The 114541-nt window shown below is 37.1% G+C and overlaps 10 protein-coding genes and 1 long non-coding RNA gene across 12 annotated transcripts; 5 read left to right on the top strand and 6 right to left on the bottom strand.

Moving 5' to 3' along the window:
• Positions 1-8085: 8085 nt before the first annotated feature.
• Positions 8086-9462, top strand: LOC137942180 (uncharacterized). Its single transcript, XM_068787874.1, has 3 exons — positions 8086-8847; positions 8950-9027; positions 9140-9462. The coding sequence occupies exons 1-3, from the start codon at positions 8158-8160 to the stop codon at positions 9143-9145; spliced, it is 774 nt and encodes a 257-aa protein (XP_068643975.1). The 5' UTR covers positions 8086-8157; the 3' UTR covers positions 9146-9462.
• Positions 9463-11768: 2306 nt separating this feature from the next.
• On the bottom strand, positions 11769-12296 carry LOC137940728 (uncharacterized). The gene has a single exon (XM_068785861.1). The coding sequence runs from the start codon at positions 12294-12296 to the stop codon at positions 11769-11771; it is 528 nt and encodes a 175-aa protein (XP_068641962.1).
• Positions 12297-15883: 3587 nt separating this feature from the next.
• On the bottom strand, positions 15884-17543 carry LOC137940727 (uncharacterized). Its single transcript, XM_068785860.1, has 2 exons — positions 17449-17543; positions 15884-16322 (listed from the first exon to the last, which is right to left on the bottom strand). Exons 1-2 carry the CDS (start codon positions 17541-17543, stop codon positions 15884-15886), a joined length of 534 nt encoding a protein of 177 aa, XP_068641961.1.
• Positions 17544-20970: 3427 nt separating this feature from the next.
• On the top strand, positions 20971-35648 carry LOC137940460 (AMSH-like ubiquitin thioesterase 1). 2 transcript variants are annotated; one of them, XM_068785537.1, is made up of 14 exons: positions 20971-21373; positions 28457-28521; positions 28731-28806; positions 28888-29100; positions 29203-29303; positions 30001-30106; positions 30206-30252; positions 30427-30757; positions 30878-30967; positions 31056-31118; positions 31201-31275; positions 34792-34854; positions 34986-35038; positions 35280-35648. In XM_068785537.1, exons 1-14 carry the CDS (start codon positions 21260-21262, stop codon positions 35452-35454), a joined length of 1572 nt encoding a protein of 523 aa, XP_068641638.1. In that variant the 5' UTR covers positions 20971-21259; the 3' UTR covers positions 35455-35648. The 2 variants fall into 2 exon arrangements, with proteins under 2 accessions (XP_068641638.1, XP_068641639.1); XM_068785538.1 differs by having other exon boundaries at positions 20972-21373; positions 28888-29079.
• Positions 24107-27180, top strand: LOC137940461 (uncharacterized). The gene is made up of 2 exons (XR_011110322.1): positions 24107-26053; positions 26155-27180. It is a non-coding gene; the product is annotated as an uncharacterized lncRNA (long non-coding RNA).
• Positions 35649-36655: 1007 nt separating the features above from the next.
• On the top strand, positions 36656-38188 carry LOC137941927 (uncharacterized). The gene has a single exon (XM_068787541.1). The coding sequence runs from the start codon at positions 37143-37145 to the stop codon at positions 37962-37964; it is 822 nt and encodes a 273-aa protein (XP_068643642.1). The 5' UTR covers positions 36656-37142; the 3' UTR covers positions 37965-38188.
• Positions 38189-45323: 7135 nt separating this feature from the next.
• LOC137941725 (cysteine-rich receptor-like protein kinase 10) lies at positions 45324-49519 on the top strand. The gene is made up of 5 exons (XM_068787264.1): positions 45324-45890; positions 46219-46429; positions 47922-48159; positions 48539-48689; positions 48964-49519. Exons 1-5 carry the CDS (start codon positions 45687-45689, stop codon positions 49351-49353), a joined length of 1194 nt encoding a protein of 397 aa, XP_068643365.1. The 5' UTR covers positions 45324-45686; the 3' UTR covers positions 49354-49519.
• A 1157-nt stretch (positions 49520-50676) lies between these two features.
• On the bottom strand, positions 50677-52870 carry LOC137941637 (UPF0481 protein At3g47200-like). Its single transcript, XM_068787134.1, has 2 exons — positions 52101-52870; positions 50677-51589 (listed from the first exon to the last, which is right to left on the bottom strand). The coding sequence occupies exons 1-2, from the start codon at positions 52695-52697 to the stop codon at positions 50861-50863; spliced, it is 1326 nt and encodes a 441-aa protein (XP_068643235.1). The 5' UTR covers positions 52698-52870; the 3' UTR covers positions 50677-50860.
• A 2237-nt stretch (positions 52871-55107) lies between these two features.
• Positions 55108-55773, bottom strand: LOC137940725 (UPF0481 protein At3g47200-like). Its single transcript, XM_068785859.1, has one exon. The coding sequence runs from the start codon at positions 55771-55773 to the stop codon at positions 55108-55110; it is 666 nt and encodes a 221-aa protein (XP_068641960.1).
• A 1436-nt stretch (positions 55774-57209) lies between these two features.
• Positions 57210-81155, bottom strand: LOC137941476 (probable LRR receptor-like serine/threonine-protein kinase At1g56130). The gene is made up of 19 exons (XM_068786915.1): positions 80796-81155; positions 80545-80707; positions 80391-80462; positions 80203-80274; positions 79966-80037; positions 79680-79751; positions 78475-78546; positions 78278-78349; positions 78103-78174; positions 77952-78023; positions 77419-77490; positions 77005-77076; positions 76811-76879; positions 67519-67584; positions 67391-67435; positions 67158-67216; positions 66518-66900; positions 57760-57955; positions 57210-57661 (listed from the first exon to the last, which is right to left on the bottom strand). Exons 1-19 carry the CDS (start codon positions 80881-80883, stop codon positions 57483-57485), a joined length of 1968 nt encoding a protein of 655 aa, XP_068643016.1. The 5' UTR covers positions 80884-81155; the 3' UTR covers positions 57210-57482.
• A 1210-nt stretch (positions 81156-82365) lies between these two features.
• Positions 82366-103279, bottom strand: LOC137940468 (uncharacterized). The gene is made up of 16 exons (XM_068785545.1): positions 103224-103279; positions 103054-103124; positions 102742-102915; positions 102572-102656; positions 102371-102478; positions 101874-101958; positions 100942-100996; positions 98731-99102; positions 96274-96333; positions 96106-96204; positions 95923-96033; positions 91460-91531; positions 91242-91358; positions 84037-84186; positions 83378-83478; positions 82366-83050 (listed from the first exon to the last, which is right to left on the bottom strand). Exons 2-16 carry the CDS (start codon positions 103114-103116, stop codon positions 82723-82725), a joined length of 1980 nt encoding a protein of 659 aa, XP_068641646.1. The 5' UTR covers positions 103117-103124; positions 103224-103279; the 3' UTR covers positions 82366-82722.
• Positions 103280-114541: the final 11262 nt, after the last annotated feature.

Genomic DNA, 114541 nt, shown 5'->3' with positions numbered 1-114541 from the left:
AATACTAATACCAAGCATTAATAGTTTGATAATTAATTATAAAATGGTTTAAAAATAAGTTTAAGCAATAATTAACAACTATAATAATTAATAAAATATGGAGAAGAAATAATGTCTATACATATTATATTTTTCAATTATGAATATATTATAAATACATTTTCTAAGTAATAAATAGAATGATATTAATTTAAATAATTCATGCAATAATATTTTTTATTTACATTTATTATCAATATAAAGTAATAATAATGAATAAAGGAAACATGAATCAATAAATTTTATTTAATAATAATCGATAACAATAACTAATAAGTATAATAACATTAAATATGTATAAAAATAATAAAATTTAGAAAATATCTTAAATATTAATAATAATAAGGTTTTAAAATAATTAGTTTAAACAGTAATTAAAAACTAGTAATTAATAAAATAAATCCATGGTGAAGATAAAACAATGTCTATGCTATTATATTTGTTAATTAAGAACTTATTGTTAATGTATTTTCTTATTAAATTAACAACTTAACATCAATTTATTTGATTCTTATGCTAGTATGTTTTATTTAAACATTTATGATCAATAAGGCTCCTAAATTTCTATGTAACAAAAAATAATAATAGGAAATAATAGTCAATAAATTTTAATAATAACATGAAATATGTAATAAAAATACTAATACTAATAATATTTAATTATTAATAATAGTAAGGTTTTAAAAATATTTGAGATTAACCAATAATTAAGAACATTTTTTTATTTTAAAATACTAAATATCAATAGTTAATGTTTTTATTTATTAAAAATATTAAAAATTTTAAAAATTAACTACTACCTATCAATAAGTAACAAGTATACTAATTAATAATACTAAGGTAATATGACGGTTTTAATAGGATAGGATATTGAGTACAATTTTTTTTACGATTGAATGTCTTGACATAAGTGTAATGTTGAATTATTCAATGTAAATTGTATGTGAATGAATTGTGGATGTGATGTGAATTTGATTTCACCCGTTTAAAATATTATTTTGCGTAGGGTTTAATTACGTGCAACATTGTGTCACTTTAGTTGGACTATATCAGATATCAAGCAATTTAATCCCATATGAGTTTATTATATGACAATGGTATCTTAAAGTGACTTTATTCATAATCTAAGAAATAATACTTGTTTGATGTTAGTAATTGACACCTTTCCATTTTGAGTTTTTTTATTAATTTATGTGCATTAATCTCTCATGTATGAGAAAATTTTCACATTAATCAATGAAATGATTAGGGTGAAGTGGAGACTCCCTGAATATTTACTGAATAAAGAAAAAGAAGATATGAGATGAAATTGATTTGGGATGAGAAGCCAAAAAACTAAAAAAAATAAAAAAATCCTTAAATATAACTCTTCTAGGGCCTCAGAGTTGATTACTATGACCATGACTATTTTTTGCTTCAGTTGGCTTAGTGGCAATTTACAACCGTGAGTTTGGGCAATTCATGTTGAGGAGGCAAATGACAGACATTGCAACATTCTTAATGCTTGAGAGGTATAAAAATATTGTATATATGAGTCATAGTGTAGTTCAATTGATCCCAATTCATTCGAGGTGAAGATTGGATTATGTATTAATTATTTAAACTATGTAATTATATTTTTTTAATGATGGTTAAGTATCTTAAACTATAATTTATGCAATTATATTTGTCATTTAACTATATTAAATTGGAGTCTACATGAAGAACATGTGTAATTTTGTTTGGTAACCTATCTATAATGGAATTATAGACTATAAAATGTATTATTATGTGAAAATTGGTATGTAAAATTCATAATAGAAGATTGTTATTTTTTTACGTAAAGCTATGTATGTGTGTATATATATAAACAACTACAGGAAACAAAATCACTCAAGGAGATCATTTGTGGACCATTGCACTAGGGGTTGATGGTAATGTGTAACTATTTAATGCTCTAAATCTCTACTTGTAAATAGTTCTTCCAAGGTAACTAGAAGGAATGTTAAATATATAGATGTGTTTGGTGAAGATGAAAATATTCCCTAGATAAAGAAGACAAAACCAATAGACTCATTCGTCACTTGAATTAAAAAGCCGACACATTGCAAGCTTAAAGATATGGAGAAAAGTGGATTGAGAAAGAAAATAGGTATAATGATAGCTAATTTTTTTTCTATAATATCATTCCTTCGTATCATAATGAAATATTCATACGACACGAGAAATTTAGGGTTAATTGTTGCATGAGGAAATGGAAGAATTGAGATCATATATTATATAATTTAGGGATAATTGACAAGTATGGGGAGCACATTGATATGTGTTGGTTAGATTGAATAAGGTTTATGCTACAAAACAAAGGAACAATATGTATTAAATCAGCTTATGTTAGTGGAAAAGCCAAAGATGCAAATACTTATTTTAGTTCACGAATGAGGTTATCAAGGAAATCAATAAAGAAAATATTGTGCACATTGTCATGAATAAGGCATCAAATTATAAATTGGCTAGTAAAATATTGTAAAAGAAACAATCAACCATATATCGGAGTCCATGTGTTGTAAATAATAATTTATATATATGTATATATATCTAGTAATTGAAGACATTTGTAAATTAAAAGGTCCTCATAAGGTATTCATGAAGTATAGTAAATTTTTATTTTCATTTATATTCATGGACAATTGATATCATATGATGCGGGAATACATTGGTCTGAGAGAAATAATTCATTTTGGCATTCCTTTTGCCACTCATTTTATCGCATTTGAGAGTCTTGCATCTTAAAGGTAGGTATCTATTATAATTTTAAATATTTTAATTAATATTTAAGTAATATATTTTTAAAAAAGCTTTATAATCATATCTTTTATGCACGATGAAACAAGGTTATAAAGAAGAAGGGCAAATAAGTTAGATATATAGTATTTGATAATGAATTCTTAAAAAACATGTCAAAAAAGTGATCTTAATATTGGGTGAAAGTACTTAAGTTTCTTGATGGTGAGAATGCATTGTCTTTGGGGTTTGTACATAATCTTATTCATCAAGCTAAATTAGCATTTCGATTAAATTTCCCCCAAAAGTACAAGAAGTATTAGAAGATAATAGTTAAATGTTAAAAAAATAGATCTCTTCTAATTTGCATGAAATGGTTCGTTTTTAAAACCTAAAATCTTGTTCAAGAATTAGCAAGCGGGGTGGTAATTAAGTGTAAAGTAGTAATACGAGATGTTGTGATGCAAGCATAATTGGATATTACAACACATATTTGTACAATCGGAAAACTTAAACCATATGAGACACACAACAATTGGAATGATAAATGAATACTATCTGGTTTTATAAAATATATGTTAAGTAATTACTAATGATTGATTTCGTATGAATATCTAATATATATAGTATATGTATATACATACATATTTCTTATAGTTGATTGTGAATGCATTTTAGGACTGACACTTTAAACCTATAATGGATAGTGAGAAGAATTTTGGGTCAAACTATGCATCATTTGGATGTGAAAGAAACTGGGGTATGTTTCCTACCATCCATTCGAAACCTAGAAATCGATTAAAAATGGATCATTTAAATGATCTTGACTATCTTAATTATAACATGAAGCTCAAGTCTCAAAATACACAAGCATCAGGAAGTAGTAGGAATAATAATTTTTGGAAGATATGAATAAGTTGGAGTGTCATTGATGTAATTAGTTTATGATTTTTGTCTATTCTTCTCTTTTAGTAAGGTGAAGGGTATACTTGTAATATTGGTACTTTTAACATTTATAAATAAAGCTTAAGGGGGATGGTTAGAAAAATTTTCATAACCCTATTCAAGCCTCTTCCTCTTGGCTCAAATTCGTCCATACACCTCTTTCTCTTTTCCTCCCTTGGTTTCTTCTCCCCTCTCTCCCAAAAGCTAGAATTCCTCTCTGCTCTCCTTCCCTTGAGATCTCTTGCGTTTATGTCTTGGCCCTGGAAATCAACATGGTATTAGAGGGGGCAAAGATTTGAGATGAAAAAGGAGAAGAAGAGAGAGAAGAAAGGTAGGAAGAAGAAGAAAACGAAAAAACGAAGAATTTCTCATTTTTCCTTAGTCTTTTTTTCCTATTCCTTGTATTTAGTTGAATTTTTCACTCCCTTACCGTATGTTTTCTATAGAAAATTAAATACTATTGAAAAGATATTTGAGTCTAGTTTCAAAATCAAAATGAATTGTTGAAATTAGATTTTTCTAGAAAGAGAAATTGACATCTGAAGCAAAAAAGCTCAAACAACAGAAAAGTTTTGTGTAGCAGTAGAAAACCTCAAATTCCTAAATGGCTTGTACCAAAATTACTGAGGATTTATATTGAGAATTATATCTCAAAAGAAATCTATGAGAGTCTTATTTTTATCCTAATAAACTATTTATCAATATGATATTTTTAGAGAGAGATATCCTCATTAGAAGAAACAAAGGTCATGTTGGTATCTTGTTGCATGTGAAGATCCGAATTTATGTAGAATTGTATGCTTCATTTTTTGAGTTGCTGTTATTGATAAAAAATATTAGGAAAATATCTCATGATACTCTTGGAAAGTTTCTGTTTGTTAACTAATAATATCTGGAAAGAATCTTTAGAAGATCATCTTATTTTCAGAAACTTTCCTTGATTTATTTGTCAAAGAGAAGAAGTGTTCCTATTCTAAATTATGGCAACTTCCCAAAAAAGTAGGTACTTGATTTAATGCTGAAATTATAGAAGTATCTATATATGGAGATTTTGATCTAGGATTGAATTCAAAATGTGTGCCTCTTCTCTGGTTATGAGAAACCCTTGCAGCATATTAACAGCATGTTGTAGCAGCACTCAGTGTACTTATCCCCGTAAGAAGTGAGCAACCTACCTTAGCCTATCATTAGGTTAAATCCTTTCAAGCTATAATTGGTCTAGCCTCAAGCTTTGCCTTTGGTTTTTTATCTTGCCTTTCAGAATCGGTTTCATTCTATAATTACATCTCTAAGCATGGACTATATTCAGACACATGACACTTATGTCATTGGCTGCTAATTAGTTGGTTTAATATGGTTAGTTATCGGTTTGGTGTCTGAATTAATCACTGATGCAGTAAGCGTGGAAGCATCATCCGTTACTATTTTATTCACTCCTCTATTTTTGAGAAGATCATGCAGCTGCTCTTGGAACTAGCAACACTCAGTTCAATTATTCTTTTTTAGAGGATTAAGAACACTCGGTTCAACTTATTGGCAGCTTAGTACTTGGTTCGAGTTTATTATTTGATGCACATGTTCCTTATTCAAGGATGGACTTGCTGCAGATTATCTCATGTGTCATTATTCCTATTAAGGACTTGTATTATTTACCGGTTATCTGTTGCTATATAACAACATATTTAGTATGTGTTATTTGGGCATTGGCTCATTATCGCGGGTGCTATTGTGTCTCTTTGATTGAAACATTATTATTGAAAAAGAATTTCTTGGTTGCTTGCCTATATATTAGGGTCAAAGTGGTGCACCTTATCAAATGGATGGTTACAATATGGTGAATAACTATTTCATTTAAAAATGATTGAAAGTCAGTATCATCACAATTTTTGGTAAGCATCAATTATCATAATAAGAAGATAGGTTATATGGTTTCATATTCCTAAGTCCTACAAATTATACATCTAGATATCCTACAGGTTTTAACCCTCATAAGAATTCATTGTTCTTGTAGATTATGAGCATGATTTGTTTAGTGCATTAGGTTCTATTTAGTTTTGACTGTTAGGCATTTTATTTGGTGTTTTGCTGTATAATTAAATTTAAATATTGTCTAGCAAATTATTTTATTTGTCATCTTTACACATGGCAACTTTATCTTTATGCCTCTTTCTATTTGGCAAATAGGTAGTTAGACTCAACAACATAGTGAACAATGTGTTCATTGCTTGGTATTCTGATTCACAGAGTCACTTGCAACTCGATTGAGTTGGATTGGATTTTGGACTGGGCAAGTTGAGTCGTAGGGAGGGACTCAACTCTCCTATTTTGATTAAGTCCCTTCTAACTCACTTCGAGCCTGACCACCATATTGATTCAATCAATTTGAGTCGGATTTTAACTCCCGCTAAGTATATGTTTAAAAAAATGTTAACATATTTAGCTAATTATGTATAATATATTATATGTCAAAATGGAGATATTTTATATTTTTTTGTATAATATTTAATTAATTTACTTAACATGTTATAATAATAATAAAGATTTTTAATCTATTTTTGTATTTTATAATTTTTAATTATATTTTTCTAAGTCACTTTGTAGAAACTTTCTAGGAGAGTCGGCATGCAGATCAAGTAAGTTGACTCGACTCACTCGATCCGACTTGGGATTGGTAGACACTGAGTCAGGTCCCAATCCCAAGCCACAAAACTATGAGAGTGACATTATCAACTATTTTTATGTATGACAAAAAAGGAGAGAGAGGTAGTCATCCTTTTTTCCTTTGGTACAACAAAGAGAGGAAAAAATGTAGTAATGGATAATTGTTGAAGCTACAAGCTAAGACAATTCAGGTTTCTTACTGCTAGTTTCCTAGTTCAGTTAAAATTGGTTTGAATTGGTTGTTTGATGCCCAATAAAATGTTTAGGTTCAATGTATTTGGATTTTAGTTTTAGTCTCCCATGAAAACTAGAAAAGAATATGCTTCAAAAAGCAATCTATATAATATAGGTCCTATGATAGCAATGTTGAGAAAATCTTCCCCCTATCTCTTCTAGCTCTTTTGCTTCTTTTTGTTTCTATTAATGCATGGACTTTATCAATGTTTGCATCCAATGATAGAGATGTTACTCAATGATTGCCAACACGGAGATTTCTTCCGACATGTATTATTAGAAATCTAAAATACTCCTCTTTACCTCCTAAAACCTTCTCTCAACAACTCTTCAAATTGAAACCAAACCAATTAATGAGTGTAGCTCTTGCTCCAACCAACTGCAGTCTTATTCCCCTATTCCCTTACTATCCCAGATACATCTGACTTTGTTGAAACTGGCCGAGTTGGACCGTTCAAATTAGATCGAGGGACTCGTAAGTAGCAAACACACACTAATTAACGGCTATTGATTGGATCCATTTGTAATAGATGTTGAATAAGTGGCAATAGATATGGACCTACTTTACTTAACCAATATTTTGCCCTAATTAATTTTCTTCCTTATACCATCTTGAATGCTAATTGGGTCTTATATTTAATACTTTTTTACTAAAGTGTTTTTATTTTAAAGTTATTAATTAATTTTTTTATATAAATAACGACAACAACAACGACAATAACAACTGAAGAGGAGGACCATTTCACCTATGAGGGAAGTGGGTCGTTCCTTTGTTCTTTGATTAGAGTGATAGGCCAAATAGGAGCTCGCTTTTAGTAGATTCAATTCAAAGACAAATGAGCCCATCCTCCTTTTTGCTATTCATGAAATTGGTTGAACTCTATCACCAGCGGTCCCATATTTTATTGGGAAAATGAGACGGTGAAGGAACCCTAATTTCTAATTTCTAATTTCTAATTTTTCATTTTTCATTTTTCATTTTTAATTTCTAATTTCTCATTTCTATTCATGCAACCGCCGTACCGCGGGAGGAGACCTATCCGCTTCCGCTCAAGCCGGCCCCACATGGCATTTTCGGTTTTTCTCATGGGGCCCACACAATCTCGGTTCCTTTTGCCGGACCTGGCGTTGGGGGTAAAGGTACTCCCGAGTGTAGAGCAGAGAGCACGACAGAGATGATGATGATCTTCCATCCAAGAAGCCAATCGAACGGCTCCGCTGGCATCGGATTCAGGGAGCACATGGGTGGTCATGCGGACTACGCAACCCCGACGCGCACGTTATCAACTATCCCCAAACGGTAGTAAAAACAGAAGAGCAGGTGGTTTTCCTTTTTTTTCTTTCACTCCTCTGCTCTCTCTTTGATCCATCTCATCGCGCCCTTTCCCCCTTGGACGTATATAAGTCGCAACCCGAACAAAATAACCAAACTCTCCTCGTCCTCCACCACCACCACCACCACCGGCTGCTGCTCTCCTCTTCTTTCTCTGCACTCCAACCGCTTTCTATTGATTTGCCATGGCGGCCGTGTCTCGACGGCCACACCCTCTTCACAATTTCTCGTTGCCTTCCCTGAAATGGGGCAATCAGAGGAACCTCAGGTGCGTCAAACCGAAGGCCAACGGCGATAAGCCCTCCACCGCTTTCAGATCCTTCCATTCTCACTCTGAATCCGAGGATTCTGCCTACCACGCCTCACCGCTTCGCCCCGACACCTTCCGTAAGCGTATTTCTTCCTCCGTTGTCGTCAAATCGGGAAGCTCCGCCGAAGCCGATGGCGGGATCAAGAAAGTTCGACAGAAGCTCTTGGCCCATCTTGACACCGTGGTAGCTCATGATAAGGATGGAGATTCGCTGGAAGACCAGGTAGAGAAGAACGATTCATCGGAGAGAAACGCCTGTAATTCCAAAAAGAAGAGAGTTCCCGCTCCTTGCAGTGCTCCGATCGAGGTCCGCGGAAGAGTTTCTGGAGCCGATGAAGGAGTCGTCAAACCAGATGCTCCCTCGCCGTCACAGGGCCGACCGAAGTCGCTCCGCCTCAGAGGCCTTGCTCCTCCGCTGAGAGAAGAGGAGAATAAGATGGAGATATCTACCCTCTCTATTTCTCTATCGAAGCAGGAGATAGAGGAGGACTTCTTGGCCATGACCGGATTGAAACCGTCTCGTAGGCCAAAAAAGAGGCCTAGGGCGATTCAGAAAAAAGTTAATGTAAGTGAACTTGTGGAGGTTCAACGTTCTGTCCTTCCCATTCCTTCTCTGTTTATCCTCTAATTTCGACGCTGATGCAGTTCCTCTGATTTTTGTTTCCAGGAGACGTTTCCAGGTTTATGGCTGTGTGATATAACTCCAGATTCCTACAAAATCCCCGATCATCCTGAACCTAGAACGGTAATTGCTGTCTTATGTTTTCGGAATGTCTAGGTTTGGACCGACTATTTTTCTTTGTTTTTAGGGCTCAATCGTTGAATGCTAACAATGGCCTCTCATGCACTTGTACCAGAACTAGATACTCGAAATTTACTGGAAAGTTCAATCGCAATTGAACCTGAAGTTGAGTATTGACATTACTGAATCACTGTTCAATTGCAATGGCCGACGACGATGCTTGGGATTACTCAGCCACTATTCAGTCGCACTGACCGATGCGCTTCTTGAGATTTATTCATCTTGGGCAAGAACAGCAACTATTTTGAGATCTGTCAATTCCCCGTGGAAAATCGAAAGAGAAGCTCGGCGACAACATTCTTTTTTGGGTTCTCTTTACTGTAAATATAGAGAGGATTAGATGGTAATCGCATTGCCACACTAATTTTATTCATTAAATCCAATCGTTTTGATCTTCGTCTCCTATTTTTTTTTTCGTCGGGAAATGTGAATATTTTTAGTTTGATTTCGTGTTTTTATGATCCTGAAAATCTGTTTCCAGATAGGCATTATTTCGACTCTTAGAAAATGATTGGATGTTCAGGAAAAAATCGATTGAGAAGTTTAGAGATAAACTGTAGGAAGATTCAGAGCTCTCAGCCAAAATATTTAGCGATCTTTTGCCACGAAGGGGGTTGTTCATCTTCTGATGAGGATCCTCATCTGTGAACCTCGATTAATTTTGCTGCTTCTCTGTATTTTGATGAAACTTGTGCTACTTGGGAGGAAAATCACGACTTGCAGCGTTGTGCAGGTTTAGTTGAAATCAGCTTCAAGTGTTTGATCTAATCCCAACTCCTCGTGGTGTTCGAACTGTGCGGGGGATTTAACGAAAATCTCAAATTTAGCAGGGTTAGGTCTTGTTTGTTGCAATGATATCACAAAAAGTGAAAGGGAGGGAGGAGAGTTGAGTTTTCTTGCAGAAGAGGGCAATTGATTGGCGAATGCTTGTTTGAAAGAGTTTCCTTGCACGAGAGAGAGGCTTTCTTTGCAAGTCAGGGATGAAGAGAAATTATATATTTGATTGATTCTCAATTTTTAAAAGTCTCGGCAACCATGGGGATAACTCATTTCTTTTCCTTCGTGGCATCAAATATTAATAAAATCTAGCACAGAAAAAAAAAAAGCAGTTAAAACTCATGTGAATTCATGATTTTAAATCCGAGTTTTTGCCATTTACAACATCTGATTCCTCGATTTACAGCGATAACACGAAATAGTGAAAGGGAAAAAAAAATGTGCAGTTCTTTTGCTTGCTTGAATCGTCTTTTCCGATTTCTACTGGGCATTCTTGTGGGTGTGCTTTCGCTAATTGACGAAATTGTATCAGCAGAATTTCAAGAACCTTCTCACAATATCAACCTCGGCAGGAAAGCAATCAGACTTGGTTCAGGTTCTTCGTTCCAGAGAAAAATCAGATTCGTTTCGATCATGGACAGCGGAGCAAAGAAATGGAGGGAAAATCAATTTAAAAAAAGAAGAAGGAATTTTACCTTTTTCTGGTTTCAGATTGATCAGCTATTCCGTATCTATCTGCAGAGACGGTGGGAAGATTGAACATATCTTACATCCAATTTCTTCTGTATAACTCCCGCCCAGAAAATTCAAAACACAGAAACTAGAAACACTACAATAAGAGAAGAAACGAAGAAAAGGATTGAAGGCTTACATCCAATTGCTTCTGTATACCTCTCGCCCTTTTCTTGGGCCGCCCAGGTGGTTTGTCATGCTCAAGAAAACCTCTTTCATCTGCTCTTTTGACAAGGAGACTGAGAACTTCCTCCTCTCCGTTCTTATCCTCCGCCAAGGTTCTGGCCATGGTGTGCATTCCCGATGACGACGGCGGAATCTCCCTGCGAGCCTCCTCAATCTCGTTCGCAGCCTTACAGGCTGCCCTCCTGGTGCGGACATTCCATGGCCTCGCCTAGGCTTCTTCTTCAAGATTCTCCCTGATTTCTTCATTTCCAACTTCCCGGACGTCGAAGTCGTCGGTTTCGACGACGGCGTTGACGCGGAGGCTGTCCTTCTAAAGGTACGATGTTCAAGCATATTGTTTGCTGCCGTCGAATTGGGCTTCGGAGAATGAGACGTCGGTTTCGACGACGGCGTTGACGCGGAGGCTGTCCTTCTAAAGGTACGACGTTCAGGCATATTGTTTGCTGCCGTCGGATTGGGCTTCGGAGAATGAGGATCCGATGATTTCTCAGTTGCGGTTCACTGTCATGCACCGAAGAAATCTCTGCTTTCCCCGTTTTGGAAAGGGCACGGAGAAGTTGTGGAGCGGCTGAGATTTCTTCGGTGGCAGCGGGGCAAGGACATTTGCCGCTGAGGAGTCGCGGGCTCAGCTGATCGCGGGATCATCACCATGGATCAAGAGAGAAAACCAGAAAACGATTAGAGAGAAGAAGAGCCTAGCAGAATCTACACAACGGAAGGTATGGCTGGAGATGGCAGGGTCGATGGAGATTTAGGAATCCCCAGTTTCTGAAAACATCGGGAATTGAAAGAGAGCGGGAGAGAGAGAGAGAGAGAGATAGAAAGCGGTTTTAACGTTCGCGTCCGGGTTTGGTTCGTAGGAGTTCGGGGTTTTTATTCCAATATGATGAAAGGCGATAGCTAGAATGAGCTGGGGCGACGGGTGTGGATAGTCACGTGAGTACGTCGCCCATCGCCCACTGGGAGTGCCAGCTTCCCATGGCGTAGATTCAGAAATCCAATTTCTTCTGTACGTTTCTGTGTCTCTTCTTTGGCCGCCTCGACGGTCTGGATCCGGTGAGCGCCCAGATATCCTCTTCAATCTCCTCCGACAGCGAAATCGATAACCTAGGTATCTCCAATTTCTTCTTCTCTTCTCCACCTAGCGGCGGAGCTAAGCCCCTCAGTCGCAGCGACCTGGGTCGTGTCTCCGGCGGTGAAAGAGGTGAAGCAGGCACTCTAAGCTCCCCATCCTCTTCTTCTTCCTCATCGGGATCGCACGACTCATCCTCGCTGGCGTCCTTGGTAGTGCTTTTCGCCTGAAAACGCTGCGCCAGTTGTGAGCCAAGCTGACGGAGGGAGGGCTGTCCCGCCGGAAGGGAGCGACGTCTGGCGGTGTTTGGCAGAGTGAAAAACGAGAGAGACGTGGGCGATTGGGAAAGGGATTGGGAGTTAGAATCGGGGGTGTGATTGGCCCAGTTGAGAGACGGCAGGGAGGAAGAAAGATTGGAGGCCAGGCCCTCGGAGACGGCGGCCATTGAAGATGAATAAAATAAAATAAGAAGGATCTGATCAAGAAATGGAAATATTTGCACATTAGGATTAATACGGTGAGTGGTGACGGCGAAGGAGAGTCCGTAGAATGGACCGGGGTTCCGTCCCTTCTCACCGGATGGCTCCTTTTCGGTAAAATGATATATGAATACAATACCTATAATAATCATTATTTTAATAAGAAAAGTTGAATCACAATGAAAATTGAAGGACAAGTTATATTACTAAGTTAAATTAGTAAATTAATTGGTTTAAAGTTAAATATATTTCACTTTATTTAAATTAACACACTTGTATTACTTTAATTAATATGATAATAATAAATTTTAAACATAATATTATAAATATATACAATTTTTTAACCTAAATGATTGTATTCATATCCTTTAAATAATGGATTTTTGATAATTTTATTTAATAATACATTCTTAACTATTATTGAAGATTCTCTAATATGAAAATATAATTATAGTATAAATATAATATTATTTTAAAAATTTGTTAAATATTAATATAAATATATATTTATTATTTAAATTATTAAAATAATTATTTCACTTTATAAATAATTAAAACAATTGTTTAAAAATATTTTTTTAAAATTTAAACATTTTATTTTAAATTATAACAAAAAAAATAGTTTATAAATAATTTATTTTAAATTATAACCAATTAAGAAAAATAGTTTATAATTAGAGTTGGAAATTTATAAATTTATTTAATTTTAAACCTATTTACATTAGCATAAAATATAATCATGTTTTACTTAAATATTTTTAATATATTAATTAAATACAAGTTATTAATAAATATTAAAATTGATAGAAATAATAAATTCTTGGTAAATTTTATTTATTTATATTTAATTAGACTTTACTATTCAAAATTTCAAATATCATGTCGATGTAAAAAAACTAAAATGAAGGTTGAAAGCCACTAGCTGTATGTTTCGTAAACCTGAAATAGTACATTGTCCAATGTGGGTTTTCCAATTTCTCGACTTTTAATATAAAATATGCACATGATATAAATAATGCAAGTCTAAAAAAATTATGTTTTTTTGCCTTCAACTACAACAAAAATGAAATATATTCACAAACACCCACTAAAAATTTAGGAAATACGTATCGATACCGATTTGTTTTAAAGATAACTTTCAAATATGCCCTTTGTTGCATTTTCAAATAGGATGTTCTATAATCAAAATTTAGTGAAGTATCAGTTCCAAATTAGTAACAAATAATAACAATAAAATAGAGCGAAAACCAAAGAGAGGCATCAGGAGGTGCTTACTTCCAATTGCTTATGTATAACTCTCGCCCTCTTCTTGGGCTGCCGAGGTGGCTTTGATCCTATGATGGTGAAATCCTCTTCAATCTCCTCTTTAGACAACACAACTCAGAACTTTCTTCTCTCCTTCTTCTCTCTGTTGACCAACTCATGAATGAAAGCTTTCACATGCTTCAACCAATGCTGAAAAAACTTGTTTTTTGAGTTTTAGTTGATTTGCTTGGGAGACTTGCCTGGTTTTTGTTATACCTATATCTGGACAATACTTTGCAAATTAGAAACTTAATGGAGTCACAAAGAAATGAATCTAAACATTGTTAGTCTTGGTTGTTGGGGCTTTGTCTCGCTGTTGATATTTTGTGAATGTGATAGATGTAAGGCTAGGCATTAACCTTAATGTAATCCAAGGCATATAGTTGTTTCCTTATTTTTATACATACAATGATTTAAGAAAATACTAAGGAAAAATGTAGAGTAAAAAGAATAGAGATGGTAGATTTTTGTTTTTGAAAGATTTAAATGCATTTTTTGTTAAAAAAAAAATGGCTTAAATCCAAAAAACATTTAATCAACAATTTGTTAACTATATAACTATTGATTACTAATTACTGCTTTTTGTATAGATATTTGAACCTCCAACAGCTACAAGTAATTACTCACTAAGCTAAATGTATGAGAAGCTGAAAATATCTTTTTTTTGGTTTGTTCAAACATAATTTTGTTAATTATTTCCCAGAAGAGTAATTTGCTTTTGTCATTTGCACTTCAAAGAGGAATTTGTATCCTTTGAATTTCACCTACTAGCCAAATAAAGGTTATTTGCTTTTCTACAACATTTAAGTTGTTTTATTTTTCATTCTTGATTCAAATGCTGAGTGAGTCAAAAACAAAAACTCTGGTAATTAGCTTTGTAGGAAGATTTTTCAAAGAAAAATAAATTTGCACAAAGAATAAATTGACAACTTATGATGAAAAGATATAGGGTGCTCCATTTTTTGCTGGTTTTTACTATTTAAGGGTAGGGGTCAAACACAAAATGCATCCATCATCTTTATCTAACTGCTCAAGAAATATCTTGCAGTACTTGTGGTTCTTTTGTGGTGCTTCACTTTGTGGTGGTATGCTAGTTCTGGCAGATCTCCTGAGTTCATTCATAGGAATGTTCTGATTTACTTCTAGGGTATGTTTTTTTAATTTTCCTGATCAATATTCTCCATCTCAATAATAGGAAGATTTCTCAACTGAATCACTTCAGACTTCTTGGTTTCATTACTTGTGCTCTCATACTTTGTTCTCAACATGTCTTTATACAAGGCACCTTCCTTGAAGATCATGTCCTTGCTCTTGATAACCTTACGACTTTGGTCATACCAGAAGTGATAACCAAACTTGGTACTACCATTGCCAATAAAGAAACATATCTTAGATATAGCAACAAGTTTACTTCTAATAACATAATCAATATGAATAAAAGAAACATAACCAAAAACTTTCAAGAAAGAAAGGTTTACCTTTTTGCGGCTCCAGACCTCTTCTGGTATTTTGCAATCCAATGGTGTTGAGAGACCTCTATTGATCAAATAGACAGAGATGCTAATAGCCTTAGACTATGACATCTTTGGCAATCCCGCATGCAATCTCATACTCCTAGCATGCTCGTTCAAAGTCCTATTCATCCTCTCTACCACACCATTCTGTTGAGGTTTTCTAGAAATGGTCTTCTTCATCTTGATTTCATTATCAGCACAGTGCTGCTTGGAATCATCATCTATGTATTCTCCCCCTTTATCTGACTATAGACACTTCACCTTCAAATTTGTCTCATTCTCAACCATTGCTCTCCATCTCTTGAAGGTATCAAATACATCAGATTTCTTGTTCAGGAAATAAACTCATACCTTTCTGCTAGCATCATCAATAAATGTCACATAGTATTTAGAACCACCATGGGAAGTACCATTTGAAGGTCCCCACACCTCTGTGTGAACCAACACCAATTTTGTTGTCTTTTGCTCATTTCCAGCCTTAAAAAAACGAACCCTTTTCTTCTTGCCTTACAGCCTACACACAAATTGTTATTCACAGTTTTCAACCCATGTAGCTTCCCTTTGGAGTGAAACACTTTCATTCCCTTCTGACTCTTGTGATTGATCCTATAATGCCACAAATCATAATCAGTAACAGCATCAACAACTGCAACCGTGTCTCTTCAACTGGAAGTGATGTAAAGAGTTCCAGTGTTAACTCCTTGTGCAACAATCATGGCTCCTTTAGTGACTTTCTAGGCAACAACATTAAAAATCACATTATGACCTTCATCATCAAGCTTCCCTACTGAGATCAGAGTACGCATAAGTTTTGGTACAAGTCTCACCTTGTGAATTTTCCACACTGACCCATTTGACATTCTAAATTTGACATTACCAATACCGACAATATCCAAAGGTTCTCCATCAGTAAGATACACCTTCCCCGTGATCTTCAGCAACATAATTCTCCATGATCTCACAATGTACGGTGGTGTGAAAAGAAGTTCTGAAACTAATACCCAAAAGTCAATAGGACTATCAACCGAGAAGAGTAAAACATCTTGTACCTCTTCAGTCGCGACATTTGCAACATCGTTTTTCTTTTCATCCTTCTTCAATGCTTTGTAGTTCTTCTTGATGTGACTACACTTGCCACAATTCCAGCATTTCACATTGCCCTTGTTAGAATTCCTTCACAAAATTGTATCCTGACCAACATTAAAAATTAACTTCCTGTTACCTACAAAGTTATTGACCGTAGCCCTCATAACTCCCAACAATTTGGCAGAAAGCCAAAAGAATTAAAGCACGAACTTCATCATCAAATTTAATCTGAATTGAGGTCAATTGATTGATAAACGAGCTAAACTCATTCAAATGCATTTCACTGATGTATTTTCTATCATCTTTAAAATGATGAGTTTTTCATTAAATGTACCTTATTATTTGTGTAAGGCTTCTCATACATGTTAGACAAAATCTTCATCATCCCCACTATGGTTTTCTCCGACGCCACATTGTGAGCGACGTTCTTTGACAGTGTTAACCGGACTACTCCCAACACTTGTCTATCAAGAAGATTTCACTCATCATTTTTCATACCATCTGGTTTCATATCCAGAAGTGGTGAGTGCAGTTTTTTACTGTATAGACAATCTTCAATTTGCATCCTCCAGAATGCAAAATCCATACCATTGAACTTGTTGATTCCTAGTGACGATCCTTCTCCGTCAGCCAATGCTCTCAATTACAAACCAAAGATCTAATACCACTTGTTAGGAATTAGACGCCCTAATTCCAAACTAACGAGAGTAATAATGATAATCGCAGGAGAAAAGGAAAAGGCAAGCACAAGAACAATCAACAAGATTTATACAGGTTCACATCAAGGTGAAACTACGTCCTGTCTTCCGCTGCTACAGTAATCCACTATGAAGATGAAATAATTTACAAAAGAAATCACACACAGTTACAGGTGTTTTTCTCTAACCTCTCTCTCGGGCCTCAGCTCAAGATACTCCTCGGATGAATAATAAAACCCTAATAGTGACGCCCCAAATATAAGGAGAAAATTAGGGCAACCGTGATACAAGAGTAAAATTCTCAAACTGCCCTTAATGAAACAGTAGTACCGACTTAGTGTAGGGCATTGTTTAGGCTCCACAACTTAACATGAAAAACTCTCGAGCAAGTGGATTTCGTGTGCTTTCTCGATGATGATAGCCTTTGGGTACGTATCGATATGGATAGTGTTGATGCGGAGGAGTCCCAAAAGGGTTAGTCCTCATAGTAAAAAAGCCACGCGATATCCACTCACCTGAGAACCTTGGCACCGAACAAGAACGGAGAGAAGGAGAGGCGAAAGTTCTCAGTTGCATTGTCTAAAGAAGAGATTGAGGCGGATTTATTCATCGTGACACCTTGGTAGCCCAAGAAGAGGGCGAGAGTTATACAGAAGCTATTGGATGTATGCACCTCCGGATGCCTCTCTTTGGTTTTCGCTCTCTTTTATTGTTATTATTTCTTACTAATTTGAAACTGATACTTCACTAAAATTTGATTATAGAGAATCCTTTTTGAAAATGTAACAAGGGGCCATACTTGAGAGTGATCTTTAAAACAAATCGGTATCAATACGTATTTCCTAAATTTTTGGTGGGTGTTTGTGAATAAATTTCATTTTTGTTGTAGTTGAAGGCAAAAAAAACATTAATTTTTTCGTTTTTTTTTTGTGTGAAATTATTATCACGTGCATATTAAATATTAATAGTAAAAAAATTTGAAAACCCACATTGGAAAATGTACTGTTTCAAGTTTAAGAAACATGCAGCTAGTGGCATTCAACCTTCATTTTAGTTGTTTTACATCAACATGATATTTTAAAATTTGAAAAGTAAAGTCTACTTCTTAATCTGAAGTAAAATATTTAAACATGTTTCACAATTTAAAATTTGTTATAGGTGTTATAAAGGCCTAGGATGCTCCATAATCCATACCGGGTTCAGTTTGGATTTTTGTTTTGTTGTTAGTGTGATTCTAATTGCTACAATGGAATGATTTTATTCAAAATATGTTATTGGTATATGAGATTTTAGAATAAATATTTTTAGAGTGTAAAATTGTAGAATTCTTATTGACATTATAAAATAATAAAATATAATTATTAGTATAAATAATTCAATTTAAAAGATACTTGACATAAAATATTATACATATAAATAAATAAAATTTAATCCGTCTAAGCACACGACGCAGGCATAATGTCGACCCCTCACCAATTGGACCTATGGCTTACCGATGTTTGTTAGCAGGACCTTTTCTCTGACTTGGCTGACCTTTTAGACACATAGACTTTGGGACTTTTTAAACCATTTGTGATGAGATCCGCTGTGTCGATAGTTGTAGTCGTCCGTTGATGAGACATAAACTCCGTCTTTTGAATTCAGCGTGTGTACTGAAGGGTAGTAGAACCTTACAATATCAAATTTGGGAACCCATTTGCAGAACGCCTAGATTTGATGGTGGCGAGCAAGGACCATGATCTTGGAATTAAAGGAATCAGGGAGAATCTTTTAGTTAACCTCCCGATGACGGCGATGAGGATGTAGTTTCATGTGCCAAAGGAAGCCGAGGAAGAAGAATCCTCGACGAGGCCATGGAATCTCCGCACCAGGAGGGCAACTTGTAAGGCTCCGAACGAGATTGGGGAGGTTCGTAGGGAGATTCCGCTGTTATCCTCGGGAAAGCACGCGATATCCACTGGCCTGAGAACCTTGGCGGCGGAGAAGAAGGAGAGGACGATATTCTCAGTTGCGTTGTTAAAAGAGGATTTTAATCAAAATATATATTTATTATTTTAAATTATGAATAAAATTATTTCAGTTTATATCTAATAAAAATAATTTTTAAAAATTAAATAATTTTATTTTAAATAATAATAAATATATTTTAGTTTATAAATAATTTATTTTAAACTATAAATAATTATGAAAATTATTTTATAATTAAATTTATTTAATTTTACACCTATTTACATTAATATTTTAAATATATTAATTAAATAAAGTTATTATTAAACATTAAAATTGTTAGAAATAATAACTTCTATGTAAATTTAATTATTTAATTTTATTTATTTATATTTATAATATTTTATGTCAAGTATCTTTTATATTCAATTATTTATACTAATATTTATATTTTATTATTTAATAATGTCTTTAAGAATTCTACAATTTTACACTCTAAAAATATTTATTCTAAAAACTCATATACCAAAAACATATTTTCAATCAAATCATTTCATTGTAGCAATTTGAATTGCACTAACCTCCCTTCAAACGCAAAAGTGGGGGGAGTATGAAGTGAGAAATACCTTGGATTCAGGATCTCTTGCAGTAAGCTCTCGCTTGGTATGCGAATATTTGTCGTATCGTTCCAGAATCATGGCCATTTTGTCAAATATTGAAACTCTCAAGTTAAAATGGTGTTGCAAACTTAAACATTGTCTAATATATCCATTCACCTCAGGAAAAAGTAGGACGAAGAGAAATTCGTTTGTTGAATTTAGAGTTACAGGGTAGACCATTATCTCTTGAAGCGACAATGGAGTTCAAAATTAACACATCTTCTCGTTAAGTTGAGAAATTGACTATTATCTCAACCAACATGGCTAATAGTCGAGCGGAATGGAACTACATGAGCAATATGTCGGACAACTTGTAGAACAGATGATTTTTGGACGAGGGAATCGACCTGTGTCGCATGAAGTGAATTCACTTTCACTCCCCACTTGCAGAGTGTACTAACGATTTTTGGGGCACTTTCCCTAGTGAAAATAGATTACATTTCACTTAATGAATGTGCACTAACTGCGGGGTTAGTGCACTTTGAAAATGTTGTGAAAAGTGAAAATGAAGTGAAAGTGAAATATTTTTTTGTGTTAGTGTACGCAATGGAAAGTGCAATATATAATATTTTTTTGTGTAAGTATACACAATGAAAAATGCAAAGTAAAGTGCAGAGAAATTTTTTATTAATAGAATATTATGATAGAATTGATATTCATAACTTTTACTTAACTTTTTTTATTAATAAACTAAAAGATAACTTTTAACTTGTGATAAATTATGAAATACTTAAAATTTTTATTAATATTATTTAATTAATTAAAAATATAAAAAATAATTAAACAAATGCTTACTTTTATAATATTAAAATAGTTAATAAACTTGTAATTTTATAATATCTAAATTCTCACTCATACATAAGTAATTAAATATAATATTTTCCATCATCAATTTATATAAAAAGGATATTTCATTATATAAAGTTAGTCTATTATCTCTTAAAGATAGTTGTACCCAACTTTTTTATTAATAAACTAAGATAAAATTTAAACTTGGGATAAATTAATAAATAATTAAAAATTAATTAATTAATTAATTATAAAATAAAATAATTAAACAAATTCTTACTTTTCTAACACCAACTAGAGATTTCTCCTTTGAAGTATTTATTTACAAAATTGCCACTTAGGGTATCCACTAATATTAAGAGGCAGGGAGGAGAATATCACGTCTAGGGGTATCATTTGAGTGAAACACACACACCCATGCTCATATGGTCCTATTCATTTGCCACCCTTTCATAGCTTCTTTTTTCATCAGTTCTTTTCACTCGTTGAGTTGACTCGCAATTTAGCCGAGTCAGGTCTGATTTAGAATTGAACGAGTCGAGTCTAATTTTGGGACTTGATCCTTGTATTTCGATTCGGCCCAAGAATTTTCCCATGCCTAGACGGATCCGATTCAAGAGACCAAAAGTGATTCAACGATAGCGCGAATGGCGAAAGCATCACTACATTGCTTTCTTTCTCCTGTGCTTAAAACGCCATTCCAAAAAACAGCGTGGCGAGTAGCATTACCATAACCGTTTTACAACCCCTGGACTCCAAACTTAACCTTTTCACCACATAGCTTTCTTTCTCCTGTGCTTAACGCCATTGGCGATCCTTGCTCTGCTTGGGACCGTCGTGTGATAGGTTTAGGGTTTTAATTTTTTATCTTATGCCACTCGTTTATTCCTGAAACGGGGTGGAAGTGGAGAGGGAAAGAGAGCTGTCAGACATGAGATCTTCCTCTCGTCCGATCAACACCAGCGCCTACGCCCCGAGGCTAGATGTCGATAATCGGATTTCACTTCGTTATTACTATCGGATTGCTGATAATCTTCTCAAGCAGGTGCGCTTTTGGAGTTTGAATTTCGAAGCATTGAAAAATCTCATGTTTCATTTTGGGGTATATGCTTTCCTTCTCTACTTATGAGGTATACTTGGCCATATTTTGTAAATTGTGGCCCATGTGCTAAGCTGTTTCTTTGTATTAAAATTTGGTCTACTTGTACAAGAGTAATGTTGAAGTAAACACAAGTTTGGAAACTGTTTACTTCAAGAGTGTATAATCAGTCATCATGGTACGAAGTGGGTAAAAAAGATCAATCTATGGAGTTTATACAATTTTATCCATAGTTTTGATCAATCAAAAAGAAATTCTATAATTTTCTCATTAGTTTGAGTCAATGGGAAATAAAGTGGGCAGTTTGGAATGCTAAGATACGTAAAGGATTATTAAAGGAAATTATATAAGGTATCCAAAGAGACAACTTTTGATGAACGGAATCATAATAGGGGCTTTACGTTGGTAGAAATGATCAAGGAGTACTTCCTGATGATTCTGATCCTGAGTATGCTCCTAGCCACTGATTAAAGAACTTACACTTGGAAATGAGGTGAAATTGATTTGGAAGCACTTTTTGGTTGTTATTACAGCAGACAGAATTCCATTGGTTTTTTATTTTTTTTAGAATCCCTTACCGAGAAAGTAAAGGAACAAAAGAAATGGGATGCATTTGGAAAAATGAATGGATGGGGTGGAATTTATGAGAATTCATAAACTAGTGCAGGAGTTTTCGTGATGACAATATATGGGTCAATTTTTTTACTGAGACAGTGTATATTTTGTTGAAGGATACAGTTATTGCTAGGCATTTAAAAATTATAATTTGCATACAGAAAAAGAGGTGAAATTGATTTGGAAGCACTTTTTAGTTGTTATTATAGCAGACAGAATTCCATTGGTTTAATTTGAGATTCCCAGATGTATCTTTGCTCTAGCTACTCCACAAAGAAAGCAAGCCCGTATAATATCTGCATGGACCAAATTTTTAGGTTGATAAATTTTTTGCCTTTCCAGGCACACTGGGAACAACATTGGGCTTTTTCTTATGTCATGCCATGCATCTGCTTTAGTTCCTGGAGTCTCTTGGACTCTTCATTTCCAGGATTGCTAAATTTTGTTTTTTTATGCCCTAATTGTGTTTGGTCATCCTGGGTTCTGCTATTATTTTGACAGTCCATGTATCATTAAAAACATTTGTAGTGATTGCATTTTCTTTCATCATTTGGCAATAATAGTTTAGCAATATCAATGTTTGTACTAAACCCTGTTGAATATGAAACATGGTTAGCTTTACGTCTAGTTAGGATGGTTTCTTGAAGGATTTGTAATGACTTCTTGTGAGAGGACCTTTCCGGCACAGGAGCCGCTGAAGGCATGTTTTTTAGTGATATGAGCAAATATTATCAAGGCTCTGGGTCAGCATTTGCACTGTATGATATGGAAGTCTGTTATATTTTGCTCTCTGACCATATTCTTTTGGTCAGAATACTTGATGAAAATTGTTTCCTTCTGTTGCATGGTTCATTTGAGATTGGTTGGAACTCTATAATGGTTGGATCTACACCCGATACATCAGTTCTTTTTTGGAATACCCAATATATCATTTCAACAAACACTGGGTGTAGCTGGGTTATTTGGGTGCTGTCCTTGTTCTTTGCAGCTGGAAACAACTGTTTACAAGGTGGAAGTTTGTTTTTGTGGTCAAGCTGTGTAAATTTTGTCTTACTAGATATAATCCATTATCCAGCAAATAATGTCACATCAGTTACAGCCCTTGGAATAAAGGTATGCATGCTAAAATATAAGCTTCAAAAAAAAAATTGCGACATTTGAAGTTTAACCAGGTGACTTGTCTAACCATAACATGGAGACCGTGTATACTAGTGCTGCACCTTTTGTTAAAGTGCCTTTAGATCCCTGTTGTCACTCTAATTGAAGATGGAAGATTTTGGTAAACTGATGTGTCTCATTTCTTTTTAATTCATGTGTCCATTGCCTGCTTGATGCAAAAGGCCAATGATAGAGATCTTTGGAGATTTCCGACTAAAACATCAGTTGGACCTTTGAGGCTTCAGCTCAGTCAGTTGTATGTTCATAAAGACCAGTATCTGTCTTTTTTTTTTTTTTTGTTGAAAAAGATGTATTTATATTAATAAGAGAAAAATTACAAAGGAATAGGGAGCAAATCCCTTACAACAAGACCAGACAAGTATACTGTTATTAGGGATTTCTGCAGTTTCTGCTTGTAACTTGATTAGTGAATGAGAGTTATGAATCAAGATAGTGATGAATGTCTGAGAGAGGAGAGAGAGGGGAGTGATCTTTGATTAGTGGAGAGATTGAGAGAGCAAAATCAGTTCCTGGTTTGAGAACTTCCATTAATCATTTAGGCATACTGATTCCACTGTCGTGGGAAGACAAGGATTCTTTCGGCAAAGAAATCACTCCTTTGCTTTTCGTCATGGTGTAGTCCGAGTCTTTCGGGATCGCTTTGGTGAATCCCCCAACTGCGTCTTCAAAATGTCAAACAAAGCATTTTCAGTCGTCAATTCATCAGAATTCCGCTGGTAGCATTAGAGAATTTTGTGGTTGTCTTCAATTGAGTCACTGCAGATGCATGGAATGGTGTTTCATGGAGACTTTCACATACGTTTAACTCTGAATTTCATCTGGTAGTTGAGCCTTGGGCAGAGACTCACATATGCCATATACAGGAGTTAAGGGATGGATGTCACATTAGGGTCGTAGCCGTACCAAGAAAGACAGCGGGAGACTTTGGTTGGGATTCATTCATTAAAGCTATTGAATGATCTTTGACATCACATTGTCATATGGAATCTTCCATTCCAGTTCACCTTCCCAAACCTTCACAAAACCTCCAACAGCGTAATTTGGCATTGTGCAGAGAGGCTTTGATGAGACATCATTACCGGGAGATGTAACCTTCAGTAATGGTATGGGAGGCCCATTGAGTCCGGTGGAAAATTCAACATCTGAAAACTTCTTGTGTCGAAGCATTCTTGGCTTCATAGGTTTGAGTTGGGATCAAAGGAACTTCTTACATGGCTCGCTGAGAATTAGAATGTATCAGATGATTTTAAGGTATCTTTTCTGTGGAACAAGCAGTGGATGATTACTTTTCAGGACCATGAATCAGCAATTCATGTAAGTAATCTCCAAGATCAATTTAAAGAAAATCTTTTCACAAAGATTATTATGTGAGAGAAGATGCAGAGACAAGAAAATTGTTGGTGGGTTCTGGTGTACGGTGTTCCATTGGAGTTATGGAATTGATAAATCATTGGTCGGATCACTGAATCTTTTGGCGATTTTCTTGACTTTGATGAAGACTTTACAGAAAGATTACGATTGAATCATATTTGGGTTAAACTATGAAATCTGGTGCAGAAATTTTGTATCATTTGATTAATGTGGGATGGGAAGTGGTATATTATTTAAATTAATCATGAAGAAAGGGGAGATAAAAAAGAAATCTCATCAAAGCCGAAGAAGACGATTTGACATGGACAAAGATACTTGGATCTCGCCAGAGTCTGACCACGAAGCTCCAGTTTCAAATGTGGTTGCTGATATGTCGCCTCAAAATCTGGATAATGTGTCTGATATTGATTTTGAAAATCAAGGACACGAGGAAAACATTAATGTTTCCATCTTTGCTCCTTGAACAATTTTAAATATTGATTCTGAGTCGACGATTAATGGATGTTGGAACAATGGGTTCGCCCCTGATCTTAATGTTAAAGCTGATTATCATGCATATTGATCAAATACATCGCTGGTAATTGATAATTGATGAAGAAGGAGATTTTGCATGAAGAGAGTATAAGTGTGGTGGGTCTGAGTGAGGTGGGGCCAAGTGATTACACCTGATGTTTGCCACTTACGATATTAGATGAGGTTTTTTGCAGGCAATGAGAGAAGAGTCAAGGTAGCTGAAAAAATATCAGGCAAGGGTATGATGTCTCGTCTCTCTCAGATGAATGATGGTCATGTACGAAGCTTGACTATGCATGACTCTCAGAGGCGTGCTTGCATGCAATTGTTAATGTACCTACTGAAATTTCTGTGGTGGGACAGTGGAAATGATAATCTCTGTGGGGAAGGGCTTCTTCTTGAGGGGTTGCTAAATTTGATTGGTGATACAAATCAAACTCATTGTGAATTTGGTATTGCTGAACTTTGGCAGAAAATTAAGGCATTTTCAGAAATTTTATGTCGCAAACAAGATGGTGATGTAATACAAAGAGCAACTAATAGTTCATCGCTGTGGAATGTTAGAGATGAGGAAATTTTTTAGGACAATTCATTGTTCGGAAATCTCTTGCTTTGCAAAGACTTTCAGTCGTCCTTCTGCAGGAGACAGAAATGCAAGACACTAATATTGCATCAGTTAGGGACATGTGGATAGTCTCAACACCAGATTGGACAGTGATTAACTATGTAGGACCTTCAAGGGGTATCCTAACTATGTGGAATATAGATGAGATAGCTCTTATAGATTCTTCTTGTGGACATTTCTCCATGCTATTCCAGCTCCCATCTGATGGAGTTGAATTTGCAGTTTGTAATTGTTATGGGCTGACAAATGGTGACTTTTCAATTGAATTTTGGACAGAATTAGAGGATCAAGTTACCAGGTTGTCAGTGCCCTTGTGACAACAGGTATGCGACTCTTTTTTGATTTCATCAATGATGATGAATTGGAAGAGATCATTCATTTGGAGCTAAATTTATGTGGACGAATGGCCAAACTCATGTCACAGTGACCAAGCTTGATGGAATTCTGGGTTCAGGATGAAGTTTCCCACGTGGCAACAGGTATGCGACTCTTTTTTTATTTCATCAATGACAATGAATTGGAAAAGGTAATTCATTTGGAGCTAATTTATGTGGAAGAATGGCCAAACTCCTGCCATAGTGACCAAGCTTGACCCAGGGGAATGGTTCCACTCCTTTCCAAGATCTAATTCTTGTTGTCTTCCAAGACCAGTTTCAGATCATTGTCCATCTATTGGACTGTCGCTCTCTATCATGGGGTCTATCTCCTTTTCTTCTCAGAGAGAGTGTTTGAGGAAAATAGGGTAGTGGTTCTTATTGAAAGTTCGTGGGCAGGGGTGAGTGTTCTCCATTGGGTTCTGCATCTTTTATTTCGACATCTCAAATTGAAGCTTAAATCCTCATCAAGAACTACTTATGGCAGCACCAAACTTTGCAAGGATAACTTTTTGTGCACATTGCAACAACTAGACAGGATGGACAAAGATCGATAGCTTATGATGATAGAATTTGCTAATAGGTGTGCATCTAAAGTACTGCTCAGATCCATCACACACAAGGAATGCGTTCAATGGAAGCGGAGAGCCAGGGGACACCAGCACTACTGTTTTTGATGTTGTTGCTTCAACTAAAAAGACGGCAAAACCTGATTACCTTATTAAGGGTTAATGGGGTTTTGTCCTCAAATGTCAATTTGATTGCTGATGCCTTATTGGACCTTTTTTTTTGTAGAATTGTATTCTGATGATATGACTAATAGGCCTTGGTTAGGCAACCTCCTCTTCAACCATCTTTCTCAAGCAGAGGCGGATTCTCTAGAGCAACATTTCTCAGAAGAGAAGATTGAAGCTGCCATATTGTTCATGCCTTTAGATAATGCTCCTAGACCTGAGGAATTCACCACTAATTTTTAGAAAAAGTGCTATTTTATTTTTCACAAAATGGTTTATTGCTTTTTTGATGATTTTCATTGGAATGGAGTTACTTCCAAGGCAATGGAAGCATCTTTTATATCTTTAATTCCAAAGAAAATTGGTGTTGAGGACCTCTGGGTTTCGTGCTGTCAATCTTTTATCCTTTATGTCTTTCATGTCTATCTTTTCTTAGCCTTATAGTCTGATGTTTTATTTCTTTACCTCTTTCTATCAACCGCTGGGTGAGCTCCTTTTGTGTCTTTTCTTACTAATAAAGTTTCACTTCTTACTGGTTTCAAAAGAACAAAAGAAAAAAAAGAAAAGAGATCTGGCCTGGCACATGGGCCACATGATTTTTCAAAGGAACAAGGATTTCTGATGGTGGTAGAGTGAAAACAATGGCCTAAGGAGAGCACCTATTACCATGGGAAGGATTGGCATTGTTATCCAAGAAATTGGTGATACCTCTTTCTCTTTTGGTGTTCCATGGAAGCATATCATTTTGAGAGGCAATGCAATGACAAGTAGTGCACCTCGTTTGTGGGTCATTCTTGAACCCATAAAAAAATTTCTTTCTCATTTATGATTCCTTATGGGTTGTTTCAGTTGTTTCTTCAGATTCCTGCGAACTTGGTCTCATTCCAGTTGAACTCATGAACTCACCAATGTCAAAAACATTGGTCTGTTCTAGAGTCAATTTCAACCTCTAAATAGATCAAAACTTCTGCATTTTGCAGGATAATAAGGAGAATCCTAAGTTGTATGTAAGCAGTAATAATCAATATTTTCTGTTGGGTTGGTTGCATATTCTAATTTGTGTTCCATAATGCGCATTCTACCCATGTAAGTCCATTTTTTAGATTTATGAAATTATTATGTTTATATATGTGTCTATATAAATATTTATGCATATCATATATAATTATATTTGTATATATATCATATGTAGTGTCTTCATCTCTCTCACCCTGGTTTAATGACCAGGCTCTGATCTCATAATATATTTCTTCTTGGCACTTCTAATTAGCAGTCCTCATAAATACAAAGAAACCCCAATTGAATGATCAGTTATAAATGGTTGTCAGACCAAGCCCATGATCTATTCATACAGCAAACAGGCTCTGCACCTACAGTTTACAACGTGAGTCCACTTGTGCGTTAATTTTGTAAATGTGAAGCTGCTACCAAGTGCTGGACTCACGTTTTACAACATGAGCAGCACTCCTCTATATCTCTCTATGTAGAGAATATTTATTCTTTCATTGTGTGTGGAAAGATGTAATTTTCCTTATGTTTTCTTTACTTTCTAGACAGATTTACTAATTTAGATTCTTAAGACCTGCTAATGGCAACTGAAAGATCTCATTCTCTGCAGGCTGAGATATATCATGCGGAGAAGAATATTATAGATCTGTACACTATGCTACTGAGGTTTTCAAGGTCAGATATGGCTGTTCTGTTAATTGGTGGGGGAACGAATGGGGGCATGTGGAAGTATTTTTTTCTTATATTTTAAGTGCTTTACTTCTCTTGGTTGTTCGGCTTATCCTTGGTTAACATTAACACGACTTTAGGCGTTTTCCCTTTTGTATCTTCTTGCTCCAAATCCAAGTAGTTCTTGGGCTAACTTGTTTTCCTATGTGCTACAGTTTGATTACTGAAACTATACCGTCACATCAAGATTATCAAGTGTCTTTACAAAGAGAAAGACAATCATTTAAAAAGGTATTAACTGCTCAACATCCTGTCTTCCCTTCATTGAGCCTGTCCTTCAGTATGTGGTATCTGATGAGATTCTTTGTGTAGAAATTATTGAATGCCCTGAATGAGCTGGAGGCACTAAAACCTGCTTTTCTTAGTCATGTCGAGGAATTGAATAGAAAGCATTTGAATGAACCGAATAGTTGGGAGCAGGGTGGCCGAAACTTTTCTAGCAATTCTTCATTGGAATGGCCTTCCACGAAGAGGCAAAATTCAACTCATCGTGAAACCAGACTGGTGAGTGTTTCCAAAAGACAAGTTAAGTTGCATATCCTTAATCTCTCTCTCTCCCACTGGGTTGTTAGGTTTGTTCTCAATGTGCCTTTTCTGATTTTACTTGTACTCTTATTCCTGTTATAGGTTACACGATTTGTTGGACCAGATTCCTCAACTCAGGATTCTTTGGTCAATCGAAATAGTTTCTCATCCTGTAAAGGTTCAAGGGATCGATTCCTTAGATTGTAAGTGTAAGGAATCATGTTCCGGAAGTGGGGACATGAATTTAATTCAATTTTATGCATCTAATTGACTCTCACACTCAGTTATTTAGGGGGTGCCCTATATATGAGGAAATGAATCTATGCCTTTGTTCTATGAAAATTTTTATTCCTTGCTTCTGCCACATAATTTGATAGTATTGGTTTATAAATGGTTATTCTTCAGAAGTTATCATACTTAACAATGTCTAATGCATCACTGGTTTTCCTGATGTTACTATTCAAAAAGAAAGAAGTAACTTTTCTTCCTGCAAAATTTCTTCCCAAGGAGATTCTTGGACTCCATGGATGAGGTTGAAGACTTACATTTTGACTTATAGTGGCTTGGGCTTATACCCTTATGCCTCAAGATTAGCTTATGGTAAAGTAGATTCCTTAAAGAGGGGTGGTGTCTCCCATGAGCACCTTGTTGATGGAGCTGGGCTACCTGGGACTAATAATTTTCTTTTGATGTCATAGGGCTTTTTTTTTATTACCCTTGATTTATATTGTCTGTTTTATTAACTCTGGAGCCCTTCTTTATTAAAATCTCTTTCATTTTGTTAAAAAAAACTTTTCATATTGTTAGAGAATTGAATGTCAGATTTGTTTCAAGTCAAATTTCTTGGTAGTTGATTCTCAAACATTTCTCCTATTGACATTTTACATTTTGATTGTTCAGTCCTCTGAATATTCCACGTCCAAAGGAGGAGACACTATCTAAACACTCAATATTGGGTCCAAATGGACTTCAAGGGCAGTGGCAACCACCTACTATTGATAGAGGGGTACTGATCAATTTGCGGTCTATTTTCATCTTCTTTATTTATTTACCTTTAGATTTATCTATCAGTGGAAGGTATACTGACTTCTCTTTGCTGATGTAGGTCAGATATCCTTCCAATTTAGATTTGAGTCCTGTTGAGATTCCAAGGTTATACTTTGCTTCGTTTTGAACTTTGTGGATCATTTCCTATTTTTTTATTGTCTGATTCTTAAAATAAGGGACTTACCCCATCATAGATTCTTAAAATGATGTTGTGTTCTGTATTTAGTTATGATTTATTCTAGTTATTTATGCATTTATCTTGTCTTTTCTCGACTGCAGTCTGCTTCAGCCTGTTGAAAATGGAGCTCTGAGTGAAAAGGATTGTGTTAAATCTGATCCTGAAAAATCTACACTTGAGGCAGTTTTTTCGCTTGATGATGGCAGATGGACGAGTCCTGCTGAGGAGCCCTGTTCGTTAACTTCCTCTAACACAATAGAAGCTTCACCACGGACTGATATTATCAGGCAACCTTCTCCTCCACCTGTTCTTGCTGATGTACAGGATTTGATTCTGTCGCCTTCGTTACAACCTTTGGATCTGAACCATGAGCCAGTAAAGTTGTTGGAAGATCAGTTGGTCCAGTCAGAAAGTCCTCTTCAATTGCTTATTGTGAGATTCATACGCTCTTTATCTTTCTATATTTTGTAGTTATTTTCACCTAAAGTGCTCATTTATTGTTTACATAATATTTGTGCTGTCTCTGTGTCTTATTAATCCGCTGAATTGCAGTCAACTCAAATGATGGATACTTTTATGAGGCTAGCAAAGTCAAACACTGACAGGAATTTAGAAACTTGTGGGGTTCTTGCAGGTTCACTTGTGAGTGCAAATTTCATTGATCTAGTAGGCAAACCTGTAGAAATACATTCTCTAGATGAGTGACTCTTTATGCATTTTCTTGTTGCAGAAAAATAGAAAATTCTACATCACAGCTCTAATCATCCCAAAGCAAGAATCAACTTCTGATTCAGTAAGGATTTAGTTTTTGGTGATATCCTTTTGGATGTGTTTCAAGTTTCTTCGTTATAAACAGTGCTTGTTGCCTGATTCAGTGTCAGACGACCAATGAAGAAGAAATTTTCGATGTCCAGGATAAGCAGTCTCTTTTCCCTCTTGGCTGGATTCATGTGAGTATTTGGCTTCATGATGATCTAGCCATTGTAGCTTACATTATATATAATTGTGTATACTTTGTACGTCATGTTATATATCTTCAAGTGAGATTGCATGAGGTTTCTTTTCAGTAATTTGCAGTGGAGCATTTGTTAAAATATTTCAAACTAAGTGAAGATATTGAGTGAATTTTTGTATTAACTATGTGGCTCTTTTGTTTCATACATTTACATTGGGAGATTGAAAATTAAAAAAATTACTTTTCTTTATTTGGGTAAGTAATCAAATACATAGTAACCTTTCTCCATATCCATTTCAAAATAAGTAGTATATGCTTAAACGGATAAATGTTTTCAGATGTATAGTTTTGTATTCCATTTGCCTTCATAAGGGAAGGTCGATAGGTAGCATAGCTAATTGGGTAAAATTGCCATCCCTCACTGTGCACCTGTCCCTAACCCTCCTTGTACGATGCCTGGCCTATTGTTTTGAGTCAACTACTCCTCTTACTACTCTTATATGCTTTGCATGTTTTTTAAGGAACAGTCACTTGGCCAGTGGGGACAGGCATTATAGCTCTGATACCATTAGTAAAGCATTATGAGCGATTTGCTAAAAAATGAAATTTTCCATGGGGAAGAAACACTTTAAACATTACGTCTATCACCAAATAGAAAGTAATTTTTCTTTTTCAATTAATACATTTTGGTTATACTCATGAAAAAGGCTGGGTGGCTCTTAAGTAGTTTTAGATTCTCTCAGTTGTGTAACTAAATCCTCCTCTAAGCAATTAGTAAAATCGTTCCAGCTTTTTTTTTTTTCATTATTTTCATTGCTAATACTGTATTATCTGTTTTTATTTTTATTTTTTTTGTGTTTGATGTAGCTATTGCCAGCTTTGTCATACTTGATTGAATTTATAGACAATAATGTCCTCACTTGGCAAACTAGTTGATTTGTCCAGCTGAGACAAGACTTCACCAACTAGCCTGGCTAGGTATTTTTGGGTGGTTTGAAATGTTTCCTTAGTTTACAGGGGAGCTGGCAAAGCTTCCCGTTCTGCTTCATCCATGTTCAATTGTGCAGGTTGAACGGGATGTTGTGACAATTGCAGGATGAATCTTATAGATTTAAATATTGGGCAGAGAGTGTTGTAAGAGACAAATTATAAATTTTCCTGTGTAAGGAAATTAATCCATAAATACATGATTCACTTCAGCTAACAGTTTATTAGGTATTAGGTAAACTGTCTTCGACAACATTTATTAGCTACCTAGGTTCATTCAAAAGAATGTAAAATGTTGGTGAATCCTCAAAAATTGTGTAGGTCAGTGATTTGAAAGTTCTTTTTTTTGCCTTTTGAATAATTATATTGAAGTGTGAATCATGCTGTTTGGTTTGGATTGTTACTTTAAAGCTAGATTTTAGTTGTGGATTTTAAAGTTTTTAAGCTTTCTGGAGGTAAGTTACTGCTACCAAATATAACTACTCTTGAAGCAAGTTTTTAAAATTTTTAAGCTTTCTGGAGATAAGTTCTTTTATTTTTCATCAAAACCATGAGATTCCCAAATGTATTGAGACATTGAGCCACACCATTTAAAAAAATCAGTGGGGTAACAAGTGAATTACTCTGTTTATGTATAAACTGTTTATGAGATGAAGTGAATTTCAACTCGAGGGGGTTCTCTACAGAATCTTTCAAGTGAAATAAGTGGGATGATGCCATCCTCCATCTCAACCTTCAATTTGAAATAAAACAGAGTTTTGGCACGTTCCATTTACATGCATCTAACATAACACACACTTACACATTTTAGATTATACTTTCTACTTATAGACAAAAAAAAGGTTTTTATAGTTAAATGTAGATTTGTTGGAATGAAATATCACTTTTCTTTTCCTGGGTGATTTACTTTCTTGAACTACAGCTCCATTTTCCTCCGGGAAGCCTTTTCCCAACTTATGTCATAGGATTTTTTTAAAGTTCAAACCGATATGGAACTATTTACCCACCTCTTATGTATACATGTGGGCTCTTGATATAAAGACTTTATTATCTAACACTCTCCCTTATGTTTTTTTTTCAAGTTAAAACCGATATGGAACTATTTACCCACCTCTTATGTATACATGTGGGCTCTTGATATAAAGACTTTACTATCTAACACTCTCCCTTATGTTTTTTTTCAAGTTCAAACCGATATGGAACTATTTACCCACCTCTTATGTACATGTGGGCTCTTGATATAAAGACTTTATTATCTAACACTCTCCCTTATGTCTAGGCCTAGACAAACAGCCAAACTTGAGATGTTGAGAATAATTGACAAATTGTGTTGGGTTTTTTTGTTGAAGTTGTGTCAAAGGTGCAACCCAATTGACTAAACAGAATTTGTAGGCCTCTTTCTAATTAATAAGCACAAGATCGCTATGTAGGACTGTTCACGTACTACACACTCAAGCAACTCCTTGAGTTTGTGGACATGTGGACCATGGACACAAGGGTTTTTACCCACTTTGTGTTTCTTCCTGCTACAATTTAAAATTGAACTTCAACAAATGGGCACAAGATTTTTCGAAGTCCTAACCTAGGTTTAGATCTGCACTGATGCCATGTTAAGGATGGGTCCAGGTCCATCCCAAAATTGATAGCCAAGTTAAGGAGACTCTTTTCACTTAGCAACATGGACTCTTCAAGTCCAAACCAGTATGGGACCATTCAGTCGTTGATGCTCAAGCAATTGCTCGAGTTGTGATCACATGTGGTCTTTGACACTTGGGCCATTGAAGAAAAAAAGCTTTTTACTCTCCAAGAGTTCCCTCTGCTACAGCCTAAAACTAAACTTTTATAGTAGCTTTTTGGTGAGCCCTGGACTTGCTGGCTGCACCGGAGACCACAGGGGTCATATAATGATTTCTCTTCCTGTGTAGCTCCATTTGAGATTCTTGGATCCACTGCCAAAGAGCGGCAAATCCCTTTGCTTATAATTGTATCTCTTCAACATTGAGGATTTTTGTCATCCCTTGGACTGCCCATCATTTTATTTTGTTTTTTCTCTTTGGATCCTAAAAAATGATTTTTTAATATTCTCTGTATCAATATGGGAAACTCCTAATTTATTTTAGTGATGCATGATTGGCCACTTTTCTCTCCTTCTTCATTGTTTCTCTCCATTTTTCCTTGTCTTGCTCCTCATCAAAACAGTTGAATTGTGGGTAACAAGGGTGACTTAAATTTGAGGCAGTAAGGGTAACAATTAACTTATCATGGTATGATTGCCATATCTTTATTCATGATGATCATTATAAAACACTGTATGAGTTTGCTTAGAACGGTTTTTCTTCATTCAGTATTTAAGGTATCTACCATATCTTCTTGTGCTTGCATGTTACATTTAAACTAGTGATTGGGAATTAGATGTTTGAGAGCTGTGATCTTTTTGGCGCTTCTACTGTTCATAAGTTCTTATTTTTATTATTTCTTTGAAATGATTAGTGTTTCTAATGGTATCCTGCAATTTGTGATCCAGACTCATCCTACTCAATCCTGTTTCATGTCCTCCGTTGATCTGCACACTCATTATTCATATCAGGTGACTCTCTTCTATTGTCTCTTTATTATCTGTCACGGTTTATCAATAAACATCTTTTCCAACCAAACAACCTGACCTTTATATGTTTGTAGACAAGTTTTTCATTTGTTTCCTGACTAATTTCCCATCAGATTATGTTGCCTGAAGCTATTGCAATCGTCATGGCACCCAGTGATTCTTCCAGGTATACTAATTGCACGGGGGAGTTACTTTTCCTTTTGTTAAACTGTATTTCTTTTCATAGCCTGTTATTTAAAGGGAAACAGGCATGGCATCACAATGGGTTATTTGTGGTCTGGGAACTAGGCTCCAGTGGGTAGTACTAGGAAAGATGACCATTGACCATATCTACCAAAATTTATTATCCTTTGCCGCTTGAAAATTAATTAAACTTCAACTAATTGATAGTGACTTCTCCCCTGCAGAACTCATGGCATATTCCGGCTGACAAAGCCAGGCGGCATGTCTGTCATCAGGCAATGTCAGCATCGAGGTTTCCATCCACATGATCAGCCCCCAAATGGGGGTCCCATATACGACCATTGTACAGATGTTTACGTGGTTCCTAACCAGAGGTTTGATGTCATTGATCTCCGGTGAGTATGGTTTCCACTCTGGGGTAATCCAAATAGTCTCTCGATTTGTTTATTAATCGTGGATTTTGTGTTTCTTGCCTGGTTGTGTAAAGAAGATTTATCAGGAAGGTATTCAAGTTATAACTTAAGCTTCCCATTTGTATATCTACATGCTTGTTATATACCACGTTAGCGTTTTATGAAATTTGACAAAAAAAAATCAGGAATCCAGCACATCTCATGCCTTAGTTATTACTTGTTCATTTAGAAGAGATTAACTTTCAGTTTCCGAGGTGATGTGAAATCCAGAGATCAACTCCAGCGACTGGATATTGGTTTATTCTTGTGCCAGGAGACATTCGTATTAGACGCAGCGGAGTCATTATTGTTTGGACGTAGCGTCAAAACTGTTGCGCATTTGCCAGAAAAGCTAAATGATGGTTGTAGTGGTAAAATAATTGATGTTCCCTCATGCATGTGCGGCGTTCGAGCATGACAAAGAGACAAAACACATCTTGCTGCACTCCTTTTGCCTACTTTTGATCCTCCCCTGCGCTTGTCGTCAAAGGTGTATAGTACAAGTGGCCTGCATCGGTGACAAATGAAAGGCATTTGAAAAGGAAAGTTTTGAGACACCAGCGGAGTGTCATCAAATCGAATTTCAAGCATGAAAACTATTCCAAATTGTCCATCCAATAGGCTATTCAAAAGATACCATACACAACCACACATCTCTTTCAAAAACCAATGTAATGCTTCTAACTATTACGCCTCCTACGCCCCACATTTTTTCTCGTAAATGCTGTTTGTGGAAGTCAAAAAGACTCCGTTTCTTTTGATGCAATGGTCGGAACTCGGAATCCCTTTTAACGTCTAATTTATGATGGCGAGAAATTGCAGAGGGTACGAAAGTGAAAATGCACATTGTCCTCGGATTCATGTTTAGTGATGTGGTTAAGAGGTAATTAATGTCTTTTGATATATCAGTCAGTGTTAATTAAAACCAAAGAGTAGTTGCAATGTGCATTTTCATTAAGTCATGTATGACGTAACAACTAATAAATATTGGTGTCTCTGTATCACTAATCCGTCCAAGTTCCTGACACTTTCTTGACGGTTGGCATCGCACAATCTCATTTTTTCCTTTTTAATTTATCTTAAAAAATCAGATTAGGGCGCAAGAAAATTTCGAACATTATTTATTTGGGCCGTCCTCGCATCTCCCCTCGCCCCTCTCCCGTTCGTTCCACCGTCAGCCTTCTTCTGCTCTCGTCTTTCTCCATTCTCACCAGTGTTACTCACGATGCATCCACCTGTTTTCTTTCTTCCCAATCACGTATTCTGGTCTTTCTCATTTCTTTAGCTCCCTGGTTTTTCTAATCAAACTCTTCTTGTTTTTGTTCCCTTCTTCGTCGGTGGACTTTTCTGTCAGAAATTTGAATTTCGAAAGTCGGAAAGGAAGGATTTACATCTTGCTTGCTGCTTCTTTCTCTCCTTCTTCTCTTTTTCTTTTTTATTTCTTTTTTCCTGAAATGTTTAGGTTTTTCTTTTTGGCCTGGTGCTTTAATGCCGGTTACGATATTTGACAAAAAGAAAATGGATCAACTGCTCCGACCAGACTCTGTTTCCTTTCCGATTCTGGCGCGGTGAACTCGTGAATTAGTCCAGGAAAAGTGCGCGTCTCCTCCGTCTTACTTGTGTTTTTCAGTTCCGATGGCCATGATGGAGCTTTGCTCAGAGAGTCCTGGATGGACGATGAGCCCAAGAATATCTTTCTCTCACGATCTCGCGCAATCGGATGGCATTCCGATCGACCGGCACCGATCGGACTCCTTCCTGCTGGATTCTGCCCCCGACTTCGACTTCTGCATAAACGACAGATTTCAGGAAGAATCATCTTCAGCGGACGAGCTCTTTTCCGACGGTAAGATTCTTCCTTCCCTACCTCGTTCCAATTCGAAAGAAATCTGTGTATCCAAACCGCCGAAACTGCCTCCCGTTCCTCCCTCACGTTCCGAGGCTAAACCTCTCGTTGAAGAACCGAAGAAGGAGAGTCTGCGAGAGATCATGGCGATGCCCGATCCCCCGACAGAAGAAAAACCACCCACATCAAAATCCTTCTGGCGGTTCAACAGAAGCAGCAGTCTCAATTACGGAACAGGTAACAAGCGCAGCTTAATTTGTAAGCTTCCGCTTCTAAACCGAAGCAATTCCACGGGCTCCGTGAGTCAGAATTCTAAGAAGGATGCCAACAAATCCGCACAGAAACAAAAACCTTCCCCATCTTCCTCATCCCCACCATCTCCATCATTTACTTGTTCATCGTCTTTGCCAAAGCCTACACCTACCCCTTTGAAGAAGAACGAAAGAAGCAACCGCACCGGAGGTTACGGCAACGGTGTCCGGATCAGTCCCGTATTGAACGTCCCGCCACCTTTCATTTCGACAGGGACGACGAATCTTTTCGGGTTCGGGTACCTCTTCCGTATGGGCAAGGAGGGTAGCAAGAACAAGAAGAAGACAGCTACTGGCTAGGTCTGAGTGGAAGGCATGCGTCGTGTGAGAAGGCCGATAACAAGAGGAGGGAGAGAGAGAGAGAGAGAGATGGGAGGTAGAGGAGAAAGAAGAGGTACCTCCATTCATTCATGGCTGTTGGAGTCCATGGATGGTTTTGGCAGTTGCAGATGTATGGCCATCAGTACCTGTAAATGATGTATAAGACAAAAAACAAATCCATGATTATGATTGGGTTAACCAAAGAGAAGATCATCCCATGTTTGTTGACTTCTAGTTTTGATTCAATTAATGGGTGTTGGCTTAAAAAACGATTAGCTTCTATAGAACCACTCCCCACTTAAATCTCCCTTCCATAAGCTTCTAGTCGATTAAGATGGAGTTGGAATGGGAGAGAAGAAGTACAGGAAGCGGGAGAGAGCTTTCCAGGTTTCTCCTCCTCTCGATTAGCGCATTTCTAATAATTGTCGTACCAGAATAAAGTCTGTCAAAATAATTGTGTCTTCCCCCGTCTCAGATGCCACCAATTCGGGTTTTCTTTTGAGGCGACTACCACTCGTTCAATTATAACACAATCCTTACCTCCATTGCTCTTGCCGCAAACTGGTGCACTCCTCAGAAGTCGAATCAAACTGTGGGAGAGAAGTAAGAGTTTCCATTTCTAAGTAAGCATTTCATTGCTCTACGACGTAGTCGTACTGTTTGACAGAATGTCTCAAGTTGGTTTTGAACGTTTTGGCGTTGTAGAGTATAACCATCTTCTGGGTTCTTATTCACCGAACCATATCAATGGAGAAGACAGTTCTTAGGATGCCTGGTTCCGTTGGATAGCAATAGCTGTAACAAGTTTGGTAGTTTTCTGATCACTTTAGACCTGCAATTTTCTTTTCGATATTTGCTATGTAGTTGTAACTGGACAGAGCAGATTGGTTAGAAGTCAGCCCAATGGGGTGGACATGAGTGGTGGCATTTATAGTCAAGAGGGATCAAGTTATCTTCTTCCTTCATTAGAAAGAACCAGTCAGTCAAGTCAGTCTGACTCACTTTGTTTTCAATTTTTTGAGCATAATTATGAGGTTGCCATACGAGATTGGGATTTGTTGCTACAAAAAATAATATTGGAACCTTTCTTACAGAGTTCTAGGAGGTAAAATGTCCACAATCATATTTTTCCAATTGATTTTTGCTGATTGAAGGAGAAAATGTAATTTTGCGTAAAATAAAATTATTTAAAGGTTTAAACATAATTAAGTAAAGTTAAGACTAAATATTATGTATTATTTGTCAAATCGGGTCAATTTTTCTCTTGATAAAAGTTATATTGTTTTAGGTAATTGGGTTCCATGCTTTCATGGAAATATTACTTGATTTCTCAATCTTGAAAGACATTGATCAATCAAGCATTCTGTCGATGATCCATCATGCCAAACTCATGTTTTTCTTTTGGTCATTGTTGTTTATTGATCATTGGTAGATGTTGATCGATCAGTCCAATTCCAGATTGCTAGATTTTAAAGCATAACAAGAGAGAAAGTTGCGAGTATTAACAATCTTGTTAAGTTGAACCTTAACCTCTTTTTATTAAATTATTCAAGTAAATTATATGATCAATCAACAACAATGACCAAAAAATCACACCTTTGTTTGTTCAAACTACACCTTATAACAAGATGACATTAACTAACTCTAATGACTCAACTGCTCAAACACCCTTGAGCTTTAACATTCTCCATCAAGTTATGAATTATATATTGAATAATCCTAAATTGTTAAAAACAAATCTCAAAATCTAGTCTTCTAAGCGCCTTTGTAAACCTATCTCAAATTTGTTATGTTGTCTTGATGTCTGAGGTAGTACCATTTGGCCATTAGTCGTTCCTTATAATGCTTTACTAAACCATCAATATTGTATTAAACTTTATAGATCCACAATAACAATGTTAATTGGAGGTTTGACCAAAGTTCAAGTTTGTATAATTATTAAGCCACAATACAAGATGAAAGTCTCCTTATACTACGTCATATGACAACCAACAATCAAGTCAAAGTGTCGACTCATTAAGGAGCTCAAACACCCTTGAACTTTAACATTCTCTTTCAAGTTACGAATTATATATTGAATAATCCTAAATTGTTAAAAAAAATCTCAAAATCTGTCTTCAATGTGCCTTCGTAAACATATCTCAAATTTGTTATATTGTCTTGATGTATGAGATAGTACCATTTGGCCACTTTGTCGTTCCTTATAGCACTCTATTGAACCATCAACATTGTATTAAAACTCTATCGATCCAATGACAACCCACAATATTAACGTTAATGGGAGGTTTGGCCGAAGTTCTAGTTTGTATATAATTATTAAGCCATGTTGGAAGACAGGGCCCACGCCCACATATCAAAGTGTATTAGAAGATAGGCCCAAGCCCATAAGACCAACGAAGACCCATGCATCCAAGAGAGATTGAAGATGGGCTCAAGGCCCATAGATTAAGGAGAAGGCTCATAGACTCATATACATTGATGGTAGGATAGTAAATAAAGGGTCATCTTATAGAGATGACATTGATGTAATTATGTTAAAATTTTAGGGTTAAAAACCCTAAACCCTAAACCCTAAGTTTAGGGGTATTATTATAATATTTTAGTTTCATAAATCTATAAATACAACTTCAGGGGGAGGGTTAGGAATCATCAATTCCATAACCCTTCTTCCTCCGGTTTTCTCCCAATGGGTTTATTTTCCTTTTTTTTCCATGAGCTAAATTCATGGAGTAGAGAAATCCGTTAATTTTTTCTTTTATCTTGTTGTCTTGTTTTTTACCCGTCATATTACTTATATTTTTTTCTCAGCGTCTTGGAAGTAGAGTTTGATTTGTTAAATCGAGTTTTTTTGTTTCTTTTATCTTTGTCATGGGTTTCTTCTTCTCGTGTTGAAATTGTTGGCCTATGTCTTTCTAAGTAGATTTTCAAATTACGCCGTCTTTGGCGCAGCTGCCGCTGTGTGACCGTTGTTGGAGGACGAATATCCGACTATCTCTGGTTCATCTTTGTTCTTCGGATGACAAGAGTTTTTTCATCGGTAGGAAAGTTTCCTGTACTGGCATTCGGTCTCTGGTGAAATTTTGGATGTCTCTTCGCTGAAGTTTCTTTTCTCCGACTTCTGCTAAACATAGATACGGCTGCTATATATTTCTAGAATCAGCTTTCAGAAACTTTATCTTCGGTCGGAAACTTTCCTTCCAGGTTGCTTCTCTAGGATCTTCGATTCAGATGCTGCTGTCATTCTCATCCCGCCGCTTTATCGGCCAAGTTTTTAATCCAGCCTGTCCGGAAGTTGCTGCTATTTTTTCTTCGGAAGGTCTCTGTATTAAAATACTGATCGCTGATCTGACTGCTGGAAACCTCCCGATTATCTCGGCTTGCTCTGATTACCTACGTAGAAATTTGTCCTATGCTGTCGACGACTGTTCCAGCCTGTTCGGAAAGCTTGTTGTTGTTTCCAGAAGTGTCTACCGCTTTACCGGTGAACAACAGAAGTCGAAAATTTCCTGTTTGGAAAGTTTCTGTTTCCGTCTCATCTTCAAGATCTCTTTCCTGGATTGCCGTTATTCGGAAACTTTCCTCCCGAAGAACTTTCTAAATAATCAGCGCATGTTCAGCACGCCCAAGTCAGCTCGGACTAGCAAGCCAACCGACTGCCCTAGCTTACCGAGTCAACTCGAACCAAATCAACTTGGTCCGGGTCAACCTGACCCCGGCCACTTAATTTTTGCCTCAGTATACGTGCCCAAAATTTCGACACAACTCAAGGTAAAAAAATTTTCTCTTGCTGGATTACTATTTTTGAAGAATTGATAAATTATTCCTTGGTCAACATATTATTTGGTCAAGATACGTGTATTGGATTATTTCATGGGTCATTTTACAATAATTATGTTGGCTCATGTTAAGTGGGCCCAAGCTAAGCCCATTTTTGGTTGGCAGTCCATGACAGTGGAACTTCATCCCTGTAAAAAAAAGAATCAATTTATTTTTGGTTGGGAGTCTATTACAGAGGAACTTCATCCCCGTAAAAAAAAGAATCAAATTTATTTTTTGTTGGGAGTCCATGACGGAGGAACTTCATCCCCGTAAAAAAAAAAATCAAATTTATTTGTGGTTGGGAGTCCATGACGGAGGAACTTCATCCCTGTAAAAAAAAAAGAATCAAATTGATTTGTGGTTGGGAGTCCATTACGGAGGAACTTCATCCCTGTCAAAAATATCAAAATTTTTATGGTTGGAAGTCCATGACGGAGGAACTTTTTGTTATATTTATGTTACTACCCCCATAAATTTCATATATTACTCTACCACTTGAGAGTCGTTGTCTTGTGGAGGGACATGATGGTGGAGGTGGACACTTCCGAGCAATGTCTTAGCGGTTAGGAGTGATTTACTCTCACTGATATTATACCAGATGAGCCTCATGAACGAGAACACCAGCGTGAGGGGGAGTGTTGGAAGATGAAAACATAATATACAAGAAAAAATTTATACATCATTTGCAGCAAGTTGGGAGTTCATGTTGTTCTCTCACCCCCAGCTTGAGGGGGAGTGTTGGAAGACAGGGCCCATGCCCACACGACCAAGGAAGACCCACATATCAAAGTGTATTAGAAGATGGGCCCAAACCCATAAGACCAAGGAAGACCCATGTATCCAATAGAGATTGAAGATGGGCTCAAGGCCCACATATCAAGGAGAATGCTCATAGACCCATATACATTGATGGCAGGATGGTAAATAAAGGGTCATCTTATAGAGATAACATTGATGTAATTATATTAAAGTTCCAGGGTTAAAACCCAAAACCCTAAACCTTAAGTTCAAGCGTATTATTATAATATTTTAGTTTCATAAATCTATAAATACAACTTCTGGGGGAGGGTTAGGAATAATCAATTCCATAACCCTTCTTCCTTCAGTTGTCTCCCAATGGGTTTCTTTTCCTTTTTCTCCATGAGCTAAATTCATGGAGTCCAGAAAATAAACAAGCCACAATACGAGATGAAAGTCTCCTTACACTATGTCATATGACAACCAACAATCAAGTCAAAGTGCCGCCTCATTAAGGAGCTCAAACACCCTTGAGCTTTAACATTTTCCCTCAAGTTACGAATTATATATTGAATAATCCTAAATTGTTAAAAAAAATCTCAAAATCTCGTCTTCTAAGCACCTTTGTTAACATATCTCAAAATTTGTTATGTTGTCTTGATGTATGAGGTAGTACCATTTGGTCATTATTCCTTGTAGTGCTCTACTAAACCATCAACATTGTATTAAACTCTATATATCCAATTGACAACCCACAATAACAACATTAATTGGAGGTTTGACCAAAGTTAAAATTTGTATAATTATTAAGCCACAATACGAGATGAAAGTCTCCTTACACTAAGTCATATGACAACCAACAATCGAGTCAAAGTGTCGATTCATTAAGGAGCTCAAACACCCTTGAGCTTTAACATTTTCCCTCAAGTTACGAATTATATATTGAATAATCCTAAATTGTTAAAAAAAAAATTTCAAAATCTCCTCTTCTATGCACCTTTGTAAACATATCTCAAATTTGTTATGTTGTCTTGATGTATGAGGTAGTACCATTTGGCCATTAGTTATTCTTTATAGTGTTTTACTAAACCATCAACATTGTATTAAACAATATAGATTTAATGACAATCCACAATAACAACGTTAATTGAAGGTTTGACCAAAGTTCAAGTTTGTGTAATTATTAAGCCACAATACGAAATGAAAGTCTTTTTACACTACTTCATATGACAACCAACTATCATGTCACAGTGTCGGCTCATTAAGGAAGTCAAACACCTTCGAGCTTTAACATTCTTGCTCAAGTTACAAATTATATATTGAATAATTTTAAATTGTTAAAAAAAATCTCAAAATCTGTCTTCTATGCGCCTTTGTAAACATATATCAAATTTGTTATATTGTCTTGATGTATGAGATAATACCATTTGGCCATTACTCGTTCCTTATAGCGCTCTATTGAACCATCAACATTGTATTAAATCTCTATCGATCCAATGACAACCCACAATAGCAACGTTAATTGGAGGTTTGACCAAAGTTCAAGTTTGTATTATTATTAAGCCACAATATGAGATGAAAGTCTCCTTACACTACGTCATATGACAACCAACATTCAAGTCAAAGTGTCGGCTCATTAAGGAGCTCAAACACCCTTGAGCTTTAACATTCTCCCTCAAGTTACAAATTATATATTGAATAATCCTAAATTATTAAAAAAAAATCTCAAAATCTTTTTATGTGCCTTTGTAAACATATCTCAAATTTGTTATATTGTCTTGATATATGAGATAGGAGCATTTGGCCATTAGTACTGAACCATCGACATTGTATTAAACTCTATAGATCCAATGATAGTCCACAATAACAACGTTAATTGAAGGTTTGACCAAAGTTCAAGTTTGTAAAATTTTTAAGCCACAATACGAGATGAGAGTATCCTTATACTATGTCATACGACAACCAATAATCAAGTCAAAGTGTCTCATTAAGGAGCTCAAACACCTTTGAGCTTTAACATTCTCCCTCAAGTTATGAATTATATATTGAATAATCCTAAATTGTTTAAAAAATCCTCAAAATCTAGTCTTCTAAGTGACTTTGTAAACGTATCTCAAATTTGTTACGTTGTCTTGATGTATGAGGTAGTACCATTTGGCCATTAGTCGTTCCTTATAACACTCTATTGAACCATCAACAATGTCTTAAACTCTATAGATACAATGACAACCCACAATAAAGTTCAAGTTTGTATATAATTATTAAGCCACAATACGAGATGAAAGTCATCCTTAACAATCCTTGAAATAACCTATGAGAGTTTTGCTTATTTTCTTGTTTTGATTTTTGACACCCTCCCGACTTGAGATTTTATCGAGATGCAAGATTTAAAATTTAGATTACATGTATCACACACGAAGAATGCAGCGCATGTAAATAAAATAGGATAAAACTTATGTGTATATAATCTCTATGTAGCGTGACATGCTCAAGAGATTTGTCACACTGGGTTTTAACAATGGGGTTGATTGATGAAACTCATTTACATAAAAATATGATTAGAGGGCATTGCTCTAACTTAGAATGAAATAGGGAAGGCAGGATGTTTTTAACCCTGTCTCTAGGTTCGACCTTTTAACCTCGTCTATGTGGTCCATGCCTTTGCCCATTCAAGTCTTTCCTTCTTAAACATATCCTAATTTTAAGCATTAAACAAATTAAAGTGATTGGCAGGTCGGACCGTTTCTCCCTTATCTGACCCGGCCTGAGTTGCCAACACTTTGTGCTGCGGTTTGAATCCATGGCCAAGGAAGAGAGCGATTGTGTTCTACCCAGCGGAATCTTTCCAGCAGTTGAACCAGTACACGAAACAAACTGCTTCCAAGTCCTTCGACTAATGCCTTTGTCAGTCGTCGAGGAAAAGGAGGACGAGAAGAGAATGAGATGTTTCTGACTCTTCAGCGGCTTCCTTCGTCCTTTGAATGGGTCAATCAGAATCGCGTAGAGAAGCGTTCTTTTCTTGTCCACGCTATCAGGTTGCGAGGGTCGTCGTTTAAAAGCTGTAGACGCAGAAAATGCCTGGACAAAGTCTTTCTAAACGGGATATGAAAAAGGCCCACACGGCGCACTGATGATGGTTTGAAAATGGGGCTTGCGGATCGTCTCTGCTGTTGTCTGGAGAAAAAGGGATCGAAATGGAGGAGAAAAGGAGCAGGTGATGATGAAGAAGAAAAGGATCAAGGGGACTCGTGGGATTTGATTTTTGAACTCGAAACCCTTGAAATCGCCACGGATAACTTCTCTGAAGAGAACCTGTTAGGGCATGGCGGGTTTGGGCCTGTTTATAAGGTAAATGAGCTACATTTTATTTTCGCTGATACTCTTGTCCTTCTCTTTTTCCCCCTTTTGCTGAGTTACATCTGGGAAGCTGGAATTGTATTAGTATTTGTCCGGTTGAAGCAGAAATGCAACCAATTGTTGTTGGAACTTGGTTGGCTTTGTAGTTCTGTGATATTCTTTTCCGTCAACACAAGCGTCTCTACTCTCATATGTTCAATTTCTCGTTTTCTTGTCAAGCCAATGCCTGTTTAGCTTCTTGGCGATGCTACGTGGTGATTACCACGTTTGGAAGAATCCTTTTAGGTAAATTATTGTGTATGCTTGCTGTCCGTTGCAGGGGAGGCTCGCAAATGGACAAGAAATAGCGGTGAAGAAGCTGTCTGTGGATTCTAGACAGGGACACGAGGAATTCATGAACGAGGTGAAATTTCTAGTAAGAGTTCAGCACAGAAACTTGGTCACTCTATTGGGATGTTGTGCCCATGGTAGAGAAAAGGCTTTGATCTATGATTACTTGCCTAACAAAAGCCTCGACAAATTCCTTTTTGGTAATTAAGCTCATCTTATATTCTTCTTTTCTCCCTGATTACTCACATTAAACAGTGGATTCACCATAGCAATAACCTAATTATGCTCAAGTCTTTTTGTATACCAGCTCCTGCCAGAGGTTTTATTCTTCTACTATGGTCAGTGAAAATGCAACTTTTTACTTGAATTGGATTATTGTTAGTAATAGCAATTGCAACCTCCTCTGTGTTTAGCACTTTACTTAAAGCTGTAAAGGTTGCTTACCTATGATGAGACAAAATAACTACGAGTTACAAGTGATCCACCTGGCACTAACTACAATCGTGACCCTTGATAAAAAAAAAAAAAAAAAGTTAAAAAATGAAAGTATGAGTTATGATACATCATACTAAAGTCTAGCTAAAGTACATTTTATGTAATCTTAATAGGATCTATTCCTGAATTACCTGAAATGGAAAAAGGACCCATTCAAGCCTGTCTCTCACCCTAACTTAGGGGACCTGTCATTATATTTTTGTCACTTCTGCTAACATGGTGGCAGACCTAGCCACAACCTTTCCTATTTACTACCTCCTTGTACTTCATACGTATATCATTATGTGCATGGATCTGATTCTCTACTACTTGTCGATGTGTAGAATATGATTATAATTACTATAGTTTTTTAATTCTCTCATTTAATAATTCTTCTTGCTCAAACTCAAATTCTAACTTAAGTAGGAATTTGTTCTTGCTCAGGACATTGTTTGAGATATCCAAGTTTTGTTTATTGAGGCCATACAGATCGAACCCTTAAACCTTTTACCTAATTTAAAAGCTATTACTGTTATTTTCATCCTTTTCTTGAAGGCATATTGTTTTAGCTAGGAACCAATACCACGACTAAGCAGTTTAATTAATGGGCAATGCTTCTAGATTTGCTTTTATTCAGATTGAAAAAATCTTTGGTGAGGTTATGCCTGAAAGTGAGGATGCACAGATGTTAAATTGAGTTTACTATTGGGCTCCAATGATATTTAGATACTATTAGATATCCAGAAGTCAGTTCAACTGACTAGTATATGTGTCAGTCTATTCAACTTTTATTACATGTATTCTCACGCCCTTGTAGTGTGAGAACATGACTCGCCATATACAGTGAAAAATTGACTCGACTGCTGTTTGGCATTCTTGTTGGGTGGTTGAGTTTTTTGAATGTATGGGTTTGGCCTTCCAAATTTACGAATGGTAATCTGTATGCACCATAGGCCCTTGGATCCATAAAAACCTCAATGGCAAGTCCTCTATTACTGTCAATGCTTTATATAATGATGTTCAAATCAAAAGGGATGACTCAAAGAGCTTCTTTTCTCAGAACTTTGCTATCACCGCTGTATAAGTTTAGATAACAAGAGGGATAGATTGCTTAGCAAAAATGATTAGAGATACGAAAAAACATGATGAGCAATAAAAAGAGCTCAAATATTTCTTCGTCCTCTGCTTAAGCAATATTTTATGGCTTTGATTTTTCAGATAAGATGAAAAGTGGATCTCTGGATTGGTCGAAACGTTTTGAGATAATTTTTGGTGTGGCACGAGGTCTTCTTTATCTTCATGAGGAATCCCCCTTACGGATTATTCACAGAGACATAAAAGCAAGCAACATCTTACTGGATAACCAGTTGAATCCAAAGATATCAGATTTTGGCATGGCAAGGCTTTTTGCTGCCGACGATACCCATGTCAACACATTCAAAATAGCAGGGACCCAGTGAGTGTCATTAGTAGGTCAATATCTTTCTCCTGTAAATAGAAGAAGCAAAAGAAATAGCTATTTAAAAGGATTTTTTTACCTTTTTAAAAGGATGATTGTACCTTTTTAAAATTCAAAGAAAACCATTTGCTCTTTATGATGGTCTGGCAAGGACTTTTAATTGGTAGCCTTTTACTTGCCAATTGACTTTTAAGACAATGTTTATTATTTATTTTTTAATATCTTAAAGCCATGTTTATTGCCTTATCTTATCTATAAACAAATAGATTTTCATATCATAAAGAGCAGGGCTAACTCTATTTATGTTGAGAAAAATTCAAATACAATGAAAGTCATTTCTACAGCTGAGTTATGTGTTTTTATTTCATTTGTTCAGTGGTTACATGGCCCCGGAGTATGCATTGCATGGATACTTATCCGTGAAGTCAGATGTATTCAGCTATGGAGTGTTGGTCTTGGAGATCGTGAGTGGTTGGAAAAATTATGATAGGCGATTGCCTGATGAAAGTGGGGACCTCTTAAGCTATGTAAGTAAACATCCTTTTACAAATGGTAATTGCAATAATTGAGGAAGCATATAGATTGTCCTTATTACGCTTGCTTATTGTGTTCGATTGTTTGTTTTAGAAGTATCTCTACCTGCTTGTGTTAGTATCATAGTGTCATGGTATATCACCTTATTCATAAATGCTTTACCGAGCTTGGGTATCTAAAACCTTTGGTGGTAATGCATTTGAGTGATATCTAGGATTTAGCAGTTGGATTCACATATAAATGGTTGCAAGTTGTACCTGCTTGCAGGCATGGAAGCTCTTCGAAGGAGGGAAGGCATTGGAGTTAGTGGATAATAGTCTTGACACATATGATGAGAGCCAAGCAGCATTTTGCGTTCAGCTGGGATTGCTCTGTTGTCAGGCCAATATAGCAGATAGACCAGACATGAATGCGGTTAATCTGATGCTATCAAGTGATTCATTTATTCTTCCAAAGCCCGGAAAACCTGGTCTTCAGGGCCGGAGAGGATACTGGAGTGTGACACGCTCGACTCTGGGTTCTGGAACAAATGCTAGCAGCTCTGTAAATCCTTTTAGCACTACTACAGGGGCCTCTAAAATTTCAAATATGAGCACTTACATGGAAGATGAGTCAAGAAATTCGATATCAGTCTCTTTTACAGAAGATGGTAGATGACTTCTCTTAAAATATCCCCTTCTTGTAGTCTTTCTCTGTAAATTATGTGCTATATGTTGTATTCTAAACCAAATATTGGCTATTCATGCAACCGTTTATGAAACAGATAGCTCACATTTATACAATGTAACAACATACCTTTTTTTTTTTTATCATTGTATTGACATTAAACAAGGTTCATCAGTAGAAACTTCCTGTTGGCATTGTTGAACTTCATATTCATCCAAATCACCAAGAATTGTGGCTAATAGTCAAATTCTCATTTTCTTTTATTTTCTTTTCTAGGGGTTCCAAAGAGACCCTAATAGTCATCCAAAACTCTTACCTCTTAAAAGCAGCTATTGAAGCAAATGTAGAAACTTGAATCTCTCTAATATGTTGAATGTCATTTTTTGCCATGATTGGATCTCATTTTTGCCTCTATGACACTACCAAATTGTTTCTTCTAAGTAAAGATCCAAATTTAACTTTTAAGTTTTGGTTGATTGATACTTTCTCAAGATTAAAAGCAAATCCTTCCTTAAGTCTCCCAATTACTGAAGTAGATCCTTTTCCACTTCTAACCATTCTTATACCCACTTTCAGGACTTGAAAAGATTTCTCTAGCTTTCGTCAACCTCTTGAATTTTACTTGTTGTTTATTCACCATAATTTTCTCAAATAAATAAGTCACTAACTTAAGCTTGTGTTGAGGATTCAAATAGAAGTTATCACTAATATACTAACAATATCCCAATATTTCTTAAACTTCCTCATCCAACATAGTAGTCATTGAGGAAATGAATGGGAAATAACAATTGCTACCATGATTTCAAAAATAGATGATTTTACGAAAAAGCTAACAAAAACAAAGATTTGCAATTTGAGTTTTACAAGAAAATGTCAATCTTAATTTATAAAATGATTTCCGTCATTTCATTGGTGGAAAACAAAACCAGAATCGTAGTTTTCTCTCTTTTCCAGTTCTTGTAAGGGGAGGCATTTGTCAAACCTGCTATTACTTTTTTTGTTTCTTGACGAACTCGTGCTAATCACGAAAGGGTGGTGAGTTTGCAACTTGCTTTCCTGCCCTGTTGTCATTTCTACAGTCGCAAATCTCAGAGAGTTCCCAAACTCTAATTTGTTGAATGTCGATCTTGCAGTTCTGTTTTAAGAGAAGAAGTACCATAATCTCAGAAAGTTCCCAAACTCTTAATTCTTTAATTGGTGAATCGCAGTTGTTTTGCATTACTGGGCACTTTTTTGTTTTTTTGTTTTTTTGTTTTTTTTTTTGGGAGTATGCTATCAATGAGGGACGAAACACCAGTAAGCATTGTGAGCCAGTTTCCATTGAGGCTTATTCACACATTATCTTCAAGCATTGCACAAAACCATATACATTAAAGACAATCTTTACCGTGTCTTTTTCTGCATAACAACATCCAAATGAACCCAGAAAATCTCAGTAGCTTATACAGCATGAGACAGTTACTACTACCGAGAAGAACGCACACTGAGCTGTAGTCCTTCACCTGGATTTGTAGAATGAGAGATTTGTGAAGATAGTCTGATCAATTGTGAGGGCTAAAAGAAGAGCAGCTGCAAGTAGAGCAAGTAGAGACCATGGGCTCTTGAAGTATCTCTCCTTGAAGTTCACACCCCAATCACGAAACCTTTTCGTCCATCCCCTCGTCCGTTCCCAATAATATGCTTCTATAGTGTGCTGCACAGTATATAGAGTATCCCTTGGTACAAAGTTCATGTTATGGTGGAGCTTATTAATGAACTCTTTAACCTCTGTAGAGCTCCCACTAGAAGAAACTATTATCCCTCTGGATGCAAGCAGTTTTGCATCCTCAACTGATCGAGTCAATCCGTCCATAAACCTAATATAGCTACTTATTTCTTGACCCGAGTCAGGATGAAGTCGTTCAAAAGCGACAAAATTGAGGAAGATCGACTCAGTAACAGGAGATATATGAAGAATTGGGAGGTAAAGGATGCCATTACAGAACTTTATCTCTGACATGTTATTTCTTTCACTCCTCCTGTATGTAATTCCAGCTTTGTTCAGTTGGGTGGCACCCTTTAAAGGCCTAGGCTTCAGACCTTGAAAGTGTGCCGCCATCCTTTCTTGTGAGCCTCCAATCTTACGCTTCCTTGTCGTGTCTAGCAGGTGCAGGCATCTGCCCATCTCAACTGCTTGGCTGGAATTACAGTTGTATGTAACACTCAACAGGGCCAATATGTACTCGAACTGCATAAATACATGACATGAACTATTAGCCTTACAGTCCTGTAAACATGTCTTGAATGATTACAAGTTGCAATCCTAGAGACATCTTCTGACTGATTAATGCAAGCTTGGAAATAAATGCTTCAGATTAAAGATTGTCATGATCCATAGAATGACAAAAGACGAAGTTGAAACCCCACTCAACCCAACCCAATCCACTATGGACTACATAAAATCGCCTCAATATATTTTTACCTTTCAGCTTGTCTTCCTTACGATCTGAGCTAACTCTCGGTACAGGCCGATAGAGATACAAATACAAGGAGATTGAAACAGAGTCAAACTCAAACTGTGAGTGATTGAGACAAGACACAAATTGTAAATTGTAAAGAGTTATAGAGAGGGAAGAACAGCGACGGGAAGGAGGATTCGGGAGCTCTGATACCATATGAGATTGTAAGGTAAATTAATCCCACTCATCTATGCGTTAAGTGGAGGTAAAACAGCAGAAAGTTGTCAAATGTAAACTCACCGGTTTGTGTTCTGTGCACCTTTGAACAGCAACTATCTTTTCCAGAGCCAGCAGGGGCAATTGATTTTCAACCTTCAACAGGTCTGGTAAGATATAATGTGCAGCACCCAGTATTCCGTGAACGCTGAATACTGGGTCGTTGCGGCAGTAATCGAGGGCAGCTTTGCCATTTGCACGGAGGACCTCCAGTACGAAACAACCGTCCAGAACCATCAGTTCCAAAAACCTCTCTTCGTCCCTCCATTCTTGGTCAAGTTCCTCGTAGGACATCATCAATTCTTGTGCAACTTCCCTCAAAGATTCTAAGAAATCCTCAATATCTTTTTCTGATCTCCTGAGAACATGGTGGAGTGCCCTGTACTTGTGCACCTCCATTGGCATCAAGTGCGGCTCGCCGTTGTGATAGGGCCCAATTGAGACTATCAGGGGCTTGTAAGCCATGGGGTTTAGATTGGCGACTTGGGGAGGTACTCTGTAAATCGAAATCTTATCCCATCGCATTGCTTCGTCGCAGATATCGATACTCTGGAGTTTATGTATATCTATGTAGAGTCTCTGGCCTTTCTTCACATTTTCTTCGTTGTCAGCTTTCTCCATTGATAATCGAGCGTCGGAGAACAGAACGTAGGGTAGAAGCAACTTGATCTTACCAACGGGCGTATCAACGTTGGTATGTTGCAGACGACGACCTTGATTTTTTTCCGGCGAAGACTTAAAAATCTTCTTAGAGACTAGACCTTGATGACAGAAGCGTCCGTGGAGCAGTTGAAATGAATCCAATAAGTGTGTACTGTGGAAATTGAACCTACCAATATCTAGCAATAATCATCACCATGGGTAAGTAACACTGGATATTAACATTTGCACTGTGATCAGGTTGAAACTTATAGAAATATATACATAAAAAAAATAAAAAAAGTTCAACTCTGAAACCAGAACTGGCATTTGGTCGCTCCAATGGGAAGAGGAAATGTGGAATTCACTCACCAAAGGAATACCACGGTTCCAGTCATCCTCTTCAAGTGCTAACATATTTATCCCTAATTTTTATAATTTATTCGGTTCTTCTTTGATTATTATGTTATTATGTCCTGTTTACTATCAGAATAGATTTTCGATTTTAAATTTTTTCTGAATTTTCTCTAGCACTAATTTTTCCAAAACCTAGATAGCGACCTATATCTAGGGTTTTGCACTGAGGATTAACGTAAAGTCCAAGATACCCGAGGAACAAAAAATAGAAAATAAAGAAAATGACAACACAATTAGGGTGGCACCAAACCAAACCGGCGTTTGAGCTTGGCTCAGTTTAGTTTTTACTTGAGCTCGACTCGAGTTCAAATTTAAAAACAAGCCAAACTCGAGATTTTCCAAGTTCGGTGTTAACTTGTGAGTTCACTTGTTAGTATAGATTTTTTTTTATAAAAATACCCTTTACTCTAATTGCTCTCATTAATTATCTCTTTATTTGGATGATAGTTGCTCTTATTTTCCTCAAACCTCAAAGACGATCGATCATTTAACCTTTTTGGGTCCCTCAACATCTAATGTTGTTGTTTGCTAATTAAATAAATACTATTTATTGAGACGTTTAGCTGATTATTATACATTAATATGATCTATTGCAAAGTCTTGGACTCCTCTATGATAACTTGCAGTGCAAGGGTACTAAGTTTATCACAATATTCTATTTGTTTATTGTTTTTTTTATTTTTTGTTGTTTTAAATGTAGGTTGGAGTTTGAACCTGACTTGAGCTTGAGTTCACACTCGGTTAAAATTTTTGGGCTCGAGGCTAAGCTCGAGTTCGAAGTATTCAGATCAAGCCAAGTTGTGGAACCAATACTAGCATAAACACATAAGTGAATTCTTCTAGCGATTTTTTCACTAGAAAGAGGTTCCGTCAATAAATTCTTGTAACAGAGTAAAGTGCCTGTAAAGATGAAGTCCTTGACAAAAGGTATGTGCCAAAGTATGATGGTGGAAGTTATTCTATCTATATATTGTCTTTGCTATTTGCATTATGATCTAGTTTATGTATTAATCTTGAATCTTTTGTATGCAAGAATTTGGAAAAAGCCAAAGATGGTGTTTTATGCAAACAAAAACAAAAGTCGAATCATTACTAATTGTTGATTAAAGATTTGGCCAGTTACACAAATAACAAAAGGTTAAGAGCACATATTACATGTTTATGAGAAGAAATTCGACGATTTAGTGTAGTAAACAATTATTGTTGCATAGATCAAGTATAGAAGCAAAACATAATGCTATGATACAATAAAGAAGTGAGCTACTCAAGATAGGACTTCATCTTTTAGTTAGGGTGAAGACTTTGGGATCCAAGTAGATCGGCCATGAAGGATCAAATAGTCTAGCATCGAAGTTATATCGTGATAGAAAAGTTAAGGTCATTATAGTTAATAATATTGCAATTATTTGAACTTTTTGTCATAGAAAAGATTGTTGCAAGAGTTAGTCTCTCTCTCTCTTTTCTCCTTTCGACCAAGAGTTATTTTGGTGTTTTCTGCTAGAGAAGGTTAAAGAAACCATTGAGAATGAAGTAAAGATGAATAAATTAGTGTCACTATAGAAGAGTTTTTATTTAAAAATATGTTTTTCAAAATGTAGAAGATTCCAACTAGAAAAAGGGTTTGGTTTGTCGCCTCTCTTTGTCCTTCCAAACTTCAAAAAAACAAGAGTGAATGACAGAAGTGTTTCAAAAAAACAAGAGTGAACAAGAGAAGTGTATAAGTTGTCTTCTTACTACGTAACAACATCGAAGTTCACAGTTAATCACGAAGAAAAATATTCAAAGAAGCCTCAGTTGAGCTTTAGTGTCTATTTGGAACCCCTAGAAAAAAAAAAATTTGACCAATATTATTCCAAAAAATAGTTAGTGAAAATAAGATAATGATCAAATTCTCCTTTTCACTAACTATTTTTGGGAATAATAATGATCAAATTCTCTAATTCACTAACTCTTTTTGGGAATAATAATGATCAGTTCACTTGGATCTATAGAATGAGAGGCTTGCATAAATAGACTGATCAATTGTGAGGGCCAAAAGAAGAATAGTTACCAATAGAGCAACGAGTGACCATGGGCTCTTGAAGTATGTTTCCTTGAAATGAACACCCCAGTCATGAAACCTTCTGCTCCATCCACTCATCCTTTCCCAATAATATGCCTCTATTCCATGCTGAACTGTATGTAGAGAATCCCTTGGAACGAAGTTCATGTCTCTGTGGACTTTATGTATGAACTCTTTAATCTCCGAAGAGCTCCCACTTGAAGAAAGGAAGATCCCTCTGGATGCAAGCAGCTTCGCGTCCTCAACTGATCGGGTCAATCCGTCGATAAACCTCACATAGCTACTTATTTCTTGACCTGATTCAGGGTGAAGTCGTTCAAATGCAATAAAGTTGAGCATTATCGATGCAGTAGAAGGAGAAATCTGAAGAGTAGGGAGGTATAGGATGCCGTTTTGAAACTTTATCTCTGAATAGTTTCGTCTTTCACTTCTCCTGAATGTAATTCCAGCTTTGCTCAATTGTGCGGCACCCTTCATAGGCTTCGGCTTAAGACCTGGAAAGACTGCCATGATCGTTGCTTGTGAGCCTCCGATCCTGAGCTTCCTTATCAGGTCTAGTAGGTGCAGGCATGTACCCATCTCCACTTCTGAACTGGTATTATCGCAATTGTATGCAGTGCATACCAGGTTCGCTATGTACTCACACTGCATTAAATCGGAGGTAAATGGCTTTTATATTTGAGACAAAAACAGCGAAAAGATGTCAATGAAAGCCTCACCGGTCTGTGCTGTGTGCAGCTTTCAACTGTTACTATCGTTTCCAATGCCAGCAGCGGCAACTGGTTCTCAATCTTCAACAAGTCTGGCAAGACGTAATATACAGCGCCGAGTATACCATTAACGCTGAAAACGGGATCGTTTCTGCAATAGTCGTGGGAAGAAGATTTACCGTTTGCACGGAGGACCTCCAATATGAAACAACCATCCAGGAGCATCAGTTCCAAGAACTTCTTTTCGTTCCTCCATTCCTGGTCAAGTTCGTCGTAGGACAGCATCAATTCTTGTGCAACTTCCCGCAAAGACGCTAGGAAATCCTGGATATCCTTTTCTGATCTCCTGAGAACATGGAAGAGTGCTCTGTACTTGTGTTCCTCCATCGGCGTCAAGTTTGGCTCGCCGTTGTGATAGGGCCCAATTGAAACTATTTGAGGCTTGTAAGCAATGGGGTTTAGATTGGCGACCTGGGGAGGGACTCTGTAAATCGAAATCTTTTCCCATTGCTTCGTCTCCTCGCAGATGTCTATGGCCTGGAGTTTATCGATATCTATGTAGACACACTGATCTTTCTTCACCTTTTCTTCTTCCTGTTTCTCCATTGGTTTGAGTCTTCGAGAGATAAATTTGGGTTCTTAATGATAAGAGTCAAGTTCTTCAATCCAACGATCTAATCAGTGTTCTTGTGTTCAAAACTCTCGGCAGCCGACGAACTTGACTAGTACAGGAAATACCTAACCAACCAAATCATTGAAGACATGCTTATAGACGATAAACATCTGTGGACTGTTGAAATAATTTCAATCTGTGTATAATGGAATCCAACATACCAGCAATCATCGAGATGGTAAATTAATGTAAGATTAACTGAAATAAAAATAAAAATCTAGAAGGCTCCTCTAAATTAAGAGGTTCCCTGTTATTTAAAGTATGTCTCCTATGTTGGAAAATAAATGGGTCATTGGTATAAGACTAATTTTTAGAGGATTGGAGGAACAATTGACTGATTATCTTAAAAAGAACACATGTTTCTCAAAATACCCAATTAAAAGATGATTCAAAGTCTAAATATCCATGTAACCTAGTCAATTTGTGCCAAATTACAAATTCACCCCCTAAACAAAAAATGGGACCTCATGTGAGACTGACCATGAAGGAGAAAAAGTAGATCATCTCCTCGGTTATATCGAGGGGAGGCTCCCTTTCTCCTTTGCTAACTTGTTATGTCATAATTATCATTAATCAGGTGCACACTATTTATAGAATTACAATAGAGACGGTAAGTGATTACAACTCTACAATTTGAGTCTATTTTTGTTTCAATATCAGGTAGAACAACCGACGTTGAAATTCCTGTCCACTCCCTCATAATGTCTGGAGAGGGGGGAGAGGAACCCTCTTAAAGCTCGTGGAATAGAAGTTGAAAACCTACAAAGTACACATGAGGTCTTTAAAAATGGCACACAAGACCTAATCGGAAACTGCATAGAGAGTAAGGCCAAGTTTGGATTTCTGTTTATACATATAAGACATGTTCTAATGTCTGAGATGAGTAACTTGGGGTATAAGAGTGGTCACTGTTTCCGTGGAGAGTCGGTGTCCACTCGAATACGCCCGGTAGAATCCTTTGTCCACCACAAATAGAATATGGATGACACTATCAAGAGGCCAGCCGCCGATCCTATGGCAATACCAACAACAGCACCTATGCGTTTTCTGTCACCTTTGGTTGATGAACCAGACCTCTGAGAGTCTTCAACATTTACAAAAATTACCAGACAGGCAAAAAGTTAAAAAGAGAAAATTTGATTGGTGCAAGGTGTAAAGTATAAATATGAAATTTCCAAGTACCTTCAAAAATGTGTATAGCTGAGACTAATGGCCCGTAAGTTGACTGAGAGGGAATACAACATGTTCCCTTTCCAGCCCAAAAGAAATGAATATCCATGATTGAATTGGTCACATTAGTCCTGAATGTCCTGATAACAGCCCTTTTCCAGCCTTTTGCTTCCTCTACAATGTTAAAATCTTGCAGAACCCTCTCCTCCTACATTGTGCAAGTAATAAGATTTCAGTCCATAAAAAGCATGGTTAATTTATCTAAAAAAGTGAAAAGAGCTTCTCACTTGACTTTCCTCCCTTTTGCAGCTCCACCAAGTAAATGAAAGATGAAACATAATTATAATATAAAACATATTGAGGCATTGATGAAACTCCGAGTCAGAATACAAACATAGAAAACAATTGAACCCAAGCAATAAAAGGACACTTTCTGATGAGGCAAACCACCTGAACAGTGATCTACTTTTCCTCTTTATGTGTAACCAAGAGAATCGGCACAGTAATAGTGCACTATACTGCCAGCAACTATAAACTGCACAGGTCAGTAACTAGGCATTGATCAAGTAAAGCGCGGCAGCTATTAAGTGTAACAGCAATCTTAGTCAAACTGTCACACACTAATTTTAACATTGAAAACTCTCCAATGTGGAGGAAAATCCACGGGACAGTCCAGAAAAATCTTCCTCTCTGGATATAGAGGAATTGAAAAGTCTCTCCTTATCCCTAATTTACAAGCTAAAGGATATGTCTTCGAGAGTATACAAACCAACTGTTAGATTACAATATGAAATCACAAACAAACTGTAGATCTTCCCATCATAAATGTTGAGATGAAATAGGGAGTGGATTAGCTTTCCTTACCTGAAAACATTGGTGCCCAAGTAGCCACCAAATGGTGGACATCAAAGGACCAAATCAGAAAGGTCTTAGCTTCTTTACTTTTTCTCTCTAACCAAGAGCGGCTCTCACCTTTACACACCCTAGAGTTGCATGACCTACTCTAGGTCCTTATAGTCCAAATAATGTGATAGACCCCCACTGACCAAGGTTTACAGTAGAAGGGGTAAAAGAGTTAAACCAAGGGAAAAAAAGCATATGGAAGAAGATGTGGGGTCCATTGTGGGGGCTCCACCTGGCAACACGAGCACTGTCCTCTGCAGGACAGTCTGTTACAACAGCAAAGGAGAATAGGAATAAGAGGCACGGACAGAGAAGGGAGGAGTAAAAGAAAGGAGGATTTGGAGGTGTTGGACCCTCGAAGTTCAGCTGGTTCTGGGCATGCTCATCTCAGGTAAGTCTTGTCATTTCAGTTTCCATTAATGTCGAAGCAGGTCATTGCATCGGCGGGCAGAACTCAGTGCTGAGTAGGACCTAGAGGCGTGGGCCCAAGTATGTGGGACCAGGGCGGATCGCAGGGACACCTGACTCTTTGTCCCAGATCAACCTCAGTCCCGACACCCCATTCTTCCCCCACCAACTGCGCCACCACAACACTATCTTCAGTCAGACATCCCTTCCGACGCCGGCCATGAAGCAAACCCCCTGTTTCAATAACTCTCCGAGGCAAAGCCCAAGACAGGAGGCTAAGAGGCCTCTATTTCCACAGCGACGAGAAGTTCCCACTCAGCCACCAGTGTTGCTTTCACCAGGTAAGTATCATGCTCTTCTCAGAAGTAACAGACGATGAGCCACTCGAATCCGCCGACAAGACCCCAACGGAGGAGGAAATCCTCACCCACGTAACCATGTCCATTAATGCCCTGCACAGCGGGATTACCGCTAGCAACATGCTCAGACTGCACGGATTCATCGGTGACAGAGCAATCGTGGTTCTGATCGACAACAAAGCATCCCATAACTTCATCCACTTCCTCACTGGTCCAGGAACTTCACCTACCATTGACGAGCAACATGCCCTTCTCTGTCATGGTTGTTGACAGCTACTACATATGTGGTGACAAACTATGCCCTGACCTCAAGATCGACATTCAGGGGCTCCAAATCAAGCACATTTTTATCTCTTCGAAATGGACAAAACTGACATTGTGCTAGGAATCACATGTATGGGGACCTTTGAGTGTCTCAAATATTTCCCGAGTCAAGTACTTTATTACATTTATTGACGATTTTACTCGTATTACTTGGTTATTTCTCTTTAAAAAATATTCTGAAATGCCATCAATATTTAAATCCTTTCATGCTATGGTACTCACTCAGTTTGGTCAGAAAATAAAAGTACTTCGGTCTGATAATGCCAAAGAATATACTTCTAAAGACTTTGACTCCTTTTGTCAAGAGAATGGCATTATCCATCAAACATTGTGTGCCTACGCCCCTCAACAAAATGGTGTAGCAGAACGGAAGATCCATCATCTTCTTGAGGTAGCTCACAGTTTACTATATACCATGAAAGTTCCATACTTTTATTGGCCGCATGCCATTCTTACTGTATGTTTTCTTATAAATAGGCTACCTTCTTCCGTTCTAGGTAACAAATCCCCATACTCGTTATTGTTGCCAAATGATGTTCCTTTTTCACTTCCCTTGAAAGTCTTCGGTTGTCAATGTTTTGTTCATATTACCTCCCTATAACACAGTAAACTTGATCCCAAATCTATCAAGTGTATCTTTTTAGGATACTCTCGCACACAAAAGGGTTATGTTTGTTACAATCCTACTCTCCAACGTTTACTTATGTCCAGGGATGTCACTTTTTTGAAGACCTCTTCATACTATTCTAACAATGCTCCTCCAGTTCTATCTTCAGTACCAAATTCTCCTCAACAGGTTGTGCCCCGTGCTCAACCCTCAGACACACTGGCTAACACCACACCTACTGAGTTTACAGATCCCACCGAGGTAAGTCCATCGTCTCTTGTTGTTTTTGGCCCACAATATGATACTCATCCCATTGCCTTGCGAAAAGAACCCAGAACTTGCACTAGGCCCTCTACTTCTCACCCCATATCCAATTTTGTGTCTCACCATCGTTTATCCCCTTTATGTTGTCAATTTCTTTCATCTGTCACCTCCATATCAGTCCCACAGTCCTATCAGAAGGCTCTCAAAAATCCAAGGTGGAAGACGGCAATGGACGAAGAAATGCAGGCACAATATGAAAATCAGACATAGGCTCTAGTTCTTCTTCCATCAGATAAGAAACTTGTCAGTTGCAAGTGGGTTTTTACAGTGAAACACGATCCGAATGGGTTCGTTGCTCGCCTTAAGGCTCGCTTCGTTGCTAAAGGCTATACACAGTGTTATGGAATTGATTATGAGGAAACATTCTCTCCGGTGGCCAAAATGAACTCGGTACGTATTTTATTGTCTCTGGCAGCTAATTCTTCCTGGCAGGTATATCAGCTTGATGTGAAAAATGTTTTTCTTAATGGGGATATCAAGGAAGAAATTTATATGCATCAGCCACCTGGTTATGTGGTTGAGGGGAAGTCGGTATGTTGATTGAAGAAATCCTTGGAGTGAGAAGGGAGGAGGAGGAAAAGAAAGGAGATTTTGGAGGTGCTGGCCCGTCGAGGTTCAGCTGGTTTTAGGCAAGCTCATCTTAGGTAAGTCCCGGCATTTCAGTTTCCATCAGAAGTCCTTTTCACCTTCCAAGGACTCTTAAATAAACTCCAGTATCATTGGATGAGATGGACACTATTCCATTCCCAATAAAGCAAGGTGCCTCCAATTACATGAAGGATACATAAGTTTCTAGGAATCTAGTTCTTGAATAGTCAAGGACATGAGTCCTTTCTCGTGAGGAAAGCATCCCAATGTCAATGTTTATTAGTGTGGAAAATAAGGATTGAGGAGTTGGAAGGAGAAAAGGAGGAGAAGAGAAAGAGAGAGGGGAGAGATTTGAGAGAACTCTATTTAATTAAGAGTATTAAAAAATTACAAAAATGCCTCACTTACACAATGATGCTTCTTCTCCTTATATCTCCTATGTGCATGAAAAATAAAACATAGACATAATTCAATACATAAAACATTATTACATATAAAAATAACTCTATCAAAGTAGTGAAATGACCAAAATACCCCTGGACATATTTTCTAATACTCACTACACTCACTTCCAATGAGATGTCAGGTCTAGTAACTGTTGCATATATGAGTTTACCCAATAGTCTTTAATACAGTGTCATGTCATTCAATTCTGCACTCTGATCATCATGCAGGACTTGTCCCACTTCCATTGGAGTATCAACCAGCTTTGCTCCAAAGAAACCATATTCCTGTAGAATATTCATTATATACTTGCATTGTGTCAAAACAATTCCTTTGCGTTTGCTACTTCAATACCTAGGAAGTATTTCAATGGTCCCAAGTCCTTGGTTTGAAAATGTGCAACTAAATAGGACTTAGTTTCCCCTATACCAGAAATGTCCCTGCCTGAAAGAATAATGTCATCTACAAAAACCAGTAGCACAACAATCCCTAGATGAACTTTTCATTATAAACAAGGAGCGATCATTGGCTCCTCAAGATCCCCATAGATATCACAATCTGGCTGAATTTTTCAAAGCAAGCCCTCGGACTTTGTTTTAGCCCATAAATCACCTTCTTGAGTTTGCAAACTTTATGTTTCTCCGCCGGAGCAGCACGAAGGTTGCTCCATATACACTTTTTCATCCAGATCACCATACAATAAGGCATTTTTTATGTCCAATTGACATAGGGACCATTCTTGATTCACAACAGAAACCAATATACGAAGAGAAGATAACCGGGCAACAGGTGAAAAAGTCTCAAAAACATCTACTCCATATGTTTGGGTGTGCCCTTTAGCCACTAAACGAGTTTTATACCTTTTGAAAAATCTATCAACATTATACAATATATGCCCTTCTGCAACCAACAACTGCTACCCCAAAGGTAAATCACACAATTGCCAAGTTCTCCGATCTACCAATGCCTCCGTCTCAACATCCATAGTATGCTTCCACTGGGGAGATGAAAGAGTTTCCTACCTGAAGAAGGAATAGTGCAGGTACAGATGGACAAAACAAACCTTTTATAGTTGTCAGATAAGGAATCAAAAGAAACCAAATGTGACAAGGGAGATTGTGTACCTTTTTTTTATGCCCTTCGTGAGTGCAATAGGAAGGTGTAAATCACTAACCTCGCGATCCTTAGATAATTCAAAGTCATGGTTCGATGTGAGAGAGGAATCTCGAACTTGGGATGAGGTCTACTTTCTGTGCCGATACCTACAAAGCTTTCTCAATAGTGACACCCTGTGAAATTCATCAACGGGTATAGGAATAACTAATCTAGGGTCTGGAGGTACAATAGGAACTAAAGGTGAAGAGGTAAACTAAAAAAGGGAGCATTCTCGAAAATTGTAACATCAGTAGATACAAATGTTTTCCTGGTGGATGGCAAAAAACATTTATATCCTTTTTGTGTTCGAGAATACCCTAAAAGTATACACTTAACAACTCGAGGAGACATTTATCCCTAGAAGGTCCCAATACATGTGCAAAGTAAACACAACCAAACACATAAGGAGAGACAAAATAGAGGGACTAATGGTAAAAGAACCTGAATAGGAATTTTACCTTCAAGAAAAGATGAAGGCATCCAATTGATAAAAAACAAGTAGTAAGTACAACATCACCCCAGTATGGCTTGGGCACATTGATATGAATCACCATTGTCCCAGCAACTTCAAGTAAATGATGATACTTACGCTCAACCAATCCATTTTGTTGAGGGGTAAAGACGTGAGTCGTTTGATGAATTATCCCTTGGCTTTGACAAAAATTATGAAATTGGTGATTCATGAACTCAAGGTCATTATCAGTATGCAAAATATGGAGTGAAGTAGCAATGAGTAGGGTAAAACGTGAAAGAACAATTCATATATTTGGTTAGTTGACAGACAGACAACAAATTCAAGGGAAACTTAGGGACAGGTAGTGTTGACTGAGGAGACAAGAAGAATGCCAAAGTGACAGTACCTTCTCCCTGGAAGTAGACCCATTAGCCAAATTGATATGCTTTATATACAAGGACTCCTTCAAATCATAAAAAAATGATGATATACCTGACATATGCCTGGTGACCCTTGAATCAAGAAATTAGGATGGTGAAGAGTGTACATGAAAAGCTAACATACCTAAACTGGCACCGGTAGAGTAGAAACATGGATGGAAACATGAGCCATAGATGCAGAAGATGAGGCAACAAAGATCTGAGCTATACGATGTGCAATTTGTTGTTGTTTGTGCATCAACTATTGCATCTCATCTGGAGCTCCTGGTGTAACAGAGGTAGTAGTTTCAAACGTACCACTGATGCTATCATGGATAGTTGAGTTGACCCATGCTAGTTTCCAAAGTTTAACCCGACATTTGTCAAAATAATAATTACTCCGTCCACAATGAACACACTTTCTTTCTGACTTACCATCACCACAGCCTCTACCTTGAGCAAAGTCGTCTCTACCTTTAACTCTGCCAATACCTGTGCGACCTCTAGATGAGTCTGTGGAAGCTGATATAGTGTCTAAAGCATTAAGAGTCATAGCTTCCATTATCTTGAGATCTTTACCCGCTTTGGGTACAACTGTCTTCTCAACCCTCATAATCCGGTTGAAAGTGGTAGAGAGAGTAGGAATCTCATTAGAGGTACCTAACCCATCATCCTAACCTGGGTTTTTATCCCATCAAATTCAGCACCTAACCCATCAAGATATTTTGCCACCAACAACTAATTTTGTTGTTTCCTCAATTCTCTTTCATCCGTAGTAAATGGATGATACACTTTTATCACCTACCAGATCCTTAGGAAATGCACTATAATATTCTGTGACAGTTTTGTTTCCTCTTTTCAGCCCAAAGAAGTCAATGCATAGCTCATAGACTAGAGAAAGATTACTCTCCTGAGCATACAAAAACTCCAACGACATCCACATGGCTTTGGCTGTTTCACAATTCATCACTTGATTTCTCAATGTGGAATGAATGCTATTGACAATCCAAGTCATAACCTGGTTGTCCTTTGCTTCTCGGTCATCATCTGTAGGGATTGCAGGATCATCTCAAATGAATTTGGTCTTCTTTCTAGCCTTCAAATACATTCTGACAGATTTAGCCCAATTAAGATAATTAGATCTTGTTAGTTTCTCAAACAAATGACAATTATGTCTTTTCCATCATATCTTGTATTCTCTCTAGATGGAGTGTATACTTCTCCTAAATCAGCCATATTATATATAAAGAATCACAGAAAAACTCCCAATTTTTTTCAAATATATCACCAATGTGGTCCCCACCTTCCAGAATTAGGGTTAAGGCAAAAGGTAGGATGTGCACACTTCAATACTTCAAATCACTACAAAAACTTCAATTTCTAAGAGAATAATATAAATTAACCCTCAATTAGGGCAGACTTCAGCCTCCTGATGGATGACACAAGCACAGTAATAGGGATGGCTGACGCACATCCCAAGTATCCCCAAGAGAAACCCACTTGGGGCAATTAAATTTTAGGAGATCACTCAGTGATCAACAAACACCAATAGGGTTATGGCAGAGAAAAGAAGAAAAACTTGGAGTTTTTTTTTTTTTTTGAAATGATGCTGATTTTTATTAAGACAAGAGCTCAAAAGAGCAATTTACAGAGGAGAGAAGCCTTCCCAAACAATGAGAGATTGCTGGGAAGTTCTGAAGTTTGCCAATTTATCAACCAAAGAGTTGGCTGATCTAGGAATGAGATTCCAATTACAATGAGTAGAAGATACAATGTCAACAATACTATTAGTGATGGGCCAATGACGCCAAGGGGGGAGTTGTCTTTGGAACACCAACTAATAACAGTCTTCGAGTCACCTTCAATGATTAACTTGCCATGGAGACGATCCCTGAAGATTTGGAGGCCGAACAGCAGGACACTAACTTCAGCAGTATTAGAATCGGCAATGCCCACCAGACCAGCATAAGAAAGAATAGGGTCTCCATTGTGACCTTTGAGCACACCGCTTGCTCCGGTCGGCCCAGGACAACCAATAGTACTACCATCAAAATTCAGCTTAATGCAATCGCAAGGGGGAGGATCCCATATGGCCATACTTGGAGTTCTGCAAGGGCCAAACATATGGGCGATCAAATTCGAAAAACTTGAGTTTTTACCAACCAGTAACTAAAGAACTTAATGAAACCCTCCTCTAGGAGATCATCCACTTCAAAATTGATAGAAATCTGAAAGAAGATGCTCCCAGATGTGATCTACTGCTCTGATACCATGTGAAAAATAAGGATTGAGGAATTGGAAGGAAAGGAGGAGAAGAGAGAGGAGAGATTTGAGAGAAGCTCCAAAGAGAGCTTGTTGGGGGTCGTGCATGACCATCAACTCTATTTAATTAAGAGGGTTTAAATAAATTACAAAAGTGCCTTCACCTCCACAGTAATGCTTCTTCTTATTATATCTCCCAATCTATGTATCTATGTATACAAATATTAAACAATAGACATAATTCAATCCACAAAACAAGATTACATATAGAAATAACTCTACTGAAGTAGTGAAATGACCAAAATATGACTGGACATATTTTCTAGCAATTAGAGAAGTCCTTATGCCCTCCTTTCTAATAGGGAAGTCAAAAGCATCAGTTTGAGAATGCTCCAAACAACACAGAATGGAATTGCTCTCTCTATGAGAAGCATCCAATATTACATACAGTGTCTGGTGAATCTGATAGAATTAATTCAAGTATCAGAGCACAATTTCACAATTCAAAAGATGTAGCCAATACCTGGATGTAAACATCAAATAAGCGCCTTCCAAGGCCTTTCCAAGACCCTGAATCATCATCCATAACTATCTCTGCAAAGTGGAGTTCAACATTGTACTCCCCATTCTTCAGGCCAAAGCCATAGTACCTCAATGAGCTAGGTGAGATCCTTGCCGTTTTGTACAACTCTGACTCCAATGTCCCCGTAATTTGAGATTCTGTTATTGCTGTGTATCGGGGGCCTCCAGGATTGGAGATAAAGACACCAGTGTTGCTAACACCCCATTGATGGTCTGAGCTAACATATAATGAAGCAGGACCAAGGATTTCAGAGTCATCATAGAAATCAACACCAGAAGCAGAAGTTTGATCTGTGCCTCCACAATTCACAGAGAAAGACAAATCTGCACTTGGAAAAACTCTTCATTTTTTAGAAACATAGGACTTTCCTTGTTCAGGCACAGGTTAAAATGAAAGTAACTGATGACTTACAAGATCAGTAATAACATGCACAGTAACTATGAAATAATTAATAAAGTGCCATGAAAAAGAAACAAATAGGAAAATAATGAAATACATAAATTTATCTTGCGTGAACATAGAGTAAGAAACCCCCTAGGGGAACAACAAATAAATGTTTAAGAGATTTCCAATGTCTTACAGGTTCCATCTTTCTTGCATGAATCATCCTCCCGGAAACAATGGAATACTCCCGCAGACCTGTATCAGTCAAGTTAATCATGAGAGAATCTCTCTATGCTAATTTATGAAATATATGTCCTCAATGAGAAACTATTGGTAATAGGTTTGATGTATCAATTTGGTACTAAAAACTGGAAATAAGAACCAAAATGTTTACCAATCGTGCTTTATTGCGTTTAGGAGATGACATACCTGTCATATAAGCCATTTGTATTCAAAGATGTACCTACGACATTCCTGAAAGACGGTCACAGTTTGCATAAGCTTGACAGCATGAAACAGAAACACAGTATGAATACCACAATGGGAGGATAACTTACAATGCTAAACCTGGTCTAGCATTATTCAGAGGCAACTCCGCAGATAAGGGATTGAAAGATACATCTCTGCATATACGTAAGCATCAGGCTTTGTAACTGTAGTATGAAACCCAATAAAGAATATACTGCAGAAGTGCATAACTTTGACAAAATGCAAAATACACATAGCTTTATTGCTCCATGAACTAAATGGCTTTGGCTTAATCGATTTGAAAGGTCTAAAAACAAAAAAATCTGATAAAGATGCAAGATTGAAAAAATAAGAAGATAAAAGAGAGTACTGAAGGGAGAAAAACAGAATGGAGAAAACAGCAGCCAAGAGGAGGCTGCATTGATCAGCCTCGAAAATCGAAATTGATCTCTCCTAATACTCACTTAAGTGAATTTGGGTAAAAGGATAAAAATGCCCTTTAAGTAAAGAAACGATATCACTCTCTATACAACTAAGATTCTAATACAAATTAAAACATAAGCATATGAAATGTAAACTATCCTGCTGGTATAGTATGATACCTATGTGACAAGAACAAAAGACCAAAATATCTTTGTATATGTAATTTAACACTATACCTCAAGCAAGGTAGTTGATGTCAAAGAGTCCCAACTTGTTACAAAATCCCAAGTGTTCCCTCCTTCCAAGAGGTTTAGTAAACACATCTCCAAGTTGCTATAAGGACCTCACATACGAAGTGAGCACTTTCCCTTGCATGACCACATCTCTAATAAAACGACAATCTACCTCTATGTGTTTCATTCTTTTATGGAACATTGGGTTACTTGCAATGAATATAGCTGTTTGATTATCACATTTCATAGACATGGGCTCTAGAACAAGAAAGCCCAAATTTAATCAAAACTGACTGAACCCACATAAGTTCACTAACAATGTGAACCATTGCCCTATATTCGGCCTCTGTACTAGATTTGGCTACTACAGCTTGCTTTTCCAGTACACTAAGTCACCTCTAACAAACAATAGTAACCAGAAGTAGATTTCCTATCTATTTTGCACCCAACATAATCTACATTAGAGCATCCCAATATATCAAATTTCTCATAGTGCGTATATATTAGGCCTTATTCAGGAGCCCCTTTCAAATATTTTAAGATTCTCTAAGCCGCTTCTAAATGTACCAAACTCAAGTTCTCCGTAAACAAACTTACCACTCCCACTGCAAAGGATATATAAGACCTAGTGACTATAGCATAGTTTAACTTTCCTACTAGGCATCTATACTGGGTTTTATCCTTGATTATGGGACTATGAGAATCATGAAGACCAGCATTCACTTCCATGGGGGTCTCTATTGGCTTAGGCCCAACATACCATACTCACTCAACATATTTTCTTTGAGAAAGAACAACTCCCTTTTTACTCCAACCCATTTCAATGCCAAGAAAATACTTCAGTTGTCCCAGATCTTTGGTTTGAAATTGTGTGGCCAAATATTTTTTTACTTCCTCGGTTCCTTCTAAATCACTTCCAAACAAGACAACGTCATCAACATACACAACGAAAATAATAATGTCTTTCTTCTACATCAGTACAAGCACGGAAAGATTATAGTGACTTCTATAAAATCCAAATATCTTCACTTGCTAAGTTTTTAAAACCATACAGCCCATACAATGGCTTTCTTCAACCAACATAATTTAGTTTTCTCCCCCTGAGCAATGTACCCTGAAGGTTGCTCCATATACTCCTCTTCCTTCAAATCCTCATATAGAAAAGCATTTTTCACATCTAATTAAAAGAATGGCCACCTCCGGTTTACCCGCCATTGAAATCAAAATACAAAAAAAAGTAAATCGAGCAACAGGTGAAAAATTTTCAAATACATCCACAATGAATGTCTGTGTATAGCCCTTGGCTACCAATTTGGCCTTATATTGCTCAATAGTCCCATGTGCTTCATACTTAATTGTGTACACCCAACGGCACCCCACAACAGCCGCCCTAGAAGGTGGGTCACAAAGACTCCATGTGCCTCTAGATACTAATGCATTCATCTCCTCATCCATAGCATGTTTCCATTCAGGGCAAGCCATAACATCCTGCATTGAACGAGGAATAGTAGACGAGGGCAGCGACATAGCAAAGGACTTGTATGATGGGGACAATAAATCAAAACATACATAATGAGAAATAGGATGAGAGGTACATGACTTTTTACTTTTTGGAAGGCTAATGGGAAGATCCAAATCAATTTATTTTTATCAAATAGAATTCTTCTTCTGGTGCTACGACATGGTGAGCGGAAAGAGCGACTGCCAGTGAGAGCGAGACTCAGAGAGAGAGCAAGAATCCGTGAGAGAGTTCGACTCAGAGACAAACGAAGAAGTGGACGACAAGATCGACGATGAGAACTTGCTTCTCCAACTTTTCTACAGGAACAACAACAAGACCCTACTACTTCCGCCTTGCTGCAATTTACTAACAACACGATGATTTTTGGCGATGGCTCAATGTAACAAATCAAGCATCTCAAGGCTTTGCTAAACATCTCTCCTGTCAGAAAAATAATTGGAAGAAGAACTCTCTCATTGGTTATCACATTGATCCTATTGTTCTCCAAGATATGGCCTCTTATCTGAATTATGGTATCAGCTCCCTACCCGCTTCTTACTTGGGCCTCCCGCTCTTTGAAGGTAGACCTTGTAAACATCTCAAGGATCCAGTGCTGGAACATCTCAGACATCAGCTTGCATCTTGGCTTGGGTGTCTCTTGTGTAAGGCCAGGAGACTTATTCTCAATAACTCATGTCTCGCTGGAATTCCAAATTATTTTCTATCTTTTCTACATTGCCCAATGGCAGTCTGCCGTAAAATTGATGGGCTCAAAATAAATTTCCCCTGGAAAGGCACTAAAGCTGACTTCAAATATCACCTGGTCCAATGGAGCGACATCTGTGTGCCCAAAATCAGAGGCAGGTTTGGCATTCAGCAAACCCACAATATCAACAGGGCATTCATTCTTAAATGGTTAAGGAGATTCAATGCCACCCCTGCTACTATTTGGAGGCCGATGATTGCCTCCTGTCTTGGTTGGACCTTGCATTGATGGATTGCTGGGGGAAGATGCCATAATTTCTCCCCCCTTTGGCGGACTTTCTTCCCTCTCCTTGGTCTCCTTGAGAAGGAAATCAAATTCTTTGTCGAAAATGGTGAAAGCCTCAACTTCTACACTGACTGGTGGTTCGATTCTGGCCCTCTCAGCTACTCTTTTGTCCCACTCCTTCAGATCAGCTGTCAACCCAACGCATTTGTTGCTTCTTCCTGGTCTTCCCCAAATGATTGGAATTTATTTCTTCGTTATGGCTTCAACAATGATGAAGCTACGATGGCCTCATCCCTCCACAAGGTTCTTCAAGGCACTAATGTTCATCCTAATACCAAAGATAAGATCATTTGGCACCTTGAGCGTGACAACATATTCTCGGTTTCCTCTGCTTACCATCTCATCAATGGTTGGCATCCCTCAACAGATCCTAGCGACATTTACTACATCTGAAAGTTGGTCGCCCCTCACAAAGCTAAATTCTGTCTAGTGTGCCGTCAAAGACGGAATTCTCACAGCATCAAATCTCCACATATGGGGCAACACCTCCCCCTCCCTTCTATGTACTTTTTGCAATGGGGTTGAGGAGATGACCAACCACCTTCTCCTTCATGACCAATTCTCTTGGTCTGTTTGGTGTGGCATCTTCAAACATTTTGGCCTTCAACTTTGCCTTCCCAAAGACCTCCTCACTACCCTCAAGATTGCGTCTCGGCCCCTTCTTCCCACCTTGGGTAGAATCTTGATCTCATCTTCCGTTGGCCACACTCCCTGGGCCATCTGTAAGGAATATAATAATCGGTGCTTCAACTTCAAAGCCTGTTATACCGGGATGATCGTCAACAAAATCATTAGCCAAGTCTCGGCCTGACTTCACACTAGAAAGGAACTCAGATTTATCAACTCCTCCCATGCGCGTCAATTGGTGGACCATTGCTGGTATGACGTGCTGCCACCGTCCGCCTGTCAAAACTACTTGGACCCCCCTCCTGCCAGCTACCTAAATCTGAATTTTGATGGCAGCGCTTGTGGTTGCCTAGGCATCCTTGACTTTGGTGGTGTCTTCCGAGATGCTGATGGCCAAGCCCCGCTCACTTATTCAAGACCTATGGGGACTGGTGATTCTACGGAGGCTGAGCTCTCTGCTCTCTACCACGATCTCCCTAAGTAATTCAGTTGTCGTTGGCTAAAAGAGCATTTTTTGGGATTCACCACCTGGTGGTTATCGCCTAATAAATGGAAAGTGGTACGCAAGTGGAACAAATGAGTAGCATGGTTGGGACTATAGATCAGGATGTCATCGAAGAAGACCAATATAAACTTACGGAGGTGGGGTTGGAAGATCCGATTCATCAAAGAACTCGTAGTGCCCTTCATGAGTGCAGAATGCCGTTTTATGGGTGCCCTCCTCCTTCACCCGAATCTAATGATATCTCGACTTGAGGTCCAATTTGGTAAAAAAATTTGCTCCTCCTAATTTGTCCAAAAGCTCCTCAATGTCTGGCATGGGAAATTTATTTGGCATGGTAATTTTATTGAGGGGGCCATGTAGTCAACACAAAATCGCCATCCCCCATCCTTTTTTCTCAACAGTAGCACTGGGTTGGAGAAGGAACTACTGCTTGGGCGGATAATACCGTCCTCTAACATCTCTCATACAATCTTCTCAATCTCTATTTTCTGGTAGAAAGGATATCGATACGGTCTGATGTTAGGGAATTGTTTGCCACTCTTAAGAGGAATAGAGTGTAGTGATCAAGGTGGTGGCAGCCCAGGTATTGGTTCAAACAACTATGGAAATTCTTTGAGAAGACCACTTAGGTCTGGTGCAATTTCCTCTCAATGGTCCCTCTAGTTCACTGGATAACCCGTAGAATTCTAGAAGACATCCTTGCCCTTCCTTGGTCAAAGTTTTGGTCATGGCCTTCACCGACACTTCCACCTAAGCAAAGGTGGGGTCACCCTGAAATTGAACCTTTTGCTCGTGGATTTCAAATGTCATGAAGAGGTTTCTCCAATTTAGACAAACGTCACCCAATACACATAGCCAAGCCACTTTGAGAACCACATTTGTTGCTTCCATGGCGATGAGGTGGAAAAGTTGGCGAATGGTAATGCCTTGGATAACTAGATCAAGGTCTGGACACATTCCTTCACCCCTGATGCAGTACTCATCAGCAACAGTGACTCTGATGGGCTGAGTACGCAAAACTGGGAGATTCAGGTCTCTAACGAGGGTGATATTGATAAAATTATGGGAAGCGCCACTGTCAATGAGGATGATGACATCACGTTGGCCAATGGAGCCCTTCAATTTCAGAGTGTGGCTCAAGGTGACTCCGCAAAAAGCGTCCAATGACAAGGTGATGAGATCATGCATGAGGAGCTCCAGTTTTTCAGTGGAGGCATTGTCATGGCTAGATGGCGAGTCCTCTTCATTGGAGACAATCATAACGTGCATCTGGCACAACTGACAACAATGTCCCGGGGAAAATTTCTTGTTGCACCGCAAACACAATCCCTTCTCCCTCTTTTCATGTGCTTCCGCATCCGAGAGTCATCGATAGGCAAAATCCCGCCTCGACGTCACCACTGGTTGTCATTCTGACGGCAACAGATGTCGCAGAGGCGCCATTGTCGAAATGATAGGGGAAACCCCTTTTGGTTCAACATCGAGGGCAATTTGGGAAGAAGACCCTTCAGCCGATCACGCGATCCATCCTGTCCCCACCTGCTCAGGCCCACGCCACTTAAAATCCCTCATGCGGCCCAGGACCAAGTTCCGCTCATCAATTCGATGACCGGCTTCAATGAGGACAAGGATTGACTCTGGTGGGTTGACTCAAGCTCGGCTTGGACATCGTCCCGAAGCCTGCTAATAAAAGCTTCCATCAGCAGATCGTCTGACGCATCCACGAGCGGAGCCGAGAGGAGCTCAAACTACTCCCTATAAGAGGCAACAATGTTGTCCAGTCGGAGTGCGAGGAGGACCTCGTACATGCCCCATCTAAAACCAATTCAAAGCCCTTCCCTTCAGGTAAACAACGACCGAAAGATTGTCTTCCTCCTTGACAGCATTGATGGAAAAGTAGCGGTCGGCACAGTAGAGCCACCCATAGGGGTCTTCACCAGATAAAATGGGCAAGTCCAGTCTCCTCCCACTCCCTCTCTATTCTGTGGCCGTTTCTCCCTTCGGATCTCCACTGTACCGACGTCCGCCCTAAGCTACTGATGCCTCCTCGACCGGCAACTTTTCCTTGGTGCGCATCCCCTTTCAAAATTCCATCAAAAACTCCCATATCGACATCATGTCGATTTTGAGCTCCTTTTATCTCATTCTTCAATTCTGACACTTCCTTCTCTACTAAGTCCATTTTGCCTTCCATTCTCGACCGCACCATGCCCAGTCTGACCTCACTCTGATACCAGAATGTTGGAGACCTTAGTCTCAAAAGACTTACCCAACTGGTGTAGAGTTGTCAACCACAATCCTCTCTAGACTTTGAGGGTCAAGAATCCTCCCTTCAGATGAATTTCTTCCTGCTAACTCCCCTTCTTTATTCCTTATTCCTGCAATAACTATCCTTAAGGGATAACCTTGTTGCAGCCAGGTGGATTTGCTGTGCTGGATGCTTGGGTGTCCCATTCCCCCTTTTTGGCCTAATCCGTCTTCCCTCTTCTACTGTATACACGTAGGATTGGGAGTTTATCAGGAACAAAATTCGGTGACATTTTAGAAGTGGGTTGGACAGTACAGTCTCCCTGAATTGGGGTTGTAGAGCCATCAGCCAAAACAATATGACTATAGGACTGAGAAGGATTAATTGACTAAAACAAGGACTTAATACCTGACATGTGAGTAGAGGCTCCTGGATCATCGAGAGAATAGAACACATTTAGTGCTAGCATACTTGTGTTTGCCAGCGTGGCACGTGCTAAGGTAGAGGTGTTCGGCTAAAGGGTAGTAGTGGTTGTAGTAGTTCTCTAAAGTAATTGTTGTATTTTGTTCTAAGGACCCAGATAGGAGAATGAATCAGGACTCCGAACAATAGAGTTAGTTCGGGCTGGGTTGCCAAACAATTTCAGTATTTATCTTAAAAGCCGTTGGTCCTCTCATAGTGAATACATCTCCTATCCCCCCAGTCACTCCAACCACGGCAATGAGTAGAGGAATCTTACCCACGACCTCTACAATTGTTCCCACGACCTCAGGCCTCAACCTTATTATAAGATGAATGAAGGTTGAGAGTTGTTGTATCCATTGGTCGGGGTATTTTTCTCACTCTTGCCTGCCACTACACCCTCTACTCAATTAAAGGCCTGTTCAAGTGCAATTATGTCATCATTTGCTTGCAATTGAGCCCTTATGACATCGTATTCTGATCAAAGACCATCAAGAAACCAAGCAACCTACTTGCCTCCAACACCTTGTTGTTGAGGACGGCCCACCTTGCTAAGTTGTATTTCTCTCCTGTTTTATTGAATATTTACACACCCTTCCTTCAAAAAAGAAATCGAGCAACCTATATCTTATTTTTCTCTTTCCACATGTCTTTAGCATTCACAGTGAAGGTATGAAAGGTGTTGATCTCCTTCAGAATACCCCACATCTCAGTAAAGTAGTCAGTCTTGACTGGTCACCCCTCTTCATATTAAAATAACATATATATAGTTCATATATGTGAGACATATTACTCTCCTAAGATAAAACAGAAGATAGTGTATTCCACATCTTTGGTTGTCCCATAGATCAAAAAATGATCACTGAATCAAGATTCCATACTATTGACCAACCAAGTCATGACTTGGTTATCTTCAGCCTTCTAGTCTTCAGTGATAGGTATAGGAGGATCATCTCTGATGTATTTTACGTCCCCTTTGGCCTTCAAGAATATAAGAACCGAAGGAGACCAATTCAAATAGTTTGAACCATCCAATTTGATTGAAGTAATTTGTATAGAACCTGAGTCCTTACTTTTAGAAGCCTCGGAATATCTAAAAGGCAGCAACTTGTGTGCTGGATCCTGCCATTTAGAACCTTCAATACACCCCAATGAACTTAACAAACTATTCAAGAGAAGCTCCAAACTCAATGCAAACACACTTTCAATATTCCAAAATTAGGGCATGTAGGTCCCAAACTTCAAATTAGGGCATACCCACCCCAAGTCTCGCAACAATATCTCAATTAACCTTCAATAAAATCAATAAACATCAAACTATAAAATTTATATCACATTCAGCATGATGACGCAGGCACAATCATGATGATGCAGACCCAATAATGGCTGCGTAGAAACTAGGGAAGCAAAAAGCTTTAGCAAAGGTCCCCTAGGGACAGTTGGCCATAATAAATGCTCAATTGGCAGCAATAGCCATCAACCAAATGGTTAAGGCAATAGAAAGAAAGAAAAAAATGAGATTGCCCTACCAGAGAAGAAGCCGATTGGAACCCTTCCTTTTTAGGGTTCATATATCTATGAAAAGGACACAGTATCTGAAGAAGAAACTCCCAAGGATGGATATTTTTTGCTCTGGTACCATGATAAAGATGCAAGATTGAGAAAATAAGAAGATAAAAGAGAGAAGTGAAGGGACAAAGAAGAATGGAGAAAGCAAGCAGTCAAGAGGAGGCTGATCTTTCTGACACTCACTTAAGTGAATTTGGATAAAAGGATAAAAATGCCCCTAAGTACAAAAAACCCTATAACTCTCTCTATACAACACAGATTCAAATTCAAATTGAAACATAAACAAAAGACCAAAATAACCCCCCCCCCCCCCATATATGTAATTTAACAAAATCCTTGCATCATACATTCATATTAATGGCCCTGGTCAGCAGGGAAAACAATGGGGAAAAAGTGACCTAATATCAGTACCCAACAAATATGATTCAATCGGATATATTTGACAATCAGTTTAACGAGGAAAAGAGTGACAAAGACAAGCCCCTACAATTCGAAAAATTGCAAATGGCTTTCCTAAATTTTATGAACTGAACGAGGCTCGCACACACGTGTCCATTAACCTGGCTGGAGTTGGATTAGTCATGTATTTCAGACCATAACTGTTTCTGAAAACCAAATGACAAATGTAGCACTCAAACTATTTTGAATTCAAGCCATAAATATTAATCCTTACAAGGTGGTTCTTCACCGCTGACAGAAATTTGAGAAAACAGTTAAAAGTCAATTTAATGACCTAGGGCTCAGCTTGAGTTTCCCACTTACAGTGCAACAAGCGTTGGTGTAATAAGTTTAACAGGTAGCTGTCCCATCAGGTTATTGCTTCCAAGGTATCTGAGAAATGGGGAAAATGGAACATTACAACTAAATATGCACAAGAAAATGGACAATCTGTCCCCAGAATTTACTGATTATATATGAGAGAGAGAGAGAGAGAGCGCAACCAAATGATAACTCACAGAAACTCCAAGTACTTAAAATTTTGGAATGATTCGGGTATCTGACCGCTCAACTTGTTGAAGCTTAAGTCCCTGTCATAAGGAGAAGTTGATAAGAAGTCCAAAGCTTGGAAGTAACATTGTCATAAATCCTAACAAGAAAAGGAAAAAGTGGAAACAACAGAAGCCTATCTCCTTCAAGACTGCTCATTCATTAAGTCGATACTAACCCTAAAAAAATGATAAAAGACACATGTAGATGTTTTTAAAGTAAGGGTATCAATATCATGAAAGGAAAGGCATCATTTTTTTTTTTTTACATATGCAGACCCACCCCCGCATCACCTCCCCCCCATATGAGACCAATTGAGCCAAAGACTAAGTCACAGAGACATCAAAATTTCCACAATAACTCTGAGCTAGCTCATAACTTACAGATATTTTAAATTAGGAAATTCTCCAAGTTTTGCTGGAATTTCACCAGCAACTCGGCTGTTCCTCAAAGATCTGCATCAAGAAAAAGTTTTGTCTAAGTGATATCATGAGTTATAAAAAAGAAACTAAAGATACTATTATAAATCTAAGGTGATACACAATTTCAGATAACATGACTGAAGATCTGAACCTAACCTTTTTTTTTTACTGAAGAACTGAACCTAACCTGGATACTCTTTAAGCTTTATTTGAAAAAATTCAATATTTGACATTAAGAATTATAAATTTAATTAATTTAATGTTGTTCTATAAATTTCAACAAATGTTATAAAATCTAAGAGCATTTTTGCTAAGGGTACTAGGTATATAAGTTCTAAAATTATCACACTAGAATGTATGACTCCACTCTGGCCCAAATCCTTGTAAGCAATCTGGTGACTTGCGAGTCTCCAACAAATTTCCTTAAAAATGCCATTGAATATTTTCAATTATTTTTTTATTTTGATGGAAGAGTTCAAGTCCAGAGACCTTACAGAGTAGACAAGCTTGTTAAATTCTCTAGAAAGAAAAGAGAAGAATCTGCTGCAGTAAGATCTCCTAGCCGCCTACAAAAGGACAAGAGAAATATAAGATTAAAATAAATCCATTTTCAACCACACAAAACCAAGTAAATGTAGTACATACAAGTCCTCAAGTTTTGTAAGACCAGAGAAAGTGTTTGGGATTGGCCCTTCAAGTAGTGTCCCTTGAATCCGCCTAAACTCTCCCTCCAAAGAGAATACATATGGTTACAGTAGTTATGAAAATTCCATGAAAAACTTTCCCAACAATGAAAGGCACATAAAAGTATTACACATACAGATCTCTAAGATCAGTGAGGATCCCCAAGAATTCGGGTAGCTTTCCAATAAAAAGATTATCTGATGCCCATCTGTAGTAGAAAAGATAAGAGCAAAGCACAATATGTTAATATTCTACAGAACAAACAAACATTTGCCAAGTATTTGTGCATTAAAGAAGCCAATCTTTAGGTCAAGAAAGAGAGGAAGTAGTCACATTATTGCAAGAGACTTCAAGTTTGCTAGTTCTTGTGGGATCTCTCCGCTAACCCCACTGCTATCAATATATCTGCAATATCATAGTTATAACTGTGCATTTTGAGAAAATAAGAACATAAAGCTATTTTGTCATGATAAAGTGAAGTTGACAAAATCAAGAGCATCATATTTCATCTTTTGAGAAAAGTTTTGGTTTGAATTCCATGACTAGAACAGTTATTTTAGTTAGTGAATTATGTCAACTAAGAGATATAGTGGATAAACGACATGGTTTTCAAAAGTGGATATATAAGTTTCACCACCTATCAATGTAGTTTGATGAAATATATATTCAACATGTGAAGTGGAAAAAAGTCTCACAATGAGAAATCTTAAGAGAAGTGAATGAATCATAAAGTTGAGCAATAAACCTCCTAAATGGCTAATCATTTTAGGATGGAAAAGGCTCAACCCAACAATGATATCAGAGCAGGTTGTATGTGTGGGCCAAGGCCCAGTGTGTGCTTCCCAGGTTATTTGTGTATTGTGGCCTCCATAAGGTGACAGCCAAGTTGTGTGTATTGGAGAAACACCGCAGGCTCGTTATGTGTAAGCTTGAACATGAGGGGGAGTGTGAATTGGGAAAAAGTTCCACATTGAAATTTTCTAAGAGAAGTTAATGAATTATAAGGTTGAGCAATAGGCCTCGTAAGTTGCTAATCATTTTGGGATCGAACAGGGCTCAACCCAACACAACTTACTAAAGAAACTTTACACATAATGCTATAGCTAGTTCATGTCCCACAACAGTTTTGACTTCTGTAGATATGTAGGCAAACACACAAAATTGTTTCATCTTCTGAAAGTAGATCGAAGTCCATAAACACACTGTTAATGTCTAGTACACAGTCCTCTTAATTTTGAGCATATGAAGCCTATCCACCTATAAAGCTAGAGGGAAAACAATGTATATTTTAATCAAAGTGACAGAAAAGGAAAGCTCATGTAGTAACTTTTTTGTCTTCATTATTGAACTTAAAATAATTCATAGTTTGTAGGAAGTGTTAATCTGTTGGCAATAACGCAAGATAGATTTATCTTTAGAATGAATTCAATGAGGCAGTTATGCTCACGAAATGACCACCATATTTTATTATTTATATGCATGTGTACAGAAACAGTTCAGTGTCAGCATGCTGGTGTTGAACAATTTCAGATACTCACAGTTGTTCAAGGGAGACCAGTTTTCCTAGTTCCTTAGGAAGAGCACCAGAGAACTTGTTGGAACTAAAACTCCTGGTTACGAAGAATCAATAGTTCAGCATAAACACCTTTATAGTATCAAATAGTGAACTAGACCATCGATTAAAAAATACATTAATATATGTCCAAAAGCATTTCAAAAGGAAAAGAAAAATAACTGAAAGGCTCAGAGTCAGAAGAGATCAGAGAAGATATAGCCCAGCACAGATCATTAAGGAAAAGGAAAAAATAAAAAATGACTACTTACAGAGATATCAATTGAGTAAGATTGCCAAGCTCAGGAGGCACAAGACCTGAGAGATTGTTAATGCCAAGGCTTCTGTGGATTCATACCACAATCAAGAAAACAAGTGACAAAGAAGACCTTTACGGAAAAGAAAAAAAAAAAAAAAGGCTCTGTTCGACTGCAGAAACCTTTTTCCTGTTTAATGAAAATATACAAAAATGTAGAGTCACAAGAGAACAAAACATGAATTACACTCACAGGTATTGCATTTTGGACAATCGACCAATTTCCGGTGGTATCGACCCACTGAGCACGTTCTGCCCCAAATTCCTGATGCCCCATCATCCACATCAAATGGACCAGTAGAGAATTCTTCTCTTTGGGATAGAAAACATAGTAGGCTAAAAGTTGTTTCTTAAATATGCATAAATCATGGAAGCACTTACAAGTCCTTCAGCTCGGTCAGGTCAAACAACTCCTTCGGCAGTCCACCTTTTATATCCAGTGCATAGATTTTCCTAAATAAATACCAAATCAAATCATCTTAACAACTTTATCAGAACCATACAGCCGCAAAGAGAGAGAGGGAGAGAGAGAGACAGGTGAGTGACATGGCAAGTGTTGTTCGGGTAAGAAGAACAATCGCATGCCAGTCGGGGATTAGCAGTTTCCAAGCTCCATGGAGCATTTTCCGTGCAGGGGTCGATAGTACGATTCCAAGTCTCCAAGTCCCAATAATCCTGGAATGCGCGGATCGCAACCACTGGCAGACATAAAAGTAAAAAGTACGTATAAAAGCCAACTGAGATAATGTCAAGTAAAGAGGAAAAAAAAAGGATGGAGTTTCAGACACTCGGCAGGATGGGTGGTTCGTTGTGCGGCAGCAAAGAAAAGAGCAGAAACGGAAAGAGATAGAAGGAGCGAAAACTCAAATTCCATGGCTGTAATAGCGAAAGAGCGCAAGCAGAGACTTGAAACTTTGAGAGGCAGAGATGGTTGATGAATGTGGAAAAATCTGGAAGAAGGAAAACGAAGACAAAGGGAAGGATGCAAAGTCAGGAGGCAGAGTGGAAGTATGCGAATGGCTTATCCGCCATTTGGTCGAGCAGATAACAGTTAATGAAAGGGAAACCGCCATTCTTTTTGAGTTTCTTCCCAGCAGTTTCTCCCACAAGGATGGTGAAACTTGGAATGAGTCCGCGAAAAAGAGTTTACAGAAGGAAGCGTTGAAATGCAATGCTCTCGTCAGCTACAGGGTGAAGAAGTGTTTCTGAGAGTGAGTGAAAGCTAACAGCTTTGCCGGTCTTGTTTGTCTTCATCCACACGTCGCCAAACAAAATTAACCCATTTGAGGTTCCCTTCCAGGTTCTACTCAACCCACTTAAAATATTAATAAAATAGAAAATATGTAAAATTAAAGGACTTATTGATAAATAAATTATTTTTATTAGTAAAAACCAAAGAACAAAATGTTTAAATTTATCGAACCAAATTATTTTGGTCCAAGTTTTTGCTCCCTAGATCAACTAAACCAGCATTCATCAATTAATCTGCTACCTAATCCATTCACAACTCAAATCGGGTTCAGGTCAAATAAATAATTCGAGCTCAAATCAAGTACTTGTGTCCAGTCAAAATTTGGACCATCAAATGATTTGAATGTTAGTCTTATACCCTGATTAACATAATTTCAAGACTTATTTAATAATAGTTAATGAAAATAAGAATTTAATCATTATTTTATTTTTATTAACTATTTTTAGAAATAATAATGATTAAAATTTTATTTTATTTTCTTTTCTTTTTTAGGAGTTCCAAACAAACCCTAAAGGTGGACGTGAATCATTTTTTAATAACTATTTTTGGAAATAATAATAGTTAAATTCTTATTTCTTTTCTTTTCTAAAGGTTCCAAATAGACCTTAAAGGAGGACTCTAATACAATTTTTTTATGATTTTCAAACAAAATATCATTTTTCATCTTTTCATTTAAGAAAAATTACAAATTAGATATTAAATGATGCTAAAACTACAATTCATAGATCAAAGATGATAGTAAACAGTTACAAGGTTACTCTCCCCAAAATGGGTCTCTCAATTTTTTTTTTAGTGATTGGACCCATGAAAAAGAAAACCATTATTATTTTTAAAAATAATTAATAAAAATAAAAATTTGATCATTATCTCATTTTCACTAATTATTTTTTAAAATAATAATTATCAAATTCTTATTTTCTGTTATAAGGGTTACAAACATGACCCGAAGAGTTTTCCAAAATTCCTTATATGGGTTGAAAATAGATACCTTTTAAATTATTTTAAATACTTTTTTTAATATTTTTTATTTTTAATATTTTTGGAAAGTGCATTATCCCTGTAACGTCCTTCTCAGCCAAGACATAACACATCAAGACTAAAACATTTTGTATTTTTCAAAGACCAAAAATATCTTAATTTTTTATTTACCCATCCTGAACCCTTGACCGAGGCAGGTGAAAGTACCCTTTATTCACCCATGTGGTCAGGAGCAAAGTTTTATTTGAGTTACCATAGTCTTTGAGAGCACAAGGCAACAGAGAAAAGAAAGAAAAATAGCTTCAACCCATCTGTTGAAAAGCTTAGCAAAAGAGAAGACATTATACATCCAAATTAAGAATGTTTACAACGTATCTGTATAACAGACATTTTTCATAGTCGTTCGACCTATTTGAGAACAATGGCCGCAGATATAAATGAATTCAACTTGAAGCTTTTGACACACAGGTAACAAGACCCCACTTACAGAACCTCATCGTCTTGATGAGAGCTCCCCAATCCAGTTTCAAGAGGCAATGATGGAGGGGTTCCAGGAGGAATGCAAGCAGCACCGTTCTCTCCAGCACATATACATAGAGCTTCAGCATCTCTTAGGGTCCCATCAAGTTCAATGCTCCCACTCAGTTCGTTAATGAACTTCAATAATGTGTCGAAATCCATCTGCTCCCCTATGATCTTCTTCCGATATCTCTTCAAAATTGCAACACATACATATAGATGGAAATGTTCTGACAAGTAGTAGGTCCACAAGACCTCCCACACACGCATTATCAAATCATAGCTGAATTCCCTGTAATTAAAAAAACAAAAAACAAAAAAAAACAAAACGGTTTCAGTCGGAATCTAACACTGAAGAGGTGCACCCGCCGTTTGGGTAGGAGAGGAAGGTATGCTACAAAAGAAGACTAACTTAAGGGTTGGCAGAGACAAATCAGTTGCACTAATGGACAATAATAGAACTACTACCGAGGACACACTATCCTAACACAGGAAGAACATGGAACGGAATGACAAGGAATAGATAAACTGTCCCATGCAAATAAGAAAAATCCAAAGGATAAACAGAAGGAATGTTTATCAGTAGTAAATGAAACATGAGAACAGCTACAACCATTACCTTTTAAATTGGATAAGAATCCAGCGGAAGCAAAAGAAATAATTCAAGCAGTCAACCTGCTTGAAGTAATTATGCAATGGGCTGTCCAGTATCTCCACCAACTGCCACAGCAAGTAGCATGTGTTAACATATACACATAAAAATCTCAACGCAAAAAAAACTGAAGGCATTTTCTATTCCAACACGAGAAAGATATTCCCAACTCACACTGCTTTCATGCATTTGAACAACACTTTCATGTCCACCATGTCGTCTCATTGGCTCCACAGAATGTGCATAATAATATACCTTAGCTACTTTTTAAGTGTAAATCCTTAATATAATGCCAGGTTTTCAGTGGACCTCCAACATATTGGCTCTGCTCTCTTTTCTTTTCTTTTATTTCTTTTTTTTTTCTTTTTTTTTTCTTTTTTTTTGTGACGACAGGTGGGCTCCATTATTGGTGTTAAAGCATGGTACTTTATCCCAATATAAAAATCAAAGCATCAGGCAAAACTATTCTTTCTAAATACTTTTAATAATCCACAGTAACTAGCAAGTTACAGTAAGCATATCTAAGGTAACGTCAGATAAAGCTTGTGCAAAAAAGTCAAAACAAGATAACACCTACATAACAAATGTATATAGACAGAGAGAGAGAGAGAGAGAGAGAGAGAGACCTTTGACAATGCGAATAGTTGAGAATGCATGCCATTTTGGTCCCTATTAAAATTTGGTCCTAGACGTTCCATCAGTGCAACGAAGCACCAAAAGGACTCAGCTTCATCCCTCATCACAAACAATATAGGGGCCAAGAGATCACTCATCCCCTGCCAATCAAGGAGAAGCGAAGGTGAAAAATAATTAAAAACTATATGACATGCCACTAATCCAAAGGTATAGACTGTTGAAATAGTAAAGATACAAAGCTTAAGCAAGAAAAATGGTTCTATGACTTCTCCAGCTACATGAGATTTGGTTTTCAAGATGACTTGGGAAATTTGTAAAAGACACTCAGTTCAATAAACCAGGAGTAAATACTAAATCAATACTAAATCATTTGGAAAGGAACAGGATAACGCAACTTCAAAATATAAGCAACTAAAAGTGAATGAAGCAACTAAAATCCTGATTGCAATGATGTACGAAGTGCGAGACTGGAAAAAGTTAATCAACATGGAAATCGTGGGTAAATATAACTCTCTTTAGAATATATATCTATATAAAGACAACCCATGTAAAAGAAAAAACAGATGACAACTTGCACATAAGAGAAACTACAGGTTTATTGGTACATTTATAAGAAGTTAGGTCAGTCCTAAGATGTCACACAGATGCACACATGCACAAGAAAAAGAATAAGAAACAAAAATTAAATACAAAACATAACTTGCACTGCCTCGGACCCATTCTTTGGATCCAAAAAGTGGGTCTTTGGATCAAGGAGTTGTTTTTTCATCAAAAAAACCATTTGGCTATGGTTTCTTAATAGATCTAACCTTCCAAACAAAAGAAAATCACTGATTAGGTGAAGCTACAAAGTGAAGCTCTTTCAAAGAGATTTTTTTTCTCTGAAAAGCAGAGATTTGACATATTCGTTGCATAATTTTACCACCACTTATTTCACAAACTTCGACAATATTCATCAAAAAGAAAAAAAAAGTAATAGTGTCGCCACTGGGACAACTTAATACCTCCGTATTTAAATGGTCAGTGCTAAACTTAAGTAAGAGGCTCATCTTCTAATGTCTGCTTTCAGTCCCACGTAATAAGCAAAGCATTCTAGAACAAGGTCGATTTTTTTTATTTTTTTTATAAATGTAAGGAACAGGACCACTTTTAGCATAACCTTTTACATCAGGGAGCCAAAGAACAGATTTGGCACTATAATGCCTCTTCGTGTAGGCCACCATGGAACCTACCTAGTAAGTGGTGCATCAAATTAGTACTTACAACTACAACATCTAATGTAGGACACAACTAATCCTAAGCTATAGAATACCCTCCTTTAAAAGGACGTATAAAAGTGTTCGAATAGCAATATACATAGGGGTACAACAGTTTTACTAAAAAGCATTCTTAGTTTACTCAATTAGCATTTTTATCATATTTTAAAAAAAATCGACCCACTGAAGTAGCTCTCTAATTGGTCATACAGGCTAACCCTACTATTTTCATTATTCTATCAAATGACACTATTTTCATCAATAAAGTTCAGTTTATTAGCAAAGACATTTTAGTCTTTTACCTTTTTGATACTTCTCATAGAAATACTACCAAACCATGTGATTTTTGCATTTGAAAATCTCTCCTAAAGAAGTTGCAACCAAACTATATTGTTTTTTCCTAGAAAGTAGGAGAAGAAAGCATGAAGAAAGTAGAGAGAGATAGAGATGAAAGAAAACTTGAGAGTGTTGAATGGCACTTGATGGGAGAAAAGATCGCCCTCCTTTTTTTATTCTTCACTTAAATTACTTAAGATCTATTTGCATAAATGTTCCTTTATGGCTCAAATCTCTATAATACACTAGCTAAACATCAGAATAACATGTAATGTGGACTGTAGACTTCTAACAAGAACCCAATCTCACTGACACTCCCACACATTCTACTATTTGATATTTAACACTCCCTCCAGCTGGAGCATATGTGTCTAGAAGCCCCAGGTTGTCACAAAATATCCCAAACTCACGCTTACCCAAAGCTTTAGTGAAGATATCACCAAGTTGGAAACCTGTCCAAACATAGGGGGTAGTAACTTCCTTCTTCATTATAGCACCTCAAATGAAGTGGCAGTCAACCTCTATATGTTTAGTTTGCTCTTAAAACATTGGATTGCTTGCAATGAAAATAATTGCATTGTTTTCACAATACATCGTCATGGGTTCTAGAACATGTAGGTTTAACTCTTGGAGAAAAAATTTGACCCATATTAGCTCACTTATTGTGTGTATTATCTATGCTCTACTTCTATACTGGAGCAGGCCACCACATTTTTGCTCTTACTCTTCCAACTAATTAAATTTTGACCTACAAATACACAATAACCAGTAGCAAACTTTCTATTCAGCGTTGTCCCTATATAATCTATGTCCGAAAATCCACTATTTGTAAATAATTGCGGAGCTCAAAAAACAATCCTTTCCCACGATCCTTTTAAATACTTCAAGATTTTCTAAGCAGCTTTCAAAATAACTTTGCATGGACACTCCAGAAAATGACTCATTGCACTTATAGTAAACGATATATCGGGCAAATAACTATGGCATAAATCAACTTTGCAACCAACCACCGATACACTGCTCTCATCAATGTCTCTATAGGTTTAGCTCTTAGCACACCATACTCCAGTAACATATTTGTAACATACTTCCTTTGGGTTAAGACAATTCCTGCCTTACTCTGAGCAACTTCTATCCCAAGGAAGTACTTGATAAAATCCTAATCTTTGGTTTGAAATTGCTAAGCCAAATGCTCTTTCACTTCTTCAATTCCATTTTTGTCACTTCCTAATAAAATGATATCATCTTCATAGACAATTAACACTACAATTTCAGATAATCTTTTCACAACAAACAGTAAGTGATCAAAATGACTTCTAGAAAAACCAAAGAACATTACTACTTGGCTAAACTTATCAAACAACACTCTAGGACTCTTTGAGTGTATAGATTGCCTTCTTTAATCGGCCCGCTTTCCTAATCTCTCCCTGAGCAACATACCTAATAGGTTGCTCCATATCTAGATCAACATACAAAACAACATTCTTGATATCCAACCAAAACAGGAGTCATCCTCAATCCACTGCTATAGATACAAGGATTTTGGAGGTCAATCTGGCTAAATGAGAGAGTCTCAAACACATCTACTCCATAAGTCTAAGTAGGCTACCAGTTTGGTCTTTATACTTGTCAATAGAATCGTTGGCTTTATATTTCATAGTATATACCCAGTGACACCCCACAACTACAGCTCCAGGAGGCGGATCACATAATATCCATGAGCCACGATCATGTAAAGCCGCCTTCTCAATATCCATAGCTTGTTTCTATTGAGGAGATACTAGGGCATCCTGCATTAAAGAAGGAATAGCACAAGAAGACAAAGACAGCGCAAACTTTTTTGGATTGACCACAAAGAGAATCAAATGACATGAAATGAAAAAGAAGAATGGAACATCCTCAAAAAATATCATATTAGGAGATAAAAATGTTTTTCAAGTTGAAGGACAATAATATTTATATCCCTTTCGTGTATGAAAGTAACCAAGAAACACACATTTGACAACTTGAGTAGACAATTTATCAACAAAGGAACCAAACACATGTACAAAACACACAAAGCCAATGGTACAAGGACTGAGAGAAAACAAATCATCCTTAGGTTTCAATATTTGCACATGATTTTTCCTCCAAGTACAGATGAAGCCGTCCGACTAAAGAAAAACCATGTAATAAGTACGCATCACCCCAACAAAATTTTGGGAGATGCATATTAAGTAGCATAGTATGAGCAACTTCCAAAAGATGATGATTTTTCATCTGCTATGCACTTTGTTGTGAAGTGAATACACATGAAAAGTAGGTGAATTATTCAACGAGTCTGAGAAAAAGAATCAAATTTCTAATTCATAAAATGTATTCCATTATTAGTGTGAAAAATGCGAAAAGACATCTAACTAACTTTTTATTTCATTATAAAAATTATGAAATACATTGAATACTTCAAATTTCACTCATAGGAGATATACCCAAGTAGAAGGGCTGAAATCATCAATGAAGGAAACAAAAATATGTATAACCACAAACATTAGGAACTGGACAAGGTCCTCATACATTAGAATGTACCATCTCAAATAGACTACTACTTTTTGTTTGACTCAAAGGAGATGAAGTCTAGTGATGTTTCCCAAGTTGACACGACTCATACTAAAACAATAATTTGGATGGTAATTCTAGAAATAACTGAATCAACTCTGTTGGAAAAGGATGTCCTAACCATAGATGTCATTGGAAGGGACGACAACATGAAATATGGACGAAGTTTGTTGTGGTGAGCTTTCCAAGTGATAAAATCCCTCTCTCATGCCTTGAATTAACATTCTCCTCATAGTGAGATCCTAAAACACATAATGAGTAGGATAGAATGTTACTGAGCAATTCATAAATGTCGTGAGTGACTAATTGAAAAACGATTAATAGGAAACTTTGGAACAAATATTATAGATTTTAATGACATAGAGGATGTAGGCTGAATTTCGCCTACTCTATGAACAACAGAAACAAACCCATAAGCAATGGTAACTTGTTTAAAGGAAGATGATGGATTAAATTTTGTGAAACAAGAGGACATACCTAACATGTCTGATAATGCTCTAGAGTAAATAACCAAGGAAGAAATGGGACTCAGATATAAGGCAGACATATCTGAATTGGCAAAAATGGTTGTAGGAAGTGTAGGTTGAACTATAGATGTAGATGAGAAGTATATTGAGGTCAACTGAACAATTCGTTAAGCTAGCTGCTGAATAGTAGAGTTGGTTCATGCTGATTTACTAAACTTGCCCTAGTACTTATCTGAAACATGATTGGTGCATCCACAATAAACAAACTATCTTTAACCTTTGCCATCACCATGGCCTCTACCTCTACCAGACCCATCCACAACATCTGCCCTATTATTTCAACCACGACCTTGTACAGATTTTGACTGCCCTTGAGTATTAAGGACAACTATATCAACCCCTTTAGCTTCTTTGCCATCTTTTGATGTTACTATTGTCTCTGCACGCATTACCCAATTGAATGCTTTGGAGAGTTATAGAATGTTGTCTGAGGCAAGTAACTAGGCTCGAATTGCAGCAAATTCTGGTCCCAAACCATCCAACAATTTTGCTACATGGATCTGCCCTTGTTGTTTTCTAAGTTCTTTTTGTGGTGAAAGGATGAAAAATGTTAATCTCTTGCAAAATGCTCTACGATTCATTGTGATAATCAGTTACTGTCTTTTCACCTCTGTTAGGGCTAAAATATTTTGCTTACAATTCATAAACTCTAAAGAGATTACTCTCCTGTGCATATAAAGCTCCAAGAGCATTCATATTTCCCTGTTGTTTCATAATTCATAATCTGACTTCTCAACTTAAAGTTCATATTATTGAATAACCAGGTCAAAAAGTGGTTATTCTCTATTTTCCAATCATTTATAGTAGAAACCACTAGATCATCTCTAATATATTCAGATTTCCTTTTAGCTTTGAGATAAATTCATATTGACTTGAACCAACTTAAATAATTTTGACCATTTAGTTTCTCCATAGTGATAATAATAGTGTTTTTCCCTTCCAAACTCTCAAACTCTCTTGTAGGAGTAATTATCTCACCAAAACCAGCCATAAATGATAAAAACAATCAACACAACAATGATAGATAGCAAACACAAATCGATGCCTTTGTAGGCAGTGTAGGCCCCACTTCAACAATCAAGGTTTTGAACCAAAAACTCCACTCCAAGCACAATCATGCGAATCCAATGTCAATAAGACCAATGGCACCCTAAACAAGAGAAATTTCTCCAAAATTTGGCTGACGCTAGCCTTTCTATAGATTATGCAAGCACCAAACACAAGATTGGGACCCTGCACACACTTCAATTAGGACAACCCCCAAGCACAACCCTCTTGGGGCACTAATTAAACATATAACTACACAATTGGTAATACAAGCCATCAACCCTAGGGTTATGACACAAAAAGAAGTGGAAAAAATCTAACACTGACTTTTGATCAGTAGTAAACTCTGAAATCCCTTTTCCTGGAGAGTGAAAACATCAAAGAAGAAGGAATAGAGTGTTTAACAAGCTCTGAATCACGATTTTATTGCTCTGATACCATGAAAAAAGAACAAAAAGATGAGAGAGATGAGAAGAAAGGAAGAAGAAGAAAAAATAAAAAAGAGATGAGAAGAAAGGAAGAAGAAGAAAAAAGGAAAAAGAGGTTAGAAGAAAGGAAGAAGAAGAAAAAAGAAAGAGAGAGATGAGAGAAATTTTGAGGGTGTTCAATAGCGCTTAATGATGGAAAACCCTGACCCCCGTTTCTTTTTATTCTTCACTTAAAAGTGACTTGATGTTTGCCTACATAAATACCCCTTATGACTCAAATCTCTATAATTTTTTTTTATGGAATGTGTGAATATTTATAAAAAGAGGAAGAAATACAACCTATAGAGAGGGGCCATCCTCCACAATGAGGCTTTGGAGGGATGAACCCCTTTTAGCATGGTGGTCCACCAAGTGATTGGCGGATATGGGGGTGTATGTCCATATACAATTCAGGTAAGAGGATATATTACGAATTTCAAAAAAAATATCCCAGTGCCGCCATGGGGGCATCCGCTTAGCACACCAGTTAATGAGAACCTTCAAATCTCTATAATTCACTAACTACATATCAAAATAACATGTAAACTGGCCCATAAACTTATGACAATAACTGAATCTTGCTGACACTCCTATAGACTTATATAGAATATATAAAATGACCAAAATACCCCTACTTGATATTTAACACCATAAGAAAGCTTTTTGGTAAGGCCTTCTAAAGAATGCTTACCAAAGAGCCAGGCCAAAGACAACCTCAGCCTTCATTTGCATGCTACAAAATAACATCTTTGAAAATGTGGACAGAATCAGTAGGTAAATATAAGATTCTAGTCAAGCCACCAACAAATAAGGGTACAAAGTATAATGCAAGCAAAAGTAAAGGAAGACCAGACAAGCATAAAAGTTACAGAATATACAAGTCCAATATAGTTATTTAGAGATTCATTATCAATATACTTCCATACAGTGTAAAACTCGAAATAAAAAAAATATTAAAAGAAGCTACCTGACAGTAACCCAGGTCAAAGTTGTAGAATGAGTACGTCAACAGTATATCATGTAACAGTGCTACATTTGGATTGTCATCTCCATCATAGAAGGAGATTGATCGATCTGTTCTTACCTTGAAATTTTTGAAAAGAAACAAAATGAATAGGATGTAATGCAAGAAACTTTGAAATTCAAACTTAACCATAGAAAAAGAATTCAAAAATCTGTCAATACCACATCCTTCTCAATGAGGCCCCTTCTTTCCTTAAATTTAGTGAATCTCTTAGCTTGTTCTTCCGAGATACTCTGCACAAAAAAAGAGAGATACTTCTCAAATACAAGTTAGAAATGCAAAGAAAAGATCATTGAGCAACTTCCATTCCTCCTGAATACGACCTTATCTTAATTTCATCCTTATGTTATTAGTTCATCAGTTACTAGCTAGAAGTTCAGAGGTAACAGAGAAGTTCAGCTAATTGTTCTTAGAAGACTCAAGATATCTCTTTTGATGTATAGCTTTAGCAAGACTATATCGTTTTAAAAAACTTTCCTTTTAAGGTAAATTATCAGCTTTAGAAGTATTAGATATCCCTCCTCTTTCTTAATAAAATTCTCATATTTTTTCAAAAAAGATAAAGCATCTGCTAGATAAACCATCTAACGAAGGCAACTGATGATATACTAGGTTTTTTTGTCTGCATTATAGCAGGTTTACACCCGGTTAGCCCCTGAGCCTAGGGGAAAATTCAACTTCAGATGACCAAGTAGAAACCCCCATGAGACCAATAAGCCACAGTCCAAGTCTCAAATAAGGATACCATTGCAAGAAAGACAGGGTATAAAACAGAACAGATAGATAGTGCTTTAATCAAAGTTTATTAGATGCTAGGTAGACAAATTGGATTTTTCAAAGGGGAAACATCACGTGCAGTCCAGTAACCATAAAATTCAGTTACTTAAAATCAGCAATTGACACTAAATATTGCTACTGGTGTTTGTTTTGTTACATGTTTCGTTGGGAGATATGATGAAACAAAAGGAAATTCTATAAGTCTCACAGACCAGTGGGGAGGGGAGAGGGGAAGAGAAGAAAAGAAATAAGACAGTGAGTGGGAGGAGAAAATAAGCCATCACCTTATCTTGGCTTTTTCTTCGCTCTACTATGTGTACAACTCTATGAAATATACTTCATAGATGAAAAGTCGAGAAAAAAATAACTTCTTTACTTTGATGAAATTTCATATTTTCTGAAAGACTCATAAAAAGCACAGAACAGTAAAAATCCAAGCAATTCCATAAATTTCCAGAATCTGTTTTTCTCTCACTTTGAAAGAAGTTTCTTCCCTAATTGACTGACATAGATAAAACCTCCATCTTCAGAGAAAAGGCAAATTGGAGACAACATCTTCGGCATAATCTAAATGATATTGAAGCTTTGGAGATTAGTGAGCTTATTCATAAGCTGGACAGCATATATCTTAAAACCTCTAAGCCAGATAAGCTCATATGGTGTTCTGAATCTGATGGGGAATTCACTGTATCTTCATACTACAATCTTACTGCTTCTAATACTTCCACCATTAATCCTGCTTCTACTGCATGGAAATTCACGGGTCCTCCAAAAGCTCCATTTTTCTTATGGAGTGTCTTACATGGAAAGATTCTCACCTGTGACAATCTGATTCACCGCAGACCAAATATTGAAAATCCTCTTAATGTGTTAGGTGGAATGGAGGAGGAATCTATCAACCATTTAATTCTTCATTGCAATTTTTCTTGGCGATTTTGGAACAACTTTTTCAGCTTATCAATATTTCTGGATGTTTTCCAGCCTCCTTTACAGAATTCATATCAAGCTGTTATGGGAATAATTTACCTGCCCTCGGTAGAATTATGCTACATGCATGTATTGTTCTAATCTCTTGGCACATACGGACTGAGAGGAACTATTAACTCTTTCAGCAAAATTCTTCTTCATGGATGCAACCAGTGTAACTGATTTCGTTCAAGATCATTCAATGGTTGCAACCGTTACATGCATGTATTGTTCTAATCTCTTGGCACATATGGACTGTGAGGAACTATAGGCTCTTTCAGCAAAATTCTTCTTCATGGATGCAACAAGTGAAGCTGATTCCATCCAAGATCATTCAATGGTTGAAATCATTGGACTTGGTCAATGATGGGATGCAGTATCTGATCTTCACTCTATAATTACTCTTAAGCATGTTGAATGGTCTCCTCAGATCCATTCATCATAAAACTCAATTTTGATGGATCATCCATTGGTAATCCAGGACCTTCAGGTATTGGAGGCATTTTCAGAAATTCATTGGGTGATATTTTAGCATCCTTCTCTGGTCCTATTGGTATTGCAGACTCTACATTAGCTGAACTTCTTACTCTTCCCCAAGGTCTTAAAAAATTTCAAGAGAAATTTTAGGGGTTTCTTCATGTTGAAGGAGATTCTAGGAGTGTGATTTGCTGGAATTAAGAAAATTAGCTTCCTCCTTGGCATCTTTGGCATTATTTTTACGAGATCCAAGATCTCACTTCTTTTGTATGTAAATGGAGTCATGTTTCTAGATCAGCTAATAGATTAGCTGATTCTTTTGCTAAAGAGGGGGTCTCCATTCAGCCTCTTATTTTTAGGGATTCCCCAAGTTGATGTTGTTGTAGTTTTTTTTTCCTTTTGGCTTATTAAATTGTGCACATTTACACCTTTTACTCAAAAAAAAAAAAAAAAAAAAAAGTTGTGCACATTTTCGAAAAAAAAAAAGAGAGGACAAAACCTGAACCTTGAGATTCTTCTTAATTAACCAAAAACTAGGGAGTAGAAGGACAAGATCTCCACAGCCTTAGACCCCGTTTCAAGTCTAAATGGAAGCTTTAGATCCTTACATTGGCAAACAAGAGCAAGAGAGATAGAGAGAAAGAGAGATTCAAAAGCCACCCAGTGCCCAGACATTTGTCTCTTTTAATCGCTGCCTTTTTTGTTTCAAAGGTATGCAGTCACTACATTTTAAGCTCCATTTTTTTAATACAACCAGAAATACATTTTATTAAGAAAGAGGGAAATAGAAACTCTGGTCAAGGGAGAAGACAGTACACTCAAAAAATCAGAACAATAACTGTAAACCATTACAACTGCTAAACCAGAGGTTAATCTAGTGGTAAAGTGTTTGCGACTCGAAGATGAAGCTCCTCTTCATCATTATTCACGCTGATTTGTAGATGTGAAACATGTTTTTAAGTAGAAGTCCAGCTCAAGAAGTAAACTTGTTAGATGACATAGTTATGTTCGAATTGAAGCATAGAGATCTATTGTGTAGAAAAAAATCACACATTGATAAATGACTAGCCATAGTCCTTTGTAAATATTCTCTTGTTAATATATATACATCTTTTTCAAAAAATAAAAAATTAATAAATGACTAGCCACTCAGAAGGCTTATTGCTCAACTCTATAACCCATTAACTTTTCTTAACACTTTTCAATGTGGGACAAGTTTTCCCCTCAACAAGGTCAAATCTCTTGATTTTTTCTCTTTGTTGTCTTTGTAATGGAATATTTCATTTTGGCAACAATGACTTAATTAAAAATAAGAAAATGTCTACAAGGAAAACAGAAGTCCCAAGGATTGGGAAGGTACTACTACATTTTTTGTTTAAAATTAATTTCTTGCAAACAGGAAGCAGCCATTAAAAAACAAGGAATAAAATAAAGTATTTCTCATTAGTCTGGACATGACTATTATCCAATAAAAGAAATTCTTAAGTGTACAGTTATACAAATTATGTACTAGACACCTTAGTTAAGTATGAGCATCAAATTATAACATACTCATTAGGCAGCCCAGAAGCTTTCCTAACTTAACTAAAACAAGTACAACACATCATGTATAGACATATGTAAAGTCTCACTTCTACATTACATATCTTTCACAAGTTATCAAGGAAACCCACATTACAGAATTAACAACAAAATGCCAGGCAAAGAAAAGGGACATTTTATAACAGAACTATATACATATTTAACGGCAGTTTATCTATAGAAGTTGGACACTGTCCATCCCAAAACAACTAGGTCTCCCAACTCCAAGCCAAAGATCTCCCAAGCATAATTGACGTGAGCCTAATTGCCTACTAATAACCCTCTCATGTTAAGATAATTAGCTTGAGACATAAAGCATACATACAGGCCATAGAAAATGGAAAATTTACCCACCAAACTCCCCCTCACATCTAACACCAAATTCAGCTAAAAACATGGAGAACATATAGACGAGCCACAATACAAAACAAACCTGGGTCAGGATCCACTCTGCTATATTCAGAATCTATCTCAAACTGACTAGCCAAATTCAGGATGTATTTTCCCATTCAAAGACCCCATTAATACACAGAAAACTAACCTAAGACAAGAGAAGATGCATAGGCCACAAAGAGGTTTTATCCACCAACATTATCCAAACTAAGAAGCACCCAAAAGCACTCCATAGGTACAGAGAAAAAATACCGAACGTTAATTTTTAAAAGAAACTAATGAATTTAAACACACAAGTTCAAACTACAATGCTTAACACATAAAGGGCAACAATAAGATAAAGTTATATTGGAAGGAACAAAGTCAAGGTTCTAAGAAGTGTCTGCAAGTTAAATCAATCTTTGAGCCAACAGTGGATGAAAATAGATACCTTCCACTGACATTTGATAGTTTCATACTCAGACTTCTTAGTGGCAGATAAATATTCCCTTTCAGCATAAGTTGAATCATAAGCATGGAAACCCAACAAGAATTTCCAAACCTGCGAAGAATTTCAAAACTCATAAATAATATGTCGAAGTGACGACAAGCATAATTTAACTTAGAAGCAAACCTCTTTCCGTAGACCATGCTCCACTCCACCATAGAATATTCTCTTCCTTAACGCATTTGGATCCATTATCCTTCCTTCAGAATCCAAGAAAATAGTCCACTGTGTAGTGGTCCAGACATGAGCAAAACAGACAATGTGGTACAATATTTACTAGTAAGAAGTCTGTACCTCATCAAATCCCAAAGGAGGTTGTCGCGGTTTGCCCCAAACCAATGACATTTTATCAACCTGCCGAAAACAAAACAACATAACCAACAGTGTCATCCAGAAATATCTCAGAACAGCTATACACAGAGGAATTTAGTAATTCTGCCAATTGCCAAGCAATTAGCAAGTTTTGACATAATAATATTGAACGATAACAGCCATACTTTTTTTTAATGAAACCACAACCATACTTATGACAGCAATTACAATAATAATGATGAAGAACAACTTGACTGTGATGAACGGTGTGCAAGAGGGTATCGGGGGGAGCTATTGTGGGGTTGCAAAACTTTCTCAGAGGATGAGAGATCCTCCAGTGCACATGTAACGGGAAAAAAAAAAGGATCTTTATGTGGAACTTGGAGTTGCAAGGTCAGGATAGACTAGGGTTCAAGGTTGTAGGGTGGGCTGGAGAGAGAGAGAGAGAGAGAGAAGGGGGGGGAGGCGTCCTTGGATATGAGGGAAGTAGAGCCAAGAAGGATAGTAGTTGTAGGCATGTAGGAGTTTTAATGGGAAGGGATTTAAGGAGTTGAGTGAAGTGGGACTTTTGGAAGAATAAAGGGATGAAGTTTGAGGTAAAAGGGATTCTCTAGAGTTCTAGGGTGACTAGGGGCATGCTAGAGAGAGAGACAGGAATCCTGAGGGAGATAGGAGAGTACTAGAGTGGAGGTTAGAGTCTTCTAGAGAGAACTCGTAATGGCTATGAGAGGGCTGGGTGGTTGTGGCTGTGAGGTGGTGAAAGAGGAAAATCTTGTGGAGATGGCAATGGACAGGAAAGCTCATGGGGACCAAGAGAGATATAGGTGGGCAGAGGGTGGTAGACAGGAGTTGGTTGTCGAGCTCGGAAGCTATCAGGGGTTAGTACCCTTGCATCAAGGGTTAGCCACCTTGTGACTTATTAACCATGGTCAATTACCTTGGGGTGGAATAAGCCTAAAATTGTATTTGATTGAAGTTGGATGCAAATGGCTCGGACAGCCTACAATTAAGAGACAAAGCAAGCAGAGTCCCAATAGCACTCATGAAACATCCTCCTTCCTTAAGACTCATTAGATCAATGAACTACTCTTTCTAGACCCCTGCTTAAAACACTTCTTTTTTGGCTTAGACACCCTACTGAAACTCTAGTTCTACCACAGGGGCAAACTCTTCCTACCTAACTAGGCCATGCATAGGCAGATCTCCTAGTCAGCTACCCATCCCACATGGCCAACATAACCGGCCCCGGACACAATCTGGGGTCATAACATTGACATGCAGATGTTAGAAGGATAGGATACAAGTACTACTTGAGCATATTTGGTATGACGAAACTCTTAATATAAACCACTATCGATCACAAGAATAACTTGTCAATCTAATTTTTTTTTTCCCTTTTAATGTTATAATGACTTCTTTCTTGGAAAAAAGTCATAATCAGGATTAACTTCATCACAGCTCATGACCACAGTAAATTAAACTAAACTAAACTAGTATTAGATCATGCAACATGCACCAACCGGGATTGAGTCAAAGGGCCCCATACAACACCTGTTCCCTCTTTTTAATGGACAATCAAGATCATAAGTGAATATTACAACAAATTAATTAAGTAAAACCCCCTCAAACAAACTTTACCAGACGATGAACAGTACAACTCACAGTAGTCATAAAAAGCAAAACAATGAACAGCTAGAACCATTAAAAAAAGAACCAATGTAACCTAATATTGTATACCCTAATGAAATAGAAAGCATAAGAAAATAAATGAATGACTTAGATTCAATTTGGAACTGTATTTAGAATTCTTTGAGCAACTACAACTGCAACAACAACAAAAACAACAGAACCTACTACACTGTCAAAGAGAAAACATGAAACAATGATAACACTCATACTTTTGGGTCTTAGTTTTGCATATTATGTGAAGATTATAACTTTATTTCAGAACTTTCTTGTAATCAAATAAAAAGTTCTTGAAAGTAAAATATGCTTTTTATAGTAAAAAAATCTTGAAATGTTTATGACATAGACATACTACAAATGGAAATCCCTAGTGAGACTTGAAACCAGGACCTCAAGCAAGAAAGACCCATGCAGCCATTGTGCCAAAGGCTCAATCCACTTCAAAAACATTTTTTTTGGCTTTGTTGTACTTAATTTCGCAAATTTAACGCCACTCTTGGTTACAAGTTTAATAGATCATACCATTATGTTAGGATTTATCCTCATTCGGAAAAGAAAATACAAATGTCCTTTTTTTGGATTTCATTAACTCATATGGAGGAGAAATAAACAACTTTTTCTAGCAGTAGTTATCATAGGGTTCAAGATTTTCTGTGATGACAACCTTTTTACTGTTCAGGTTATTTAAGACCTTCAGCAAAGATAAAGTTGCACATGACTGTCACAGGACAAAAAAGAAGAAAAAATAGTTACCTCGAAAGGATCTGATGCAACAGGTACAGAATCAAGGGACTGCTGTTTGCTATCAAATCTTTCACTGTCTCTAGTTCCAGGAGCAGACTGACTTTGGGGCTTCCTGTCATTTCCACTAAAAGGATCACTGTGAATTTCACCAAAAAGATGAGAGGTTGTGTCACGTGCAAACTTGGTAACAAGTGAAAATTTCTCCAGCACTTGAATAGAAATATCACGGGCAGGATCATGAACTTTTTGCCGTGAATGTCCCCTATCATTTACAACCTCAGTGATGTTCCCATGATTTTCATCTGATGAAAATGGTGAGATTGGAGGTGTTCCATTTGAAACAGGAACCACCCCAGGAAGCTCAAGAGAGGAGAGGCTTCTCTACAATGGAAGTAGCAAACCAAAGTTCAGTCAAGACAAACAAAAAAGTGAACAACAAGTATATGCAAGAAATGTATTGTACATAGAAGTAAGGTGCAAGTCATAATTCTAAGTTCATGAGATTACCAGATTAGAGGATCAAACCAATTTTAAAACTTCAAAAGCAAGAAATCCAGGAGGTTCCACAAGATACTCTCAAACATTTTTTAATAGTTTGGTCAGACATGAGACATTCACTTGGATGTGGCACCCAAGAAAATGGAACTGAGAACTAATATTGACTTCATTAGTAAGTGATAGAGTGAAGCTTATATTGGCATTATCAACTGGAGACAGGATATGTGCTAAATCAGACAAAATAATCCACTCGGATGGTAAAAGAAATTCAATATTTTGGAAAGAAAATGTTACTCAAAATGACCAGTACCAAAGCTGTGTTAACTAAACTGAACTAATTTGTTAGGACCTAATTTGCATTTCTTCCTCATTCTTCATCTTCTCTGCCAATTTGGTGGTTCACTATCACAGTTATACCTAGGACAATCTGGGCGAAATGTAACCAAGAACTTCTGTTGGAACCTGATTCTGTTGGGGTAATCATTGAACAATCCATACACTACATACTCTTTTGGTCGAGTAAATTTCAGATCTTAGCCACCTCCTCAGGCTCCCTACAAGATAAAGTGGGAGAGATTCTCTTTGTCAACTGCTAGGATGGATTCCTTCACCAGTGGTCCCCTCTTCGGCAAGGTTGGCTAAGTTCAACTTCGAATACAGCTCGCACAACCACTACAAGCCTTCCAGGGTTGGCAATGTGAACCGGAACTGTGATGGTTGCATCTGGAGTTTGTACTCAGCACCAATTAGAATGATATCATGCACTTATTAGAATTCATATCTACACCAGCATATTCTTAGATTCTGTCATTATTGAGGGCAATTCAGTACTTGTTATCACTTAGATATTGACTAGGAATCCCCTCTTGCACCTTCTTCTGATCTATAAGGAGATCTTTGACCTTTTTTGGACACCTTACCATATCCTGGACTCACAAACCCACAGCAGAAATCATATTACTTTTTTTTTTTTGGATTCTTTAGCTCAAGAAGAAGCCTCTCTAAAACACCTTCTTGTTGGGGCTTTATCCTGGGATAATATCATTCTGGTTTGTTATCCTTGATTTTGTTGAACATATTGATGCCCAACTCCATTTTCTTGTTTTTCTTTGTTCTTTGCCTTCGGGCAATGTATCTTCAAAGTGTACCTTGTTCCTTTTCTTTAATGAATTCACTCACCATCATCAAAACAAAACAAAAAAAAAGGGCAACTATCTGGAGTACAAAAGAGTATTCAGGTGCACAATTCAATAAATATTGCACAACAAGGAAAAAACCGACCCACTCCCCCACAAAGATGTCCCCAAATAATACCCCCATGCCCTTGCAGCGTTTATATTTTTTTAAGTCATATTAACAGAAAAAGTTGATATATATGTAAAATTTATTTTAATAAAATATTTTTTTCCACAATTACCCCTCCAAAAAAAATCTTTTATGAAAAAATAAAGCGTAAAATGGTAACAAAACTATGTGAGAGAGAGAAACCTATCCCTGCACAGACCCTGCCCCCCCCCCCCCCCCCCACTCAAAGAAGAAACAACAACCAGGCCTTCCAACAAAGATTATGGATGGTTAAAATGAAAATATAAACAAATTAAAAAATCTACACTTCTGTAGGAGAAAAAAACCTTCAATGTTTTATACGAATTTTAGACAATACACACAAAGAATGGACATAATAGGACAAAACACAACAACTTCATCAGAATTATTGTGTACCTGAAGAGGATCTTGAAGATCATTTACAAGAAAAACATTTGCATCATCTGCAGACCTGAGGATAAACATCAAAGAACACAAGACTTTGTCAATTTGAAGCGCATTAAGAAACATTGAGAGATACCAATAGAAAAAGGACAAATAAGTATAGCAAATGAAATCTTCCGTGCAGTACATTCAGTTGGCAAAGTTATTATTAATTGTTTTCATTATCATCACAGTCCCCCAAGTAGCCTTGGACCAGTTAAATGAATCATTCTTCCTTGTACCAACGTCATTATAAGCCTATATTTATCCCTTACTGAACCCTCAAATGATAACAAACACATGATTGTTATGTTAGAAACTTTGAGATGATAATGATGATGATGATTGAAACTTCCACTCAATGGGCACATCATTAAGAAGTAGCTTAATAGAGGACTTGGTTCAAGTCTCACATATGTTTGTTGGGGCTCTTAATATGAATCGGCTTAATCAATAGCCAGAAAAGAATGATGATGGTTGTGATTGTTGTGGATGATAATCTACTCAACTTGATGCTTGATTCTAGGAATATTTTACACTTGCAATTGGGTAAAACCTTGTTTTTTATGCCACAACTGTTCTACTTGATTCAATATTGAAAGACTTCAAACTCTTTTTTTTTATAGAATAATGAGAATAGCATTAAAGAATAAAGTCCGAGAGTACAAGAGAATAGCCCATAAGGAATGAGGTCAAAGTTACAACAAATGCACACTAAACGATCACAAAAAATCGTATGCAACCCAGCCATAGGAAAACAATCCATCAAAACCAGGAATGGTCGGCCAAGCTGCATCTTCAAGTCATTCATTGTTTCATAATATGCAATATTTCAAACAAATATTCAGATCCATAAGATGATGCAATAATAAAAGGAGCAAATAGGCTTCACTAAAAGAACTAACCTCACAAGAACGACATTTTGTTTTATGGTTGCTAAAAACTCACGGACACCTCCATTGTAAAAATAAAGAGGAGGAAATGCCAGTCCTACATAACAACAGAGCTGTAGCAGTGAATATATTTACCAAATGACCAGGGACAAATTCCCTTTGGCATAGTTGCTTGCTATTATCTATGTCAATGCAAATAAAATTTTAATGAGCTACCAGAGACATATAAAAATTACTATAACGACATGGTTATTTATGCTTTAATAGAGAGATGGGAACGAAGGTAGAACAAACGATTGAAGGCAAGAAAAACATTATCATAACAAAAGCTAAACAATGTAGTCAAAAAAGATCTAGCCCATCAATCAAAGGCCATTAACATGGTGAACAAGCACAAAGCTAGTAGTAGCTATAAGTAAATAATAAAACGTTCCAAAAAGAATTTAGACCCACCTAATGAGAAGACAACAATTATATATTGCAACCAAGAGTAGTGAGTTTAGAACTACCTGATGACAAGACAACAATAATATATTGCCAACCGAGAGTAGGAGTATGCCGTCGAATGGACCGTATATCAGTGAAAGGAACAGCCCGAATAGTGTACAAGTTTCTATCTGCACAAGACAACATTTAAGTAGGTAAAATTGCAAATTAGCAACTCAGTCAGTATCAAAGTTATACATACTTAAACATATTTATAACCTAACCTCTCTCAGGTATCCGAGATTGTGAGCTCTGTCCGAGCCCCGTCGGTTCATAACCTCTTGGGTTCTCTTTATAAGGAATCCATGTCTGTCACCAATAGAGCAGGGTAAAATGTAACAGGGAAAGAAAGAAATGAAATAAATACTAAAAAATAAGAAAAATTAAATCACACCATAAACAAAGAGGTCCCTTGCTTTATCAGTCGCAGTCTACCGCTTATCCTTTCTGACGTATACTGTGTTGGATGAATTGCCACATTATCCTTCAAATAGACCACTTCAGCTCCAGAAGGCACTAACCGACCACTTCTTCTACTAGAATCTCCTCGCGAATTGAACGTGGATCCCTTCGATTATGATCAGGAAACCAAAAAAAAAAAAAAACTCAATCCGCGAGTTTCATACTAGGGCGTTAAATTAATCCATACCAACCAAACGCGAAGGTTCTAGCAGTTCGATTACTTATAGTTACAGAAGATGATTACTTGCTGTACCGATGCGGCATAGTCGGCATCGTCGGAGAGATCGTTCAATTCCGTCTCGTGCATAACTGATTCTGCGGATGCAAGTTCAATAGATGGTTGAGAATTTGGTTGGAGCGAAATAGAAGTCAGAATCAGATGTTAGAATCCAGAAGTAGGGATACTATGCAGACTCTTAGCAGCGAAGAAAGCGCGCCAGAGGCTCGTGTCAAACCATAAAAGAAACGCGTAACCACTCGTGTTGCAAACTCGCTTAAGAAACCGTTTTAGAAGCACTCGAACAGAGCGGTTGCCGGAGCACTAGAAAGTTCAAGTGGAGGCACGGCACCTATTTGTCTTATTATCTGTTAATCCATTTATTTTACTCTTTGATATGATCCAGAAGAAACCACTTCCAAGGCTCGCTCTTTTTTCACTATTTTTAATTAAAATTTATGCTACTTACAAACTTATTTTTATTGTTATTAAAAGTCATGAAACTAAAATTAAAATAAGAAAATCAACAAAAAATAAAAATTATTTAGAATAAGAAAAAGGGTGAGGTCAACTAGTTAAAATGGGTGACAATGTTATTCGACATCATATTTTTATAAAAGTTTAAAATAGGAGAGGGCACTCACCACAATTGACCCATCAATTTAGTTCTATTAGCTAAAATTTACATAAATGATATTTTGGCTCTCTTTTAAACTGGTTGTATTTTCATATACACGATTACAAGCAATCACCCCAAATAGTTGGCTAGATTTTAGCTCTAACAACCTCTTCTATCTAGAATTCGAAGTCCTAGATAAACCTACGAATTAAAATGTGAAAATACAAAAAATAAGAAAAGTTTACATTCTTGTAGTTGATGGAGAGACAATCTTCTCCTCTAAGATCTCCTAGTCTTCAACTTTGAAGCTTAGTTTGAAATGAATTTAGAGCTTGTATGAGTGAATGCAATGAGTGATTTTGAGAGGAATGGAAAAATTGCAAGATTTATGGCACTTGTTCTCTAAAAAATGACTTTGAAAGGGATTTCAAGTATGAAATATTTTGATCGAGATAGGCTTGCCGATAAATATTCATTAACTTCTCAAAGGTACATTTAGTGGGGTATTTATAGTTTCTCTAAGCCAAGTCGCTATTTGCAAAAATTTGACGACACAATGATCAATCAATGTAAATGTATGATCAATCAAACTTGTGTGATGGCTATAGTTTTGTCAAATATTTGGTTGATTGATTGATTGATAGATTGATCAAAAAAAAATTTGTTGATTTTGACAAGTTAAGTTGATCGATCAATGCACATAGACGGATTAATCAATCATTGATCCTCTTGGTTGTGCAATACTGTATGCTTGATCAATGATAAGGGTATGATCGATCATGCAGTATGTCCCTCATTGGTATATTTCTATAAGTTTGATCAATCAATATGATTGATCATGCCTTCTAATTTTTCAATGCTTAGACAAGATTGATTGATTAGTCCATAAGGATTGATTGATCATGCTTTATACATTGTGGCCAAAATTTGTTTGATAGATCAATCACCTTAATTGATCAATCATTAGCAGACAATGATCAATTGTGTCAAAGCAAGGTCACTAATATAGGTTTCAAAGTATGATAAAATTGTTGACTCCCTTCTTGATTTTGATGATAACAAAACTTAATTGATCTAAAAATTGTAATTCAAACATTTTAGATGCATTTCCTTAGGCTTGCATGCTTCAAAAGAAAAAATACATAAGAGAACATATAATGGCTTGCATAATTATAATTTTATGTCATCTCTATGAAAGTTCTCTTTATTTACTTGTCATGTCACCCTACACACATAAGTGTCTTTTAATACTCCCCCTCATGCTAGTGTTTTTAACTTCACTTTGAAAATAATCTTGGTTAAGAAACTCATGTGCTTGAAAATAAATTTCGATCTTGTGTGGCTTGAAAAGAAATTTTGATTGTCTTGCTTTGATTCATCTTCTTCTTGTTCACATCTTGCTCGTAGTCTTCATCTTGTTCTCATCTTGTCTCCTCCTTACTAGGATATTCTAGGCACATAAATTTTTATTACCAAAACACGTGGAATTCTTTATTATTGGTTATCTCTTTCTTGTATTTTTTTTTCTAATTCTCCTCGACAAGTTGGGGATTTATTTGTTCTGTAACAAGAGACCCAGCTTACACAAAATAATAGTGATAGAAGAAAAATCATTCCTAGGCATATGACAAAGCTCTATACACCAGTCAAAACGGTCATAGTTTAAAACACACTCCGCTCAATTTCAAAGGCGAAAAAAATAGCACAACAAAGAGACTATTGACTTTTTAAGGGTAGCTCAAATAAAAAACACCTCCTGTGTGAAGAATAAAAAAACTTGACTCAAGCTAGATGTTGGGCACACTCCTATTATTTTTAGGTAGTGAGTTTATAGGCATTGCTCTGAAGTGATTTTAACAAAAACAAATTGAAGAAAGTACTTTGAGGAATTAAGGGTGTGAATAAAAAGATAACAACTTTCATACTTTAAAAGGAATGAGGCGGACAATGCAGTTTTTCATACTTGATAAGGATGAATCATCTTCTAATTCTCTCTTTGATCTTCGATGGTCTGTTATGTATACGATAAGATATGTATCAATTAGTTTCCTTGATCTTCGATGATCTGTTTTGTATATTGTACATACCTTATAAATAAGAATATCCAGTAACTTCACGATTCATTGAGGATTATAGCTATACACAAAACTTCTCATGGTATCAAAGTTATTGTAATTTTCTACTTTGTCTACTCTACTTTCTACTCTGGTAATGAAAGGGTGATGGTTGGTAATGGTCAGTCACTTTCTATTTCTCACACAGGTTCCATTTCTACTCTTGTTCCCAACAACTCACTTATTTTATCCAATGTTTTAGTTGTTCCTGATATTAAGAAAAAACTTATTTCTAGCAGTCAACTTACAAAGGATAATAACTATTATGTCACATTTTCTCCTTCTGGTTTTACCATGCAGGATCGGGTCACAAGAGTCGTGTTGTGAGAATGGTATGTACATGCTCGATCAACATCATCATGCCCTTACTTCTGTCATTTCTTCCAATAAATTGCGCACCTCCGTTCATTTGTGGCATGCTCGTCTAGGTCACCCTAATTTTTGTACTGTTGACTCTCTTTCCAAGTCTGGTTTTATTTCCTGTAGTGATAAATTGATGGGTTTAGATTCACGATTATGTATTGGATGTAACCTTGGCAAGAGCCATCATTTACCTTTTTCCCTCAATAATATCGTTGTGATTTGCCCTTTGATCGCTTACACTGTGATTTATGGGGCCCTTCACCTGTCCATTCCACTACTGGGTTTCAGTATTATGTTGTGTTAATTAATGATTGTACCAGATTCAGTTGGTTTTTTTTCCATTAAAACACAAATCTGATTTTTTTTATACCTTTGTCAATTTTCAATGTTATGTTGAGACTCAGTTTTCTTCCAAAATTAAGTCCTTCCAATGTGATGGTGGAACTAAATTTACAAATAATAAATTTCGCTCTCACCTCACATCTTGTGGTATAGTGTTGCGCATTGCTTGCCCGTACACACCGAGTCAAAATGGGATTGCTAAACGTAAACATCGACATGTCACTGAAATAGGTCTCACCATTATGTCTCATTCCCGTGTTCCGTTGCTTCTTTGGGTTGAGGCCTTCTCGACAGTTGTTTATCTCATCAACCAACTCCCCTCACAGACTCTTGATGGTAAAATTCCCTATGAGCTCCTATTTGGTAAACCGCCCAACTACTTTATGCTTCACACTTTTGGATGTTTATGCTTTCCTTATTTGCGGGATTATGCTCCTAACAAATTATCTCCCAAATCCTCTTCTTGTGTTTTTTTAGGTTATAGCCCCCTTCACAAGGGATTTCACGGTTTGGACCGCAAGATACAACGTCTTTATGTACCTCTCCATGTCCAATTTTATGAAACTATCTTCCCTTATGTGGGTGATGATACACAACCTCTTCATAGTTCAACACCTTATATTACTTTCTCTGATTTTTTGGAGTCTAATAATAATAACGTGTCTTCTTCCTCACTGGACTTGTTACCTTCTTCTCCTGTTTCGAGTCATACTTTTTTGCCATGCAGTGATGATCTTGGTGATTCCTTCTCCCGGACATCTCCTACCGGGTCTACCGTCCCTTCTCCCAGTCCCCCCACCCCATCTACTGTCCCAATGGTTACTAGACGGAAAATTGGTATATTTAAACCCAAGGCATATCACGAGTTGATGTTTTCACCTTCTTCTCAGTTTTTTCAGGTCCTTCTGGCTACAAGAGCCTCGGGGTTTCAAATCTGCTGCCAAACACCCTGAATGGCTCCCAGCTATGGATGATGAAATTCAAGCTTTGAAGAAGAATGATACTTGGGATCTTGTACCTCACCCTATCAATCGTAATGTGGTTGGTTGTCGTTGGATCTTTAAGACCAAGCCCCGTGTTGATAGTTCCATTGAGCATCACAAGGCTCGTCTTGTGGCCAAGGGCTTCTCTCAGATTCATGGACTTGATTTTGAAGATACATTCAACCCTGTGGTACGTCCTACTAGTGTTCGGATTATTCTATCCATTGTAGTCACTTCTAGATGGCCCTTAGATCAATTAGATGTTAAGAATGCTTTTCTTCATGGTCATATTTCTACATGGACCAGCCACCTGGCTACACGGATCCGCAGTTTCCTCAGCATGTGTGCCGTTTGAAGGGTGCTCTTTATGGACTCCGCAGGCTCATCATGCTTGGTTCTAACGCTTCAGCTCCTTTTTTATGAAACTTGGATTTCTTCTCAGTCAGACTGATTCCTCTCTGTTTGTCCATCATACCACGACAGACACAGTTTATCTCTTGCTATATGTTGACGATATGGTGCTTACTGGCAACAATCCCGTTTTGATCAAGACCCTTATCACACGACCGTCCACAAAATTTTCTATGAAAGATTTGGGTTCTCTGCACTATTTCCTTGGTGTCGAAGTCCAACATAACTCTCAAGGCTTATTTCTGAGCCAAACCAAGTATGCCATTGATCTACTACAATGTGACATGGTTGAAGCCAACCTATTACTACTCCGTTTGTAGTTGGTCAACATCTCTCCACTGAAGGGAAACTATTTTCGGATCCTTTTTCAGTCACTTGTAGGAGCCCTACAATATTTGACCATTACTCGGCCTGATCTCTCCTTTAGTGTCAATTCAATTTGTCACTACATGCATGCTCCAACTAAAGACCATTTTCGAGCACTCAAACGCATATTGTGTGATGTTAAAGGCACGGTTCATCATAGTCTTCAGCTTCACCACACTCCCTCTCATGAGTTACTTGCTTATTCTGATGCTGATTGGGCTGGATGTCCTGATACATGTCAGTCTACCACTGGCTATACTATCTTCTTGGGAGCTAATCTTGTCTCTTGGTACTCCAAGAAACAGTCCACTTTTTCTCGCTCCAGTGCTGAAGCTGAGTATCGATCCTTAGCCGTTGCTACTGTTGAAGTTGCTTGGATTGTTCAACTTCTTCGTGATTTTCGTCTTCAATTGCCTTCCCCTCCAAAGATATTATGCGATAACAAAAGTGTTATTTTTATGGCGGTCAATCCTGTCACTCGGCCTTGTTTCAAGCATATTGCGATTGACTATCATTTTGTTCGTGAACTGATTACAAATGGTTCCTTAAAAGTTATTTTTGTTCCCTCACATCTCCAGCTTGCTGATTCTTTTACCAAGGGAGTCTCCAAGTCTCAATTCATTATTTTTTGTAATAAGCTTCACGTGATTCCTTTTGCCACGCTTAGCTTGAAGGGGGGTGATAAGGATGAATCATCTTCTGATTCTCTCCTTGATCTTCGATGATCTGTTACGTATGATAAAATATATATCAATTAGTTTCCTTGATCTTCAATGATATGTTTTGTATACTGTACATACCTTATAAATAAGAACATTCTGTAACTCACGATTCGTTGAGGATTATAGCTATACACAAAACTTCTCAATACTTCTATGTAAGAAGGAGGTTAACCTATAGATGGATAAAAAAGTGACCAAGTTTGACTCAAGAGGGAGATAAAAAAAATTCTTCTATGAACATGATGATTGAGGAAACTTAAAAAAAGATGTCTTTAATAATAAAGTTTTGATATGGAACATAATGATGGAAAGTTTCTAAAAATAGACTTCTCATATAAGGCAATTACCATTTAACACACCTTGACCAATTTGGAAGTAAAATATTCAAGAGATAAATTTTGGAATATGGGAGATTTAGGACACTAATATTTGGAATTTAGAATGGGGAAATAATACTTTCTATTTCCAATATTTCAGATTTTATAAAAAAAAAAGGAAACTAAACTCATAATGGAAATGACTTTTGTTAAGGAAACTAATTTAATATGAGATCAAACAAAAAGAAACTTTGAAGGAAGGAAAGATACTTAAGTTGGTAAAATCTTGATTAGTTTTTGAAAAAATAATAGGAAACTCACCCAACACTAGCAACTCAAAAAGTGAAGCATAAAAATCGGATTAAATTAAGATATTTGCATGCAACATACCTGGGATATATTTGAGCCAAGAGAATGCCTTGAGGCTGCATGCTTTAAAATAAAATAAAATATAAGAGGATATACATTAGCTTATATAATTAAAATTTTATGTCATCTCTATAAAAGTTCTCCTTATTTACTAGTCATGCCACCCCTACTTACGTGGGTGTCTTTTAATAGTTTCCCATCTAAATGCTTCCAAAATGTGTTTAGAGCATTCTCAATCCCTCTAGATACTTTCTCCAACGTTTCTAGAGCCCCAAGAGTTTATAAAAGTCCTTCCCTTGTCATTGAGTCAAGAAAACCTAAATCCCCTAAAAAGAGTTATCGCAATTCTTCTTGAACATTGATCACAAAATGATTAGTTCTATATCTTCCACTCATGTTGTAATGGTTATCTTGTCACAAAGACAAGTAAGCATTAGTCGTCCCCCAATTTTGGAATTGGGGATAGGGGTGACAAATTTCGATCATTTGACATGAACCTAACCCAAGTTATAAGGGGGTCTGGTTTAGGTTTGACATAAGGACCTGATGGGTCCTGGTTTAATAGATCAAAAAGTAAAAATTACACCAAAATGGTCTAGGTCAATGTATTTAAATTAGACTAAACATTTTGTTCTTTAGTTTTTGCAATTTTAAAAATTTGTTTATATCCTTTAAGTTTAAATTGTTATATATATATATATATATATATTATTTTTATTAATATTTAAATGGATTAACTCGAACACAAGCTAATAAGTGGATGATAAAAAAATTAAAGAAAGAATAAGCTACAATAAAATGATTTTTTAGAGAGAGAAAAAACAAGATTAATCATCATGCAATGAGATGTGTTCCTTCTCCCTGTTCGGAAAGAGCCTACAGACTGGTTACATTTAAGCCGGAAGCCTTCGTTCAGAAGAAAAAGTATTATAGAAAAAAGATTATTTTGGTGAAATGTAGGTAGATTGTCCGTTTTCAGGTGTCTGGACTCTGGAAATTGTCCAGATGATTGAGAAAAAAGATTATTTTGGTGAAATGTAGGTAGATTGTCCGTTTTCAGGTGTCTGGACTCTGGAAATTGTCCAGATGATGATGAAGTCCGTAGACTGTGGACAGATCCATGGTTCAACGCACCCAAGCTCTGAAGGGTCTCTTCTCTCCGCAAGAGCGAACCAGATCATGGACATGGGACCGCTTCGCATCAGCGACCCCAATCACTGGAGAGTAGTCGACTTCAATAGATAGATTGGCGCCAAAGATTGGGTTAGGCTAAGGCCGAGTAAACGCATTCGCCCTTCACTCGTATCTCTGTCCTCCGGACGGTCAAACTCGCTATCATTTTGCAGCAGCACGAAAGGGGACAGTTGGGAATGGCGGCAGCAGTCACGCTCACAGGTCTACATTTTCTCTGTTGCCGGAATTGTAGTTTCAAAGCTTCTAAAAAGACGCTCCAAAAAGCGATTTTCGTAGGCAAATGCTCGAAGAACATAGGAAAGGGATCTGGATTGTATTTTGCTCGGTCATCAAATCCCCAACCAGAACAAGATGATAACACAGAGACCACCAATGGTTTCCTTTCACCAGTTAGTATTTATTTTCTCTTCCTTTTCCCCCTCTCCAATTGCTGTTCTTGGGTTAGTTCTTTGTTAAGCGCTAGAGATTTTTTTTGTTCAGAACTGGAAACAGTAAGTCTCGGCTTCGTACCCGAGATGCATATAATGGGGCGGTGCTCAGAATTACTCCCTGAATATTTGTCTTGATTGCCCTGTTTCATATTCTCTTTAAAATTTAGCCAAACATTTTCAAGGCAGTAGTTATAAGGTGGATAATTTTTTGGGCTAGTCGGTGTAGTTCTAAGTGGTTGAGCAAAGAAATTGAATTTTCTATAGGAAAATTCGATACCATGTTTGTTTAGAAGAATATTGATTTTTTTTTTTTTGATTGGAGCAGACAATTTGCAAACAGAGTCAAACTGTTTGAACAAAACGAAAGTGGTCGTCCTTATCATACTGTTACTGTTTAATTTATTGCTCTCTGTTGTTCCGAAAAAATTATCTTTCTGGAAGCAGGGAGGAAGATGCCTTTTTCAGGTCACTGTTTAATTTATTCCAGCCATTTGCACTCCTTGTTTCTACCCTGCACCCAGAGTTAAAAAGATCTGTAGCTTCTAACTGAGATGGATGTGAAGCTTATTTTCCTTCAAAGTCTTTATTTTCTTTGTCAAATACATTTATGCCTCCGAAAAAATCAATCTCTTAAGGACTTCCCTCAAATATGATCTTCTTATAAACTGTCCAGTTTCAGCCTGTATTGGTTGTTAATTGAAACTGAGAAGACCCAGAAATGAGACTCTTGGTTGTTTGGTTCAATGGCCGGACCGGACGTTAACTGGAGATGATCAATAGTCGTCGTAGAATGAAAAAAAATAAAAAAATCTGAAACTTAGAATGATCCAGAAATAGTGCTAGTGTCACCTTGTGACATGATCAATAATCAAAGGTGGCTGATTAGCATCGTGATTGCCTCTGGCCTGTATTTTGCAGCACTGGAGATGCATCATACTTTCAGTTTGATGGCTATATCAATGGGCATGACATGCTTTGAAGACATGAAATTAAAAGGTCCTGTTCCTAGCAGTAAGGAGACGAGAAAGAAAACTTTTAGGCGTCATAGCCATCGAGAGATGAATTATGGAGGATAGTCAATTCGATTTACTATGGAGCAAAGTTCTTCTATTCCCCTTTTGGTTTTTTGGGTTTTCATGCAAGTTTTAACCGCTTTCAGCTCCTTTTAACTCTACTTAGTTGTGCACTTGACATCGTAGAATACTGAATGCTCATTTTCCAATCACATATTTTGGGGTCTGGCAAAAAAGAAAGCAAGATTGTCTCAATTCAGCAATGAAACTTAACTAAAAGTTTGGTCAATTGTCTTGATAGGAGATATTTTAATAGAATTGGACTCATCAGGAGTTAGGTTTACAATGAAGTCTTCAGGAGTTAGGCTTATAATGAAGTCTTCAGCCCCAGGCACACTTTTCTCTCACCAAGTCAACAATCACACGTAACTAAAAGCTTTTCAACTTTCTTACTAAGAGAAACTTTTGTAGGATTGGACTCACTAGTGAAATCTTCAGCCCCAGGCAGAAGTCTACCATCTAGGGTGGACCTGGACCTCCATTATGTCCTAAACATGTTTTTAAAATTCCCACTGAGTGAAGCTAAAAGGCTTGCTCAAGTCTTACTGTTTTCTCTTTGCATTTTGTGCTGTGTATAAGGAAGCATTTGTTATTCAACAATCAAATCCTCTCCTTGATGTTGATTGAGAAACTTGAAGCTTGTACTGAATGGGATCTGTTTTGAAGCTGATTAACTGCCAAAAAAGCACTTAATGTGTTAAGCTTTAATACCTTTTTTCTTTAAGAGCATGGGTGAAGGCCTGTAGAGATTTCTTGTTTGACTCGATTGTGTTTGTGTTGCTTCCAAATGGAGATTTCTCGATGTCGAATACTCATGCATCGACTGATTTTGGTGGTAAAAACAGGAGGATGTGCAATACTTGTGGAAATTGTTGGCAGGGTCTATTGGGGGTGCAGCTTTAATTAAATATGGGAGTGCTCTTTTCCCTGAGATAGCCAAACCAAACTTGCCAGTAGCTCTGCTCGTGATCTTTTTACCGGTTTTCGTGAGCGTTCTGCTTCTGATCAGGCAAAGTAGCACTAGAAACCAAAACGAGGATGCTCTCTAGCTCCTTGTGTTGTTCAAGTTTCACATTTGGGTATAAATCTTTGACTTTTTCATTTCCCCTGTACTTTTTTTGTGGTTGGAATTGCCCTTGGTGTCTTCTCTTGCTCAAAGCCATGAGCTGTGAACATTCGCTGGAAATTTACATCTTGTCGTCTTTGGGTATCACTGTCTAGGATTTGAATGTGCTAAATATATATGGTTATTCTCTATTTATTCTTATTGTGTATCATGCTTTATGATCATCTTTATTTTTTCTTAAATTCATTCATGAATGTCGTTCCAGCCCAGAGAAAAAGAAGTGAAATTTGAATACTGAAGTCCAGCCTCTAACATCTGGGCAAGAGATCAAAATTGTCATTTTCTAGATTGCTGTTGCATTCGGCAAAAAATTATACAAACAATTCTCTTGGACCTATTTTTACAGGATAATTGATACTTGTCACCGAAACTGAACTGTAAAAGGCCTTATCTGCTCCACTTTGTATATCATATCAGAGGAGGGATAATCCAATAGGAAAAAACTATTTGGTTCGTATTTTGGATCAACAGTGTCGATATCACAAATATTTACTAAAGTTGCTGCAATAGACACCAAAATCATCCATTTTTTAGAAGGTGTGCTTGAAAGTGGAAACTGAGCATCCAAAAGATGAACAGAAAATGAACTTTTCGACCCCTACTTTCCTTTTGCTTTATGAAGCACCGACGGAGACCGGAAAAACAAAGAGTCCTCTCTGAGAATCCAATGTGCAAGCCCGTAGTAAAACAACAATTTCGCTGGCCCGCACGCATGCAAGCTCCTCTTTTCTCATCAGGCTCCACCTCGATAGAAAAGGGTTTTCATCGAAGTGACGTCAATCTCATCTTCCACTGCTCTCTCTGATACAGCCTGAAGAATAACCTAGAATAGGAAAAACGTTAATTCGGTTTGACTCCTCAAAAGTTGAAGATCGAGGAGATCTTCCCTCTCCGTCGGATTCCTTTTCAATGTCTGAGCCACTTTTTTCTGTAGATTTTCACATCCACCCTTGGACCAATCCTTTCATTTCCAATTCGCGATTTCCATGACGAGACTGAAACAAACGAAAAGAAAATTATTTGCTTGCTCTCTCTTTCAATCCTGAAACGGAGAATTACATAAAGATCGGAGGCGGAAAGTGGAG

The sequence above is a fragment of the Aristolochia californica genome, unplaced genomic scaffold (assembly GCF_029961685.1).
Source record: "Aristolochia californica isolate CCGP_79_NKW_82.1479 unplaced genomic scaffold, dmAriCali1.0.hap1 SCAF_9, whole genome shotgun sequence".
Classification (NCBI taxonomy): Eukaryota; Viridiplantae; Streptophyta; class Magnoliopsida; order Piperales; family Aristolochiaceae; genus Aristolochia; species Aristolochia californica.
This window is presented reverse-complemented; position numbering and strand designations above follow the sequence as displayed.

Coding starts and splice junctions, on each gene's coding strand:
- LOC137941725 (XM_068787264.1), top strand. CDS start 45,687: ATGGGGCTTGCGGATCGTCTCTGCTGTTGTCTGGAGAAAAAGGGATCG. Junction 45,891..46,218: donor GGTTTGGGCCTGTTTATAAG/GTAAATGAGCTA, acceptor TGTCCGTTGCAG/GGGAGGCTCGCAAATGGACA. Junction 48,160..48,538: donor TTCAAAATAGCAGGGACCCA/GTGAGTGTCATT, acceptor TCATTTGTTCAG/TGGTTACATGGCCCCGGAGT.
- LOC137941476 (XM_068786915.1), bottom strand. CDS start 80,883: ATGGAATTTGAGTTTTCGCTCCTTCTATCTCTTTCCGTTTCTGCTCTT. Junction 67,436..67,518: donor GCTAGACCAGGTTTAGCATT/GTAAGTTATCCT, acceptor ACCGTCTTTCAG/GAATGTCGTAGGTACATCTT. Junction 57,956..66,517: donor TATTTGATGTTTACATCCAG/GTATTGGCTACA, acceptor TGCACAATGTAG/GAGGAGAGGGTTCTGCAAGA.
- LOC137940727 (XM_068785860.1), bottom strand. CDS start 17,543: ATGAATAAATCCGCCTCAATCTCTTCTTTAGACAATGCAACTGAGAAC. Junction 16,323..17,448: donor TTCGGTGCCAAGGTTCTCAG/GTGAGTGGATAT, acceptor AATTTTGTGAAG/GAATTCTAACAAGGGCAATG.
- LOC137941637 (XM_068787134.1), bottom strand. CDS start 52,697: ATGGAGAAAGCTGACAACGAAGAAAATGTGAAGAAAGGCCAGAGACTC. Junction 51,590..52,100: donor GGTGCACAGAACACAAACCG/GTGAGTTTACAT, acceptor GTATTTATGCAG/TTCGAGTACATATTGGCCCT.
- LOC137940728 (XM_068785861.1), bottom strand. CDS start 12,296: ATGGCCGCCGTCTCCGAGGGCCTGGCCTCCAATCTTTCTTCCTCCCTG.
- LOC137940460 (XM_068785537.1), top strand. CDS start 21,260: ATGAGATCTTCCTCTCGTCCGATCAACACCAGCGCCTACGCCCCGAGG. Junction 21,374..28,456: donor CTGATAATCTTCTCAAGCAG/GTGCGCTTTTGG, acceptor CATTCTCTGCAG/GCTGAGATATATCATGCGGA. Junction 30,758..30,877: donor GTCCTCTTCAATTGCTTATT/GTGAGATTCATA, acceptor GCTGAATTGCAG/TCAACTCAAATGATGGATAC.
- LOC137942180 (XM_068787874.1), top strand. CDS start 8,158: ATGGCGGCCGTGTCTCGACGGCCACACCCTCTTCACAATTTCTCGTTG. Junction 8,848..8,949: donor CGATTCAGAAAAAAGTTAAT/GTAAGTGAACTT, acceptor TTTTGTTTCCAG/GAGACGTTTCCAGGTTTATG.
- LOC137940725 (XM_068785859.1), bottom strand. CDS start 55,773: ATGGGTACATGCCTGCACCTACTAGACCTGATAAGGAAGCTCAGGATC.
- LOC137941927 (XM_068787541.1), top strand. CDS start 37,143: ATGGCCATGATGGAGCTTTGCTCAGAGAGTCCTGGATGGACGATGAGC.
- LOC137940468 (XM_068785545.1), bottom strand. CDS start 103,116: ATGCACGAGACGGAATTGAACGATCTCTCCGACGATGCCGACTATGCC. Junction 101,959..102,370: donor TATTGTTGTCTTGTCATCAG/GTAGTTCTAAAC, acceptor GTTGTTATGTAG/GACTGGCATTTCCTCCTCTT. Junction 91,359..91,459: donor GCCTCATTGAGAAGGATGTG/GTATTGACAGAT, acceptor AAAAATTTCAAG/GTAAGAACAGATCGATCAAT.